This window comes from Budorcas taxicolor, chromosome 10, assembly GCF_023091745.1.
Source record: "Budorcas taxicolor isolate Tak-1 chromosome 10, Takin1.1, whole genome shotgun sequence".
NCBI lineage: Eukaryota > Metazoa > Chordata > Mammalia > Artiodactyla > Bovidae > Budorcas > Budorcas taxicolor.
Genome location: NC_068919.1, coordinates 15,276,410 through 15,419,394, shown reverse-complemented (window position 1 = coordinate 15,419,394; position 142,985 = coordinate 15,276,410). Strand labels below are relative to the sequence as shown.

The 142,985-nt window shown below is 50.0% G+C and overlaps 1 protein-coding gene across 1 annotated transcript; it reads left to right on the top strand.

The window, feature by feature from the left end:
• The first annotated feature begins 45,580 nt into the window (after window positions 1–45,580).
• ITGA11 (integrin subunit alpha 11) lies at window positions 45,581–142,769 on the top strand. Its single transcript, XM_052646862.1, has 30 exons — window positions 45,581–45,740; window positions 46,999–47,110; window positions 74,643–74,743; window positions 78,714–78,805; window positions 81,175–81,289; window positions 83,881–84,008; window positions 85,330–85,478; window positions 90,999–91,143; window positions 91,482–91,647; window positions 93,165–93,235; window positions 103,344–103,488; window positions 106,279–106,427; window positions 109,644–109,784; window positions 110,041–110,244; window positions 111,346–111,476; window positions 117,208–117,374; window positions 118,735–118,877; window positions 120,140–120,250; window positions 123,682–123,767; window positions 125,241–125,448; window positions 127,792–127,890; window positions 129,590–129,666; window positions 131,737–131,826; window positions 132,630–132,720; window positions 134,207–134,320; window positions 134,516–134,602; window positions 136,406–136,516; window positions 136,612–136,707; window positions 140,226–140,339; window positions 140,982–142,769. Exons 1-30 carry the CDS (start codon window positions 45,581–45,583, stop codon window positions 141,051–141,053), a joined length of 3,675 nt encoding a protein of 1,224 aa, XP_052502822.1. The 3' UTR covers window positions 141,054–142,769.
• Window positions 142,770–142,985: the final 216 nt, after the last annotated feature.

The following is a 142,985-nucleotide window of genomic DNA, read 5'->3' as shown; positions in this document are numbered from 1 at the left end:
TGGGGGACTACTGAGGGCAGAGAGGGGCTGGGGAGCCAGAGCGTGCCTCAGAGTAGACCCCCACACCTCCATGCTGACATGGAAACTGGCTGCCCTGGAGGCACCAGGCAGTAGAGACGGTAGGAAGAAATAACCGGAGAATGGGAGAGAGAGATACCCAAGGGGGATGTGGTGGAGACGGAGGGGCTGGAGAAAAAAAATGGTAGAAAACGAGGCAGAGGTACAAGATAGACAGAAATAGGGGGCCAATCTGTCTTGGTTGGCCAGGGATTGCCCTAGTTTTGACTCTGAAAGTCCAGCAACCCCATAAACCCCTCAGTCCTGACAAACCAGGACAGGTGATTACCTTAGATCACAAAGGTGAAAACACGGAGAAAGGGCAAAAAGAGAGAGGCGCCGTCCAAGATGAAAGCAGATCAGGCTGCCCCAAGTCCTTCCCTGGAAGAAGTGTGTGAGTCCGAGCTGAACCAGGCCTTTCATCAGTGCTCAGGAGCTGCTGGCTTTCTTGGGAGGGGAAGGCATCTCCCCACCTTTCCTTCCTGGAGAAGCCAGGGCACCCCCAGAGGAGGATGCTCAGACTGAGAGTGCGAGAGTCAGAAGACCCACCCGCAGGACTCTCTGGGCCAACGTTGCACATGTGCCTCTGGCCTGAAATATCTGCTTGCCCCATCCAGCATGATGCTATGATGAGTTCTGAATAGCCACCAGAATGTATTCCAATCCCAGTTCTGCCGTGTGGGTGCTGTGGGGTCCTGGGTGACTCCCTTGCTGCTTGAAGCTTAGATTTCTAAAGCAGAGTTAGTAACTATGAATTTTGCCTGTCCAGGATACTTTGTCATCCCCCTTTTTCTGTTTCCTTTAGGGAACTCCTCTCCTATAATATGTCGTCTTGGTGGGGCTGTCAGTCATAATACCCTTCTTTTCCCAACTCCTCACGGTTGGGTGTGTGCCCCAGATGGGGCCAATTATAGTACCATAGTCTCCAGACACGGACTGGTTCAAGAGTGGGCATGAACCAAAACCCTGAGTTTTCTGTTGGCTCTAGTAGGGAAGGCTGTCTCCCTTTAGAAACTGCAGAGTGTAAGGTTGGGTCTGCTGGCTACATCTTTCCTGTAGGCAGAGAAATCCTGTCTGGTGCAGGAAAGGAAGGGAGAGTAAAGCGAAACTAAGAGAAGACAGAGAGGGAAAGACCAGAGTCTCATTTGAGACTCTTGATCCAGCCATACCTGCAGCAGTCACCTTTGTGCTTCCTATTTACATGAGCCTGTACGTTCCTTTTTTGCTTCAGTCAGTTTGTGTAGAGTTTCTGTTACTTGCACCTGAATCCTCACCAATACAATTTCTTTATCTGTAAAAGTGAATATAATTCTTTGCAGGATGCTTGTGACATACTTTATTCTTCTTCTTGTTACTGTTATTATTAAATGAGATCACAAGTGTGAAAGAGATTTCAAAATTAGTAAAATATCATATACACCCTAGTGCATTGCTGGTGGGAATGTAAAATAGCACAGCCACTGTGGAAACAGTCTGGCAGTTCCTCAAATTATTAAAAATAGAGTTACCATATGACCCAGAAATTCTACTCCTAGGTATATATATACAAAAAAAAAAAAATGAACACATATGATCACAGAGAACTACACTCTGTATCTTATAATAATCTATAAGGGGAAATAATCTGAAAAAGAATAGATTGTATCTATATCAATACAGATGTAGCTGAATCACTTTGCTTTAACCTGAAACTAACGGAACATTGTAAACCAACTATACTTCGATTTTTAAAAAACAAAATATATGTCACACAAAAACTTGTACACAAATGTTCATAGCAGCATCATTCATAATAGTCAAAAAGTGAAAACAACCAAATATCCCTCACCTGATAAACGGATAAACAGAATGTGATATAGCCATGTAATGGAATGTTATTTGGCAATAAAAAGGAACAAAATGCCAATAATACTACAGTATGGCTGAACCTTGGGAACATTATGCCAAGTCATAGAAGTCAGACACAGCAGGCCACATATTGTATAATTCCATTTACATAGTGTCCAGAATAGACAAATCCACACAGACAGAAAGCAGACAATGGGTTGACAGGGACTGGGGTGAAGAAATTGAGAGAGGCTATTAATGCTTAGTTTCTTTTTAGGGTGATGAAAATGTTCTGAAATTAGTAGTAATAGCTGCACAACCTTGGGAATAAGTTGGGTTGGCCAGAAAGTTTGGTCAGATTTTTCCATAATAAGGAAAAATCCGAACTCAATGCTGAACTGAATAGCAAGTATTATAGTTGTGAATTACATCTCAATAAAAAATAAATAAACATGCCAAGGACATATAAAGGATGATTGGTATTATTTTATTTAATTCAAATCCCAGCTTCCATAAAGCCCTTCATATGATTCTCTGATCTTCTCCAGACTGAATGTGGATCTTGCATTTGTGTGATTTAAATAATGTTCAATAATCATTAAAATATAAATGATTTAAACAAATGATTAAATAAATAATGATTATGGTAATAAATACAAGGTTATGTCTTTTTTGATTTATTATTATAGAAAAGTATCCATAGAAAACTAATTTTTTTAACATTTTTATTTTCTATTGAAGTATAGTTGATAAACAATGTTATATTAATTTCAGGTATACAGCAAAGTGATTCAGTTACACATGTATCTGTTCTTTTTCAAGTTCTTTTCCCATTTAGGTTATTACAAAATATTGAGCAGAGTTTCCTGTGCTGCACAGTAGGTCCTCGTTGGTTATCTATTTTAAATAAAGCAGTGTGTATATGTCAATCCCAAACTCCCCCAATCTAGCCCTCTTCCCATCCTTCCGCCCACCAGCCCACCTTCAGTAACCACAAATTCATTCTCTAAATCTGTGAATCTGTTTCTGTTTCGTAAATAAGTTCATTTGTATCATTTTTTAAAAAGATTCCTCATATAAGTGGTATCATATATTTGTCTACCAGGTTATGTTTTGTCTTCTCAGCTTCTCTTGTATGACTTGCAGAGCACGAGGGCAGAGTAGGCACTTAAGTCTGTGTTAAATGAGGACACATCCCCCCCAAGCCCCCGCATCATCCCAGATTAACACAAAGGCACCCATCCTGTATTCAGGACCTCCATGCCCCTGATGAAGACAGTGTGAGTTAGTGAATGGCAGAATCATTATCCGAAGACCAGCAGCATCACACCCACTGCAGAGAGTCCCTTCAGCAAATCTGGGAGCAAGGTTCTCAGCCCACTTCCACAGCAGTGACCATGGTGCTTATCAGGACTCCCTGATCTCAGGAAAAATTCTTTGTGAATGCTCCAGGCAATTACCATGCTCCTGGAATTTGAGAACGCTAAGGAAAGTGTGAATCTGTGGGAGATGGGGAAGCGGTTTACAGCCTGCCAGATAGCTGTTATCAGGATACTCTAGGTTCAAAGCATCCAGACTTAAACCTGCACTAGGCCTTTTGGCTGAGATCACAGAGGGTAAAGCGTCTGTCTATGATGTGGGAGATTCGGGTTTGATCCCTGGGTTGGGAAGATTCCTTGGAGAGGGAAATGGCAATCCACTCCAGTACGATTGCCTGGAAAATCCCATGGACGGAGGAGCCTGGTAGGCTACAGTCCATGGGGTCGCAAAGAGTCGGACACGACTGAGCGACTTCATGTTCACGTTCAAACAATAAAGGGACTCATTGGTCAAACAACTGGAAAGTGCTCAGGGCTGTGGACTGAGAGGGCCCCCTGTTGATTCAGGGGACCAACAAGACACTCCTGGATTTTGGTTTCTCCTCCTTGTCATCCAGCCTCATCGCAAGGCCAGATCTCCTTCCCCACCCAGACCCACCTGCATCCCCATCAACTTCCAAACCCTCCAGCTGGGAAGGGGAGGCAGCGGTAGGAGAAAAAATACTTACTTACCTAGTTCTTTCTAGAGGCTCTTTTAGAAGAGCAAGTATGCTTATTTCCCAGAAAAGCTTTTTCCTTCTATCATGTTGCCCTTTCTTAAACTATGGCCCGGGATGGCAATACACTGATTCATTTCAGCCTAAACCACATGCCTCCCCCAACACATGTGCAAACACACACATACACACACACACACACACACACACACACACCAGAGAGAGAGAGAATGAGCTTCTTCCAAAGATTGGCTGAATGGGAGAAGTGAGGATGCCAGAATAAAAACCAGGGAAGCCAGCAAGAGGAGAGGGACATTCCAGTGGTGGGCACAATGCCCACTACTATTCTTGTGTGACCCTGGGGCTTCTCAAAACCCACTTGGTTCTCCGGAACCTAGCCTAAATGTCACCTCCTCTGGGAAACCTTCCTATCCCTCTCAGTCAGAATCCCCACTCTGTGTACCCACATATCATCTGCCCTCATCCACCCATCCGTTCATCCATCCACCCACTTACTATGTTCCTGGGGTGCTGGGGGCTAAGTGCTCAGTGTGACCTACAGATTTCTACCCCAATGATGTTTTCAGTCTGGGCAAGGAGAGAAGAGTTAATCAAACGATTGCACTAATTAATGTCAAGTTTTTCTACTAAGTACAATGAAAAAAATATGAGTGGGGGAGAATGAGCATGTATCTGGGGACCTGACCTGCTGAGGATGGGGGCTGGGGAGGGGGTTGAGGGAAGGTTTTCCTGAGAAAGTGAGGAGGGACTTCTTCTCTAGTTTTCACCACACGGGCCATCCTACCCTCTGCCTCAGCTGTCTCCCTTTCTAGAAAGGCCAGCCTCCACACCCACAGATTGTGGTCCAGGGCCTGATTTAAAGCTTGTGCAAAAAATGTGCATTGAATTTAACTGTCAGTGAGTGGTTAGAAGCGCTGGGAAGGAAGGTAGCTGGGTTCCAAAGAAGATCTTCGCTGTTATGGTAACAGTGGGCAGAGGGTCCTCCTGGATGCTTTGGAATGTCTCAGGCTTGCAGGGAGGACACCTTGGAGGCAGAGGGGGGATCTGCATTTCTTCCAGGGTCAGAAGAACCGTGGCTTTGCGTTCCAAGCACCAGGGTGCAGGACAGCAGGGGGCTGTCTCAGAATGGACGTTGTAGGGACATCCACTCCTCTGAGCCAAGAGAGACCCAGTCGTGGCCCTAGATCACCTGAGGTACCCTCTGAGCTTTCTGAAGCTCCTTCCTCTGGGACGTGGGACTGTAAGTCACTTTTCCTGAACAGACTCTGCATTCGGTGGTGGCAGTGTGGAGGGAGGCACGGCACTGACGAGGTGGTTCCCAGGAGCGGTGGTTCTCTGGAATTGTCTCCAACGGCAGGAGTGGGGTGGGGGCAGAAGGAGAAATCAGGAGACGCGTCGAGGCCGCAGCCGGCCGCCTGCCCAGGTGGCAGAGGGGCCGAGACTGGACCGCAGCCAGAGCCCCGCGGTGTCCGGCGCCCCTCCCCGCCGCTCCAGCCCTCCCACTTCCTCTGAAGGAGCCGCGGCTGTCAGGGAACCGCGCGCCGCGCGCAGTGCTCGGGGCGCCGCGCAGAGGAGGCTGCCGCTCTGGCTAGCCGCCCCCCGCCGCCGCTCCGCACCGGGCCCCGCCGCCGCGCCGCGCGGGCCATGGACCTGCCCAGGGGCCTCCTGGTGGCCTGGACCCTCAGCCTGTGGCCAGGTACGTCCCCCTCTTAAGCCCAGCCCTGGCCTCCGGCAGCCCCTCCCTGGCCCACCGAGGCCTGGGGTCCGGCGGCCAGGAGCCCGTCGCGGTGCGCTCCCAGGGTCCGACCTCCGCGGCTGCGGGGGACGTGGGTTCCCCGGGAAGTGGCTGCAGTCAAGCGGCTCGCCAAGTTCTACCCCGGAGGGAGGCGCGCCGAGGCGGCCTGGACCCGGGACTTTGGTGTGTTTGGGAAGAGTTGAAAAGCGCCGAGGGCCGGTGGCCTCCGGGCACCCTGCTTTTCTCCAAGGGCCCCACCGAGCTTCCCGCACCGCCACGGGGGCACTCGGGGTCGCGCGAGCGCCGAGGCTCGCGGAGAGAGCATCGCTAAGAGCCAGGAGCTGGGTGCGGCGGTCCGGGGGTAGGAGGGTGCTGGGGGGGAGCCCCGGGGCTGAAAGCCGCCCAGAGTCCCTCCGGCCCGGACGGAGCGAAGCCTTGGGGCGGTCGGCGCCCAGGCTGTGGCGAGCCGTCGAGGGCCGAGCCAAAGGCGGCGGGGCGCCGCTCGGCAGGCCAGGGCCCCCCGAAAACGTTACCTGACCTCGAAGTAGGGACGGGCCATCGTCCGCCAACCCGCGCTCAGAATTGTGCGCTCATTCAATAAAGCTGGGGACGCCGCGGTCGCCGAGACGTGCGCCGCAGCCTAATGCGCTCCAGGTGTCCGGGCGCGGCAGGGACCCCGGGCCGGCGGGACGAGCGGCCCGGAGCGAGAGGCCACCCTGGGCTCTCCGCACCGGGGCACCCGGCCGGGGAGTCCCCACACCTGACATCCTGGTGCCACCCGCCACTCCAGGGCGGCAGACAGAGGCGCTGATCTACGAATCCGGAGAACTTGCAGGACTCTTCCTTGGCGTGGCCCCGGGCTCTGGCAGGGACCAGCGCCTCGGGGACTGGCCGCTGGGCCTAGCCTCCTCTTCTGCGTTGGCTCCAGATCCGGGATGGGCCAGCAGTGGGAGTTAGATGCGATGGCAGGGGGAGAGGCGCCCTCAAAGAGCACAGGTGGAGAGCCCCCAGCCCAAGGAACTTCATCCCAGTCCCAGGATACCACTGGAAACCCGTACACCCTGTTGCCGTCTGTAGTGGAGCTTCTGTAGTTGCAAGGGCCGCTGCTGGCGGGGTGCAGTTCAGATCCTAGAGTCAGAGCTGAAAACAAACATAGATGCTTTAAGCTGGGGAGGAGGGAGAGTTGGGGACAGCAGGGGAAGAGCTGGAACGAGGCGAGCATATGTCTAGAAACCAGCTGACGGAAGCAGAGGTGAAGCTCTCTCTAGGTCATTTAGGCAAGAGGGGAACTCCAGGAACTGTCTTCAAGTCACGAGCAGAACCAACCACAGGAAAAGGGAATGCACTCCTGTGTGATCCCAGATGTGTAGGCCCATCAGAACTTGAGCTGAAGTAGATGCTCCATGGGGCTGTTCAGGTGCTGCAGCGGTGAAGAAGCCACCTGCAGTGCAGGAGATGGAGGAAAGGCGGTTTCAATCCCTGGGTTGGGAAGATCCCCTGAAGTATGAAATGGTAACCCACACCTGTATTTTGGGTGGAGCATCCCATGGACAGAGGAGCCTGGCGGGCCACGGAGTCGGACATGACTGAGCAGTTGAGCCCACACACAGCTGCTTCATAGGCTAGAGTCTTAAGGAAACTAGAGGCAAAGGCTTTGGAATCAGTCTTGGCTTCCCATCTGGCTCTGCTGCCCACCTTAGGCGGGTTATGCAGTCTCCCCAACAGATTTCCTCCTCTGTGAATGGAGACAGAAATTCTGAGTGGTTGGCATGATTAAATGAAAAGTTGTTAATACAGGACTTGGTCAACAGTAGGGCTGAATCAATGGTTGATAATGATAATAGTAAAGTAAGGATGAAGGGGGGGCGGGTAAGGGAGTAGGGTGAAGGACAGGGACAGGATTTGTGACTCAGAACTCCCTTTATATGGAGAAAACCACTCCTGAGTTATGTCTGGTCAGTCTGGGTTCTTGAAATGTGGGATTCATTAAACGCATCAATCAATGTTGGAGCGACATCTGCTTTGCAAGGAGCTGGGGGTGGGGCCCAAGCATGTATGCAGTCTGGGCCCTGCCTGTAGCTGAGAACAAGGTGAGAGCAGGGAAAGCTAAATAGATGCACTGGGGAGTGAGTGGCACGGAGGAGCTAAGGGCTACAGTTCAAACAGGGGAAGTTCAGTTCTGCTTGAATAAGCAAGGGAGGCTTCCTGGAGGAGGAGATAGCATTTGCACGGGGCCTTGAAGGAATGTGTAGAGTGTGGATAGACCTTCAAGTGGGACTGTTTGTACATTAAAGTGTCATTTCCTGGAACTACGGTAAAGAAACAAAAGGTGAGTATTTGAAAACCACCAAGATGATTCTGATTCGTGGGGACTCTGAAGATTAGAAGGGTCACAGAGATCGTTGGGCCCATACTCCCAGCTCCAGAACAGGACTGATGTTGATCTCCCATCTGTGCATCACATGGATTCAATGTGAGCTTACCTACTGGTGATGGCACAGTGTAGCTGGACAGGAAACTTGTCAAAGGCCAAGTTGGGGTGGGGGGTAGGGGGATGGCAATCCTCTCTGAAGCCATTATGAGTTCAGAGCCTTGATCTTTCCAGAGCTTCTGCTGCAGGCTGGGCATGGTGATGACATGGGCAAAACTATCAAGAAAGCCAGAAAAAAAGTAGACAAGTCCAAAGAGGTCTACAGCTGACAGTCTGAGAGAGCAGATCCACTGAGCAGAACTTCCCTATCATGACCCATCTGATGATTATGAAAGAGAATATACGAATGAATCATTTTGCTATACAAGAAATTAGACACAACGTTGTAAATCCACTACACCTTGACAACATTTTAAAGAATAAAATAAAAATCAATTCCTCCCAGTTTGGAAGCAGAAAAAAATTTAAAAACCTTAGGCATTATGAGCACTTGTTTCCTGACAGATGATACACATGGAGACCAGACACAGTGTGGGGCTGAAGGTCCTGGCTCTTCACTGCCTGGGACAGGTCTGACCTCTGATAACTGGGATTCTGTTTGAAGATATATAATGTATATTAAATTATTGAAAAGTTCCAGGCACACATTGAGCAGCTAGGAGTTTGTCTTTCTTCTCCAGCATCATCATCATCATTGCTCAAGGTACTAGCCATTGAATAAGGGATCTGAGGATGCAGAGATGCAACTTTCAAACTCAGATCCGTAAGGCAAGTCTAGAGGAAGTGCTAGGATACTGGAAACTCAGCGGAAACATACATCCAGGGCCCTAAGTAAACCTAAACTTCCCTAACCCCTTCCCCCAAAGGCCTGGCCCAAAGTCTTGATCATAATGGAAACTTGGGGGAGAGGGGTTGCCATTGAGGCTGTTTTGAAGTCAATGTGATCCTGGCAGGAGGCTTTTGTGTTGTTGGAGAGAAGAACCATCCCACACAGATGACCCTTGTGGGTGGGGGTCTTATTCAGCAGAAAAATCTTGTATGGAAAACGCACAGTGCTGGGCACCACAGATGTGCAAAGACTGAAACAATCCAAGCCCTTGGGAAGAGGGAAAGGAGATAAGGTTTGTCCCTTTGCCTCTCCAGTGCCCACCCTACTGGGAGCTTGTCAGCCAAGCCTCTCAGCTACCATCAGCCGAGGAGCTTCAGCACCCTTCCACAGGCAGACCCTGGGGTCCCTAAGGAGATCAAAGTAGAATACGACCCTCTTCTTCTTATTCGCCCTGTAGTGCTTCCCCCACAGATGGGAAGCCTGTCTCCTCACCATCCTCATTTTTCCTAGCCCACCCACACAGAGCAATGGGCCCCTGAGGAACTCAGACAGCAACTCACCTTTGTTTTGCCCTCTGTGACCCTCTTCCTCTCCCTCCTGTAGTGATCAATTCCTCCAGCAACAGGGAACTTCCCTTCTGTCCTCTCCATTCACTGCTTAGGACAGAACTATGCGCTGGGCTGGGCTGGCCTGGCTCTTGATATAGAAGGGACTTTTGAAAATTCCAAAAGCCCTCTTTGCTCTTCTTAATGCCTGACTCTGGAGATCACTGTCTCACTCTAGCTTCCAGACCCTCCATACAGTGTTCTATCACAGCTACGAAGAGAAAGGATCCATCAGAGTCATCCCCAGGCAGTGACAGCCCTTGGCTGACTCAGGAAGGGTCAGCTATGAAGCAAGCTTGAAACGTGCACCAACCCATTTCCAAAACGGTGTCTCTGCTGCCCTCATAGCTTAATCACGCTGCCCGGCCACCACCAAACTGTGGGCTACCATCAGGAGTTCACAGACATTTGAAACTTCTTTCCCTGAAATAATTGTGAGCTCCAAAGTCACCCACATGCCCTCAGTGTGAAGTGCTTGCTCTGCGGAGCTGTGGTCCAGGCGGGACTGTCCACATCCTGCCAGGTGAAAGTCCAAAATGTTACCTGCGAGGGGAGAAGGGGAGGAGACTGCAGCTGGTCACCTTGTAAACCCAAAATAAATAAGCTCCCTGCAAAATTTCATGAAATGTCTTCATAGTGTGTACTTACAGCCTTCACAGATGAATAAAATCCCACCTGGAGGAAAAAGCCAGTGTGGTCAAACATGCACGCCTCCCACCCCGCCCCCTACCTCTGCCCCTCATTTCCTTTGTCACCTGCGCTGAGCAGGAGTGGTGATTAGCATATGTGTGACCTGGGAACCCAACCGAGTTCAAATCCCTTCTGCTTGGGTGACCCTGGATAAGCCCCTCTGAGACTCAATCCTCGCGTGTAAAATGGGTAGAATAACAACTTCACAGGCTGATGTGTCCTTTAGGTGATCTACGGGTCATTCGTATCAAGTGTTTGGTGCAGCACCTGGCACCCAGTACTGCCTCAGCAAACAGTAGCAGTTCGTGGATCACCCTTCCCATCATTCGCTTGATCGATACCAGGCACTGCTTCAAACACTTTCTCACATCTCAGCTAGATCTCGCTGTGGCCACAACCACCAGGTTACACATGAGACGTTAAATAGCTTGTCTGGAGTCATGCTGATTGATTGAGTAAGAGGGGGTGTTCGGTGTTTGCCTTTAATCCATGCATAATTTCTCTTCCCTGGCAGCTTAGATGGTAAAGAATCTGCCTGCAAGGCAGGAGACCTGGGTTCAGTCCCTGGGTTGGGAAGATCCCCTGGAGAAGGAAATGGCAACCTACTCCAGTATTCTTGCCTGAAAAAATTCCATGGGCTGAGGAACCTGGTGAGCTACAGTCCGTGGGGTTGCAAAGAGTTGGACACGACTGAGCTACTAACACTAACTAACTAATGTCTCTTTAGGATGTGGCCCTAAAGAAAGATGAATAAGATGCTCTTCCTGGAAGATGCTGTCCTCAGGAAAAGTGAGGTTCTGTATACAGTGGCCACCCTCACGGGGCACTGGCCCAGGGAGGCCGCTCCCTCCTTCAGACTCAGCTAGACAGTGATTTCTCAGTCAGGATGTTGGCTTGGTGAGAAGTGATCCTCATGCCGTGTCTTGTAATATGAGAGCTTCTCTCCCTCACTTGCCTTGCCTACTCAGGGCCAAGGAGGGCTCCCCCATCTGCCCCCAAGACCCAATACTCTGAGCCACTCTGACTCTCTCTCCAGCCCATCCTCAGGGCCCAGGCTGGGCACTCCTCTTCTCCCTTCCCCGCCTCTGCTTCCCCTAATCAAAACCTGCTCTGAGTTCCCAGCCCAATGAGTTAATTCATGCTGAACAGCACTAATGAATGGTGACAACTTCATGGATCCTACCCAAAGGGATTTGCATTTTAACTGGTTTGTGTTTGAGCCAAAGGAACAAGGGGCTAGTGATGGAATTTCAGGTACCAGGATCTGAAATAGGTGAGACCAAATAGTTGAGGCGAGGGACCTTCCTGGCACAGTCCAATGCCTTAGCTCACTTCTCAGCCTCTGGTCAGATGCCTCCTACCTAGACTCTTGTGTATGATGGGAGCCCTCATCCTGTAGCGCAGGAGAAGCTAGTCTGTGGTTTGGTAATGCTGCTCTAAAGCAGGCAGAGGTTTTTCCACGTGGCATGTGGGGCGAGTTAGGCAAGTTGCTATAGCAATGTGCTCTAGGATTCCAAACAGGATGACACAGAGAGAAGGGGCTCCTGCCTCCGCAGCTGGGGTTGACAGCTTTCTTGCCCAAGCCACATCACCCAGCTGGGTCAGGCTACCAGGAATCCTGACCCTGCAGATTTCCAGAACTCGATTCTTTGCAGTCTGGGCCTCAGGAAGGCCATGGAAAAATCATGAAATGAGCAAGTGGATGTAACTTCCAACATTCTGCAAAGAGCACTCCCGTATATTTTTTCTATCAGTCAGAATAGACTAGCTGAGGTCAGAGGTATGTCCATTAGATAGAGAGGGGAGAGAGAGGCTTTTCAAAGTTAAGTGATTTTCTGGGACTTCGCTGGTGGTCCAGTGGTTAAGACTCCACACTCCCAAATGCACCCTGGCCTGGGTTCGATCCCTGGTCCAGAAACTAGATCCCGTATGTCTCAGCTAAGAGTTCACACACTGCAACTAAAGATCCTGCATGCCACAAGTAAGACCCAGTGCTGATAAATAAATAAATATTTTCTTTAAATTAAGTGATATCCCCAAGATCACATAGAAACTCCAAGGGAGATCTTCTGGTCAAAGATGAGATTAGGAACCTAATTTGCAACACTCATCAGAGAAACTTAAGGAGAAAGCATTGCTTCAGCCAAAGGAATGAAGTTCTAATAGTAGATTTTCTACATCTGTGGCAGGCAGGTAGGACAAGATCCCTCATATCATTCTCCGTAAACTGCTGAGGGTGTCTCCAGTCTCCATCATTCGCCCTGTCTTGCCCATCCCCAAGCCCTCAGACTTCTGCTTTCTTCTGCTGCCAGGAAGAAGACCACAAAACTATGTCTATCTCCTCTCCATCCACTGGAACTGCTCTTTTCCTGGATCCCTTAGCCCCTTATATTCAGCGGTTGCTGGCAATCATTAAGTCCCATAAATAGTATGTAGACAGAGCTCTTCTCTGAGTTTATTCCCACCACTCACCACATACGCATGACCAGCTACATAATCTGTGGGGCCTAGTGCAAAATGAAAATACAGGGCTCCTTGTTTAAAGACTATTAAGAATTTCAAGATGGCCACAGCAGAGCATCAGACCAAGGGGGCCCCTTCTGAGTGTGGAGCCTGAGCCACTGCTCACAGAGTTCTCTCCTCTCAGGCTTGTGATTTGGCAAGAAAGGCACAGGATCCCTCTTGACACATGAGGAAACTGAGTGGTTTGTCCATTTGGCCAGTATGTACTGAGCACCCACGAAACCCCAGGCATCTCCAGGTTCTGGAAATTCCAAATCAGATAAGGCCCAGCCTTCACCTCAGGGACACAGTGAGGGCAGAAAGGTGCAGATCACACACAGGCTGCTGGTGCAAAGTGCTGGTGTCCGTAGATGCAGAGGATCCCTGGAGCAGCTCTGTAGGCGCATAGCCAAGACCGTGGGATGATTTTTAAGCCATGGAATTCAGAAGATGCTTCTGTTTCCAGTTACTAACCCAAGACCACTTTGAGGGCCTTTCTGGGGGACCTTCAAGCATCTGATGCTGGGCTCTGGAGTAGCCCCTTGGTGAACACGAGAAACCAAACCTCGAAATGCTGGCCTTTCCACATGCGTGCATGCCAAGTCGCTTCAGTTGTGTCCGACCCTATGGACTATAGCCCGCCAGGCTCCTCTGTCCATGGAATTCTCCAGGCAAGAATACTGGAGTGGGCTGCCATGCCCTCCTCCAGGGGATGTCCCAGCCCAGGGCTCAAACCCATGTCTCTTATGTCTCCTGCATTGGCAGGTGGGTCCTTTACCACAGGTGCCACCTAGCCTTCCTGCCAGCCAATACTGCTGCACCAATACTGCTGTGGTCCTGCTGGGCTAACACTTGTAAATAAGGAGTTACTTCTTGGGTTTTTTTACCTGCCCACTTCAGACCCCACTCTTGGTCTGCAGACAATCAGCAAATCCCGTGGTTCTCATTCCTGGGTGAAGAAGGGAATGATGGTGTAAAACAAAACCTTTGCCTGGGCCCCACCAGACCACACCATCGATCTCTATGGTAGAGCCCAGCGTTGGCATTTTTTAAAGCTCCACAGGAGTTCTAATGGGCAGCTGAGCCTGAGAACCACCAGTGTCATCTAAACCCAATTCCCTGTCAAGCAGAAGAGAAAACACTGTCCAGGCAAGGGCTATGACCTGCTCAGGGTCACATAACAATCCATGATGCGGCCTAGATGTAACCAGATCTGTCTCCCAGTTTTCCAGCCCACCTCTCCCACCTGCAGTTTCACAGGATTCATGGCCAAGCTGGGCTGGAGACACAGCGTGGAAGCAGAGTGCGGGGGTGCTGAGGCACGACGTGGAATTTGGGCTGGGGGCTGGCAGTTGGAGGGTTATTCATTAGTGACCCTGTCTGTGTCCCACACAGGGCCATAAGCTACTGATCACTGGGTGGTCCCACGTGGGCCAAAGAAAAGCCCAAGAGGGGCCACAGGGTCACCAAGTTGGCCAAGGATCCTGGTCAGAACTGCTTCCGTGCAGATGGACTGGCACAGCGGGGGGTGTCCAGCAGAGGGTTGGACAAAGCCCATTAGGGTCACCCCGCCCCTGTGATTCTGGGCCCCACTGAAACTATTCTGAGTGTTCAGGTAAAGGAAGCACCTGACTCAGGACTGGAACTGGCGAAGAGAAGCCCAAGCTGGGTGGGGAAGGGATGCTCTATCAGGAAAAAGTGACGAGGCTTGCCCAGAGGGCAGAGGAGGAAGCCCCTGGGACCAGCCTGAGGCCCCAGCACAAACTCAGGTGTCATCTTCCCTCCTGCCCCCACCCACCCAGACCTTCCTCAATAGCAGATGAAGTGAAGCTAAAACACAAACTGAGTGTGTAGTCACTTCCTCTGCTTAAGGCCCTCAACGGCTCCCTGTTGCTTTTACACTGAGTCTAGCCTCTTTAATAGAACTCACCAGACCCTGAGTTGCCTGTACTCAGGACTCCTCACTCACAGGAGCATGTGGTACCTCCACTAAACTGAGCTTCTGAGTTTCTCAAACACACCAGCTGTCTCTGTCCTTCATCATATTGTCCCCTATATCTAATCTGATCCCCTCTTTCTCTTGTCTCCCACTTAGTCTTCAGGTCTTCCCCTTGAAAACCACACCTGACTCAGTCAGACCTTGGGTCAGTCACTGGTGTGAATCTTGAGATGCTTGTTCTTCCCATGATGTCATACGCCCAGACGCCACACAGTATTACAATAGCCTGAACGGTGTCCCCCACTGGACTAGAGCGGGGGCCATGCCTCTTATCACTCTCCGTGTCCTCAGCTCTCGCAGAATGCCAGACATAGAGTGAGCACGCTCAGTTGCTTCAGTTGTGTCTGACTCTGTGACCCCGTGGACTGAAGCCCACCAGTTCCTCTGTCCATGAAATTTCCCAGGCAAGAATACTGGAGTGGGTTGCCATTTCCTTCTCTGGGATCTTCCTGACCCAGGCATCGAACCCGAGGCTTCTGCATCTCCTTCTTTGGCAGGCGAGTTCTTTACCACAGAGCCACCTGAGAAGATCGCCAGACATTGTACTGCTCACATAGTGTGTGTTGAATGAAAGAACTGTCTATCCAAGTCAACGGAAAGAGATTTAAGGGCAAGAGAGATGTCTTACGTTTCTTTGCAGATGCACCCACAAGAGGTTGTAACACAGTGGTTTGTGTTAGGTGCTCGGCCAGGCTCTTTGGAGGATAAAAGATAAGAGATAAGTCCTGCCCTTCAAGCAGTTTATGGCCTAATAGGAGAGAGATCTTTGGAAAAATAACTAAGACAAAGGAGGAAGTAACAAAAGCTGTAAGAGAGCTACACGGACTCTGGGATTTGAGAGCTGAAACAGAGATGATTTGTAAATGTAGGAAGAGCAGAGAGTGTATCTGATGCTGGTCAGCAGGATGCTGGAGTGTGTGCTGTAGGGAACTGCAAGAATGGAACGTGGGCTGAGGCCCCTGAGAGAGGACTGGGTGCCAACTAAGGCCTTTGGATGTAGCATGGGAGCCATTGGAGGTTTTGGGGGGAGGTTAAAGGCATGTTCTGGGCTTCCCTAGTGGCTCAGATGGTAAAGAATCTGCCTACAATGCAGGAGACCCAGGTTCGATTTCTGGATTGGGAAGATCCCCAGGGGAAGAAGGGAATGTCTACCCACTTTCAGTATTTTTGCCTAGAGAATTCCATGAACAGAGGAGTCTGGTGGGCTACAGTCCATGGGGTCGTAGAGAATCAGACATGGCTGAGTGACTGCCACACACACAGAGGCATGTTCTAATCTGTTTGGAGAGGCTCCTTTGTGGGGCGGATATGGGGTTTGGGGGGCGGGTTGATGAGACAGGACAACAACCAGGAGCAAGGAGGTTGCTAAGACGGCTCCAACCCAGGCAGGAGGACGCCAGAGCCTGAGGTACAGGTGGTGAGAGGAGAGGAGAAAGGACCCTGAGGAGGGCGGACTGAGCATCCTTGGTCCCCAGGGAAGGAAGAGGAGAGAATATGGGGCCGGGCATTTAAGGAACAGGAAGTCGAGTGGATTCTGGATGTGTGGAACCCATGGGGCTTTGGGGCAGGTGGACATGTTGGCTGGGTGCTTGGAAGGGAATCTGACTCGGCGTGTCTTGACGGGAAGCCTGTCACATATACGTGCCTTGGTGTCACTCGGGCCTGAGAGAGAGACCGAGAACACTCCTGGCATGGGGCCTTCTGTCCCTCCATCCCCTTTCCAGACCCAGAAGCAGTGATTCATGCCCCAAACTTAAAGACAACCCAGACTCTGATTTTAAAAGCCTTTCAGAGCAGAAGAAACCAACCAGAAGGCCCGGCCAGACCACAAGCCAAACATCAGCTGTGGAATGTGCTTGCTGTTGATGGTGAGGCCAGCCAGGGGCAGATATGCTGGCAGGCTCGGCAAGAGGCCCCTCTGGTCATTTCGAATGGGTCAGAATGGTCACTGAGACGGTCCCTGCTCTTTCTTCTCTTTTCCCTGTGGATCTGCCTGCCTTTGAGCGCATCTTCAAACTCGCCCCCTCCCCCACCCCCAGCCTGTAAGCTGGGCTGATTCCATCATCCTTGGTGTGAAAGCTCTGGTCTGCCATCTGTCTTTCCACCTCTACTCAGCCCGGAGGACTAGGACCGGGGGACAGACAGAGGTCTGGGGGCTGCCGAGGGGGCACCCAGAAAGACTCCCATGGCTTGTGGCCACAGCCAACCCACTGGTCTCCCTGCCTCTGCCCTGTCCCTTCAGCTCTTGCTCCCAGTGGCCAGAGGGATGCTGCTGGGATATAGATCAGATCGCATCCTATCTCTTCACCCCAAACCCTCTGGGGCTCTCCTTCTCTCTGGGTGAGAGACCTATGGGATCCAGCTCCCCTGCCTTTCTGACCTCATCCTCTACTCCTCCCCCACTTGCTCCTTCTGCTCCACTCACGCAGTTTCTGGAATGTTCTTGAAACATACCTGGTGCCTTAGGCTTCACCATCTGCCTGGGATGCTCACCACCATAGAGCCTCTCTCACTTCCTTCAGGTCTTTTCTCTAACACCTCCTCTCAAAGAGGACTTTCCTGCTCCCCTAACTAAAACGTCAGCCTCCCCTGTGTGCACCCCCTTACAGAAACCCCTGCCCCTACTTTAGTCCCACTAGGGTATGCCTCACTCTTGAGCATTAATACCAATTTTTTAAATTCACCTTGCATATTGTCTGTCTCCTCCAACAGGGTGTAATCAGGAGAGCAAGAGTTCTTTTCGTCGTCATTGTTGGAATATAATTGCTTTGTGTGTGCGCTCAGTCCCTCTATCGTGTCCGACTCTTTGTGACTCTGTGGACTGTAGCCCACCAGACTCCTCTGTCCATGGGATTTCCCAGACAAGAATACTGGAGTGAGTTGCCATTTCCTCCTCCAGGGGATCTTCCCCCACCCAGGGATCGAACCCTTGACTCTTGCGTCTTCTGCATTGGCAGGCGGGCTCTTTACCACTGAGCTGCTGAGGAAGCTCATAATTGCTTTACACTCTTGCACTAGTTTATGCTGTACAACAAAGTGAATCAGCCATAAGTATGTGTATATATCCCCTCCCTCTCGAAACTCCCTCCCACCAAGCCCAATCCCACCGCTCTAGGTCATCACGGAGCTCCAGGCTGGGCCCCCCGTGCTGTGCGGCAGCTCCCCGCCAGGTGCCTCTTTCACACGACACAGTGTATATACAGCAGCGCTGCTCTCCCAGTTTACACCACCCTCCTTTCCCCGTTCTGTGTCAGGACAGCAATAGGAATGCAGATGTACAGAGCGTGCATTCTTGAATGTTGTTTTACATGTGTACCCCCAGGTTCAGAGAAGTGCCCGGCCAAAGTAGTCAAGTGATAAGTGGTTGTGGAATGAATGAGGTAATCAATGAAAACCTCCCTCCAGCCTGCAACAGCCTGAAATCCTAGTAGTTACTCCTTCTTGAGATAAGTATCACCCAAGCTCAAGGCACCTTTCCTAGACACCAGTCCCCTAGGTATTCACTCCTGACACTTCCAAGGCCATTTGTTATTAAAGGCTTTCTTTCCAGACAAGAAGAGGGTGGTGGTGGTTATAAGTGGGCAGGTCTTGCAGGAGGGATTCTTGACGGGAGAAGGGCCTTGAAAGGGGAAAATCATTCACTGCGTGCAGCCCAGGCCAGCCCAGCTGGCCCCATGCTGTTCAGTGCTATTTACTGTGACTCAGAGAGGACACAGGGAGACATGGGATGGGACGTGTTTTTACGCAATGAAAACCTAGGTATGTAACGGGACTTCCCAGTGAACATGGGGGTGGAACAGAAGTTTAAAATGCCTCTTTTCCCACAAAACTGTAGTGATTCAGAGATCATCCATGGACCACAGAATGTGGACATGTCCTCTGGTACCCCAGAAGGAGCTGGGAGTGCCCAGAGAAGATGGCAGGGGCTGAACAGCAGACCCCAGTAGTAGACGAAGCTATGGTCCAGTTCCTGGGAACCACCAGACCAGAATCTGCCTTGGTGACTGGGGAAATGATGTGAAACCCATTGAACAGGTGGGGAAACTGAGCCTGAGCCCAGGGTTCATATTAGGGGCATGTACCATTGACTTGGGGTTTGAATAATGGCCCTGGTACTTAATAAGCGTGTGACTTTGGGTAGGTCACATCCTCTCTCTAGAATGTATGTGGAAGTGTCAGTCACTCAGTCATGTCTGACTCTCTGCGACCCCATAGACTGTAGTCCACCAGGCCCCTCTGTCCATGGAATACTCCAGGCAAGAATACTGGATCGGGTTGCCATTTCCTTCTCCAGGGGATCTCCCGAGCCAGGGCTTGGACCTGGGTCTCCCACATGGCAAACTGATCCTTTACCATCTGAGCCACCAGGGAAGCCCCTTGGAAGGTATAATGGAAATGATAATGCCTACCTTGTAGAATTAATGTAAACCATTGGAAATAATGCTGATTACCAAAGATGAGGTGCTCTACTAAACGTGTACTGCTTGGTAGCAGTCACTGAGACTCCCACGAATCAGGCTTTGTCTGAGCACTCATCTTCTCGATAATCCTATAAGAGGGGTGCTGTTATCTCCCCCACTTCAGAGCTGAGGGAACTGAGGCATGTCATTAAGTAATTTACCCAAGATCAGCAGGGTCATAAAGTCACAGCCTGGGATTTGAATCCAGGGAGGTCTGAGTCCAGAAACTGCAGTTCCTAGAGGTCATGTGACTTGCCTGAGGTCTTGCAGCTGCCGATAAAGATGAGTTCCAGACTCCAAATCCAGGTTTGATCATCTCCAAAGGCCACCTTCTTTCCTGCTTTTCCTGTACCGCTCACATAACTCTGGCCGTATTTGTGTAACATCTGGAATATTTTCACTTAATAATTTTCATTCAATTGACTTTAAGTCAACTCAGTCTTTTCACATACCCTCATCCTAAGCAATAACTGCTCTGAAATCTAAGTTTTGATTTGCTTGTAGTTTTTTTAATATCCATTAAACGTGAGTTCTCAAGTTTTCCCAGATGGCTCAGTGGGTAAAGAATCTGCCTGTAATGCAGGAGACACAGGAGACAGACAGGGGTTTGATCCCTGGATTGGGAAGATCCCCTGGAGAAGGAAATGGCAACCCACTCTAGTATTTCTTGCCTGAAAAATCTATGGACAGAGGAACCTAGTGGGCTACAGTCCATGGGGTCAGAAAGAGTCAGATACAACTAAGTGACTAAGCACACCAACACATCGTTTTAATGTTCACCTTGTCCCACCTAAACTCTTTGCACCCACTGAGCCACAGGGGACACTAGGACCCCCTGTGCAGCCCTCAGGAAGGACAGTTGTCCCCTCATCCTTACTCATCCAGAACTGAAGTGCAGCAAGGCTCAGATTTGACTGGGGGATTTGACAAGAGAGATCTAAACTCCACTTATGTGTGGCATAATTTCTAAGCTACTCTGGCTCTGTCTGTTTGGAGGTTTGTTTGTTTTACTGTTTATTTCTTTTTAAAAATATTTACTTATTTATTTGGCTGGGTCTTGGTTGCAGCATGCAGGATCTAGTTCCCTGACCAGGGATTGAACCCAGGCCCCCAGCATTGGGAGTGCAAAGTTTTAACCACTGGACCACCAGGCAAGTCTTTCCTTGGAGGTTTGGTCAAGGACCCCATCAGGGCTAGCACCTCCTTGGCACGTGCCAGGAAGGATTCCAAGAAGTTAGCAGGCTTGGCCATGTTTCTCATGCTCAGCCCTCCCCAGGGTGAGGCCCAGGAGGGCACTTTCCTACCACCTAGTAGCCAGGTCCCTCACTGTTTCTGCAGTGCTCTTTGGCTTGGCAGTGGCTCCCCTGGACTGGTGCCTCCTGCTGATGGAGACAGGCTGGGGAAAAAGGGTCTGCCAAGGGTGCCCCTCTCTCAAGGGCAGAGGGAGCTTTTATGCAGAACCAGAGGCCAAGAGCCCCAGATCAAAGCTTTGCTGAGCATGGGGCTGGCCTGGAGTTGGGAAAGGGGTGGGGAAGTGGTAGGGGTGATGTAGGAACCACTGGGGAGGGCAGTCTGAATAAGTCTGTAGTCTCCATGAAAGAAGAGGAAACCCCAATCTTCTCCATAACAAATGTCCTTAGAGGATGTAGGTTAAAGTGGAAAGGATATTGCTGCTTTCTCTAGGCCCGAACAGCTCCTGAAAGGCCTCCTCTTCCAAGAAGCCTTCCCAGACTTCTGCCAAAGTGATTCTCATATTTCTGTGAACTTCTGCGTCACCTCCGCTGCATCTCCTCGCCTGTCCTCTTATCAGCTGTACTCCACTGTCCACGAGGGTGCCTGTCGCTTGGGCAGTGGGCACTGTTTACCTCCTTCCCTCTTACTTTCTCCTCCTCTGTGTAGCGTCGCACCATCTGCCTTTCCTGTAACTATTAGGGTCTTGACATTTTCCCAGGCAGTCCCCACCAGGCAACACTTCTCTTCTTCAAACCGTGACTCCTCACAGCCTGCTGGACAGTAAAACAACTGGAAACTAAGTCACACAGAGGAGTTCACAGCTAATAGAATGTTAGATCCACCCTGATTCATATTGATTTTATAGGAAAGGCTATTTGAAATCAGCTAGGACTTACCCCAGATGGACCAATCTGGGCCAAGCCTGAGTGTTACAGAAGTGAAAACCAAAGCCTGCGGCTGGATTGTATCTCTCACTAACTGGACCTTCCAAGCCCAGGGTCATGAAAAAGCCCTGGACTGTGGATAAAGACTTCTGGGTCAAGTTCAGGCTCCCATTCTAAACTTAGATTAGCCACATGTCCTCTTAAGACTTCCATTCAATCACTTCTAAAATAAATGCTTGGCCTTCATGTTTATGAAAGCTCTTTGGGGGCTGTGCTTCCATGCTTCTGTGAATATTTCCTGAGCCAGAGTTTTCCCTCTGGTTGTAAAGCTACATATTGCATGCGAAAGAAATTGACAACAGAAATTCTTTTAAGTTTTATTTTATTTTAAACGTATTTTTATTGAAGTATAGTTGATTTGCAATGTTGTGTTAATTTCTGCTGTATAGCAGAGTGATCCAGTTATACATATACATACATATACATTCTCTTTCATGTTCTTTCCCATTATGGTTTGTAACAGGATATTGAAAATAGTTCCCTGTGCCACACAGTAGGACTTTGCTTATCCATGCTATATATTAGTATGCGTCTGCTAATCCCAAAGTCCCAATCCATCCCTCTCCATCCGTTCTTCCCCTGACAACCACAAGTCTGTTCTCTGTGAGTCTGTTTCTTTTTCATAGATAAGCTCATCTGTGTCGTGTTTTAGGTTCCACATATGAGAGGTGTCGAATTATCTTTGTCTTTCTGTGTTTTACTGACTTCGAATGGAAAGCTCTAGGCCCATCCATGTAGCTGCAAATGGCACCGTTGCTCTCTTTTCCAGGGCTGAGCAGTATTCCATCACGTATGTGGCACACCTTCCTTACCCATTCATCTGCTGATGGACATTTAGGTTGCTTCTGTGTCTTGGCTATTGTGAAGAGTGCTGCTGTGAACACAGGCTTCTTGAATTAGAGTTTTGTCTGGATATATACCCAGGAGTGGGATTGCTGGGTCAGGTGGAAGCTCTGTTTTTAGTTTTTTGAGAAAACTCCATACTTTTTTCCATCGTGCCTGCACCAGTTTACACTGGAATTCCATTTAAAAACAACTTCATCTACAACATAGATGGACCCACTGCATGACTGGCCCTTCCTCATGCACAGGTTCATGAGGAGCCCTGGGCTTCAGAGTCCTGGGTTTCCAAGAGGGAACTTGGAACCTGAACATCCCAGATAAGTGGCTATCCTTGGCTTATATTCCTCCAGTGACAGGGGACTCACCACCTCACAAGACAGGCCTTTGTTTTCTAGCAAAGGCAGATGGAGTCATGAGCCCTTAATTCTTCTAAGGTCATAAACGTGGCATTAGACACTGGGATAGTTTTGGAATCATAAATAACTGACATGTACCAAAAACCAAAGGGCTTCTGCATATCCCTCAGAACCAAAGCAATTCCATTCCTCAGCGTCCTCTATCCCCACCAAGCCTAGCCAATAGCATCCAGCTTAGCTTGGGTTCTGGTGCATTTATGTTGAGCTCTATGCAGACCGAGAACTTTTCAAATGGGTGGGGTGTATCCGTTGTAGGGCGGGCCCTGCAGGCTTGAAAGGGACGGGCCCCCACAATTCCTTTTTTTAGTTCGCATTCAAAGACCAGGGGCAGACAGGCCCACAGTTCTCTGGGTCCTCACTGCCCTACTTCCTCTCTTCCAAGGGAAAGCCTTGCCACAAATTGCATATCCTGAGCCTTGTCTTGTTCTTACTTTGTCCAAACACGCCTTGGACTGGCACTGACCTCAGATGCCCAAAGCTCTTGATCTGCACACTCCATAACAAGCAGGACACAATCTTAGGAGTTGGAAAACCAAAACCAAACTGTCTGAGCAATTTGAGCTGGTTAGTATGTTAGGAAAGGGAGGAACTCCCTGTCCAATTTGTCTCCCCTTGAAATGACCGGTGGCCAGGATCAAAAGTGGGCAGAGCCGCCACGCACAGCTCTGCAGGTTGTGTACTGTGTAACTCGGTCTGCTATTAGGTTGGCCAAAAAGTTCATTCACATTTTTCTTTAGCCTACAGAAAGTCCCAAAACCCAAAAAGCCAACTCAATACAATGTAAACAGCCCCCTCTGCAGTTGTGAAGTGTAGTGCAGTGACCCAGGGAGTGACAGATAAAGAAACTGGTAACAGTACATGAACGGGCTTCATTAAATCCGACACAGGGACTTCGAGATACAGCATCTAGTCCAGCGTGTAGCTGTTACAGATAAAGAAATTGAGGGCCAGGAAGAGGAAGAAATTGGTCCAGAGTCATAAAGACAAGTTAGAAGCTAGAACTAGGGCTTCTGAAGCCAAATTCAATGCTCTAACTTCCCTCCATTCCCAAGGCTCTGACTGTCAACTTCGCCTTCTACTCCTTGTTGGCAGGTTAGTGTGTGGGGTTAGTGAGGTTCTCAGAGGCCTGAATATTTCTAGGCTCTCTCTCTCTTTTTGGTCTCATACTGTCTCATACTGTCTGATAGTAGATAGTAGATACACTAGAGAGTGTATTCAAAAGCAGAGACATTACTTTGCCGACTAAGGTCCGTCTAGTCAAGGCTATGGTTTTTCCTGTGGTCATGTATGGATGTGAGAGTTGGACTGTGAAGAAGGTTGAGTGCTGAAGAATTGATGCTTTTGAACTGTGGTGTTGGAGAAGACTCTTGAGAGTCCCTTGGACTGCAAGGAGATCCAACCAGTCCATTCTGAAGGAGATCAACCCTGGGATTTCTTTGGAAGGAGTGATGCTAAAGCTGAAACTCCAGTACTTTGGCCACCTCATGAGAAGAGTTGACTCACTGGAAAAGACTCTGATGCTGGGCGGGATTGGGGGCAGGAGGAGAAGGGGACGACCGAGGATGAGATGGCTGGGTGGCATCACAGACTCGATGGACGTGAGTCTGAGTGAACTCCAGGAGATGGTGATGAACAGGGAGGCCTGGCGTGCTGCGACTCATGGGGTCGCAGAGAGTCGGACACGACTGAGCGACTGAACTGAGCTGAACTGAACTGAACTGTCTGATTAGTCCACAGGTGCATATTGAGCCTCTGTTGTGTGCTAGACATTGTTCCAGATCCTGAGGATTAAGTGGGGAGAGAGACAGATACAGTCCCCTCAGTGGAGTGCTGGGAAATGTGTAATAACTGACTCTGGCTCTTGGGATGGTGTGGAGAGTCCTTCTTTGTAGCATTTGCCAATGACTGTGGTGTAATCATATCTTTAAATCAACTTTAAGCTACCAACAGTCATCACTGAGAGGGAAGACTGTACACGGCTGTCTCTTGTGAGAAGGGTCCCGCACACCACTCGCCCCTTCCCTTGTGGAACTTAAACTCCAGTGGGAGAAGAAACAAATAGCTCTCATAGCCAGCTATAATTACCTTTAACTATAAAAGAAATAAAGAAGATGCTTTGAGGGAGAGTAATGGATTCTCCATAGCATGGTCAGGGAAGATTTGTCCCAGGCTGTGACATTAAAACTGGAGGTTGAGGGACTTCCTTGGAAGCTCAGTGGTTAAGACTACACACTTCCAATGTAGGGAACACAGGTTCAATCTCTGGTCAGGGAACCAAGATCCCATATACTGCATGGTGCAGCCAAAAAAAAAAAAAGAAGAAGAAGAAGAAAATTGGAGATTGAGAAGGAGCTGCCTGAGCAAAGATTTTGGAAAGACCTTGAGATGGAAAGAGCGTGGTTTGAGGAGCAGGGAGGAAGGCAGTGTGTCTAGAAGCCACAAATGATGAAGTTTGTGGCACAGGAGCAGACAGATCCTGCAGGGCCTGGTGGGTCCTGGGAAAGGGTCTGGAATCTACCCTACATGTAATGGAAGGACCCTGGAGGGTTTGAAGCAGGAGTGCCAGGATCTGGTTGTCATTTTTAAAAGATCACCCTGGAATAAAGGCACCAGTTAGAAGATTGGTGTTTATTAAGTCCAGGCAGAAAAGGATGAGAATAACTCGGACCGGGTGATGTCAGAGGAAATCGAGAAGAATGGACTTGAGAGGGCTGGAGTGGGTAGAACCTGCAGGGTTTGCTGATGGGAAGTGGAGGAAAATCCCGAGGAAGGACCTCCAAGCTTCTGACTGGAGCAGCAGGGTAGGTGGTAGTGCCAAGTGCATTGATGGGGAGACTCAGGGAAAAGCCAGTTTGAAAGAGAAAACCTCAAGTACCTCTTCGGTCGTGTGAAGTGAGGGATGCTATAAGACATCCAAGTGAAAACGTTCTGGGGCAGCTGGATGTTGGTCGTGGGACTCAGAAGGCAGGGCAGGGCTGGGCTGGGCTGGGCTGGGGTTCTCAGGAGCCCAGGCCACTTTGGAGTGACTGGAGGAAGGCAGCAGCCCAAGGCATACCACACTCAGCCAGATACTACGGTGGATATTTGGGGTCACATCTGATTCCAGTTTTCCACACAGCTTGGGGTATGTGTGTGTGTTTTAGTTAATCAAGACTTCATCGTACTTTTTTTTTTTTGCATACTTCTGACTTTTTATTCAGTTTGTCATATACACATAAGATCTGTATCTATGAATACTTTGTTTTTCTTTTGTTTTTTTAAATTTTTTGTTTTTTAATTTTTACAGTGTTGTGTTGGTCTCTGCTGTACAACAATGCAAATCAGCCATAATTATACATATATCCCCTCCATCTCGAACCTTTCTCCCATCCCCGCATCCCACCCCTCTAGGTCATCACAACAGGAATTCATTATGTCACTGCTGGTGTGTTTTAAAATCCTTCAGAGCAGCTCTTGAAAGCTTAAAGAAAGAGCTCCATTTTGATCAATGTCTCTACCTAGAGAGGAAGATAAATGATGTAAGGCAGAAAACTCCACTGGCTTTCATAAAACTGTGAGTCTTATTCCTGACAGAGGTGATCCGTGTGTTCTCTGAAGGCATGGGATGGCTGTCCAAAGCTGGGAGTGAAAACAATGTTAATTACAGCAAATTTCAGCGTGGTGTTTCTGATTCCAGTTTTTAGGTCTGTTTTCCATGAGCTTGACATCTGCTTAACCAACACATTGGCAGACTCCTGTTTAAAAAAAAAAAAAAATCAAAAGGGCAGGTTTTTTCTCTCACCAGCACTTGCTCCGACCTTCCATCTCCACCCTCTGGATGCTGATGCGAGGGTCTCTATTCAACCGCATCCACCTGCCCCCAGCAAGCCTTTGGTCTCCTCCGCAGACCCTTTGTAACAGAACTCCCACTGAAGAAGACTGCCCAGCCAATGTCTGTTGGTCTCTGATTTAGAGAATTCTTCCTTCTACAAGGCTGTGAATGCTTTGGAAAGTTGAGGGGATGTTTTGATAAGTCACACATTAGCGAGCATGTTTGTATAGCGTAAAATGCGGCACTAGGGGAACAGAACCATTTTAAAAATTCTATTTATTTATTTCATTTTATTTTTTTGGCTATGCTGGGTTTCTTTTGCTGTACACAGGCTTTCTCGAATCTTCCCTGGTGGCTCAGAGGGTAATACATCTGCCTGCAATGCAGGAGACCCAGGTTTAATCCCTGGGTCAGGAAGATCCCCTGAGAAGGAAATGGCACCCCACTCCTGTACTCTTGCCTGGAAAATCCCATGGACGGAGAAGCCTGGTAGGCTACAGTCCATGCGTTTGCAAAGAGTCGGACGCGGCTGGGCGGCGTCCCTTCCCTCGCAGGCTTTCTCCAGCTGTGGCTAGCAGGGGCTACTTTTCGTCGTGGTGTGCGGGCTTCTCATTGCGGTGGTTCCTCTTGTTGCAGAGCACGGGCTCTGGGTGCTTGGGCTTCCGTAGCTGTGGCACACAGGCTTAGTTGCCCTGTGGTACGTGGGATCTTCCTGGACCAGGGATGCATCCTGTGTCCCCTGCATTGGCTGGTGAATTCCTAACCAGTGGGCTACCAGGGAAGGCCCAGAACCATTTTCTGATGAAAGAAAGATACTGAAGTAGGGGAGAGAGGTTGGCGGGTCAGGCACCCAGCATATATCATGGGGACACACAGAGCCTGGCTGGAGAGCAGAGGCTGAGTGGACGGGGGGCTGTGGGCAGCGGGAAGGCTGTCTTGTGTCCCATCTGCTCACGTCCTTCTTAGATGTGCACTGCATTCTCAGTGGCTCAGTCGTGTCTGACCCTGTGCGACCCCATGGGCTGTAGCCCACCAGGCGCCTTGGTCCATGGAATTCTCCAGGCAAGAACACTGGAGTGGGCAGCCGCTTCTGATGAGCTCATCCACAGCCATTCACTTACTTGTTCATTCTTTTTTTTTTTTTTTCTGTTTTTTTAAATTAATTTATTTTTTATTGAAGGATAACTGCTTTACAAGATAATTGTTTTCTGTCAAACCTCAACATGAATCAACCATAGATATACATATATCCACTTCCTTTTGAACCTTCCTCCCATCTCCCTGCCCATCCCGCCCCTCTAGGTTGATACAGAGCCCCTGTTTGAGTTTCCTGAGCCATACAGCAAATTCCCGTTGGCTATCTATTTTACATATGGTAATGTAAGTTTCCATGTTACTCTTTCCATACATCTCACCCTCCCCTCCCTTCTCCCCATGTCCATAAGTCTGTTCTCTGTGTCTGCTTCTCTATTGCTGCCCTATAAATAAATTCTTCGGTACCATTTTTCTAGATTCCATGTATATGTGTTAGAATACAATATTTATCTTTCTCTTTCTGACTTACTGCACTCTGTATAATAGGTTCTAGGTTCATCTGCCTCGTTAGAACCTTGACTAAAATGCATTCCTTATTATGGCTGAGTAATATTCCATATTCCAAAATCAGATTGATTATATTCTTTGCAGCCAAAGATGGAGAAGCTCTATACAGTCAACAAAAACAAGACCAGAAGCTGACTGTGGCTCAGATCATGAACTCCCTGATTACCAAATTCAGACTCAAATTGAAGAAAGTAGGGAAAACCACTAGACCATTCAGGTATGACCTAAATCAAATCCCTTATGATTATACAGTGGAAATGAGAAATAGATTTAAGGGCCTAGATCTGATAGATACAGTGCCTGATGAACTATGGAATGAGGTTTGTGACACTGTACAGGAGACAGGGATCAAGACTATTCCCGTGGAAAAGAAATGCAAAAAAGCAAAATGGTTGTCTGGGGAGTCCTTACAAATAGCTGTGAAAAGAAGAGAGGCAAAAAGCAAAGGAGAAAAGGAAAGATATAAGCATCTGAATGCAGAGTTCCAAAGAATAGCAAGAAGAGATAAGAAAGCCTTCTTCAGCGATCAATGCAAAGAAATCGAGGAAAACAACAGAATGGGAAAGACTAGAGATCTCTTCAAGAAAATTAGAGACACCAAGGGAACATTTCATGCAAAGATGGGCTCGATAAAGGACAGAAATGGTCTGGACCTAACAGAAGCAGAAGATATTAAGAAGAGGTGGCAAGAATCCATGGAAGAACTTTACAAAAAAGATCTTCACGACCCAGATAATCATGATGTGATCACTAATCTAGAGCCAGACATCTTGGAATGTGAAGTCAAGTGGGCCTTAGAAAGCATCACGATGAACAAAGCTAGTGGAGGTGATGGCATTCCAGCTGAGCTGTTTCAAATCCTGAAAGATGATGCTGTGAAAGTGCTGCACTCAATATGCCAGCAAATTTGGAAAACTCAGCAGTGGCCACAGGACTGGAAAAGGTCAGTTTTCATTCCAATTCCAAAGAAAGGCAATGCCAAAGAATGCTCAAACTACTGCACAATTGCACTCATCTCACATGCTAGTAAAGTAATGCTCAAAATTCTTCAAGCCAGGCTTCAGAAATACGTGAACCGTGAACTCCCTGATGTTCAAGCTGGTTTTAGAAAAGGCAGAGGAACCAGAGATCATATTGCCAACATCTGCTGCATCATGGAAAAAGCAAGAGAGTTCCAGAAAAACATCTCTTTCTGCTTCATTGACTATGCCAAAGCCTTTGACTGTGTGGATCACAAGAAACTGTGGAAAATTCTGAAAGAGATGGGAATACCAGACCACCTGACCTGCCTCTTGAGAAATCTGTATGCAGGTCAGGAAGCAACAGTTAGAACTGGACATAGAACAACAGACTGGATTCAAATAGGAAAAGGAGTACGTCAAGGCTGTATATTGTCACTCTGCTTATTTAACTTATATGCAGAGTACATCATGAGAAACGCTGGACTGGAAGAAACACAAGCTGGAATCAAGATTGCCGGGAGAAATATCAATAACCTCAGATATGCAGATGACACCACCCTTATGGCAGAAAGTGAAGAGAAACTAAAAAGCCTCTTGATGAAAGTGAAAGAGGAGAGCGAAAAAGTTGGCTCAACATTCAGAAAACGAAGATCATGGCATCTGGTCCCATCACTTCATGGAAAATCGTTGGGGAAACAGTGGAAACAGTGTCAGACTTTATTTTGGGGGGCTCCAAAATCACTGCAGATGGTGATTACAGCCATGAAATTAAAAGACGCTTACTCCTTGGAAGAAAAGTTATGACCAACCTAGATAGCATATTCAAAAGCAGAGACATGCCCCCCGTAAAATGGATTAAAGATCTAAATGTAAGACCAGAAACTATAAAACTCCTAGAGGAGAACGTAGGCAAAACACTCTCAGACATAAATCACAGCAGGATCCTCTATGATCCACCTCCCAGAATTCTGGAAATAAAAGCAAAAATAAACAAATGGTATCTAATTAAAATTAAAAGCTTCTGCACAACAAAGGAAAATATAAGCAAGGTGAAAAGACAGCCTTCTGAATGGGAGAAAATAATAGCAAATGAAGCAACTGACAAACAACTAATCTCAAAAATATACAAGCAACTTATGCAGCTCAATTCCAGAAAAATAAACGACCCAATCAAAAAATGGGCCAAAGAACTAAATAGACATTTCTCCAAAGAAGACATACGGATGGCTAACAAACACATGAAAAGATGCTCAACATCACTCATTATTAGAGAAATGCAAATCAAAACCACAATGAGGTACCACTTCACACCAGTCAGAATGGCTGCGATCCAAAAATCTGCAAGCAATAAATGCTGGAGAGGGTGTGGAGAAAAGGGAACCCTCCTACACTGTTGGTGGGAATGCAAACTAGTACAGCCACTATGGAGAAGAGTGTGGAGATTCCTTAAAAAATTGCAAATAGAACTACCGTATGACCCAGCAATCCCACTGCTGGGCATACACACCGAGGAAACCAGAATTGAAAGAGACACATGTACCCCAATGTTCATCACAGCACTGTTTATAATAGCCAGGACATGGAAACAACCTAGATGTCCATCAGCAGATGAATGGATAAGAAAGCTGTGGTACATATACACAATGGAGTATTACTCAGCCGTTAAAAAAAATTCATTTGATTCAGTTCTGATGAGATGGATGAAACTGGAGCCGATTATACAGAGTGAAGTAAGCCAGAAAGAAAACCACCAATACAGTATACTAACACATATATATGGAATTTAGAAAGATGACAATGACGACCCTGTATGCAAGACAGGAAAAAAGACACAGCTGTGTATAATGGACTTTTGGACTCAGAGGGAGAGGGAGAGGGTGGGATGATTTGGGAGAATGGCATTCTATCATGTATACTATCATGTAAGAATTGAATCGCCAGTCTATGTCTGACGCAGGATACAGCATGCTTGGGGCTGGTGCATGGGGATGACCCACAGAGATGTTATGGGGAGGGAGGTGGGAGGGAGGTTCATGTTTGGGAACACATGTAAGAATTAAAGATTTTAAAATTTAAAAAAAAAAAAAAAAAAAAGCAGAGACATTACTTTGCCGACTAAGGTCCGTCTAGTCAAGGCTATGGTTTTTCCAGTGGTCATGTATGGATGTGAGAGTTGGACTGTGAAGAAGGCTGAGCACTGCAGAATTGATGCTTTTGAACTGTGGTGTTGGAGAAGACTCTTGAGAGTCCCTTGGACTGCAAGGAGATCCAACCAGTCCATTCTGAAGGAGATCAGCCCTGGGATTTCTTTGGAGGGAATGATGCTAAAGCTGAAACTCCAGTACTTTGGCCACCTGATGCGAAGATTGACTCATTGGAAAAGACTCTGATGCTGGGAGGAATTGGGGGCAGAAGAAGAAGGGGACGACAGAGGATGAGATGGCTGGATGGCATCACCGACTCGATGGACGTGAGTCTGAGTGAATTCTGGGAGATGGTGATGGACAGTGAGGCCTGGCATGCTGCGATTCATGGGGTCGCAAAGAGTTGGACATGACTGAGCGACTGAACTGAACTGAACTGAACTGAATGTTCCATTGTGTATATGTACCACAGCTTCTTTATCCATTCATCTGTCAATGGACATCTAGATTGCTTCCATGTTCTAGCTGTTGTAAATAGTGCTGCAATGAGCAATGGGATACATGTGTCTTTTTTCAGTTTTGATTTCCTCAGGGTATATGCCTAGGAGTGGGATTGCTGGGTCATATGGTGGTTTTATTCCTAGTTTTTTGAGGAATCTCCATACCTTCTTCCATAGTGGCTGTATCAATTTACATTCCCACCAACAGTGCAAGACCATTTTCTTTTCTCCACACCCTCTCCAGCATTTATTGTTTGTAGACTTTTTGATGAAAGCCATTTTGACCAGTGTGAGGTGATATCTCATTGTGGTTTTGATTTGCATTTCTCTAATAATGAGCGACATTGAGCAAATTTTCATGAGTTCGTTAGCCATCTGTATGTCTTCTTTGGAGAAATGTCTGTTTAGGTCTTTTTCCCACTTTTTGATTGGGTTGTTTGTTTTTCTGGTATTGAGTTGTATGAGCTGCTTGTATATTTTGGAAATTAATCCTTTGTCAGTTGTTTCATTTGCTATTATTTTCTCCCATTCTGAGGGTTGTCTTTTCACCTTGCTTATAGTTTACTTTGCTGTGCAAAAGCTTTCAAGTTTAATCAGGTCCCACTTGTTTACTTTTGTTTTTATTCCTGTTATTCTAGGAGGTGGGTCATAGAGGATCTTGCTTTATGTCATCAAATGTTCTGCCTATGTTTTCTTCTAAAAGTTCTATATTTTCTGGTCTTACATGTAGGTCTTTAATCCGTTTTGAGTTTATCTTTGTGTATGGTGTTATGAATTGTTCTAATTTCATTCTTTTACATGTAACTGTCCAGTTTTCCCAGCGCCACTTATTAAAGAAGCTGTCTTTGACCCACTGTATATTCTTGCCTCCTTTGTCGAAAATAAGGTACCCATAGGCCCATGGGTTTATTTCTGGGCTTTCTATCTTGTTCCATTGGTGTATATTTCTGTTTTTGTGCCAGTACCATACTGTCTTGGTGACTGTAGCTTTGTAGTATAATCTAAAGTCAGGAAGCTTGATTCCTCCAGCTCCATTCTTCTTTCTCAAGACTGCTTTGGCTATTTGGGGTCTTTTGTATTTCCATATGAACTGTGAAATTTTTTGTTCTACTCCTGTGAAAAATGCCATTGGTAATTTGATAGGGATTGCATTGAATCTGTAGATTGCATTTGGTATTATAGTCATTTACACAATACTGATTCTTCCTACCCAGGAACACGGAATATCTCTCCATCTGTTTATGTCATCTTTAATTTCTTTCATTAGTGTCTTATAATTTTTGTGTACAGTTCTTTTGTCTCCTTAGGTAAGTTTATTCCTAGACATTTAATTCTTTTTGTTGCAGTGGTGAAGGGGATTGATTCCTTAATTTCTCTTTTTCATTTTTCATTGCTAGTATTTAGAAATGCAAGTGATTTCTGTGTATGGATTTTGTATCCTGCAACCTTGCTAAATTCACTGGTTAGCTCTAGTTATTTTTTCTGATACTACCTTTAGGGCTTTCTGTGTACAGTATCATGTCATCTGCAAACACTGAGAGCTTTACTTCTTCTTTTCCAATCTGGAGTCCTTGTATTTCTTTTTCTTCTCTCATTGCTGTAGCTGGGACTTCCAGAACTATGTTGGATAATAGTGGTGGAACTGGACACCTTGTCTTGTTCCTGATCGTAGAGGGAATGCTTTCAGTTTTTCACCACTGAGAATAATGTTTGCTGTAGGCTTATCATGTCATTTGTTTATTCTTCAATCTGTTCTGTCTACTTTGTTGCAAGCCTGTGCGGGGCTCAGGGGTGAGGAGGGACAGAACCCTCTCAAGTTCATTTAAAGTCACCTCCCTTATGGCACCAAAGGCAAGGTTATCATAGGGTCTTCAAAGCTTCAACTCAAATGAAAGCTTCCCAAAGGAAACTATTGCTGGTCCAGCTGGAAGAGTGTCATTTTAGGATGTGAATAGAGGGTCTCACCCGACCCCACTAACAAGAGCTCTCTACTGCCCTGCCTGCCCTCTCAGAGATACAGCCAGCCTGATGAAGATGCTCAAAAGCAGTAAAGGATGTAGAGCCTTGGAAGCAGACAGGAAGCAGACCTCAGCACCAGCACATGGGCCCGGGGCAAGTTGGTCTCGGACCTTTATCTTCCTCACCTATTTAATGAGGATAAAAACCCCTAGTCACTTGTTAGAATTAAATGAAATACTGTTCTAAGGCGCCTGGCCCATCCTGGCCCTTGGTGGGTGCTCTGAGTGTGGCAGGGGATCTTCACCGGGAGATTCAGAGAAGGAATGGAACATGAGCCCTGCCCAGGTACTGGGGAAGGCTAGATCCCCCCTCTACATGTGTCCCTCCAGCTAGAAGACCTGGGTCCCAGCAGGTAACCTTCCTGAGCCTCCATTTCCCATTGGTGGAAGGAGCCCCCAGTCTACCCTGTGTGTGTGTTGACTTTATATTTGTTGAGCAGCTCCTGTTTGTAACTCTAGGCCCCAGGGGGATGCAGGGACAGCCTATGGCATGGTTCCATCCCTTGGACTCTCTACCGCAGTGGGGAGGGCTGGGTTGAGAGGCAGGACAGGCAGGGGAGGTGCAGGATGGGCTGGGCAGGTGGGAGGTGGGTTAAGTGGGCAGGGTGAGTGGGACTCGCACTGGGTCCCTTGATGGGTACAGGATGGGGCTGACGGCATGAGCAGGTGTGCAGGGGCAGGGAACTGAGGGCAGAGCCTCAGAGGGGGAGGGGCAGCCAGAGTGCCTGCTGTGTAGACAGTGTTAGGGGCCGCCCGCAGGGGTCTGATGAGGGGTGAATATGTGAGTTCTCTCCCTGTGGCCGTCTCTGCACACATGTGAGGGCTTCCTCGGACCCCGAACTCTCCAGCCACAGTGGCCCACCCCCTCATCGCACACAGGAGGAAGCTTTCTGACTCTGACATGTACTTTTTCACATGTTTAACATTCAGGAGACATCAAAGTACATATTGATTTGGGTTCTTCCTCCTGGGAAGGTGGACATGTGGCCACAGCCACCCACAGCATAGCTGCTGGCAAGCTCAGAGCTGCTCGCAGTCAGAAACAGCAGTGGGTGCGGACTGGGGATGCACTGGTTCCTGGATGAGATCACTTCCCGAGATTCCTCTAAGAAACAAGTGCTCTGCTTATTCCATGGGGAGGGACGACGCCTTTCCACAGAAGTCTCTCTCTCATTCCCTCTTCCTGCCCTCCCTGTCCACTCTGGGGATAGAGCTGGTCCTTCAGACAAAAGGCACCTCTCTCCTGTAAGCTCATCCCTCTCTCTGGACTCCAATGGGGAGAAATCATTGCCTCCTGTCATTACCACCCCCCAGTCAGCCCTCTCTGACTGATCCTTTGCCAACACGTGCATGTGTACACATACACGCACATTAGGCGCTCCCGGTGAGCTGTGTTCTGACCAGCACGAGGCCAGGGGAGCCAAGGATAGGAGACGCCACTCAGAGATAAAGGTCTCGCCTGCTTCTTCAACAGAGGTTAGAAGGAAGGATTGGCTGGTAATATTAGTGGTTGGAAAAGTATGAAGCAGAATGGACTCCATAGTGTTTCCTTCTGAGAAAAAGGCAGAGAGCCATGAAGCCACATGCAGAAGGCAGTCATTTGTAAAGAAGTCAGATGCTGAAGAGTTGATTAGATAAGCTAGGAAAGGAGAGGAGGAGAGGTCTTTGCCAAGAGCAGAGAGGAGGCCTCTGTCACTTGGGGAGACCCAAGTGTGAGCAAGTTTGCTCTAAAGCAGTGGCCTCCAAACATTTTGGCACCAGGGACTGTTTCATGGAAGACAATTTTTTCACAAGGGTTGAGGGGGTAGGGAGGATGGTTTTAGGATGATTCAAGCACATTATGTTTATTGAGCACTTTATTTCTATTGTTATTACATCAGCTCCACCTCAAATCATCAGGCATTAGATCCCAGAGGTTAGAGACCCCTTCTTTAAAGCACCAGGGGGTGCTCTAAAGCAACAGGGCCTGGTGGTAAAACTGGCTTGGTGTCACCAGACCTCCCCCACCTGATCACGACCTCCAGCCCTAGCAGCAGAGCAGGTCAGGGCAGAGCCACTAGGGGGCAGGCAAGAGGGTGTCACAGCTCACTTTCATAAGTGGTTTGAAGCTGAGGGGCACTTGTATTGGACCCAAATACTAGCGAGGAGGGAAGGCATGCCTTCCTGTTGACCCCAGTCCTGGCAGGCCACCTAATAGAGACCCACGGGGTGATGGCTATCTGCTTGCCCCTTGAAGTGCCCCTGTATCATCTGCCTACTCCTCCCCGCCAGAAGGGAGATGACTTTGGAAATGAATCCAGAGGAAAAGGTCACACAGACTCAGAACATCCTGTCTGTAAAGGTTTTTAGACCACCTGGTCCAGCTTCCTCATTTTCTATAATGGAGATCGAGGCCTGGGGAGAAGTAGCTTGTTCAACGTTCAGCAAGTCAGTGGCAGAACCCAGGAGGGGACCCAGGTCTTCTGATGCCCAGCCTACTTCCGCTCACCACAGCAGCCCTAATTCTCAGGCGTTGGGTATTATATTCCCATGCCCCCTTCTCTGAGTTCTAGAACCAGCTGTCCTAAACTCAGGAGTCCATCCTCTGGCCTTTGACCCTGACAGTGATGCTCCAGCCATGTCTCCCTTCTAAAGGGTCATGGGCTTCCATGACTAGAAGATTCGAGGGAGAGAAAAGTTTTGGTCCAAGGTCCAAGGTCAAGTAACCAGGTAATCAAGGATTTAATACATACCACTGGCATCCTCAAGTTTCGAAATAAGAGGAGTCTGAAGGGAACTATGTCTTCTGCCCATTTGCTCTAAATTTCCTCACTGATGGACTTCCCTGGTGGTCCAATGGCTAAGACTCCATGCTTACAATGTAGGGGGACTGGGTTCAAACCCTGGTCAGGGAACTAGATCCCACATGCTGCAACTAAGACCCAGCATAACCAAAAATACATATTTTGATAAATAAATAAATTTTCTCACTGAGGTTTTAGCAACACAGTCCAACTCCAGGGCACAGCTGGGCTTTCTTGAAAAGATGACCACATTGCCTGGACCCATCCTAAGGCCTCCATCCCTTTGATATCTGGGTGTTCCCAGAAGCCACAGCCAGGGGAGTGGGGCCCTGGGGCCGGGTCTCCATGGTTCTAGCAAGGAGAGTGAGAGCTGGGCCTGGATAATGTAGAGCATTAGATGACAGTTTTCTTTAGTTCTCCCCCTTTGGCTTGGGAATGCAAAATATAATCAGTTTTGCCTGGAGAGTTCCCTTCCTAAGTGTGTTTGACTTCAGCCAACATTAAGATGAGCTTGCATTCCTCCACACAGCCTGGCCTCCAGTTCTGTTTGCAGAGACTCAAGACAGATGCTTGCGTGTCGACAACTGGAAACTGGTTGTGTGTTTGCTCTAGAGAATCTCTCTGACGCGGGCCGGGGTTGGGCCTTAGGTAGAAGGGAGTAGGACAACCCTCTCATTTGACAGAGGGGGACACGGAGGCCCAGAAAGGCGTAGTGACTCTATATGGCTACTAGGCAAATGTAGCAACAAAGCTGAGATTTGAATGCAGATCACCCTGTGCCCTGGTCCCACCTTTGCAGGGCTTCACTTTGGGCTCTGGTGACATGTAAGCATAGCTGTTGACTCACCCACCTGGCTACAGATTCTGAAGACCACAGGTCATGTCTTATTTGACTTGGTGTCCCTGATTCCCAGCATGAAACCTGGAGCTTCGTAGCCCCAATTAGACATTTGTGGAATTTAAAGATTGTAGAGGAGGGTTATATGGAAGGAATGGTGGTAAATAAAGACAGGCATGAAAAAAGAAAAGCTCATGACCTTTGGTAGATCCCCACCCCTTTTCTAGCCTGAGTTCTCTCACTGGTAACAGCAAGGGTCTTAAATACAATTAGATGGTTCTCAAACTATGTTCCAGGATACCCTAGGGTTCAAAGAACTGTCTTAGGACTGTTCCTGCAGGTGGGAGCTACTCCTTGTCCACTGTCCCTAAGTCCAGCCTCAGCTTCCTGTGTCGGCTTCTTATGTATAGATTTTGTTCTCAGAAGGTGGGATTCACTGCAAAAAAAAAAAAAAAACAAAGTTTTGAGACCTCTAGGCTATTTGATCTTTAAGATCCCTGCTTGTTCTTAAGAATAAAATCCTAATAAGTGACCCTTCCCTGATAACATATTTGTTGCACACCATTTTTGGCCCTGTGGTAAATTGTCTGAGTTGGGGGGTGGGTTTCATGTCCCATGGCCATGAGACAGAGAGAAAATGAGGTACAGAAGGGCCCTGAGCCCTAGAATTGATGCTAGGGATCTATGTGTCTGCTGTTCCTGTGTCGGCCATTCCTGTGTCCCGATGAAGCAGGACAGCCCAGCTGTAAGGCTCGGCGCATGACTCAGGAAGGAGAGATCATGACCCACTTGCTAGGCCACACTGCTTCCTGACAGGCTCGGTCCAGGCCTCCCCGTGAGCTCTTGAGAAGGGAATGACTGAGTTACTACCCCAATCACCGTGAGTCCCCAGTAGGTAACTCATGTTCTGCCTCCTCTCTCACTGTCCACCATTTAAGAGCCAGACTGAGTCAGTTACCAATTGCTACAGTAATGCTATGTAACAAATAACCCCCCACCCCTCCCCCGCCAAATCTGAGTGACACACATCATTATTTAGTTCACTTGTCTGGATCAGCTGGACGTCCAGCTAACCTAAGCTAAGCTCAACTGAGAGGCCAGCTGGCCTCACAGAGCTTGCTCGTACATGTGAGTGGATAGCTGACCCCAGCCAGGTATGGTTGTGGAGTTCAGCTCCAAGTATTTCTCCTCCTTTTTCTGGGATATGTGGGCCAGCCTGAGCGAATACTTCTCACACTGATGGCCGCAGTGCAAGTGAGCAAGCAGAAACAGACAAGATGTTGGCATCCTAAGATTCCGGATGGAAACTGGCAAGCTTTCATTTCTGCCTCATATGGCTCAGCCCAGAGTTAAGTGGGGAGGTGTCACAGGCTTTGTTTAGTGTTGTTAGGCGGAGCTGAACCTTCTACTTTAGTTCAACACATTTTACTGAGGATCTCTGTGTCCCAACCCCTGCAGTGGGAATAAAGAGATAAACAAAACCCCATCCTTGTCTTCACATGGCTTGGAGTCTTGGAATGGGGAGAAGTATGGAACTCATGGCACTCAGTGTTTACTTTTATTTTTTTATTTACTCATTTAATGGCTTCACTGGGTCTTCATCGCTGTGCGAGGACTCTCTCTAGTTGTGGTACATGGGCTTCTAATTGCGGTGGTTTCTGTTGTTGCGGAGCACAGGCATGCAGGCTCAGTAGTTGTGACACCCAGGCTTTAGTTGCTCTGGAGTAGGTGGGATGTTCCCAAAGCAGGGATTAAACCCACGTCCCTTGTATTGGCAGGCAGACTCTTAACCACTGACTCACCAGAGAAGTCCCATTGCTCAACATTGTGTTTGGTTTTTTTTTTAATATAAATTTATTTTAATTGGAGGCTAATTACCTTACAATATTGTATTGGTTTTGCCATACATCAACATGAATCCACCACGGGTGTACATGTGTTCCCCATCCTGAAGCCCCCTCCCACCTCCCTCCCCATACCATCCCTCTGGGTCATCCCAGTGCACCAGCCCCGAGCTTCCTGTATCATGCATCGAACCTGGACTGGCGATTCATTTCAGATATGATATTATACATGTTTCAATGCCATTCTCCCAAATCATCCCACCCTCACCCTCTCCCACAGAGTCCAAAAGTCTGTTCTATACATCTGTGTCTCTTTTGGTGTCTCGCATACAGGGTCATCGTTACCATCTTTCTAAATTCCATATATATGCGTTAGTTTACTGTATTGGTGTTTTTCTTTCTGGCTTACTCCACTCTGTACAATAAGCTCCAGTTTCATCCACCTCATTAGAACTGATTCAAATGTATTCTTTTTAATGGCTGAGTAATACTCCATTGTGTATATGTACCACAGCTTTCTTATCCATTCATCTGCTGATGGACATCTAGGTTGTTTCCATGTCCTGGCTGTTATAAACAGTGCTGCAATGAACATTGGGGTACACGTGTCTCTTTCAATTCTGGTTTCCTCGGTGTGTATGGCCAGCAGTGGGATTGCTGGGTCATAAGGCAGTTCTATTTCCAGTTTTTTAAGGAATCTCCACACTGTTCTCCATAGTGGCTGTACTAGTTTGCATTCCCACCAATAGTGTAAGAGGGTTCCCTCTTCTCCACACCCTCTCCAGCATTTATTGCTTGCAGATTTTTGGATAGCAGACATTCTGACTGGCGTGAAATGGTACCTCATTGTGGTTTTGATTTGCATTTCTCTGATAATGAGTGATGTTGAGCATCTTTTCATGTGTTAGTTAGCCATCCGTATGTCTTCTTTGGAGAAATGTCTGTTTAGTTCTTTGGCCCATTTTTTGATTGGGTCGTTTATTTATCTGGAATTGAGCTTCAGGAGTTACTTGTATATTTTTGAGATTAATTCTTTGTCAGTTGCTTCATTTGCTATTATTTTCTCCCATTCAGAAGGCTGTCTTTTCACCTTGCTTATAGTTTCCTTTGTTGTGCAGAAGCTTTTAATTTTAATTAGGTCCCATTTGTTTTTTTTTGCTTTTATTTCCAGTACTCTGGGAGGTGGGTCATAGAGGATCCTGCTGTGATTTATGTCGGAGAGTGTTTTGCCTGTGTTCTCCTCTAGGAGTTTTATAGTTTCTGGTCTTATGTTTAGATCTTTAATCCATTTTGAGTTTATTTTTGTATATGGTGTTAGAAAGTGGTCTAGTTTCATTCTTTTACAAGTGGTTGACCAGTTTTCCCAGCACCACTTTTTAAAGAGATTGTCTTTTCTCCATTGTATATTCTTGCCGCCTTTGTCAAAGATCAGGTGTCCATAGGTGCGTGGATTTATCTCTGGGCTTTCTATTTTGTTCCATTGATCTATATTTCTGTCTTTGTGCCAGTACCATACTGTCTTGATGACTGTGGCTTTGTAGTAGAGCCTGAAGTCAGCCAGGTTGATTCTTCCAGTTCCATTCTTCTTTCTCAAGATTTCAGCATTGAGTTTTAACTTTAACATTTAACTATTCTCTAAACCCCTCCGTGAATGGAGGTGTAGGCAGAAGGAGACTCACAGTCCAGTGTCATTCCCCTGATGCCCCCGCAGTTCTCAAGGGCAGGGTCCAGATTTCCTTCTGCTGGAAGCTTCCAGAGGGAAGACATAGTTACTAGGCTTCCTGTGAGTGCTGCAAGCCCCCAAGGGCAGGATCCCCAGAGTCAGAGGGCTCCCTGACCTGCAGCCGCCTCCTCTCCAGTGGAGGCCTTCCTCCTCCAACAAGCAGAAGCCTCTCTGATGAGGGGATCACATTCTCCCCACCCCCCATCTCTTCTCTCACATCTCACCTGTGCCTTCTACAGGGGCCTAGAGATGGGGAGGTGACTCAGGCCTTGCCAGCAATGCTCCCAAAACTAGCATTGCCTTCTTAGATGCCTGTCTTTGAAACAATGGCCCCAAAGAAGAAGGAAAAGACAGCCGGGATGATGACGGAGCCAGAACCATCATGTTTTTGGTATTTGCTGCAGCAGAAGCAGCAGCAATAGAGGATGAAAACCAGTCAGGCGTCTAGAGCTCATTCGACTCAGGCTGGAATGTGTGATTGTGTTTTCCATAGCAGAAGGAGGTCCACGTTACCATTTCTTCTTACTTGGCCAGAGTCAGGGTCTTTTCTCCTGCCGTGCCACCCTTCCCCTAATTCCCTATCTGTGATTTGCTTTTAGACCTGAAGATTCCTGGGGCCCACGTAGAACTGGGAAGGGCGTTCTGATAACATTTCATCCTCCGTCACCCCCATCCCAGCTCCCACCATCCAAGGCAAACGAAAGCTCTTGCTTACACAGGTGTGTCTGCAACCTGGAGCAGGACCCAGAGAATGAGCAGAGAGGCCTGGCAGCTGGATGGTGCCTGAGAGATGGTCACTCTCAGGTTCCCGGGGATAGCTTCCTCCTGCTGTCAGTTCTGGCGCTTCACCCAGACTTTCAAGGCCCTTGGGAGTCTGGCTGCATCTGTCTAACGCACCTGGTCCTGTGTATTCCACCTACTGTGATCAGGGATGCACCTGTCTGCTCTCTAGTGAGCAGAATCGAGGGTGCGGGACCCAGGATGAGTGAATTTTTAAGAAGGGGCAGGTGGGAGGAGGATCAACCTGGATAAGACCACCGCAGTGAGGAGCTCAAGTGACCACAGTGGGGAGGAAGGCTTGATGGTGGCAGGTAGGCTGGGGCAGGACTCATGAGGCCTCCGAGTGCACCCTTCCACTTCCTAGCTACCTGCCTTCTTTGTGCATCAGCTTCCTCACCTGTAGAGTGAGAATAATGATATACTTACTTCAAAAGTTTGTTTTGGGGCTTCCCTGGTGGTCCAGTGGGTAAGAATCTCCCTGCCAATGTAGGGCACATCGTTTCGATCCCTGGTCCGGGAAGATCCCACATGCTGAGAGGCAACTAAGTCCGGGTGCCACAAACCCTAAATCTTGTGCTCCACAAGAAGGAGAAGCCCTCTCCACAACCAGAGAAAGCCCACATGCAGCCACGAAGACCCAGCACAGCCAAAAAGAAATACATACATTTAAAAGTTGTTGTGAGGATTAAATACACTTAGCATAGTACCTGGTGCCTAGTGAATTCTCTGTGCATGTGCACCGGAATTTTTCTTATTATTATCTAAATGGTAAGGAGATGTCTGTACCAGTTAGAGAACTAGGAAGTAAACGAGGGAGAAAAAGGCCAACAGGTCCTGATTCTGGGAACAGGTTCTCAGATGGTGAGAAGTCCATCAGACAAGTCTCTCTGCATATTCCTAGTATAGGGCAAGGGTAAAAAGATAAAAAGTCAGTCCTGGATGTTGCCTGAATAGTGTATAGCTGGAGAAGAGAGCAGGGAAGATGCGGAAACTCCTGTCATCCACGACAGAGAGCGACAGGCTGTGAGCCACCCAGAGGAAGGTTGCTCTGAATGTTGTAAAGAGGTGACATCAGAGCTGAGCCTCAATGCTTGAGAAGAAGGGAAGAAAGGTCTTCAGGTAGGGTGGACAACGTGGGCAAAGGCACTGGGGCAGGGAGACTTGATTCAGTTCCAAGATATGCTGAGTACTGTCCATGCCCCAAGCACTGCCACAGGTTAGTTACCGCATTCAATCTTGTCGCCCACACATTGAGGTTGGCATTATTATTCCCATTTTATAGATGAGTAAACGGAGGACCAGAAAGGAGTAGTCCCTGGCCCGGGGTCAGCCATTAATAAATGAATGTTGGAGCCAGGCTTCTAACAAGCCCCCACCCCGAACTGAAGACCATGCTTTCTCTAGGCCTAGCTTCGCCCTCAGAGAGTCTGGCAGGAGGGCAGGAGGAACCAGGCCATTCCTGACACTTTGGGCCAGAAAGGCTGTTCTCTTCTCCTTTGACGGCCCCGCATTCACACTATGAACTCCTGCCTCTGGGCCACCTCGCTGATTCCTGCACATCACCTTTCAAGGCCAGGCCATATCTCCAGAGGCTTCCTGGCCCCCTGGCCCACAGCTGTCTCTCCCAACCCCGGCACTCAGGTGGCCACCTTGTACTTTCTCTCTTCGAGGTTTCCTCAGGTGGCTCAGCAGTGCTTGAGGCCAGCCCCCACCTCGGTGCTGGGTCCAGCAACACAGACCCCATCTTGCCTTCATGGCGCCACTGTCCTGGTGGGGAGATTGGACTAATCAAATGATCACACCTGCTCTGTATAATTACCAACCAGGTAATTCTAAAGGAGGGGTTGCGGGTCACCTGTTAGTGAATTCAAAGGGTGTTGAGATCATTAGACAAGATCTGATGTAATGGTGGATGAGGGTGGTCAGGGGAGCTCCCTGGGGAGGTGGAAGAATGGGCCATGTGTGCTGAGATCTGAAGGAGAGCAGATCAGATCAGAAGATCAGAACTTCTTTGAGAAGTTCATCAGACAGATTCTGGCAGAAGAAATAGCATGTGCGAAGGCCCCAAGACCGGAGGAAGCCAAGTGGGAGCAGAAAGACAGCCCTGGGGCCTGGGCCACAGGAAGCCAGAGGAAAACTTGACAAGAGGCTAGGGAGGCTCAGAGGGCGCTGGGGCCAGGTGGGGACTGCGGAGTTTCTCCCAAGACCCTTGGGAAGCTAGTGGCAGCAGTGGGGCTGGTCCTGGGAGAGGGTGGAGTGGCCAGCATTGCTGCTCAGCCGAGCCTCCCTAAGCTCTAGCGTGCCCGCCCTGGGGAGCACAGGCGGTCTGGACGTGTGTCGGCCGGCATGCCTCAGCAGCTGGGATGGGGCCGCCCCGCCTGGGGATGGGTTGGTGGCCTCCGCCTTGGCCTGATAGTGGGTCTGAGACCCAGTGGTTCTCGCACTCCACGCTGTGGACTCACTGCCTTCCTGAGACTGGCTGATGCTTCTTCAAAAGAAAGATAAGCTCCTGAGAAAGAGAGCAGCAGCTGATGTAATTTTGGCCACAGTCCACAGGAGAGCAAGCCCAGAACTGTGGCTTTTTCCCCCTCTGTCATCAATATCAAGGGCAGTGAAGTGGCCAGCTGCCCAGCCAGGCTCCCGGAGTCTCTGCAATCAGCCTGCTGATTCCCATCAGAAACAATTTTGTTTTGTTTTGCTGGTGCTTGGGGTTCGTAAGTCTCTGAGAAGAGTACATTCCCTGAGAATGAAAGCCATCCGCCATCAGGGGAGCAGTCCAGAGATCTTGTCAGGAGGCACGGTCCAGGGTGTCAGACTTGACATCACTTTTAGGAAATCCATACTCTGGTTGGTTCGTTTGGTCAGAAGCAAATGCCAACTTGAGGAAGAAACCAGCACTTTGTAACTTAATGCCCCAGCCTTGAGACTGTTTGTCCTCTCCCCATGGCCAGACTTCGCTAATCTTGTCCCAGGGGGTTGGGGGTTGGGGACTGGGGGAGATAGGACCTGTCCTAGACGGAGCCCCCCAGAGTGAATGGAGGAGCACGGGCCCGCTGGCTCCTCTCCCATCTGCTGACCCCAACCAAACCCAAAGAAGACATAGGAGGTGGGACCTGAGGTCAAGAAAGGAGACCCCTTTCTCTGAAAAGAATGTTCCTGCCCCCTCTCCCAGGGGTAACACAGAGCCTAGAGCCCCAAGCAGTCTCATCATGGAAGTGTTCTAACCTCCTCCCAGCAGAGCAATTCGGGGCAAATTAACCTCCCAGAGATATGATAATATCTATTTCACGGGGTTGGTGTGTGATTTAAATAAGTAATATAAAATTACTGGTTAGATACCTAGAATAGTGCCAGGAATACATTAGTGCTCAGTAAATATTTTTCCTCCTGTTCCTCATTGAGGGGAGAGAGCATCTCAGACAAATGCAGGTCCTGGTCTCTAAGCATTCCATCAGTATCTGTTGACCACTGACCATGACCCAGATCTTAATTCAAGGCACTAAGTATATGACACTCAGCAGTGTCTCTCGGCACTTGGAGGACACAAGAATATTATGAAATATCAGCTGTGTGACAGTCAGATACCTCTGTAACATGTTAGGGATAAGTGCTATGAAGACAAATGAAGAAAGAGATGAGAGTGACAAGGGGTCCTGGTGATGGACAAGATGACATTGAAACAGGGACCCTAATGATGTGGGGGAGTGAGTCTGCTAGTAACTCAGGGAGGAGCATCCAGGCAGAAGGAAAGGCAGCCAGGGCCAAGGTGCTGAGCAGGGACAGGTCTGACACATTCTAATAATAGGAAAGGGGACAGTGTGACTAGAGCAGAAGGAAGGGGGGCAAGAGTAAATGAGGGGCAGAGGGAGCCAGCTGGGGTTCCTTTGGGGAATCACAGGGCCTGGCAGGTAAGGAGTTTGGCTTTGACTGTGGGTTGCTGGGAAACCGATGGAGGGTATGGAGCTGGAGTCACGGGATCCAGCAGGTCTTGGAAGGATCCTTCTGGCCATGTTTGCCCAAGATGCACTGATAGTGAAGACCTTGAAGACACAATGTCCACTCTTCACCTCACTGGCCCTCACCTCCCTGCTGGCCTGGGAGTGGTGGGGTGGGTCTGGATTTCCTGACTGCCAAGCACACCTGCCTCTTGCTCAGGGTTCCCTCACTCTGCTGGGCTTGGGTACAGGAATGGGAGGACCACGGACCACCAGAGGACATTTCCAGGGGGCCCCAGGGAGCCAGATAAAGTGTTTCCCCTGCAGTCAGGGAACGTGTATGGCCTGTGCATGTAAGTGTGTGTGCACGTCCATGTGTGGGCCTGTGTGCGTGCACATATGTGCCTCTCTGATTGTGCATACATGCATGTGCGTGCACCATTTCTGGAGCAGAGTTGGAGAGTTCTGCAGGTGACACCAGTGTCTCTCTCTGCTCTGTGACGTGCCCACACTGGCCAAGGACCAGTGATCCTTCATCCCCCTGTGCTCACCTGGTCGGGCCCCTGTTCCCCAGGGCTGCCTGCTGCTGACCAGGCTGATAAGGCTTTGTAAATAAGGCAGTGGTGGTTAGCACATGAGAGGAATGGCAATGATATTCTGTCTGCTGTGCTCTGTTAATTGTTGTTGTTCAGTCACTCAGTCGTGTCCAGCTGCCTCAAGGCTTTCCCCTGGGCAGAATCAGTTAATTGACCAATTAGGGGCCGAGGTGAAAGGGTTTTACGGGGCTTTCCCTGCTCCGCCTTGGCTGCTGCAGCTGAGCAGTGGCCCTGGCTGAAGCCAGGTGGAGCTTTGCAGGTGGATTCAGGAGAGGGTCAGCCAGCAGCACTGGAGCCGTGGCCACTAGGACCCCCGGCCCGGCTGGGGCAAAGCGGGTGGCAAGAGAGGTGGGAAGTCAGCTCCCTGACTACTTAGCAGTCGGAGGTGAAAGAAGGGAGGAGTAGAGAGAGAAGGAGGAGAGGGGAGGGAAAAGACAGAAAAAAAGGAGAGGAGACCAGCAGAAGTTAGCAGCAGAGTTAGAGGAAGGAGTGACGGAGGAGACAGGCACTGTCCCTTCACTGTGAGGCCAGGGATTCTTCCGGGGAAGGACAAGGTCTTACCCTTCAGACCTGCCTGGTCTCTAAGAGGAGGCTTCAGACCTGTGCCTCCTCTACCAGACTGGCTCCCCCCGGGGCAGGGGATGGGCCTTTCCCATCAGCTTGTCCGCTCCCCAGACAGGGACTATGTTAACCAACACTGGGGGCTCCCCAAGGATAGGGGTACTTACTCCATCCACGGCCAAGACCCTCCAAGGTAGGTGATCTGCTGGGGGTCGCCGGTCATGGCCCTGGGACCAGGATATCCGCCTGCCTGACCTCTCTCCTCCCCTCTCAGGGTTCACGGCCACCTTCAACATGGACACCAAGAAGCCCCGAGTCATCCCTGGCTCCAGGGCCGCCTTCTTTGGCTACACGGTGCAGCAGCATGACATCAGCGGCAGGAAGTGGTGAGTGAGAGCTGCCACCCCTCCCCCACCCCCCTTTACAGCCCTGCACCTCCCCCCACCGAGGCCCCCCATGGGCTGACAGCACAGGCCCTCGAATGCAAATGCCCCCCCTTCCCAGGGCCTTGACTTCCTGTCCTGGCAGGTCAGGGGCTGCCTAGGATCTGCCCTGTCTTTGAAACCATGAGCATCCCCTTCATAGGCCTCCATCTTCTCATCTGAGAAATGGGAATGAACACCCTCTTTCTTCTGGTTATGAGACAACACAGGCAACAGGCACCAAGAACCAGTAATCACCCCCTCTCATCCCCTCTCAGGGCCCCAGGCTCTCATCAGCAGGGGCAGCACTTGTGGTTGTGGCTACTGGGGAGAGCTGTGGAAGGTAGGGTGTCTCTACAAGGATAGAGCTGAAACACAGGCCACAGTGGGGCAAAGGGAAGTGAGAGAAGGCTAAGTGTGGGGAGAGGACCTCCCTGGGGCGGGGGTAGTCAGGAGGCAGGAAGGGTCAGCCTCCTATTTCCAATATAACTTAGTTGGATTATATTTTACATGTTATATAATTTACTCATTTCAGTGTCAGCTCAGTGATTTCTTCTGAAATTTACCAAGTTGTGCAGCCATCACTACAAATCAGTTGTAGGACATTTTCACACACACCCCATTTATTTAAGAATGTATTCCCATATCAAACAGCAAGATTCAACAATGTAAAAGCCACAATTACTTTTGTTCCGACCCAGTAGTATCTCATGGTGGGTTTAACTGGCATTTCTCTAATGACTAACAGTGTTGAGTAACTTTTTGTGAATTTATTGGCCATTTTGGTATCCTATTTTATGATGTGTCCGATTCAGTCTTATGCGCATTTTTAAAATTGTGTTGTGTGTATTTTTCTTAATAATTTATACAACTTAAAATATATATATATTCTATATACAAATCCTTTGTCAGAGAAAAGCATTGCAAAGAACTTCTCCCTGTCTGTGGCTTGCATTTTCATTTCCTTAATGGTGTCTTTTTATGAACAGAAGTTCTTTAATAAAGTCTAATTTATCACTCTTTTTATAGTGTCTTGTGTGTCCCATTTCAGAAATGTTTGCTTCTCTCAAGATTATGAAGATACTTTCCAGAAGTATCTTTTTTCCTCTTTTTTCTTCCAGAATTTTGATATTTTTGCTTTCTCATTTAAGTCAGTGGTTCATCTCAAATAAATGTTTGTGTGAGATGTGAGATAAAGGTCAAAGGTGTTTTTTTTTTTTTCTTTAAAATATGGATATCCAGTTGATCTAGCACCATTTGTTAAAAGACTATTTTCCCACTGAACTGTAGTGTGGTCTTTGTTGAAAATCAGGTGACCCCTATACGTATGGGTCTATTTCTAGCCTCTATTCTAATCTATAAAATAGAAAGCTGCCTTGGTTACTTTGCTTCAGAGAAAGTCTTGAAGTTAGGTAATGTGAATTCTTCACATTTGTTCCTCTTTGACAAGATTGTTTTGGTTATACTACGTCTTCTGTGTTTTCCTGTGAATTTTAGAATCAGCTTGTCAATTTCCCCTCATCAAACTTGCTGACATTTTGATTGGGATTACACTGAATTTATAAATCAATTTGGGGAGAAATGAAGTCTTATTAATACTGAGTCTTCTAACCTATGAACATGTATATACCTTCACTTACTTAGTTTTTTGTGTTTTTTTTTAGTTCTACCAGTTTATTGCTACCAACCCGTCACCCTCCACCCTCATGCACACATGCTCAGTCATGTGACCCCATGGACTGCAGCCCACCAGGCTCCTCTGTCCATGGACTTTCCCAGGCAAGAATACTGGAGTGGGTTGCCATTTCCTTCTCCATACTTACTTAGTTTTTAAAATTTCTCCTCTTGATAGTGCTTTGAAATTTTCAGTGTAAAATTCTTGCATATCTGTTATTACTTTGGTTCCTAGGTACTTGGTATTTTATGCTAATTAAAAGGGACTGTTCTTTTTTAAAACTGGAATGCTTTTATTTCATTTTGGTAGTACAGTAAAATACAACTGATTTTTGTGTATTTACATTATATCCAGCAATTTTACTAAACTCATTTATTTCTATTGTGTGTCTGTAGATTCTTACGTATTTTTATGTATACAAGCAGATCATCTGAATTAATTGTAGTTTTATTTCTTCTTTTCTACTCTTCATAGCTTTTATTTCTGTTTCTTGCCGAATTGCTGTAGCTAGGATGTGCAGTTCTACGTTGAATAGAAGTTGTGATACTGAATGTGCTTTTCTTATTTCCCTTGTTAAAGGGAAGACTATATTTCATAATTAAATAAGATGTTAACTATAGTTTATTCATTTGTTTGTTGTAGATATCATCAGATTAAGGAGGTTTTCTTCTATTCCTAGTTTTCTGAGGTTTATTTGTGTGTGTGTGTGTATAGTTATGAAATTTTATCAGATTTTTTTTCTGCAAAGATTGAGATGTTATGTGGTTCTTCTTTATTCTGTTAATAATGTTAATTATATCTATAGATTGATTTTTTTTAATATTAAGCCCAATTTTTATTCCTGGGATAAACTTTACTTGAACACCATGTATTTGTGTGTGTGTGTGTGATTCTATTCATTGACATATTCTCAGGAACTTTGTTTCTATGTATATTATATACATCATCTATTCATGAGGTATATTGTGCAGCTAAATGTACCCAATGCATTCTTTTTAAAATTTTTTTTAATATCCAATGTATTCTTAATTACATATGTTTTATTTTGTAATTCCTGAATCTCTGTTTGATTTTTCAGACTCTAATTCTATTAAAATAATCTTTCTCCCATTTGTCCATCTTTTACTCTATTTTTTAAAACATTAATAACAGTGATTTTGAAAACCTTCTTGGCTAACTCCAATATCTGGATCATCTCTGGCTCTGTTCTTAGTGACTATTTTACCTTATGGTTACCAGTCACTTTTTCCTGATTCTTTGCCTGTTTAGAGGCATTTTTAAATTCTGTGCAGAATATTGTGACTAGTACACAGTAGAAGCTATAGGTTGTGTTACTCTCCTTTAGATAATGCTACATTTTGTTCTGATAGGCAATTAGAACACTGGTGAAACCACCTAGAATTTACCACAGCTTGGTTTGGGCCTTGGTTAGGGCAGGTATCATCTAGTTTTGCCCTTACTTCTAGGGTGCTTCCCTGATGGTTCAGATGGTAAAGAGTCTGACAGCAATGCAGGAGACCCAGGTTCAACTTCCGGGTCGGGAAGCTCCCCTGGGGAAGGGAATGGCTACCTACTCCAGAATTTTTGCCTGGAGAATTCTGTGAACAGAGGGGACTGGTTGGCTACAGTCCTTGGGGTCACAAAGAGTTGGACATGACTGAGCGATTAACACTTTCTTTCACTTACTCCTAAGGCACAGTCTTTACTCCTAAGGCATGAATTTGGGGGGATCTCAACTAAAAGCCCACTGCATTCATTAAAATTTATTTTTGATGAGGCATGAACCCCAACATCTCCCAAGTACTGGAAAGCCTCTAAAATCTCTGCCCCACTTCTCTGATAAATTTTCCAGAGTCTCACACCATACATGCACAGCTTAGGGATCATCTAAGGACCCTGAGGGAAAATGTTAGCAGAGTTTGGGGGTTTTTTTCCCTGTGACTATCTCCTTTCTACCTGCCCCCACCAAATCCTGGTCATCTTTTCAGTCCCCATTCCAGTCCCTGTTTCCTCCACCCAGCACGTCCGCTGTTCTCTGTCCGGACTCTTGTTCCCTGTGCTGCAGCAGGAAAGCACCCTCATCAAGAAAGCTGAGCGAATGTGGGGTAGTGCCTGTGCTTCCCTTTAGTCAAGTATTGAGCTCTGTACTGACTGCTGGCTGGTCCCTGAGTATAATTGTTTCATGTATTTAATCTAGCTTTCCTAGTTGTTAATGGCTGGAATTCAAAGTCCTCTTTCACATTCTTCCAGTTCAGTTCAGTTCAGTCGCTCAGTCGTGTCTGACTCTTTATGACCCCATGAATCGCAGCACACCAGGCCTCCCTGTCCATCACCAACTCCTGGAGTTCACTCAGATTCACGTCCATCGACTCAGTGATGCCATCCAGCCATCTCAACCTCTGTCATCCCCTTCTCCTCCTGCCCCCAATCCCTCCCAGCATCAGAGTCTTTTCCAATGAGTCAACACTTCGCATGAGGTGGCCAAAGTACTGGAGTTTCAGCTTTAGCATCAGTCCTTCCAAAGAAATCCCAGGGCTGATCTCCTTCAGAATGGACTGGTTGGATCTCCTTGCAGTCCAAGGCACTCTCAAGAGTCTTCTCCAACACCACAGTTCAAAAGCATCAGTTCTTTGGCACTCAGCCTTCTTCACAGTCCAACTCTCACATCCATACATGACCACAGGAAAAACCATAGCCTTGACTAGACGGACCTTAGTCCGCAAAGTAATGTCTCTGCTTTTGAATATGCTATCTAGGTTGGTCATAACTTTTCTTCCAAGGAGTAAGCGTCTTTTAATTTCATGGCTTCAGTCACCATCTGCAGTGATTTTGGAGCCCACAAAAATAAAGTCTGACACTGTTTCCACTGTTTCCCCATCTATTTGCCATGAAGTGATGGGACCAGATGCCATGATCTTCGTTTTCTGAATGTTGAGCTTTAAGCCAACTTTTTCACTCTCCTCTTTCACTTTCATCAAGAGGCTTTTTAGCTCCTCTTCACTTTCTGCCATAAGGGTGGTGTCATCGGTATATCTGAGGTTATTGATATTTCTCCTGGCAATCTTGATTCCAGCTTGTGTTTCTTCCAGTCTAGCGTTTCTCATGATGTACTCTGCACAGAAGTTAAATAAGCAGGGTGACAATATACAGCCTTGATGTACTCCTTTTCCTATTTGGAACCAGTCTGTTGTTCCACGTCCAGTTCTAACTGTTGCTTCCTGACCTGCATACAGATTTCTCAAGAGGCAGGTCAGGTGGTCTGGTATTCCCATCTCTCTCAGAATTTTCCACAGTTTATTGTGATCCACACAGTCAAAGGCTTTGGCATAGTCAATAAAGCAGAAATAGATGTTTTTCTGGAACTCTCTTGACTATCACTTCCCCTGAGATACCTTCTCTGACCATCCCTTCCCATCACTAGATTAGTTGTACCCATAGAAATATATATCTTCTTTTTATAACATTTATCAGATGGATAGTAACTGTCTACTTTATTGTCTTACAGAAATCAGGGTATGATGCTCAAAAGAACATACTTTGAAAGATTGAATTAATGGTTTGAACCTCTCTCAGCCAGCCCAGACATAAAAGGCACATCATCTATATTCTTTTTTTAACACTTATTTTTCTGAAGTATAGTTGATTTACAATATACTGTTAATTTCTACTGTATAGGAAAAGTACAGCATCCATATCCTTTACATGGTATGAAGAGTTAAAGATTAACTGGAACTGGCTTTTCTCAGACGGAATTTGTTTTGACCAATATTTGTTTATTAAGCTTCTGTTAATATGTTTTACTAGACTCTGCAAAATATTGGTATGAGTAAGACTTGGTTTTACTCTCAAATAACTCACAGGCTAGTTGAAGAATTGACACTAAAATCCTTGAAACAATTAAAAAACAATGCAAGACAAAATACAACCTGGTGTTAATTATGTTCATCTTTGTAAGACCACTTTCTCCATGAAGGCTTTCTGGATCCTTCTCCTAGCCTAAAATGCCCTTACCCTGCCTAAGCCCTCTCTCTCTGATGGCCCGAGTCCCTCTCTACCTTGTGTTGGAGTCACTTAGGCCCATGGCTCCCCTCACTTATTGAATGCTAGTCTCATCTCCCTGTGGCTGCGAGCAGCCAGCCAGATGTCTTGCTCACAGCAGAAATTCAGCCAGAGTTTGCAAGGAGAAATCTCTGTGGCTGAAGTCTTTGGGAGGGCTTCATAGAAGAGGAACATTGAATAAGGTCTCGGAAGTTGGGCTCAGATGAGCAGAATGGCACAACAGAATAGACGCAAGGTTGCTCTTGCTGGTCTGAGTGCAGCCAGAAGCATCCTGGGAGAGAGCTGCACTGCAGCCACCGGACCCGAGCGTGCTTTCTGCCACAACTAAACTGAGAGATATAGAGAGGCCTTGGAGACCCAGGGAGCTGCACCTCCTGCAGAACAGACAGAAGCACACAGACCCTTTCAGGAATCCCTGTTCTCACTTGCATGGACCCCACTGCATATCCTACTCGGTTGCTTCCCTTCTCTTTCTCCCCTGACCCCCATTTTTCTCATCCTGTAGGCAGCATTCTGAGAGTTTTGTCCAGATGCAAGGCCCTATGGATGTTAATAATGGGAAAAGAGAGGTCAGTGTTGGTGTCATCTGTGGGACACTGGCTGGAAGCTATGCACAGGGATGGCTCCAGTAGTGCCTGTTGTTTGATGTCTATGGAATTCTCCAGGCCAGAATACTGGAGTGGGTAGCCTATCGCTTCTCCAGCGGGTCTTCCTGACCCAGGAGTCGAACTGAGGTCTCCTGCACTGCAAGTGGATTCTTTACCAGCTGAGCTACCAGGGAAACCCTAATAATGGGAAAGGAGAGGTCAATATTGGTGTCATTTGTGGGACACCAGCTGGCAGATACACACAGGGATGACTTCAGTGGTGCCTGTTTGACGTTCATGCCAGGAAGGACAGAAGCAGGGGGTCTGAAGGTCAAAGACTGCCACTTGGACGGAGACCTTGGGAGAAGCTCTCTCAGCCTCCTTTGCTCAGCAAACACCTATGTTTGCTCTCTCACAAAGTATACATGAAAGAACCTATCTCAGGGTGCTAGGAAAGATCAAAAAATGCCAACCAAAGAATGCAGTTTGTGATCAGCAAAGCAGGAAGTGGAGGATGGGGTTGCTTGCACCCAGAAAACAGCCAGATCTAAAATCAGGCCCCTGGTAACTTGGTCAAGAGACTCTCTCTGACCCAGGTTCTTCTGTCTCCGGGTGTGGACCCAGCTTCTGACCCTTATGGTGGAGCTGGCATACCTCAGTCTGCATCTCCTGAGTCTGCAGTGGGGCCAGAGAACCTGTGTTTTAAAGAACTCCCTGAGAGACTGAAGATCACCATCTCCACTGAGCGCGCGGAGATGCCTCTGGGAAATGACATCACCCTCCAGCCCCTACCCAGAAATCCAGGTCCCAACACTACCAGCCCCAGAGATGGGCTCACTAGTTGCCTCTGACCACAGGTACCAATGAGGTCTGGCCCCGTTTATCAGGCTGTGAGCCTCCTTGAATGTCAAGGGCACCAGACCCTGATGTAAATGTTAAGAAGACAAAGGGACAGACCTAGTGGGGTTGCCACTTTATCCTCTTAACCTTTCATTTCCTGCCCCTACATTCCCATCGCAAACCCAAACTCGGCAGAACTGACTGTAAGCCAGTGCCTCACACATCTCGAACAGTTTTCCACATGCCTCGGTTTTAGCAACAATAACAACACTCACAGGCACACAAAAAGAAAAAGAGAAAACAAATTCCTCTCGGGCTGAGTATTCTCTGCCCCTGCTCTTTAAGCCCTTGTGTATTTTCAGAGAAATTTAATCCACATGACTCTAATATATGTACATTGAAATCATTAAGCCTGTTGGTTTTCAAGACCATTTGATGTCCCAGAAACTCTGATGTAGGGTTTGCAGAGGGCCTCTCCGAGCCTTTGGTCCACTGGAGCAAGAAGCCTCCTGGTGCTAAGAAGAAACAGAGCTGGGCCCCACGAATTTCCAGTTTGTCCCTGAAGCTTTTATCCCTAAGAGCAAAGTCTCAGCTCTCAGTGAGGCAGCACGTTTCACCTCCTCCCCTTAAGGGTATTAGGAAGCAGGAAACTGATAGCCTAGTAGGTTCTAAAAGGGGACTCCTTCTGAACTCAGTGGGCTTTAAAAACAAGAGGGCATGTGAGTTCCCTGGGCTACAGGTTCAGGGACATGAACAACTTGTAAGAGAAGTGGGCTTGTTCCCATTTTACAGATGAGGCAACTGAGACTGCGAGAGAGATAACACAATAAATGTCTGAGTTATATCTGAAACCTAGATCTCGTCAGGCCCAAAGCAGCACAGAGCAGCAGCAGCCCCAGCCCAGATACTGACGGGGAAGCTGCAATTATCCATAGTGGTGTCCCTTCCAACCAGCTACACTGCTGGCCCCTTAAGAGGCAAGACTGTGAAGTTCCAAGACCCAGCACTGGCAGATTCACATAAAAATGCTGAGCCCAGTCAGAAAGAGAGGCCGTATGGCTGCGGAACGCCAATCCTGGATGATAAATCCCAAGAGAGGGCATACAGAAAGGATCCCAAGAGTCCGTGGGAGGGAGAGTGAATGTCTAATTCAGCAGGACCAGGTGGGGGAGGGGATCGGGAGGGGGTTGTGGAGGAGGGTCCTTCCAGATGGGTAGGATTTCTGTGTATAGAATAGACAGGGATGAGCAGAGTGTAACTGATGGAGGGAACCACGGGGCTAAGAGGACAGGGGTGAAAAAGAAGAGGCCATGTTTAGAGAAAGGACACTGCCCCTAGCGGCTGGAGGAGGAAGTGTGGACAGCAGAGCAGCAGAGCAGAGGCTGGGAGAGCGAGGGGAGTACCGCAGGGCTTCTTGGTTTTCTTCCTTTTTTTTTAAATTGGAGGATAATTGCTTTACAATGTTGGGTTAGCCTCTGCTTTACAGCAACGTGAATCAGCTATACACCTGTGTATATCCCCTCTCTCTTGAGCCTCCCTCCTACCCACCCCCCACTCTCTCCCCTCCAGGCCGTCACAGAGCACAAAGCTGAGCACCCTGAGCTGTACGGCAGCCTCCCACTAGCTGTTTCACACACGGCAGTTTGTGTATGTCAGGGCTACTTTCCCAGTTTGCCCGACCCTCCTCTTCCTCCCCCTTCTCTTCCTGTGTCTACATGTCAGTTCTCTGTGTCTGCATCTCTATTCCTGCCCTGCAGAGAGGTTCATCAGTACCTTTTTCTAGGTTCCACATACATGCATTTTGTTGTTCAGTCATGTTCAACCCCCCATGAAATGCAGCACGCCAGGCTTCCCTGTCCTTCGCTATGTCCTGAAGTTTGCTCAGACTCATGTCCATTGAGTCGGTGATGCCATCCAACCATCTCATCCTCTGTCACCCCTCTTCTCCTCAATCCATCAGTCTTTCCCAGCATCAGGGTCCTTTCCAATGAGTCAGCTCTTCGAGTCAGGTGGCCAAAGTATTGGAGCTTTAGCTTCAGCATCAGTCTTTCCAATAAATATTCAGGATTGATTTCCTTTAGGATTGACTGGTAGAGGGGAGACTGAGAAGGAAGCCAAACACACTTGAGTCTTGTAGAATGACACTGCAGCCTTGGATATCTCACCGTCACTCAGGTCTCCAACAGACCCTAATTCTCAGAGGCAGAGGTGGGTTGGGAAGGACAGGGTGACTGGGAGCAGGCCCAGGAGGTGCAGATGGACACTCAGTGAACATGGGGGTGGGGCTTGACCTTCAGGACTGCTCCCCTGGCTAGAAAAGTCTTAGAAAATATTTAGCCCCAATCCCTCATTGGGCTTACCTGGTGGCTCAGAAAGTAAAGAATCCACCTGCAATGCAGGAGTCCTGGGTTCAGTCCCTCAGTTGGGAAGATCCCCTGGAGAAGGAAATAGCAACCCACTCCAGTATTCTTGCCTAGAAAATCCCATGGACAGAGGAGGCTGGCAGGCTACAGTCCTTGGAGTCGCAGAGTCAGACATGACTGAGTGGCTGAGCACAGCACAATCCCTTATTTTATAAGCAAGGAAACAGGCCCAGAGCTAGAAAGGCCTACACCAAGGTCACCCTTGGAACTCAGCTCTCCCAACACCCGGTCCACAGTGCTTCTACTCCCTGTTGTATTTCCACCTGGTGTGCAGGTGAAAAGTGCCAACGTGTCAGTGGACCCACCGTCTTCATCCCTTGTCTCAAGATCACGAGGTAATAGCTCACGTGCGTGCACGTTAAGTCACTTCCGTCATATCCAACTCTGTGTGACCCCATGGACTGCGGCCCGCCAGGCTCCTCTGTCCATGAGATTCTCCAGGCAAGAATACTTGAGTGGGTTGCCATGCCCTCCTCCCAGGGATCTTCCCAACCCTGGGATCGAAACTTCGTCTCTTATGTCTCCTGCATTGGCAGGCAGATTCTTTACCACTAGCGCCTGGAAAGCCCCAGGTAACAGCTATATAAACCAAATTCTAGTATGGGTAGGGCATTAATTCTTCTACCACGCTGTATGTACTGACCTTCCCAGATAACACGTTTGCATTTTCACTAAGATCTTTCATGTCTAAAACCCACTGATGATGGAATTTGGGCCTGACTGTAAAGGAAATCCATGAGGAATAAAGCCACAAAATTTGGGCAACGAGTTTTGGGGAAGAATGGATACATGTATATGTATGACCGAATTCCTTTGCTGGTCACCTGAAACTACCACTACATTGTTAATCGGCTATACCCCGATACAAAATAAAAAGTTTAAAGTTAAAAAAAAAAATTGGCCAGCAAGCCTAGGCCTGATGGGGATGCCCTTGTATCATTCCCTCCTGTTTAACCCCCAGATTTCCCAGCCTCTCATCTGTGGCCCTTTTCTGCAGGATTTATAGCAACATCCCTAAAGGGGCTAAGATCTTCTGCCTCAGTGGGTGTGAGAATGCACATTAGGGTGTCCCCTGTTGTTTAGTCACTAAGCTGTGTCCAACTCTTTTGAGACTCCATAGACTGTAGCCTGCCAGGTTCCCCTGTCCATGGGATTTCCCAAGTAAGAATACTGGAGTGAGTTGCCATTTCCCTCTCCAAGGGATCTTCCTGACCTAGGGATTGAGCCTGAGTCTCCTGAATTGGAAGGCAGATCCTTTACCACTGGGCCTCCTGGGAAGCCCAAGGTGGCACCTAACTGCAAGACAAGTCTAGGCTTCAGAACTACACAAACCTGGGCTCATCCACTTTTCAATCTGTGGGAAGTTGAGGATGTTACTACATCCAGCTACTGGACACAGTTTCTTCATCTGTAAAATGGACCTGATGCTGCACACCCCTAAGATTTCTTTGAGGAAAAAATAGAATATGGTGTGTGACGTGTCTGCCATGGGCAGATGCTGGATAAGTTAGTTCCCTTTGCTAGCCAATTTCCCAAGAAAGGATATGGTGTCCAGGAGAGGTTTCCAGGAAAAGGGCCCCCGAGGCTGCTTTTGGTGGCAGAATGATAGATTTTATCCAAGTCGTCCCTCCTCCCTGACAGTGCCAATTGTCAGGCCTGGGACAGCCTCAGCCGTTGTTGCTGTGGAAATCTCACTAAGGAACATCCTAAGCTCTTTTCCTGGCTCAAGCCCCCCAGAGCGGGTTCCCAACACCACAGCGCATACATGCCCTCTGCTATTTTCCCTTGGAACAAATAAAACCCGGCACCATGACTCATGATGGTTAGCAATAAATCACTACAGAAGCAAAGCCCAGGATACGACGAAACCACCTAACACACGAGAGAAAGGGAGAAAGAGAAGGAGAGAAACTGTAGTCTTTGGGGACATGTTGGCCAGGGGCCCAGGGCCAAGCCACCCAGCAGACCCTGGCAGTCGGGCAGCACATGGACAAGCAGCGAGTGAGCCACAGAGGGTTGGACGGTTATACAGACGTTTATCCTCACGGAGCTGTGGGCTCCGTCAAGCGCTCAGAAATACAAAGCAGCATTGAGAGCGGCCAAGGAGAGCCTGTCAGCCCCAGAACGCAGCGAGCCTGTAAGATGCAGCCTGAAAGTCGTCCTGCATCTCCAGATTTTTCTCTTCTATGTTAGCTTTCTCTCTCTTTAAAAAAAAAAAAATTACCGAAACAACACAGGAAAGTTACAGACTTGAAGAGTATGTCAGCAAGAGCCTAGGTCACCTCTGACACACTCACAACCTGGTCAGCCAGAGACAGAGCCCAGGCCGGTCCTCAGGGCCATAGAATGACCGCAGTGCTGATCCTGGCAAGGCAGGGAGCCAACTTCTACGTGCTCTCGGGGTACGAGGCACACTCTCAATAGTGGAAACATTGAAAGGAAAGTCTCCTGGTTTCTAACCTCTAAGAAAGAAAATAAATCTAATTTGGGCAGTTCAGGGAAGCCAGAGGGATTTGCCAGCTCAGCATCTTTTCCAGCCTCCATCCCCTCCCCAGCCCCCACCAGCAGCCTGTGGGCTCCTGCACCTCCCTCCCTTCTCTGATGCCAGCGCTGTCCGTTTCGTGACTCTAAAGTCCTTCCTAATACCAGCACAGGAAAGGAAAGGGGTGCCCCTCTCTTGAGCTGAAGAGACACTGATGTTGAGATTCACTCCATCTTGAAGTGAATTTCTGTAATTTCATAAGCTTGAATTTTCGTGACTGTTATTCCATCACTCCTTGGCGCTTTATCTGCACTCACCATACCCGACACCAGGGGGAGCAAGGCCTCCTCTCCAATCATCTGCTTCCCTTGGATGTCACCAAGACCTGCATCTGCTTCCATTTGGCTAAGCCATAAAATGTGAGACACTAAACTCCTTACTGAAAATCACAAAGTGAAATAAACATGACTTAAAGTTATATGCAATTAGAAAACAAATCAACATGCTCTGTGTGCTTTTTCCTCACTAATCTTAGTTGTGATCCATCACTAACCTAACCCTCATTTTCTCCAGGCGTGGATAGAATACCTTCTTCTAACTTTCTCTGACTATTTCATGAAGAATCAAGGGCTCTTCAGGATTTCAAACTCTTGCAGGTGTTTATTCTTTTCTTTCAACAGCTTCCTTTCTACACAGCAGCAACACTCAGACACACAGCCAATGGCAAAAGCTTCTTATTGATAGAAGACCATCTTGAAAAGGTTCCTGTCATTCTCTGTGGAGTTCATAAACCCACCCCACTTTCTCTCTCCAAGTATTTCTTCATAGTTTAGCTGTGAGGAATCATCCTGGGCCAATAATGCAGAGAGACAAAGAGAAAGAGAATGTATTGGGTGGGCCAGAAAGTGTTGTTTGGGTTTTTCCCCACTTGGACAAATCCAAATCAACTTCTTGACCAACCCAATAGAAAAAGCCTGTTAAGAGAAATGGAAAATGAAATGGAGTGTAGGGAAGAAGAGACAAGATGGGATGGAGAGTGGGGAGCTAAGAGAGTAAGGAGAGAAAAAGGGGCTACAAGCCCCCAAGAGTAGGGCTTGCCTTTTACTTGTCTTTGCATCTCTGGTGCTTGGCACAGGCCAACAGGAGGAGAAGAGAATGGTTCTAGAACTGGTTCCTAAATCTCAGGGAAGCCTAAAGCTGTTCTTGTTATAAAGAATCTGGGGAAAATGGCCACCCCCATGGGAGAGGTTGGCATTTTCTGTCTTTTTCTTTCCCCTGCAAACCTTGGAGGGGCCCAGCAGAAGTGAAGTCAGGCAGAGGGCAGTGGGCAGCGGGTAGCAGACGGCAGCTTGCCCCTGCCCCCGGCCGCCTTCCCACTCCCCAGAATGGCTTTCCTGCGACAGCAGCCCCCCTCTGAGCTGTCCTCTGCCTCTCCCCAACTGCTGAGCCAAGGATTTTGTAACCCAGAGAGGATAATGTTTCCAAAAATGTCAAGACAGGCTTTGCCTTCCAGTGGCTCAAGTGAGTCCACGGCCTTTGTTCCTCACGGCTTCTCAAAATAAGAGGAATGCTGTCAGAGTAGCCATTACTCACAGCCCGGAAGGAGGAGGAGGGAAGGCAATCTGAGCTTTAACCAGATGGAAGAAAGTACTTCGAAGGATTTTGCAGAGCCAGTGATTCCCCCAGGCAGCCAGGAGCTCCCTAACGGAACACAGGCTGGCTTCTGTGTGCGCTGCTCTCCGACACCCCATCCATCCCCCAGAGATGCGGAGAGGACCAGGCAGGAGAGGCCCAGGAGCTGCCCCTTAGCCGGCTGGGTGACCTGGATGAGCGACCTAGCTTCTCTGGGCTGCAGTTTCCATAGCTTCAACATGGGGCTGCTTCTCTCTTTCACAGGCCTGTGGCGAAGATGAACCAAATTAATGTCAGAGGAAGTGCCTAGCACAATTTCCGAGACAACCCTCCCCCCAGACATTCATTCTTGGGTGAATTCATTTATTTACTTGTTCATATAAAGTGCTTTGAAAGTAGATGAACACATGACCCAGTTTTGTCAACTGTTTCCTACTGGGGCACGCCGTCCCCAATTCCATTTTTTCAAAGGCTGATAATCAACCTGATAATATAATCTAGGGATTCCCAGGGCTGGCAGAACAGAACTGCCTGTGAAAGTTTAAAAACAAATACAGATTCCTCAACCCAACCCCAAACTTAACAAAAGTCAGACTCTCTAGAGGTAGGAATCCCCAGGCGAGGCTAATGCCCAAACAGGTTCTGAACCACTGAATCCTTTTTTAAGAGTCTGTGAGTTCTCATGGATTCTGAGGCTAGGTCCTTCCCAGGCTTGTGCGGAGAGTGACCCTCACTGCCTGAACCCAGGAGTGGGAATAGAGAGACCAGAAAGCAGGTGGGGGTTACCTGATGCAAGGGATGAGGCAGAGCTCTCAAACATGTAGGCATCGCTCTGTCTACACTTCATGCCGCTTCAGATAGAGTTCTCTGGGCAAGTGAAGGGAGACGAGAGCAGGCTTGGAATGTCAGGGAGGTGTGGGTGGGTGGCGAGAAAGATGAGGGATGAATGATGCAAGCCCGGGTTGAGGATGACTTCACCACCAGCTCTGTGAAGACGGGAACTTGTCTGACCCTCTGGGCCCCTCACAGGCCCAGCCTTTGCCATGGAAAGCACGTTAGATAACACACCTAAGTGCTTTCATCATCAGGACCCAGCTGTCAGTTCTCTCTGAAGGGAGCCCCTGCCCCTTCTTCACCTGAGTGACTTCTCTCTACCTGCAAGCCTCGAAGAGTTGCCTGCTCCAGGAAGCCTTCCCAGAGAGCCGAGCAAAGGCGCCTGCACTGGGCCTCACCCACCTGCACCACACACACAGTGCTGTCCTCCACCCCGAGGTCATCAGCTTTGGTCTCTCAGCCCCACCAGACGAAGGGTATGAACTCTGCCTCAATCTGCAGTGTCTGGCACACAGCCAATTCTCAACTATGTCTTTGGACTGAACTTGTCCAAGCCTCTCTTTTTACAGATGAGGAACCTGAGGCCCTGAAGGAGTAGGTGGATCACCCCAGGTCACATAGCCCATCTGGAGATAGATCAGAGCTCTCCCTAGACAGGTCAAAAGGCCCATGACCAAAAAATTGTATCTGTCCTTTCGCCTCCCAGCCCTCTCCCCTTTTCTACCTCAGCTGAGTCCACATGACTAGTGGGAAGATTGTGGACACAATCAGAATATTGTGTCCCAGTTTTGTCTCAGCCTCTACTCAGAGGATCTGGACATCCTCTGGGCCTTACTTCCTTCTCCAGTCCAATGGGACCACCTCTCCTTGTCCAGCTGCCTCCCCGAGCCATGGGCAGGATGAAATGAGCTGTTCAGTGTGTACACTGGTCACATAGAAAGTATCACCATCCTAATTATGAGCTAAAGGACGCATGCCACCCCCCAATTCCAAGGCCTCTTTCCTTGCTACTGCCAAGTACTACCGAGAAGCCATCAGACCAGTGCATACCAAGAAATTAAATGTGTACATTCCACTGAGAAACATCTGCCCACGCTATCACTGTGTTTATGTTTCATTTTCAGAGGAAAGAGTTGTGATAAACCTGGGTGATAGGGGAGATGGAAAAGACTCAGCATGCCTTGGAAAATCAAGCAAGGGTTTATCAGACATTTTGGAAAGAGAAAGGGGGATTTTTACACTGTGGCTGCAGCCTTTCTTGTGGGGGATGGGGGACAACATCAGACCACAGCCATTTTCCTGGGGAGCTGGGCCAAGGGCATCCCAACACTGGTGGTCCATCTGCAGATGGTACCCAGAAGAGCTCAACACAGCTCTGCTACCAGCTACATCCCAAGAAACAGAATGAAGATTCAGCTTGTCTTTGCAAAATGAGCAGCTGCCTGCATCTGTCCATCTGTTATTCACTCAACAAACAGTTACTGAGACTTGACTGTGTTCAAAGTACTTTGAGTAGCACTAAGGGGTACATTTAAAGTTGCCTCTGCTAACTAGGGGCAAATTATCTGAAGGAGAGCAAAAATAGCCAGGAAGAGTACAAAGCATCATGAGAACTGAGAGAGATCTTTCAGCTAAAAGATCAAGGAGGGCTTCCTGGAGGAAGAGGCACTGAAGAGCAGATAAAGGGAGTCAGTTCAGTGGTTTGTGATGAGGGGACTCCACACACAGAGCCAGGAATGAGAATGCCAAGTGTGGGGATAAAAGGACCAGCTGCCCTGTGAGACTTGGCATCGGGACATGAGGAGGCAAAGGGCATCCAGCTAGACAGCACAAGCTGGCCACTCTCTTCTTCACAGTCAGTGGGTCAGGCCCTCATTTTCCCTTTAAATGGGTTGAAAGTGTGCTTTGCAGTCACCTGCTCCCCTCCCCTTTGGTCTTCTGTTCGAAGTTCTTCTGCACATTAGGAAAAAATGCTGTTTGGCTGCAAGCTGCGGAGGACCCAGAAATTCCCAAAAACAAAGCAGAGCGTCCAGCTTGCGAGATCAACAGCTGTGAGGATGCCTGACAGCAGGCTCTGTGCCCAGAATGACAGGGCGGCTCCAGGGCCAGCCTGCACAATGACCGGCAAGCGCTCCGTGCCCACTCCTGGCATTGCTGTACATCACCACTGGGCACTGAGGGCTTTTTATTCATCAGTATTGATAAAGACCTTGTGTGCTGGGAAAAGTTTTTTTTAATTTTTATTTATTTATTTTTGACTGTGCTGGGTTTTCATTGCTGTGCGTGGGCTTTCGCTAGTTGCAGTGAGCTGAGGCTACTCTTCGTTGCGGTGCATGGACTTCTCATTGGGGTGGCTTTTCTTGTTGCAGAGCATGAGCTGCAGGGCTCACAGGCTCAGTAATTGCTGCACACAGGCTCTAGAGCACAGGCTCAGTATTTGTAGCACGCAGGCTTAGTTGCCCCAAGGAATGTGGAATCTTCCCTGCCCAGGGATCCAACCCATGTCCCCTGCGTTGGCAGGCAGATTCTTAACCACTGGCTCACCAGGGAAGTCTCAGGGAAAAATGTTTAAGCACCTTAACAGTTTCCAGTAGGAAAAGGGATGAAACAATTAAAATATTCATCAATAGGAGAATGATTAAAAAGAAAAAAACACCAGGCAACCCTCTGGTGATTCCAATGGTAAAGACTCTGCCTGCGATGCAGGAGACCCAGGTTTGATCCTGGGTCAGGAAGATCTCCTGGAGAAGGGGATGATAACCCACTCCAGTATTTTTGCCTGGAGAATTCCACGGACATAGGAGCCTAGCGGACTGCAGTCCTTGGAATCAAAAAGAGTCAGACATGACTGAACGACCAACACTACTACTATTACACTGTTACTACTACTATTACTATTACACTAACCAGTGTAAAGGATGAGACCGAGTTATTCTATCCATCTATACCAGGGCCGCCCATTATAGTGAGGGTCCTGGGTTGAGAAAACAAATGGGGGCTCCGGCCCATGGCCCATCATCTTTTCGTCCTACCTATAGTTCCCTCTTGGTGTTAAAGGGATCTCATACGTGTGGACACCCCACCCTATGTATATATCCAAGCTCTGTCCACACCCCTAGCAAGCAGTGGTGTGGTCCACCATCAGAAAGGCAGATCCAGGGAAGAAACCTGTCCTGAGCTGTTGGAACTGACAATTCTGGTGTCCCAGTGACCCAGAGTGGGGGGATATGGGCTCTGGACTCCTCTCCCCTTGACCCCTAGGACTCCTCACCCCATAGAAAGGGGCACAGCCAGAGAGGGGTCAGTGCAAGACCCAGGCAGGGGCCCTAGTGATCAGGTCTAAGTGTGGCATTGATATATACTGACATGAAAAGTATAAAATAATTAAGTGAAAACAGCACACTGCAGAACCATGTGTGTAGAGCGATTTCATTTTTTTAATTTCCTACATAAAATGCCTAGAAGTTTTTCTGCATCCCTGCTGCTAATAGTAGTTTCATCTAAAGAGGGCTGGGTTGAGAAGGGACGTGAATGGTCTTGCACATTATATGTTCCACAGTTCTGTGCTGTGAATGTTATATAAGCATATATTATTTTTATAATCTAAATTCTTAATAGTTTTTGCATCATACTTTTTTGCATCAATTAAAGCAGACACTTCTATGTGTTTCCTTATGACCAAAAGAAACAAATTTTTAAAAAAAATCCAATCCTGGCTCATTCCTGGATGGTCAAGGAGGTTGTTGTGGTTGTGATCCCCATAATGTAGTAAAAGTTCCTCAGACATATGTTTTTTCACTTGTCCAGAGGGCCTCCTCTCTGCTTCTTCAGCAGGTCTTTCATACAAGGGCTTCCCATTCTGCCTGCACATCTGGGAGCTTCTAAAATTAGATTTTCAGGTCCCAGGCCCCAGCTGACTGAATTAGTTTTCAGGACATTGTGCCCAGGAATCTGCATTTGTAACTCCCCAGGTGATTCTGATGACCAGAAAGGCCTGGGTCCCCCCACCCTTGAAACCCTGGGTGATCGGTAGCCCAGGCAGTGGTTCAGTCCCATTCGGTAGATGAGAACGCTGAGGCCCAAGGCAGTTAACAGCCTTGTCTTAGACCAGGATGTGCAGTCTGTGGTTCCTCTTCTGGAGCTGGTTCTCCTCTCCCAGCTGAGTTAACAGGTGTTGGAAGACAAAAGAAAGCCTGCTGTCAGTGGTCCCAGTTGCAGGCTATTGGATTACAGTGGTCCCACTACACCAGGCTGGAGAAGGCAATGGCACCCCACTCCAGTACTCTTGCCTGGAAAATCCCATGGACGGAGGAGCCTGGTAGGCTGCAGTCCATGGGGTCGCTGAGGGTCAGACACGACTGAGTGACTTCACTTTCACTTTTCACTTTCACTTTTCACTTTCATGCATTGGAGAAGGAAATGGCAACCCACTCCAGTGTTCTTGCCTGGAGAATCCCAGGGACGGGGGAGCCTGGTGGGCTGCCACCTATGGGGTCACACAGAGTCAGACATGACTGAAGTGACTTAGCAGCAGCAGCAGCTATGCCAGGCATTTAGCTAATTTGTTCAACAACTATATTTGAAGGACCTAATCTGTGTCAGGCACTGTCTGGGAGCTGGAGTGTTTAGAGCTGCCAAGCTGACTGACAAGGTCCTAGCTCCCTAGCAGTTCAAATCCTACTGAGAGATAATGATGATTAAAAGACAGCATCTGAGAGTGCAAAGTGCTATGAGAAATATAAGGCAAGGTGGGGAGGTGGGGAGGTGACAGGAAAAGCATCTTTGGGAAAGTGACATTGGAGCTGAATCCTAAATGATGACCCATCTGTGCACGGCATTCTTAGCAGCCTTGGTAAAAGCGGGGACAGACTGGTGAGCAGCAACGAGAAAATATAGCGCCTCGGAAGACCTGGTGAAGAGGGTGGATTTTACTAGAATGGATGTGGGGCTTGAGCCAACGAAAGTCGTGATTGCCACGCCTCTGTTTCCCCTACATGATGCTTCTTAAACATGAAGTACCGCATCCCCTGGAGGGCTTGTTAACACACAGATGCGGCAACCCACCTATGGCTTCTATTCTCCTCCTTGTTGGGCTCAGGTAGGGCCCAAGATGATGCATTTCTAATAAGCTCCTAGGGAGGCAGGCGCTGCTGGGATGGGAAGCATCTTGAGAACCACTGCTGTGTTGTAATGGCCTGTTGGCTGCCCGTCTCCTCCACTAGGCTGGAGGCCTCCTGAAGGCAGAGACTGCATCGTGTTCACCGTCCTGCCCTCAGTGCATTCATAGGAGTTCAATAAGTGCGGAAGATTCAGTGAATGAATGAGGGTGTGGGGCATCAGCCACACGAAATCGTATCTGTAAAGGCCTTAGAACGTACATGCACTATGTAACTGTATTAGTCAGGGCTCCTCAGAGAGACAGAACAGATAGGTGGAGAAAGGGAGAAAGAGATTATAAGGAGTTGGCTCATAAGGTTATGGAGGCTGGCAGTTCCCCAGATCTGCAGTGTGAGTCAGCACATTGAAGACCCAGGAGAGCTGATAGTGTAGTTCCAGTCTGAAAGCCAACAGGCTGGAGACCTAGGAAGAGCCGACATTTGAGTCCAAGGCAAGAAAAAGTCAATGTCTCAGCTCAGAGGCAGTCAGTCAGGATGGATTCTCTCTTATTCAGGCGAGGGTCAGTCTTTTTGTTCTATTTGGGCCTTCAGCTGATTGTACAAGGCCCACCCACGTTGGGGAGGACAATCTGCTTTCCTCAGTCTACAGATTTAAATAGTAATCTCACCAAAAACACCCTCACAGACACACCCAGAATGCTGCTTGACCGAATGTCTGGGTGCCACCTTGGCCCAGTCAGGTTGACACAGGAACTGAACCATCACAGTGTACATGGTTGCTTAAGATACACGCAGTGGATCCTCATGTCTGAGGAGGGGTTTATGGACGAAGGAAGAGTGAGAAACGTGCTGGCAGACAGAGGGGTCCTCATTCTCCTGGCCTCCAGGAGTCCAGGCCTACCAGGCATCTAGGCCACAGTGGAACCACAAGCCCCTCCAACCAGCCCAGGGAGCCCTGGAGGTGCCAATTCCCCTCGGCAGGTCCTGGGGGTGGGGAGAGCTCTCCCTTCACACCCCACCCCCAGCCAGGCCAGGGTGTGCTGTGCTTAGCACTTCCCCGGCCCCATCTTGAACACATTAGCCCCCATACTCAGCTGGCTGGAGGAAGTTACATTTTCCATGGAGAGAGAGGGCGAGAAACAGCCTTGCTAGAGGAATAGTCTCTCTTTGTTCCCTTAAGCTCTCTGCTCCTCAAGTGGGAGCCCCTCCCTGATGCCTCGATCTGATTTCAGTGAAGGAAATGAAGCCAGAGAGAAATGGAACAGAGGGCCTGGAGGGAGTGTGAGTGGAGGAGGGGTGCTGGAGAGAGGAGCAGGCGAGGAAGAGAAGAGTCTCCCGGGAGCAGGCCCAGCTGGCTGGGTGGGGGAGGGCCGCCCTCTCCACACGCTAGCTGCTGCCCCGCTCCCGGAGCTGGGCTTTCTGAACTTGCCCGTCCTTCACGATGGTGGACAGAGCAAAGACTTGCAGTCCCAGCTCTGAAACTGACCAGTGTCCCCCACAGGCCTGTCACATTCCCCTTCTGAGCCTCAGATACAGTCTGTCCTTTCAGCTCCAAAACTGTTCTGGTTATCAAAATCAAATACGTTCAATTGGGTCAATTATCCTTCAATTAAAAATAAATTTAAAAATTTAAAAATGATTCATTAAAGTAAATAGTTGATGATAATTGGATTTCCTGGGATGTGAGGTCCAGGTCTCGCAGTGAGGGGCAAAGAAGCTGACCAGGGAGGGGATGAAGCCCACATCTTGCCTCTACAAGCCAGTCCAGGCTGGTCTCTGACTCAGGACCTCCTCCAGGAGCAAGCCCATCCTTTGAGGATGTCCTCTTTCCTTCCCCAACAGCTGGTGGCCTTTTTGGTCCTTTGGCTTCTGCTGGTTCCATCTACTGGGGAGCTAAACTGCTCACAACTGCTTCCCCAGACACAGCCAGTAAAGGCCAAGCTGAGCCTAGACACTCAGCCTCTTCCACCCTCCAGGGCTTGGAGTGGGGGGCACTGCCCTGGGAGTCAAGATACCCTGCACCCATCCTACTCTGCCACCATCTCCTCTGAGTTGTCAGACACAATACTTCCAATGCCTCATTGGGATATGACAAACCTAGCCCAAGGAACCTCCACATTTCCTCCCAACTCTGATGGTCTGCAAGGCCAGTTACCAGGTAACCAGAAACATCTGGGGTACAGGGCTTCCTGTCCAAGGCGCTGTTGTAACTGGGATGCACATGGAACAAAAGGATTTCTGTTTCCACAAGGCTAAAACTGAGGGCAGTTTATGCACTCAGTGAAACAACCAGAGAGAAATAATATACATGGTGTCGGCAAGTCTGCCCACCACTCACGCATTAAGTATATGCCCCAGATGGATCGTGAGCTGGAGGATATGAATCTGCTCCTCTCTCACTGCTCCCGGATGCTGTGTTCCTCTTTTAGCATGGTATTATATGGAATTTCTAAGGGTAATTTTTACTATGTGCTTTTGGGTTTGGGGGTTTAGGTTTTTTGGTTGTGGTGGTTGTTGTTGGTTTTTTTTTTTTTTTTTTGCCTTACACACTCTATTTAGGATATTTTCAGTTACAAATACCTAAAAACTGTGATTTCGATTTATATAGTAAAAAGTAGTTATTGCTTATATATCTGAAAAGTCCAGCAGCAGCATGCTTCAGGCACCGTTTGATCCAGGGGTTCACAGTATCATTGGAATTTCAGCTCTTTCTCTGATGCTTCTCTCACTCCTTCCTCTCTCAGTACATCAGCTCGTGCCCCTCCTCAGTGAGGTGGCTGCTAGCAGTTCTGCGTCTGTACACTGTGTCATCCGGAGAATAGGGACTACTTTGGTCCCTAAGGCCCAAGAGGAGGTAGTGAGATTGGGTTGGCTTACATCACTGAGCTGCCCTGACTCAGCCACTTCAGTCCAAGGATAACACTGGCCTGGCCTGCAGTGTCTGCTCGGTCCCTACAACTAGAAATGGAGCCAGCTTTCCTGGATCCACAAACAGAAATGAGGACTGTTGGGAAAATGGAAATGGAAAACTAGGGAAGCAAGCAATATTGACTCTAAGTGGGACCTGGGTCACATCATTGAACCTCTATGCACAGAAAACATTTAATTTCTCAGCAGCCCTTTTCCCAGGCACTGAATCTGGAGGCTCCTCTTAGGCCTGTTGTTGTTTAGTCTGACACTTTTACAGCTCCATGGACTGTGACCCCACCCCGACCCCCCCCCCACCCCCCCCGCCCCACCGCCCACCCCAACCCCGGCTCCTCTGTCCATGGGATTTCCCAGGCAAGAATACTGGGGTGGGTTGCCATTTCCTTCTCCAGGGGATCTTCCCAACCCAAGGATCAAACCCACATCTCCTGCATTGGCAGGCAAATTGTTTATCAATGAGCCACCCGGGAAATCCCCTGCTGGGCCTGTTTATCAATGAGCCACCCGGGAAATCCCCTCCTGGGCCTGAGGCGTGAAGTTGCTGCTGCTGTAGACTGTCAGACAGAAGGTCAGATCAGTCCCTGGGGACCTTTTACCCTGGGTTTCAAGACCACCCTAAAGGGATGGTCTGCTAGGGCAGATAAGGGCATCTCAGCCCTGAAGGAATTGTGATGCTAAAACACTGGCCATAGCCGGCAGCAGGGATTTCATGCTGGTTTATGTGGGAAAGCCTGGGCTAACCATCGAAGGTCTCCTGGAGCAGATGGGACTTTGTGCTGGGTCTTAATGGAGGTCTCCAGGGTGGGGTCTGCACCCTACAGGGGATGCACAGGACAGCATACTGGAGTCTACAAATAAAATGACTATTTTTATTTAGGTTTATCTCAAAAAAATAGGATTACTGATGTTCAGTACACAGATTGACAGCTGTGCACTGGTGTAATCAACATGTAAATTTACACACCTTTTTTCCCCCATCAGTTCAGTCATTTCAGTTGCTCAGTTGTGTCCAACTCTTTGCGACCCCATGGACTACAGCACGCCAGGCCTCCCTGTCCATAACCAACTCACAGAGTTTACTCAAACTCATGTCCATTTAAGAGGTTCAGAGATTAAATTGCCTTGAAGGATGGAACCAGGGCTGAGGTCCCCATCAGGCTTTGTTGGAGAGGGTGTGAGGTAGGGATCCAGGGGCCCTTCTCCTAGGCCATGTCCTGCTGGGATTCCAGGGGCCTGGCATGCAGCGGGGCCACATCCTGCCTTCCTCAGTTGGCCATCTCCATAGTAAGCGCCTCCCTTTGCAAGGCCCTGCTTAGAAAGCAACCACCAGGGACTTTCCTGGTGGCCCTGTAGTTAAGAATCTGCCTGCCAACTTAGGGGACACAGGTTCGATCCCTAGTCCAAGAACTAAGATCCTACATGCCATGGGGCAACTAAGACCAGGCGCCACAACAACTGAACCTGCATGTTGCGACTGCTGAAGCCCTCGCACTCACGCTCTGCAACAAAAGAAGTCGCCGCAATGAGAAGCGCGGGGGAGGCGGGGCGGCAGGCAGGACACGGCAACCAGAGGAAAGACCACGTGCAGCAACCAAGAGCTGGTGTACTGCACCTCAAGGAAGACCATTGCAACCAGAAAAGAATAATGAATAAAAAGAAAGCGACCAATGGGAGGGGCCCTTCAGGTCTGCCCCCATCTGAGCAGCCCGGCTCCCCGCCTCCATGGGAGGAAGGCTGGGAGCCCACAGCCCGTGAGTCACGCTCTGTGGCCCATGGAAAGGGCCTGATGCTTGCCACGACCTTTGGGGTTTGCCATCTGGTGCCCACGCCAGAGGGTATAGGGTGTCCAGCCCCTGGGAAGCACAAGAGGCCTTGAGGCTACAGATGGCTATATAAGGCTGAGGCTGCCGGAGTAGCAGGGGTGCCAGACCCCAGGAGCAATTGGGCTGGTCTTGGGGGTGACGCAAACATTTCCCCTGCTCTTCGGCAGTTATCCCGCCAGTGAGACTGAATCATATTCTCAAAACCTCAAGCCTGACGGGCACACGTAATGTTGAGACTCAAGAATGGCAAAGAGGGCTGACCCAGCAGCACCCCCAACCTTCATGACAAAGAAATATTTGGGGCAACACAGAGAAAACTGCCCCGGAACTAGTCCCAGCTCTGCCATTAACAGACCATGGGACCCACGTCAGCTCACCTCTTTGGGCCTCAGTTTCTGCGTCTGTAGTATGGGGACAGTAAGCCCTGTCCTGCTGCTTCAAGCAGTGCCAAGGACCCTAGAGGAATCATGTTTGGGAGAATGGGGCTGGGAGGTTGGGGGTGGCCCTTGTTCTTTGGAAAGGACACAGTCCCTCTTCAGGCAAATCTGGGGTCACAACAACTTCGTGCATTTACCAAGTTAGTGGCATGTTGGCCATTTCCAGGACAGATGACTTCTAGGAAGGCTCCAGTCTTTGTGTGGAAGTAACTAGTTATACCCACTCCTGGTCATTGATGCCATGTGGCATCTGTGAGTCCCCACGGTGATCCTGGGAGGTAAGCAGTGCTGGAGTTATTAACACATTTCACAGCCAAGAAAACCAAGGTCAGTGAACTTCTTCCAGGCTGCACAGCAACCCCTAGACTCTCAGCCCCAAAGATCTTGCTCTGCAGTGGGGGCCCACCAAGCTGTCCATGGGGCCTCAGCATTTCACTATGTAAAATGGGGAGAGTTGTGAGGAGTCCGCTTTCTCAGGCAGGACAGGGATCACTTTTCTAGAAGATGGCCAGGTTTTGCTTTTTCTAATCTAGAACCTGCTCTGCTTGATTGTGTTCCTCGAAGGCATGCTTTCCAGAAAAGCATGTGCCCAGAGGGAACATCCCTTTGGGACACTTGGTTACAGACCAGGTTGACCTTGAATATGGGAGCAGCCAGAAAAGCAAGCGTGGAGCTCAAACTTTCAAACTTTTACTGACCTCTCTCTCTCTTTGGCTGGAAAAACATTCAGCAGCCTTGACCACACAGTCACGTGCAGAATTAAGTGGCCAAGTATCACGGCGTCTAGACAAGTAGATTTTACGAGTCCAATTAAGTCCTGCCAATCAAAAATAGTCATGCTTAATAAGTGGATATATTTAGAATCTGTCATTATCTGGCCCCCAGGGGGAAACCTCAGCTCTTATTTCATAGACTTAATTTCAAACAGAGCTCTGTTAACTCCTACTTCGGACCTTAGTTCTCTCCTGATGGCTCAGAGCAGTGGGTGGGAAGTGGGCAGAAGGATAACTGACTATAAGAAGCCATGTACGTCTTGTGTCGCCTGAACTTCCAGGTCCATCCCTTTTCAACAGTCTTAAGCCAGAAAATGAGTGATTGCTTCTTCTCTGGCTCACGTTGCCAGAGGTGGGAAGCTGCTGGGAGAGCAGGGCTCCAGAAAGGTCTCTTCCCTCCCAATGTGTCACATGTCCCTGTGCCCCTCGGGGTCTGGAAGACACCAGGGATGTGTGAGCCATGGCACCTCCTGCCAGGACAGCACAGCTGTGCCTGGGAGCTTCTGGGTCACTGTCGGCACCAGGACCTGAGCCGAGCAGGCAGGTGGTGGCTGAGTGAGGGGCTGGCACCCAAAGCCTGAAGGGGTCCAGACATGCCAGAGGCAGATGGTGCCGAAAGGAAACAGTGCCCACTTTAAGGATTCTGCTTCCTGTCTGCACTAGGGCTCTGGTTGCCTGCTGGTGGGCCCCTCTGGGCCACCTCCAAAGATGCTGGTGGGCCAGGGATGAGGGATAGAGGGGCCTCTGGGGGCGCTCTAAGGGGAGGGCAGGGACCATCCAGACGGCAGTGGGATTCTCCCTGGACTTGAGGGATGATGGCACTGCTGGGGCTTGGCCAGGTCAGGAGGAAGTAGTTGCTCTTTCTCTAGAAATATGTGTGCATGCAAGCAACATGCATTGATGTCCAGTGTGTGCATCACAAGTCAGCACAAAGTAGATGGCTTCCCAAAACAGAAGTTTCCTCTCTCACAGTTCTGGAGGCCAGACCTCCAGAATCAGGGTGTCGGCGGGCTCTGCCCCATCTGAAGGATCTAGGAGAAATCGTCCTTACTTACTCCAGCTTCTGGCGGCCCCAGGCATTCTTGGCTGGTGGCAGCTTCACTCCTAGCACTCTCTCCATTTCACATGGCTTCTTCTTGTCCCAGGGTCTCTCTTCTGTGTGTCTCCTGTAAGGACACATCACTGAATTGGGGGCCCACCTGAGTAATTCAAGATGACCTCCTCTCAAGATCTTTAACTACAATTGCAAAAACCCTTTTCCCAAATAAGGTCACAAAGACAGAGGCTCAAGGGCCAGTTCGGTGGCCACCCCTGGCCGCTCTTCAGCCCGTCTGGCTGCCTCTCCCCCTCAAGCCCCAAGCAAAGACTTGGTACCTCAGGGGACGGCCGTGAACACTGTACAATGTGCCACAGCCCCTGGCTCCCCAGCTGAAAGACTGTCACGTGAGGTGAAGAATGAGGCCCCCCAGAGGTAATGGCAGATGGCCAAGACCCCAAATCATCCTTCCTCTGCCCAAATGATCCTTCTTACCACCCTCCAACCATCTGGCAAGCTCATATTCATCCATTAAGATCCAGCTGAAGCACACCTCCTCCAGGATGTCTCCCCTGCTCTCTCCTTGCAGGGAGAGCTTCCATCCCATTTGCTGCTGGACCCATGTGGTCTTCATCCCTGTGTCTCCCGGCCAGGCCTGGCCAGGCCACAGCGTCCCTCTCCCAGGAGTACGAAGGTCTGGGTCTGAGGAAGGTCTGCAGGGGCTACCCCTCCAGGATTCCATCCACCCTCCCTACCCCAACCTCCCCTCAACACAGCCTTGCAGATTCCATCCTTTGCCAGGGAGGAGAACCTCTCCTAGCATCTTCACTTGTCTTCTTTTCCTTCCCAGGTTGGTCGTTGGCGCCCCACTGGAAACTAACGGCCATCAGAAAACGGGAGACGTGTACAAGTGTCCAGTGACTCAAGGGAACTGCACCAAGCTTAACCTGGGTAATGTGGGCTGTCCACAAGGAGGTCAACCATTGTCCAGAGCGAGGCAGGCACTGAAGCACGTCCCCGCCCCCAGTCACACTGGTTTCTCGCAGCTGCTCTAGGAGCTGACCCAGCTGGTATTGCTGCCCCCATTTTACAGATGAGGAAGCTGAGGCCAGAGAGAGAAAGCAACTTTCTCACAGTCACACAGCTTGTCAGGAGCTGACCAGGATTCACACCCAGGTCTTCAGTGTCCCAGGCCGTGGCTCTTTCTGCCTCATCCACTGCCCCTCAACTTGGGAGCAGGAACACCTTCTATCTTTTTTTTTCTTTCCTGACTTTGAAATAACAATAATGGCCAACATTCGTATGTCTTCCAAAAAGTTTGTTTGAATTTTTCTGTAACATCTTACGGAAAACCCCAAGCAAACTTTTTTGGCCAACTCAATATGCGTTCACCTAATGCTAGGCACTGGTTTAAGCACTTTTGGGTATTTTTGACTCATTAAATCCCAACAACAACAATATGAGACGTAATCATCAACAACAGCCAGCGGAAGTGAGGGGACCTGCCTGGGGTCAGCTAATAAGCTGCAAGTCCAGGACTATGACCCAGGCAGTCTGCAGCCACCCTGTAACCTTTAACTGCGCAGCACTGCTTTTCTGAAATGATGACTCTGTTCCTCCCTGCAGAGCCCTGGGCCCAAGGCAGAGGCTGTGCACAGCCTCAAGGGCTCCCAGTCTCTGCGTCCACGCCCCTGTGTGTGCATGCAGTCCACTAAGGCACACACACCACTTCTCTAAAGCATTTCTGCTTTGTCCTAAAGATCTGACAGTGACCAGGCCTTGGGCTGAGGTCCCACGTGGGATAAGCCATGATTCCAGGACTGACCTTCCCCGGGGTAGGGCTCTCGGCCTCCTGCTCTTCCAGGAGGGGAGCCTCCATCCTAGAGGACTGGGCTGCGGCCCTCTGGGGAGGCTGTGGGGGGAGCCGGGCCTGGTGGAAGAGATGGCAGAGCTTCAAGAGATAAGCAGATGGATGAAAAGGCTACATCAAAGAGAAAGTCCTGGAACCCAGATCCCTCGGGCAGCCAGCTGTCCCAGCACACAGCACTCAATGTCATGCTGGCCTCATCTATGAGAGCGCAGTAGGTGGGAAGTTCAGACCCCAGCACAGCCGTGGCTCAGGCTTCATGAGGAAACGGCCCAGGGCGGGCAGGAGTTAGGCTGGCAGCTCATGGATCCCGGTCATCACCTCCCTGAGAGCCCAGGCTCCCTAAGAGGCCATGCTGGGGTCTCCTTCTAGCTGTATAGTTTCCTCGCTGTGTCTAGGGGGAGCCCACATGCTCTTCCTGAGCCGACGTTCACTCATGTGTGACCCTAGGATCCACTTCTGGTCTAATATGTCCCCAGCCTCTCATGAGCACCTAGTGCATACCAACTATGATGCTAGTTAATGGGGACACAGCAGGAACAAGGGGCCAAGGGCTCTGCTGGGAAGGTATGGTAAGTGAGGAGACAAACTAGAAAGCACGGCCATCCCAGGTGAGGAGAGATATTGTGTGATGAACCAGGGGTTGTGATAAGAGAGGCTGGGTGGGGAGGAGGTAAGAAGCGGGTTCTCCTTGGCAAGAGCTCTGGGGTGGGGTGGTCAAAGAAGCCTTCCCTGAGAAGGTAACTTTTGAGCAGACGTCCGATGATGAATCAGTCCAGCAGGACCAGAGCATTCCAGGCAGAGGAGAAGCAAGTGCAAAGGTCCTGTGGAACAAATGAACTTGCTCTGTTGGAGGATGGAAAGAAGTACTGTGTGGCTGAGGCAGAAGGAGCAGGCAGGTGTTGGGAGGCATGCACACAAGCCTGGGGTCTGGCCCACCAAGAAAAACCCCCTGGTCCAGTTGGGAACCAGACACATGAATCCATCATTTAATAGTTTCCTCTACTGCTGTGGTTTCCAACATGGACCTGATTTCCCTCCAAAGAAGGAGGAGCCTAAACTGGCAATGGCAGACATGAAGCCATCAGACTCTGGAACTGGGGCTCAACGTGTGAGGCAGTGGGCAGTGAACAGCGTGGAAGCCAAGGAAAAATACTAGTCCGAGAGCACCTCACTTGAGGAGTTTTTTTCCCTCCCAATGAGGAGGTAGGAGGACCATCTGCCAGTTTGTCCTTATCCACACAGTGGAAAATGCAAAGCAGGAAACCTGAGTTCTGGGTTTTCCTTTGCAGCTCCAAGCTGCGATCCCCACTGAGCCAGGAATGTTCTTTCCTTTCTCTCCAGGGAAGTGAATGTCAGTCACTCACACCTCAGTGTTGCAGAGTCTACTTACCTCCGGCACTTTCTTCCCAAAGCCTGGATGAAGTCAGGGTTTTCATGAGGGGCGGGTGCTCAGGGAGGGAATGTGATTCTGGAAGGCAGGCCCTGTGTGAGGAGGAACTTGTGCCCCAGCCCCTCACACAGACCCTCTGAGAAGGAGGTTAGTCTCCCTTGGTCAGAGAGAGGGAGTTAGTGACTGCGTCAAGTCCATGATTAGCAGAAGGTGGACCCCAGTCCGAGGCTCTTACTCCAACACAAGGGTCTTCACCACCATGGCATCTGCATCTGGGCCCACAGTTTCATGAAGGACTTTAGTCATTGAGGCAAGGAAGAGAGAGAGGCAGCGGGGTCAGGACGGGGCACCACTTTAATAAATGAAGAGCAGAATTCTCTAAGCCCCTGAGGGGAGAAAGTGGCCCAGTTGGGGTTTGGAGCTTCCTCTCCAGACTTCTCACTCCCTACCTCTGCCACCAGGCCCTGCAGGCAGATGGGGAAACTCAGAATGTGTAACATTGGCTATCCTGGATTCAAGTCCCTGCGTTATCGTTTACCGGTGATTGACATTATATTAATGGAAGTCATCACCCCTTGCGTGGGCTTCTCAGGTGGCTCAGTGGTAAAGAATCCACCTGCCAATCCAGGATACACTCAGGTTTCAATTCCTGAGTCGGGAAGATCCCCTGGAGAAGGGAATAGCTACCCACTTCAGTATTCTTGCCTGAAAAATTCCATGGACAGTGGGGCCTGGTGGGCTACAGTTCAAGGGGTCGTGAAGAGTCAGACGCAACTTAGCGAATAAACAACAACAAAACCCCTCTGCACACCTTGACTTTCCCCTCTATAAAATGGAAATGGTGGCCCCTGGAATGCCCAGGATCAAGAAGGGGTCCTGGGAGGGTGGGGGCGGGTGGCACTTTGTAAGTGATAAAGCATCATAGAAGCACCAGGGTTATTAGTATGATTTTCTCTCTAGTTTGTTTGGACAGAAAAAGAAAACAATCCCAGGCACTGGTAGCACAGCCAAGAGGGGCTGGATTTCAAAAGGAAACTTACTACAAACTACAGGAAACCAAGGGGAAAAACAGCAAACACAGTGGCCTGTCCCCAGCCCACAGAGCTGCCGGCCGTCTGAAGTTCTGGCCTCTGCCCGCGCCTGGGCCCAGGTCCTGCTGGCCTGGGCCCCAGAGGGCTGGCCGACTCTTCACACTTCCAGTTGCCAGCAGAGCTAAATGTCCTTAGAGATCACACCCCTCCCCTCAAGCACAGAAAACATCTAGGCTCTGTCCACAGCACATGAGGACTGCTTGCTGGGGCTTAGCAAAATGCCCAACTCACTTTCCCCTAAACTCTAAGCTCTGGATTAGGAGATGGAAAGCCCTGTCATGTGCTCCCTGTGCAACTCTGGGCAGCTTGCTTGGCCTCTCTGAGCTTCATATTCCTCATTTCACACCGAGTTGAGAGGAAGTAATCAGACAACCTTAGGGCAAGGCCTTAGTAAACCGTGAAGGGCTCACTGATCTGCAGACGAGTGAGGGGTCCAGAGGGGCAGGCAGAATGGGAGAGGACCCTGCTTGCCTCTGCCTTGGGCCCCTCTGGCAGCCAGCGGCAGCAGCAGACACTGGGCGGACGGCGGGCGGGAGGGACTGCAGGCTGAGCCTCTCCATTCCACCCCAGGAAGGGTCACCCTGTCCAACGTGTCCGAGAGGAAAGACAACATGCGTCTCGGCCTGAGCCTGGCCACCAACCCCAAGGACAACAGCTTCCTGGTAAGAGCCACCCACCGGCCCTCTTTCTAATCCCTAGCCCTTCCAGCCCACACAGGCCTCTGCTCTGGGCTGCAAGGGACATGGGGTGGCTGAACATGCCTGCCCACCAGACTACCTGTCCCTGCGCACACCAGGAGCAGCCCCTCCTCCAGCCTGTACCATTCTGCCTACTGCAACCTAAAATTTTTGCGGGACAATTCAGACAAGAAAAAGGACTGAGCCCTTTTGTGTACATTCCCTTTGGAGGTGGGGGGAGCATGGAGCAGACAGCCTAAAAAGGAACAGGGATAAAGATTATTAACAGTCCAATAGGGTATGGGGGGCTATCCTGTTCTTTGGGGAGCCCAATGTCCAAGGCAGAGGCCGAATCTCCGCTCTAGAATTGATGAAAGAGTTAGGACACACCACACACGCTGAGAAGACTTGGAGCGGAAGTCATAAATGAGTGACTGCAGAGCTTCTACAACAGAGGAAAGGATAAAGAGGGGCAGGCCACCTGAACTGCACGGGGGATCAGACAGGAAGGTTTCCTGGAGAATGTTTCTGTTTTGTTTTTAAAGAAGAAACTAGTCTTAGCAAGGAAGAAAAAGGAAGGAGTACTTGGGCTGAGGTGGTAGATATATTCACTCATTTAAACTATTTTTTGAATTCTTACAATGAACTGAGCCTGATGCTGGGCACTGGGGATTCAGCAGTCGGCAGAACTCCCTGCCCTCCTGAAGCTTCCATTCTGTTTGGGGGTGTGATGATAACAAATGAGTAATATGAACATGCTGTTGGGACAGAAAGTCAGCAGTGCTGGGAGTTCTCTGCACCCACTCAGGCACGCATATGCAAGCTTTGCACACAGTGGGCAGGTGCAGGTGGCCTGATTGACACTGCCCACCCCTTGCCACCATGAATGTGGGTGATGCTGGGACTGATGGTTCCTAGAAACAGCTGCAAGAGAAGATTTCAGAGAAAAATTACCCTGAAAAGCCCAATAAAATGCACCATTCATTTTAAGATAGGAAAGCTACTATCGCTCTCTGCTCTCACCCATCAGTCCATTTCTGTTGACAAATGAGACACCAGGGCAGTGAGATGGCTGGGATGCTCAGAGATTTGACAGGAGCACAGTGGCTCCACCAGGGAAAGTCCCGAGGTGCCTCAGCATATGGTCGGCCCACAGCCCTCATCATCGCCGACCAAGGGCAACAGGACCCCTGGTCCTGTCCACACATACTTTTCAGGGGCTTTGGTCTGACACCCTTCTCCGTCTGAGACTCCTTTTAATACCCTATCAAGTTGACTTCACTGATTTCACAAGCTGGAATGAAGGTCCGAGAGGGAAGGTGTGACACAACCCCTGGGGCCTCTGTGGGGAGGTTAAGACCCAGGTTTGTAAATACCAACCTTTGTTAACTCATTCACTCATCCGTTCATCCATTTACTCATCAGCCCATCCCCCAACCAAATGTCCTTCCCCCTATTCATCTATCCATCCACCATCCATCCATGCACCCACCCATCCATCCTCCATTCATTTATCCATCATCTATCCATCCATCATTCTTCTATCCCTCCAGCCATTATCCATTACCTACTCTCCCATTATTCATTCTCCCCCACTTCCAGAAATAAACTTGCAGAAGCTTCAACAAAAGACACAGATAAAACAAAACCTTTAAAATCTGAGTTAAAAATGAGAGCTAATTAAATACAGGGATTGGAAGGGGATCAATTATTCTTCCACACCTAAAGAAATAACAGCACAAAATTTAGTCTTGAGTTCCCCAGCAGCAGGACAAAAATGAAGACAGGAGCTGGGCTTTCGTTTTTGACGACTCTGAGAGGGACTCATCATTCAGTCTTTAAACGAGGGGCTGACATTGATGTTTTGGTAACAAATTTCAGAGGAAGAGCAGAAACACACTTTTTCCTTTCCCTAGTAAGAGCCATGGGCATGTTGTTGGGACCCTGTCCTGGAAGTTTGCCCAGTAATGATCTCCAGGTGACCTCTTCAGGAAGACCTTTGAAGGGTTCCCTCCCATGGATGACAAGATTTTCCTGCCTCCTGTGTGATAGGAGGGGTAGACAAGCAGGGGAAAGAGAATCACACCCCAGATGATAGGGTAGAGAAGGGGACCCTTGAAAATACAACGGCGGTAGTTAGTTTCCCTTCCACCTGAAACCAAGGGAACTGGTACATGTTACCGCAAGAGCGATTTCTGTTAGACTTGGAGAAGACCCTCTAAACCCTAAGGATACCAGCACTCAGATGGAGGATTCTGTCTTGTGTCTTGGAGGGTGGGGCTAGGCCAAAGGCTGTTGGGCCCAGGCCCTCCCTGTGGCCCCCACTGACTGGGGGTCCGTACTGTGCTCCACAGGCCTGCAGCCCACTCTGGTCACACGAGTGTGGGAGTTCCTACTACACCACAGGGATGTGTTCACGAGTCAACTCCAACTTCAGGTTCTCCAAGACCGTGGCCCCAGCTCTCCAAAGTAAGTGGCTTCCAATCTGTAGACTCAGGCTGAGCAACCGGCAGTCCCTGCGAGGCCCCAGGCTCTGACCTCCCCATTCCGTGGCTACAGAGCAGAACTTGGACTCTAGCCCCGCCCAGCTCCGGCTCTCTGGGTAACCCCTGGGGTCACAATCCTGGCCCACCCTCCCCTACAGAGTGATGGTGGGGGAGTTAAGGTTATGAAGACCATCCTGACAGCCAGAGAGGCTCTTTGCAAACCTGAGTAAGGAAGAGATGGCCAGGCTGCCATGTACAGCAGGCAGGCTGTGCACTGCACAAATCTGGGGACGTGGTTCACTACTGGGGACGTGTACTAACTACAGTGTGAATGGTGCCCTCTGATGTTATGCAGGGCAGCTGCCCTGTAGGTGCAAGGCCAAGGAGAACAGAAGTATTCCTGGTAATAGTCCCATCTAATCTGTGTTCCTGGACGTGAGGAAGCGCTGCCCAGCTTTCCCGGGGCCTCATGGAACACAAACCTCCCACTCTCTCCACACCTGCCAGGAAAGTCTGGGACGTCAAGTGCAGACCTTGCCTCTGGCTTGGCTCTGAGCCTCACTATTTCCTGTGGGCCAAATACCATTGCCCAAGCAGCTGCGGCCTGCTTTATTGAGGGCGAGGGGATCAGCTCCTCTGGCTAAAGGCAGCCTCCCTCCGAACAACAGCGCCCAGAGACAGAAGGTGGTGCGTGGAGGAGGAGGGAGGAAGGGTCAGTCCTGCGGGGGCTGCGAAATGGTCCTCTTGGGGGTGATAAGGGGGCTTCGATTCTGTTCTCACACATCATCAGCAGGAGAGCAGAGGCCGCGGCTGGGCTGGGAGGAGGGCTGCAGCAGGTCACGTGAGGTGTGCCTCCCACCCGGGAGCTACTTTTCCCTCTGGGTTCAACCTCCCAGAACCTCCTCCTCCTCACCCCGCTGACCAGCAGATCAGATCCCAGGACATTACCCCTTGCCCCCGCCATCTCTGCCGACACCACGGGGGATCTAACTCCGCAGGTCCAGGATGAGGCCCCAGGTACATGTACGCATGTGCGTGCATTTGTGTTCAGAAGCGTGTTCAGCCATGTTTAAAAATCACAGACCTAAAGCAAGGCTCTTCCCGAGGTGTCTTGAAAAAATTTTTGAAATCTTAAGAAAGAGATCAGTACTAATAAATGCATTCTAATAATAAAACTGGCTTTAAAAGAAACCTGGTCCCTACCAGTAGATTAGAACCGCCCCCCCCCCCCCCCCCCGCCCCAATCAAGGCGTCTCTGTCTTGTGTCCTCACGGCTGCCGGCACCACGCAGCCCCCCAGCACGTGCGGATCCACAGGTGTGGGGCCGCGGAGCAGTGGAGAAGACAAAGTTATCGGCACCGTCAGCCTGGAGGCGTAGGGCCATCACGTGCTACGTGTACCATGCAGGCGAGACGAGAGCCACCCACACAGCTTCTCCTAAATCAGAGGCAACCCTGAGCATCGGAGCCACCCAGAGCCTCTGAAGTGCTCACAGAGCCTGAGACAGGCTCCTGGGCTCAAACCCACCGCCTTGCCCTCCTGGAGCGCTGCTGTCAACATGCTGCACCTCCACGATGCTGGAGTTACTGGAGTGCTGACTCACAAAGCACCCCCCCCACCACCACCACCACTGTATTGCTATAAAGTAGATTTATTTGAAAATAGTGTGAAAATCTTCCAGTGAAAATACGCAGGTGCCCAGTATTTCAATGTGGTATAGTTTAGTATATATCATATCAGATTCATGATATCTTATTTCAGAGTAACCCCAGCTGTTTCACAAACAAATCAATTCCTTAGATGTTAAAAGATGCTTTTTCCATTTGTTATGGTACCAAGGTTTTATTATTCATTCTGTTGCTATTATTCATTTTAATTTGGTATTCATATTACAAGAATATAGAGAAACTTTCAGACTCAAAGCAGAGATCAAGGCACAAGAGCTTGACCTGATAATGTCATTACTACGTTAACAAACTGGTTTGGTTAAAAAAATAACACGAGGATCAGCTAAGATTCTTGAGTTCAGCCCGGGAAGCATCACCTTGTTAATTCTTCGTAGCAATCCTCTGCTATCATTATACCTCTTTTACAGAAGCAAAAACCGATGCCAAGTTGTTAAGTAGCTTGCCCAAGGTCAAAGCCAGAGGTCAAACAGTCTGATGCCAGATTCCACATTTCTAGCCCTTACACCATGCTCCCTCCTAAGAAGTGAAGCCCATTCATTTGAGCTGAAAGTGGTAAATGCCAGCCTGCCCATTACTGTAAAATACACAATAATGAACCAATGATTTGGGCAGTGTTGGCTGCCTTCCAAACTAGGACCAGCCGATGGTGGTCAGTTCCTGATAAGGAGCAGAGGCATTCTGGCTTAACTGATGCTGTCTTTAGACTGCCAGCTCAGAGCCGTGGAGCAGGGTCAGGAATTCCTGGGCTCCTCTCTCATGTGGCCCAGATAAATGTTCAGCCTGAAGACGGCTCCCAGACCAGGCTTCCTTGGACAATCATTCAGGGAACCGGAGATTTGCAGACCCTGGCTCCTGGGGCAGCTGTGACCATGTCCTCACTTCGCAGGGTGCCAGACCTACATGGACATCGTCATTGTCCTGGACGGCTCCAACAGCATCTACCCCTGGGTGGAGGTTCAGCACTTCCTCATCAACATCCTGAAGAAGTTTTACATTGGCCCCGGGCAGATCCAGGTGAGCAGGGCTGGGACTCTTTCCTCCTCCAAACAGGCCCCCCCCAACCCATGGCAGATGCTGCCCTGTGTGGGGGAGTGTCTTTGCATACACTAGAAAGATGTAGGTGAAAGGGCCAGCAACAGGGTCCTGCAGCCCAAGACACCCATCTCCACTGGGCACATCAAGGGACAGTTTGGGACATCACTGGGTGGGTCAACCACTGTCCTCTGGGATGGACACCATCTAGTAACAAAAACTTTGATCAGCCAGAGAGTGGGAAGGCAGCAGAATCCTGCTGGGTGAGGCAGGGGGAGAATTAGACACTTTGATCTTAGAGAAGAGACTGGGGAAGTAGTCATAGCTGCCAGGACATATTTGAAATGCTGCCTAGCCAGTGAGGGGGGAGGTTTATTCAGCATTGTTTTGGCAGGCCAAGTGAGGACCAGTGTATAGAAATGACAAGGTGGCAGATTTCAAGTCGTCTGAGAAATTATTTATTTAATAACTTCATTTATTTCTCTTTGGCTGTGCTGGGTCTTCATTGCCTGCAGGCTTTTCTCTAGTTGCAGCATGCTCAGTAGTCATGGTTGCTCCGTGGCGCGTGGATCTTCCCAGAGCAGGGATCAGACCCGTGTCTTCTGCATTGACAGGCAGACTCTCTACAACCGAGCCATTAGGGAAGCCCTAGGAAATTGCTTTGTAACAATCAAAGCTGTTAAAAAGAGGGTGGGCTTTCTCATGAAGTGATGAGTTCCCTACCCCTGGTAAACCATCTTTTAGGGTGTGCCAGGTGAAAATTCAGCACTCGGAAATGCACTTTTACCAAATAAACTCTGTGGGCTCATCCAACGATAGTATTTGTTCATTCTAGTCCTGCTACAGGTAGGTTTTTTGTTTATTCTTTTTAGATTTTGTTTCTTTTAAGGATATTAATATTTGAGGCTAATTAATATTTCAGACTTCTCTTCCAAAATATAACGAATCTTAGCTCCAGATTTTGGTGAACAATACCATAGCCCATCCTCCCACGCTGTTCCTGACTTAGATTTCACTTCTATGCTCAACTTTTGTCTTTTTAAGTAAGGAACTTAATCTGCTGGGTCTTTTAGGTCAGTCTCCTCTTTCGATAGGTGCCTCCCGCTTGTCTCACCAAGCCGGCCATTCATTCCCAGGACTTTGCATTACCTGCTTCCCTTTGGCTTAATCCCTCTCCCTTCAGAAGGTCCCCAGGCCTCCTCACTCCTGAACAGTCCCAGAGAGATGACTCCAGGAGGCCCCATCACCGAAGGGCCAGCCTTCAGGGGTCAAGACATTCGGTTGCCCCTCCTTTTCCTCGCAGGTTGGAGTTGTGCAGTATGGAGAAGACGTGGTACACGAATTTCACCTCAATGACTACAGGTCTGTAAAGGACGTGGTGGAAGCTGCCAGCCACATTGAGCAGAGAGGAGGAACGGAAACCCGGACAGCATTCGGAATTGAATTTGCTCGGTAAAAAAAAATAATAATAATAATTTTTCCAGATCTTAGATACTGTTCTAGTTATCTATTGCTGCCCCACAAAATTTAGTATCTGAAGAGACAATAATTAATCCCTCAAAGTACTGGGCATCGGCTGGGCTCAGCCATCACTTCCCCTTGGATTCTCTCATGTGGTTGAAGTCTGGTGTTAGCTGTGGTCATCTGAAGGCTCAACTGGACTGGTCATCCAGAATGGCACGCTCACGTGGCTGGCAGTGGAGGCTGGCCATGGGCTAGGAGTTCAGCTGAGGCTGGCAATCTGTGCCCCTGTGCGTGGGCATGTGGCTTGACACTCTCACTTTATGGCAGTCTGTCTTTGAGAGGAAGTTTTCCAAGGGACCCAGGCAGGAACTCCAAGACTGCCTGTGACCTAGCTACAGAAGCCCCAGAATAAAACTTCTGCCATAGTTTTCTTTTGGCTACACCACACAGAATGTGAGATCTTAGTTCCTTGCCTGGGGATTGAACCCCTGGCTCCTGCAGTGGAAGCATGGAGTCTTAACCACTGGACTGCCAGGGAATTTCCTGCCATAGTCTACAACTGAGCAAGTCTCTACGGCCAGCTCAGGTTCAAGGAGAAGAGAATTTAATTTCCCTCCTTGATGGAGGAAAGGCAAGGTCACGTCACAGAAGAGCCTTTGGGGGACAGGGGATATTTTTGCAGCCAACTTCGGGAAATATCTTCTACCACTGAGCCCCTATCAAAAGTGTGTGGGTCGCATGAGAACAGAATCTTCTTGTGGGGTATTTTTCATGAGTGGAGTGTGAGTAACAGAGTCAAATCTAACATCTGAGATTACAGAGCCATGAGGCTGGTTCTTTAAACGTGACACAAGCACTCACAGTGATAATGAAGGTTATTTATAGCCATCCAGAGAGCTACGTGCTTATTCCAGTGACCCTGCCATTGCTCAGAACACTGTATCCACCCGCACTGGAACCAGTGAATGATTTTAAAGTCAGTTTCCAAGATCTTTCCAGCTGTAGCCAAAACTCCCAGGATGACTGTGTCCAAGGCATTGAGATTTAAATGTATAAATTTTACACCTACAAATATGAGTTCTGCTGTGTTCATTGAGACCACAGTCCCGTTACGTTATAATCCCCCCTCAAGTAGGTTTAGTCAATGTGTTTAGCAGAATTCCACAGTGTGGGAGCTATTTAGTAGTGACATGATTTTGTGTGGTCAAAGAGTAAGTTTTTTCCAACCTCATGATTCTTTATGATTATACGCTCTACCAGCGTATTTCTGTTTGCTGATAAAACTTTCTCAAGCTTTTTCCCTAAATGAGCATCTCTGTTTGTAAAGATGGCTCTTACTCACCCTCCTGCGAAATGGGCCCTTGTTGCTATTTTGTCTTCATGGGGGTGAGCCCCTGAGACCCCCACGTAGGCCCTTGTGAAGTGGCCAGTGCAGAACTGAGGAAGCCCACACCCACTGAGCTATCTGTGAGAAGCTGACTGACTCCCAGTGGGGTGGAGCCCACTGTTTCCATCTCACTTCGCAGCCCATCTCCCCCAGGCTAAGTGTAAGTGTGCGACTCACCTAGTGACTTGAACCATCGTGACTCACAAGCACTGCTGGGGTGTGCAACCTGCACCTCAAGTGAACTTTCAAATCTGCTCTGCCTGGCCAAGTCTGCGGTCCAAATTACAGCTGGCTCCTTTTAAGGTCAAAGGTTTTCTTTCCTCCCTCAGCTATTCATAGAGCATTTTTTTCTGTGCACCTACTAAAATAGAAGATCCAGGCCATGGACTTGAGGGTTTATAAAAATGGTAACTCGTGATCCCAGGCTTAATAGGGAAGCTCTGATAAGTGTTAGCCTAACTCAGTGAGGATGAGAGAGGGAAGGCTCCAAGGGAGGATCTTGGGAGGACTGCCAGGATTGGGGGACATCTGACCTGTCCTAGGAAGATGCCAGGATTCCAGCAGGGAGGGGTAGAGAAGACATTCTGCCCCAGTAAGAACAGAGGAGAGGGAAAGTCAAGGAACATTTATGTTCAGAGCTTTGCTCTGAGCAGTTTGTGTTGGGGGGATAGTAAGCCCTGAAGCTGCAAAGAAGGTTTGGAACTAGATTATGAGAGAGGTACTGTTGTAGCCAAAGCAAGCATGAGTGGCCAGTGAAGATTCTTAAGGACAAGAATGTCATCATCAGGCGTGCACATGAAGGTGACTCTGGCCACGTGTGGCTTTAGGGGAGGGGGCGGGATGGCATTGTGATGCCACCTTTGTTCATGCAACACCTTTTAGTGAGCATCTACTGTATGCCTCACCCAGTTTTAGGTACTCAGGGTGAATCAGTGAACAAAACAGATAAATGTCCTGCCTTCATGAAGCTGAGGGTGAGGTGGACAATAAGCAAAATAATAATAATAATAAAATAGTGTGCTAGAAGACAGAAGATATGGTAGGGAAATGTTCTTCTTGTTTAGTCGCTAAGTTATGTTCAACCCTTTGCAGCCCCATCAACTGTGGACCATCAGGCTCCTCTGTCCATGGGATTACCCCAGCAAGAATACTGGAATGGGTTGCCATTTTCTTCTCCAGGGTATCTTCCCAACCCAGGGATCGAACCTGTATCTCCTGCATTGGCATGTGAATTCTTTATCACTGAGCCACTGGCAAGCCTGGGGTGGGGATGGGGGTGGTGGGAAATACAGCCTGGTAAAGGCAAAGCTCCAGTACTTTGGCCACCTCATGCGAAGAGTTGACTCATTGGAAAAGACTCTGATGCTGGGAGGGATTGGGGGCAGGAGGAGAAGGGGATGACCGAGGATGAGATGGCTGGATGGCATCACGGACTCGATGGACGTGAGTCTGAGTGAACTCTGGGAGATGGTGATGGACAGGGAGGCCTGGCGTGCTGCGATTCATGGGATCGCAAAGAGTCGGACACGACTGAGCGACTGAACTGAACTGAAAGGCAGTCAAGCAGGTTGGAGAAGGCAGATATTTAATCAGCATTAATGGGGAAGTCAGGGAAGGCTTCACTGAGAACTGACATTTGAGTGGAGACTTGAAGGAGGTGAGCAAGTTGGCCAGCAGGGTGCCAAGTGGAGGAAGTTCCAAGAGGGAGAAGCTCCGATAAAGGCCTGGTGGTCCCAGGGTCAGGGAAGATTCCGGCAGGAAGAGGGGTCAGAAGGGTCACTGAGGGTCTGGAGAGCCACTGTCAGGACCTGGGAGTAATGGGAGCCAGGACAGGATTTGAGCAGAAAGGAGACATGCTACGACTTGCTTTCTCCACCCGGTCACCCTGGCTTCCAGGTTCACGGAACCTATCATGAGCATAAAGCTCTCACTGCTCTCCAGAAAGTTAGTCTAATTTACAAAGCAACAAACCCAAGTCTTTTACACAGTACAAATTCACAAGTTTAAATCTGATGACTCATGCCAGTATTTACGCAATTACAGATTCATACAGATATTCACACCATTCCACTTTATGGAAATATAATCCTGAAATGTCCTTGGCTCTATATGTAATAGAACCTGTGTTTCCCTTGCCATATTTTTTTCTCCTGAAGTTTTGTTCCTGGACCTGGCCCTCCAAGAAGGTCTGGGAGCATATTGAGTCTCCTCTGAGGGGCTCATAGACTCCCTCCACTGAGTTGGGCTTAAGCCCAAAATATTCGCTTTATTTTGTCCTGTCAAGTGTGCCTCAGTCCACACCTCATACTAAAATTAGAGGTTTTTTTAAAGCCAGCATATCCAGAATATCATAGAATTTCTCAGAGAGTGGCAGATGGTCCATTTCTCTTAACTGGTAGCTTGAAAATGCTCTGAACTAATTTATTTTAAGTTTTGTGACTTCCTCAGCATCTAAATCATGCATGTCAGCTCATCAGCTTGCCGTGTAACAAAAGATACCTCTCATAACCAACGCCTTGGAGCCTGGAGGTGGAATTTAACCTGGCATCATGGTGCTTAAATCTGTGGGTCAGAGCTGTGAGGAATTACTGCAGTGCCTAAGGATAACATTTGTTTTTAGTTCCTCATTGGAAAATTCAGAACCTCACGGTCTGAAGGAGAGTTGGCCACACAGGCACCAAAAGCTAGTGATGGTTCAGGAGCCAATTTTTTCTGCTTCATAGATGGGTCGCCAGCTGCGAGGAGTCTGTCTACAGCATGCCAGCCCCCAGGCCTCTGGCTGGACAGCCCGGCAGGCAGCCCAAGCACCTGCTCTGGCCACTGAAAACAAAATAAAAAGCAAGAAAGAATATTTGTCATAGAATTTGATATTTAATAGTCCCTAAAATAGAATCAAAGTGGTTCTTCTGGGAAAAATCTTTGTCACGCTTCATCACACACATTTGCTTGGGTGTTGAATTGCTCTGACTCATCACCTTTTCAGATCTTAGGGGAGTGGTTCTCAAACCCCCATGTTCATTAGAACTGTTGGAAAATTCTGGTGCCCAGGTTACACTCCGGAGATTCTGATTCCATGAGTCCAGGTAGGGCCTGGCATCATTTTTATTTTAATTCCCCAGGCGATTCTAATGTGTGCTAGGGCTTTTGAACCGTGAAATTAGGGCCTCTAAAGATCTTCACCTGACCCTGAACTCCCCTCCCAGAACCACCCCCTCCCTCTGCTTGCCCAAAGCAGCATGATCAGGACTTGAGAGGGTTTTTTTAAAGTCACTTTTTAAAGACAAGCAGATTTGAATGTTGCTCAGTTTCATAAAAAGAAATGAAATTGTGCCATATGCAGAGACGTGGACAGACCTAGAGTCTGTCACACAGAGTGAAGTAAGTCAGAAAGAGAAAAACAAATACATATTAATGCATATATGTATGTGGAATCTAGGAAAAAATGATATAGATTAACTCATTTGCAAAGCAGAAATAGACACACAGACATAGAGAACAAACGTATGGATAATGGGAAGAGGGGGTGGGATGGATTAGGAGATTAGGATTAATATATTTACACTATTGATACTATGTCTAAAATAGATAACTCATGAGAACCTACTGTATAGCACAGGGGATGCTCTGTGGTGACCTAAAAGGGAAGGAAACCCCAAAAGGAGGGGCTATGTGTATACATATATGTATGTATAGGTGTACATACATGTATGTATGTATATATGTGTAAACCCAGGGACCAAACCCTGATCTCTCACATTGCAGGCAGATTTTTTTTGCCAGCTGAGCCACAAGGGAAGCCCACAGAATGTATATATATAGCTGATTCAATTTGCTGTATAGCAACTAACACAACATTGTAAAGAAACTATACTTCAATAGAGTTTTTTTTAATTGTTAATAAATAAATGCAAAGACAAGCAGATTTAAGACCCATCTGAGCAGCCAGTGGACAAGTAGTCTGGGTGTCTCAATCCAGCTTCTTCTTTGGTTTGAGGTTCCAGCAGCTGTAGAGTTGCCCTGAGAGCTTAGCCCTGGCTCCTGTGGCCACGCCTCTGCAGGAGTTTGGGGGGTTGCCCCATTTCCACTTCCCTCTGTGACCCTCCCCTGTGCTCGGGTTCCAGCTCAGAGGCTTTCCAGAAGGGCGGAAGGAAAGGGGCCAAGAAGGTGATGATTGTCATCACAGATGGGGAGTCCCACGACAGCCCGGACCTAGAGAAGGTGATCCAGCAAAGCGAGAGGGACAACGTGACCAGATACGCCGTGGCTGTGAGTCCTGTCCCACACATCGCCCCCCATCCCTACCTTCTAGAGGCTTTGCCATCAACCCCCTGGGGACTCTGCGCATGGGGGAGTGTTTTCTGGCCAGTGAACTACACATCCGGGCCCTCAGATGGGCCTGTCCTTCTTACGTCTTCACAACAGCTGTGGGTTTTTTCTTCCCCCCATTGCCAGGCAGGCTCTGAAACCTCAGAAACTGGAAAACACCTCCAAGCCTCCCACGCCCAGCATCCTAGCTTAGAGCAGTTGCTCCAGCCTGCCCTGGGTGTGTGGGGGAAGTCTGTGCCATGTCCTGTCTGTCGCCCCTGCCCCCCGTTCCCTGGCAGGTCCTGGGCTACTACAACCGCAGGGGGATCAACCCAGAAGCTTTTCTGAACGAAATCAAATACATCGCCAGTGACCCCGATGACAAACACTTCTTCAACGTCACGGACGAGGCGGCCCTGAAGGACATTGTTGATGCCCTGGGGGACAGGATCTTCAGCTTGGAAGGTGAGCACCGCTTCCTGAGAGGTGCTCATGGTCCTGGGCTCCTGGCAGGCGAAGCCCACGTGAGGGAAATCCAGCCCCACAGGGACTTCCCTGATCGTCCAGTTGTTAAGACTTCACCTTCCAATGCAGGGTTCCATCTCTGATCCGGGAGCTAAGTCCTGGCCAAAAAACCAGAATATAAACAAAAGAAGCAATACTGTAACAAATTCAATAAAGACTTTAAAAAATGGTCCACATTAAAAAAAAAAAATCCAGCCCCACAGGATGAGAGGGTTTAGAAGTCCTCCCTCCCTGATAAACCCCGGTGCTCCCATGCTGGACGTGAGGCTCCACACTTTCCAAACAGCCTTGAAGTCTGGTTTTGCGGATAAGCTCCTCCTTTTACAATGGAGGTAACTGCAGTTCAGAGGGACTAAATGACTTGCCAGAGCTCCCGCCACTTGGGAAGGAACTGGGGTTTGAATGAGGGTTGCCAGATATAACAAATATAAAATATAACATTTGGGGCAGACATACTAAAAAACCATTCACTGTTTGTCTGAAATTCAAACTTAACTGAGCATCTCGTATTTTATCTGGCAGCCTGAGTTGAGCCCAGCTGAGGCCGACTCCACAGCCTGAAACACTTACTCCCCGAGTCTTGCCGCCTCCCACCCCACCGTTTTGCAAGGTTTCCTCAGACTGTCTCGCTCCTTCTGATTCAAACTCCAGTTTTGATTTGTGCAGGGCTCCTTTGCACCATATATTGCTGTAGGGGGGACCTTGCCATACTGGATTCTCTTCTACCATATGGGAGGAGCGTCAAAAGAAAGAGAAGGCAGCATGGCACCCCAGAACCCCAGCAGCCTGCTCTGCATTGGAAATGATGAGCTACAGACACAGGAGAAGAGAAAAACTAGCCCTCAAAAACGATGATGAAGGAACAGAGAGTAGGGACCTGAGTTTGACCCTTACCCTAGAATTAAACATCCAGATTAGTGAATTTATTTTCAAAATCGTTGCCTTGTGTGATAAGAACATTGTCTACGTTGACACGTCAGAGCCCCTCTGTGGGGAGGAGCTTTTGACACACATGGGATTCCTTGCGCAAATCTGTGGTGGCGACAACTCTTCCTCCTAAGGGTCGATTTACAATTTGGGAACCATCCAGAGGCATCTGGAACCGAATCTGGTGAATAGTAGGAATGGACGAAGTGGGAAATTCCATTTCTTGCCAACAATGTAGGTGATTTCTTTCCATGCACTTTTCTGGATCTTTCCCCTATGTTGACACTCTCGTAGTATGCGTGCCCTGTAATATGAGGTATTCCAATCCCTTTTCAGCAGGGTTGCTAATAAACCCACATGGCCACCTGGAAGGGGCCTGCTGTTGGGGTGGATGAGCTGGACTCAGACCTGGGGCCCCGTCTCACCTCACTGAAAGTGCCTCCAGGTCACAGATGCTGGGGACTGAGCTGCGGACATGTCTGGCGCTAAGAAGTCATGCACGCAGCTATCTTTCGGTCCCTCTGTTTTAGGCACGAACAAGAACGAAACCTCCTTTGGGCTGGAGATGTCTCAGACGGGCTTTTCCTCTCATGTGGTGGAGGTAAGGATGGGTTTAGAACTGCCCTCCCACCCTCTCACTCTCCTTAGCTACCTAGGTCATTATCCTGCCATTCCTGGGCTGTCTCTCATCCCCCTTGCTCTCTTCCTTGGGGTCTCTCTGCCTCTCGTCTCTATGGCTAGAAGAGGGACATCCAGATCAATTTATAATTAGCTGTCTCAAGCCCTCTCTGTCCAGGGTGCTGATGGGGACATGTCCCTCAGGACTAAGGGTCCTGTTTGGTCCAAAAAAGCCTTGTGCAAAAACCAGGCCAGAGTGGCAAAACCCGTTGCCTGGGCTCTAACAGTGTCCTGCATGCCCGAGGTGGCCTGTGTGTGAGGGCCCAGCCCTGTGTCCATGTGGGCAGAAGTCCCAGATGTGCTCCAGCAGGCGGCCCACAGGGGCCTCTCAGAGTGCGAGCTTGGCGTCATGTTGCAGGGGTCCCAAGCAGACCCGTGGTGTCACCAGCATCGGGCTACGTCTGGGGCATGTGCTTCACCTGGATCCGATTCTCAGGATGGGGCTGAAACCTCACAGGATTGCCAGAGGGCCATATGCATGCGTGCTCAGTCACCCAGTCGTGTCCTGCCAGGCTCCTCTGTCCGTGGAATTTTCCAGGCAAGGATACTGGAGTGGGTTGCAATTTCCTGTGCTAGCGGATCTTCCCAACCCAGGGACTGAACCCGCGTCTCCTGAGTCTCCCGCATTGGCAGGCGAATTCTTTGCCATTCAGCCACCTAGGAAGCCTGCCAGAGGGGCAGAGGAGTCCATAGCTGTGAGCACGCTTTTCTTCTAAAGCCGTTTGGAGGTAGAGCCCTGCCTGAGAGTACCTGTGGGGAAAGCCTGTGTTGCTGGTATCAGCACACGCCCCTGTGAGCACACTCCGGGCTGACGGGTGCCCTGGGTTTGTGCGTGTGCTCTGCCCAGCTGGCCCCATAGGAAGGGGTCATGCCTCCCAATCTGCCAGAAAAGGCCTATCGGTCCATCCCACTTCTGCATCACTTTCACTAACCCCCTGAATTCTCCCCACTCCTCTGTGAGGTGAACATGGCAGGGTTCCTTATTCCCAGTTTCCAGGTAAAGAGGCCATGTCCCGGGAAGGCCGAATGACCTGCTGAAGTGACACAAGTGAGAGAAATATTAGCCTCATGCTTTCCCCCAACACTGAGCAGCAGTTCCATGAGAGTGGGTGGAATCTGAGGGCGTGCTGAGTCAGAGATCCCAGATCGGAGGGGAGAGGGATGGATGCCCAGCACACAGCGGGCAGATGGACGGAAATGCGGCTCACACTCAGCGTTTCCTGAGCTGCATCTGGGCTATCTCATGCCCGTTGGATACAGCAAGATATAAATATTCCTGCTCTCTGTGGACAGTAGGCATGCAATATGTGCCGAGCACTTTAATTTTTTTCCAGAAAATTTCTGTGCCTCATTCATGCTCAGAAACAGCCCTGCAGAGTCGGCAGATGGTAATAGTTGTCCCGTTTTAGGTGGTCACATTGGCAAGTCTTTTCAGTGCCTTTTCTGTTCTGGGCCCTGTGCTCTATCCCAGGAGGTACAGAGGCAAGAGCCCTGCCCTCAGGAAGCTCCCAGTCTGAGGGTAAGGGGCTGCATACCAGGAGGGGCAAGGGCATCATTCATCAAGTTCTGTGTTCCAGCTGGACTAGCCCTGGACTCCTGACTCTGGGGTCAGGGCTAGTTAGAAAACGCAACAAAGAAAATCAATTTCATTAAATCCAACAAGCATTTGTCAAATGCGACTAAGATATCAAAAGGAGGCGGAATTTATTCTTGCCACATAGGAGTCAGCCTGAAAACAACGCAGAACAGCAGTCCTGAACTTAGAGAATAAGATGACAGAAACGACAGACTTCTCCTGGGCACAGGTGTATAACTTCCAGAGGCCCGCCCATCCATGGAGCCCCTGTAGAGACTCCCTGCTCAATGGGGAGCCACGTGGACCCATCTAACACTCATCAAGGCCGCTTGAGGCACTTCCCTGGTGGTCTAGTGGTTAAGACTCTACATTTCCACTACAGGGGGCACTAGTTTGATCCCTGATCAGGGAATTAAGATCTACATGCATGGTTTAGCAAAAACAAAGACAGCCCTTGCCAAGGCTGTGTGTGATCAGGGTTTTACAGAAGGAAAGGCCCAGGCTAAGGGAAAGGAGATGCAGGGGAGCATCAGGGGAGTCTCGGGCTTGGACAGGCCCCTGAGGACAAGGATTTCAGCAGCCATGGGTGGCAGCAGGCAAGAAAAGAGAGGAAGTTATACTCACAGGACTGGGGGAAGGCTGAGCACACACGGGGGCCCAGCCTTGATGGTGGGGACAGCAAGAGAGAGAGAATGTCCCATGTCTCCATCTTCCATTCCAAGGTCAGTTTTTGAGCATCTTCCCTTGGGCCTGGCTGTGTGTGAGGCACCGGGATATACAGAAATGAAGGTAACATTTCAACTGGCAGCAATTCACAGTCTAGTTGGGGAGCTGCTGCTAAGTCGCTTTAGTCATGTCCGACTCTGTGCGACCCCATAGATGGCAGCCCATCAGGCTCCTCTGTCCCTGGGATTCTCCAGGCAAGAACACTGGAGTGGGTTGCCATTTCCTTCTCCAATGCATCCATGCATGCTAAGTCGCTTCAGTCAGGTCTGACTCTGTGCGACCCCATGGACGGCAAGCCCACCAGGCTCCCCTGTCCATGGGATTCTCTAGGCAAGAATACTGGAGTGCATTGCCATTTCCTTCCCCACTAGTTGGGGAGAAAGACTCCTAAATGATAAGTTCAGTCTCCTGCTTCTAATACTGTGATCTATGTGTGCCCAGGAATCAGGGAATCTAGAGAGAAGGAAGGTTAAGACAAGCTTCAGGGATTTGGGGAAGTTTAGCTGCACTTGACTGCCCCAAGCAGCAGAGTATGTCAAACAAAATGAGTTCTTGCAGGATCAATAGACTTCCCCTGCTGCAAAGGGGAGACCAGCAGCTCAGGACCTCAACTTGTTATTGAGGTCAAGGTCATCAGCTGCCTCCTGTAGCTTCCTCCACATGTTCACATCTTGTTCTCTTCCCCTAACTGGAGAATCCCAGGAGGCACTTCCCCACTCTGTAGATAGAAACCCCAGTTCTGTCACCCTGTGTCTTGTTTTCAAATGATGGTCATCTGGAAACTTTCATCTGATAAGACTTAGAAAAAGACAATGATTACATTTGAATTTGAGACTCTTTAAGACATTTTAAATAATTGTTTACATAAATAAAATCCTTCCAAATCCAAAGGATTGGTGAGAGTGATGGTGGCCTGTCTGGCACTGTGACTGGCCATTGGGTTGCTATTTTAGGGTACAGAGGTTTTCCAGTGCTAAGCTGGTCATGCCATCATAATCGGCCACAGCTGTCCTGTCCTTGGGAGTCCAACCCCACAGCTCTCAGGATCAGTCAGACCTCTCTGGGGATTAGGGACAAGAAGGTCCAGCCTCTCAACTTTGCCCAGAACAGGTCCTGAGCCCAAGTGAGTACATCTCTTGGGTGAACCTTGGGGCTCCATCTCCTCTGGAAACACTCCCTAGACAGCCTCAGGCAGCTGCTGCCTGCAAATGTGCTGAGTCTTCAGTTGTCCTGGGCCTGTTGAGCTCTGTCAGAAGGAAGGATCCCTAGTCCCAAGGGAAGGACCCATAGAATGTTCACAAACGACAGAGGAAAGGTCAGGTCTGATCGCCTGGTCTGCTGCCATCTTACCTAGCAAGGAAAGCAGGCTTTAAGTTAGGAGGGGCAAAAGCAACAAGAGATAGAAAGGACCAGAGTCCAGATTAGGAGACCCCCATATATCCCCGAGCCCCTGGATGAACCAAAGCTCCAGGCCACAGGCATTATTACATTCCAGCATGATGGCCAGAAGTCAGAGCTGCTGGGAAAACCAGGGACCCAGAGCCCCAGGGAACTCTAGTCCTGATAAGCCAAAAGGAAAAAGAATATTCTGGAAATTACCATCAGCAAAATGAGCTATGGATGCCTGGCCAAATTTTAGAATGGATTTGTAAGCCAGTGGTTCCATTAGCATTTGGAAATGAACGTGAAGGTCGCTGAGAGCTGGAGTGGCTTCTATTAGTGCTGGCTGCTTGCTGAGGTGATGAACTCCCTGTCAAGCCGGGTAACCAAGAAAAAGCTGCATGAATCTGCCAGAAAGCTTGCAGAAGAGATCCACAGCTCTCAGCCTATAATCCCCATGGGCCACAAGGGGAAGGTGTGGTAGAAGGGAGAGGACCATAAATAATTGATGCCCGTGGTGATGGCTCTCCTGCATTGCACTCCGTAAATTTCCCCAACATTGAAAGTTTACAGAAGGAAGCAGTTTTATTAGGGTGGACCTTATCTATACAAAGACCTGGCCACTCACCCAAGATGAGAACAGAGTGTTTTTTCTTTAAATTACACATGATGGTCTAGGAGGACCAGCCTTAGTTACACTTGAAACAGGCTAAGGTGGTGTGGGGTGGGGTGTGGGGTGGGGGGTTACCCCCCAGGCCAACAGCCCCAGCCACCCCCTGCCTTTTCAGCCTGTGCCCTTTTCACCAGCCCTCCTGGGCTCATGGACCGGATAGCTAAGGTTAGGGGTGATTATGTAAGGTTCTCAGCTGCTGAAGCCTTAAAGTTGTCATCTTTCCTAAGGATTTTGCATTTGAACTCGTTTTGCATGTCTTATTTAATCAAAAGTAGAAGAAATTCATCCATAATGATGAAATGAGGGGTTGACAGCTAAAGGCTGTAAACTCCTTTTGAGCCCCCTTAGCTCTAGACGGTGGATTCTTCCCCCGCCAGCTCTGGGGCAGGCAGCCAGGGCTGCCCCCATGAGGCCAAGGCCTGCTGCCATGCTGTTCTGCATTCTTTGCAAGTTGACCCCTGGTGGCAGGAAACATTTCTGGTTCTTTGAGGTCCTCAGAAGCCCAGCCCCAAGTCCTAAGGCTGTACCCTGGTGCCCAATGCCCAACTCCTGGCCATTGTTCCAGGACCTCTGAGTAGAAATAACCGTCTCTCTGATCTGGAATGAATAGTCAAGTAAGAGCATGCCCTTTGATCCCCCGCCCCCTCCTCACTGCCCCAGCCTACAGCTTTCAGCCCCACAAATGGTGCAGGGCCCCTCTCCACAGAAAGACTGCAGGCCCATTTCTGGGTCTTTCCTGCCTAACCCCATCTCAACATCCAGGCACTGATCCCTTCCTCAGGCTCTACTAGGCTTCTTGAAAACATCTTCTACCGAGAGAATCTGAGCAACTAGTTAAAGCATCATCCACCCCCTTAACTGTGTATTTGCCTTAGAAGGTGCTCTTGGGGACAGAGTCCTGACCTCCCTGCAGCCACTCTGGTAATGGACACGTGGGCGAGGAAGTCATAGGGGAGCCTGAGGGAGGAGACCAGCACCCCATGCCCTCTAGGTGGTCTCCCTGTGAACAGAACCACCGTGGGCCACCTCCATCGGCCCCCGCAGCCCTGCCTCTCCAGCATCAAGAACTGGTATCATCTGGTGTCCTCCTTCCATTGCTACCAGGCCAGAGGAGAGCTCTGTCTGGCTGTGTGGCCTCAGACAAATTGTTTTGCCTCTCTGAACTTCAACCTTTGAGCAGATGTCTGAAAAACATGTGAGGAATTGAATCTTGAGGCTTGGAACTTGAAGTGTGCATTTTGAGACTTCCTAATAAGTCAGAGGGCTTCTCAGGTGGCTCAGTGGTAAAGAATTCGCCTGCCAAAGCAGGAGACTTAGGTTCGATCCCTGGGTCCGGAAGCTCCCCTGGAGAAGGAACTGGCAACCCACTCCAGTATTCTTGCTGGGAAATCCCACGGGCAGAGGGGCCTGGGGGGCAATAGTCTAACAGGTCACGAGAGTCGGGCACGACTTAGTGACTAACCAACCAAGGAGTCAAGGAAGGTTTTCTTAAAATCCTTCCCTAACTCTGCCATGTACACACCCACCCCCTCAACAGGCCACCCCCTCCTGGGGGCCCTCAAAATAGGCTGTCTTGGCCTCTATCAGATCATTCCTCACAGACTCATCTGTAGGTCCAGCTTGACTGTGAGATCTGAGGACCCCTGCCTCCCTGGAAGTACTTTATGGCTGAATTAATGAATGAGAGGAACTAATATGTATGCAGTCCTTGTTGGCTGCCAAGCACCCTGCTAAAGATTCAAAATGCTAGCTCTCACAACTATTTACATAACTGCAGAATAGTCTCAGAACTATTTACACCTGAGGACCCTTAGGCTAGGTGAGAGAGAGGAACTTTCCCAAGGTCACACAGCTGGAGGCTTTGGAGCTAGAAGTGGAACTCGAATATCTAACACCAGAGATCACGGTCTAATCCCAGGCCTGGGGTTACTCAGCCTACTGACCATCTGGGCTGGGTACTTCTTTGCTGCGAGGCTGTCCTGTGCGTCATAGGTAGGCAGGAGCATCCCTGGTCTCTACTCACCATAGCAACCCCAACACCACTTGGGGCTGTAACTAACCAAAGCTGACTTCAGGAATTACTAAATATTGCCTGGGGGCAAAGCCACCCCCAGTTGGGAACCACTGTACTAGACTATGCGGCTTCCCGTGCTGGGCATGTGGCCCGACCCTGGCTGGGGACAGGGACGAGCAGGAACACGGAGTTTGGGGAGATCTGGTCACACACTAGGGAGCACTCAGCTGAGGTGGGAAGGTAATTCTGCTGCAGGACCGGTCAGAGGACAGCTGAGAGCTGAGCTGGTGGGATCCGATGGTGAGTACAGGTACAGGTCCTCCTCAAGGAGGGCACACACTTGGCCTCAGATCTTCTGGGGGTCACCAAGCCCGTGTCCTTATTTCTGCACAGAGAGCCAGGAAGGTCAGCTGCCACCCAGGCGCACCCTGGTCATATCCCCGGGAACCTCGCAGGGAAGGAGGCCATAAGTGAGAGAGCCAGTGCCGGGCCTGGAGCGGGGAACACGGAGCTTCCCCACGACGCCCTTCTGTTTGTTTTCCAGCTGGGCTTGAATGCCTGGCTTCTTCCATCAAATCTTTGGCCCTTTCTTCAGCCCCATGCTTCCAGATTTTTTCCAGACTCAAAAGGTCTGGGTTTTCCCAACTGGGAAAAGATGGTGACCACCTGCGGTTTGCCTTGGTGGCCTGGGCTTGCCCTCTCAGCCAGCCCACTCCTCATAGGGCACCCTGTCCGCAGCAGGGCCCCAGAAGACCCTGCTCGGGAAAGGGCCTCCCACTGGGAGCGCAAGCCTGCCTGCAGCCACTGCCAGGTGGACTGGCAGAAGGTCAGGGCCCAGAAGCCCTCAGCCCCCCAGTGTTGCCAAATGCAGAAATTCCAATGGAACTGCCAAGCCCCACCGTGGTGAGTCAGCATTGGTCTCCCCCAGCTGAATCCCAGGTGCCCAGTGAAGCCAGGCCTTCTCAGTACATCAGAGGTTTCCAGTCATCTGCAAAGCCAAACATTCATCTTCAAAGGACTCCCCAGGAAGCAGACTGGCCTGCTGTCATATTGAAAGCAGAATCTAGGGGCTTCTGCAGAAGCCAATGAACATTTTTTTCCCTCTGACCAACTCCATCCCAGCCCTGCCACTGACTTGCTGTGTGACCTCAGGCAACCCCTTTTCCCTCTCTGAATCTTGGGTGCTCATTAGTCTAATGCAGATAATGACTGTCCTGCTGGCCTCCCACAAACGGGTGACTGGATGAGAAAGGATCTTGCCAAGAATGGAGCACACCCCAAGAGTGAGGAACGTTGGCAGGAGTCTCTGAGGCCCTGGCCCGGATCCTGGCCCCGACAGACTGTCAGACTCTCTCCCAGGCTGCAGCGCCCAGAGTAGGAGAGAGAAAGCTGATGAGAAAATGCGACATCAAACACTACCAGGCACATCAGACTCGCCCAAGAGCGGCTATGTATAGCTGTAAAAACATCCTGTCTGAACAGTCAGTTCAACCTCTAAAATATTAGGACTTTAATCCTCATATATGATCAACTTTGCTCTTGAAAGTGGAACCTTGGAAATGAGAAAAGGAAGCATAGCTTATTACAGTTCCCAATCTTGCCCCCTCCACCACCAGTAATGAAGTTAGTGCTGAGGCCTCTGCCTGTATGTTTAGTTATGGCGCTGTTGTCCCCAGGCCAGAGTCACATTTTTCTACTGATCCCCCGTCTTTGGTGGTGGTGGTTTAATCGTTTGGTCGTGTCTTTCTCTTTGCGACCCCATGGACTATAGCCTACCAGGCTCTTCTGTCCATGGGATTTTCCAGGCAAGAATACTGGAGTTGGTAGCCATTTCCTTCTCCAGGGGATCTTCCCCACCGAGGGACTGAACCTGGGTCTCCAGCCTTGCAGGCAGATTCTTTACCAACTGAGCCACCAGGAAAGGAGAAATTCAGTACTCTGGGCACCAATGGTGGGGAAACCTCAAATTCCACTCACCACCTGGGTTGAAGGGGAGCTTGGTGGGAGAGAGAGGACTTCATCAGCTTGTGCTTTAACATTCCAAAGCTGGGAGGCAAAACTAGGTGCCCCTGGCTCGTGATCACCAAGGTGACCCAGGAAGGTGGCCCCTCCTGCTTCCACCCCCCTCCTCAGCCCCTCCTTGTCCCTAGTCACTGCTCTCCCTCTTCTGAGTGCTTGTTGTTCATCTTCCTGAGTCCATGAGTTATGTGGATGGTTGGGGGTGGACATAGAGTTCAGGGGCAGCCCAGAGAGTGAATAGACCCAGTCCAGTCCCCCTGAAATGACCCTGGAGGCTTCCCCTCAGGGAGCTACGGCTCCCCATCTTCCTGCCCAGGCATCGGAGCATCTGCTTACCCTGTAATTAAAGACAACCTCCTGTCCTTGAGGTGCTGGCTGCCACAAACGTGGTCCTGGCTTACCTGTCTAGCCTCATGTTGAACCACCCTGCTCCTCTCACTTGGGGCTCCAGCCCAATCGAACAGCTTTCAGTTCCTTGAAGCCAAAGGCTCTGAACTGTCTCCAGCCTCAGGGCCTTTGCACAAATTATTTCATCGCTCCAGGTGTCTGGATAAGTAAGCATCACTTGCTCAAAACGCTTTTCCTGAGCCCCATCTCAATCTAAATTCAGTCTCACGCCAGGATTTATCCCAGCCCCCACTGTGTGGCAGTTATCACGGTTTACAAGTATTATGTTTATTTGTGTATGTATTTTAGTGTCTGTGAGCTCTGTGGGGGCAGGGATAGTATCCCCAGTGCTAAGCAAGTGTCTGACAGAAGACAGACACACAGTGAATTTGTATGGAAGAAATGAAGAAGTAGCGTTTACACACAGGAAAGCAACTCAGACTCTGAGAAGGAAGGAGGAGAAGCACAGGTTGTGTGTGCATGCTAAGTCGCTTCAGTCGTGTCAGACTCTGTGCGCCCCCGGGGACTGTAGCATGCCAGGCTCCTCTAGCCATGGGATTCTCCAGGCAAGAATACTGGAGTGGATCTTCTCAAGCCAGGGATCAAACCCACATCTCCTACCGTTTCCTGCATTGGCAGGTGTGTACTTTACCACCGGTGCCCCTGGGAAGCCCCGGAACAGCATACATGCAGCACTTGAAGGGGGCTTCCCTGGTGGCTCAGCTGGTAAAGAATCCGCCTGCAATGTGGGAGATCTAGGTTCAATCCCTGGGTTGGGATGATCCCCTGGAGAAGGGAAAGGCTACCCACTCCAGTGTTCTGGCCTGGAGAATTCCATGGACTGTATAGTCCACGGGGTCGCAAAGAGTCGGACACGACTGAGCGACCTTCATCACTTAAAGGAGTGTCAGAAGGAAGGGATGGTGACAAGGGATTTGCTAGTAAGGTTCTGAAGCCCGGAATGGAATGCAACTTTGGCCCTGGGTTTGGAGCTTGTTTCTAGAACATTCCTTGTTTCCTAAGATCCCATCCTTGGGATCAGCTTGACCCACTTTATCCTAAGAATGGAGTGGAGCAAGAAAGCCCTCAGCTCCTGTTAAAGTCAAGAATCCTGGTTGGAAGTTGGGCTATTAACGAACTGGGCAGGAGGTGCCAGAGGGGCAGGCAGATGCTTCATGGTGTGGGTGTAGGGCAGATTCCTGGCCAGGGGAACCCCGGGGGTCATGAGCTGATGTGCACCCGCTCCCCGATGTCAGGACGGGATTCTGCTGGGAGCCGTGGGCGCTTATGACTGGAACGGAGCTGTGCTAAAGGAGACCAGCAGCGGGAAGGTCATTCCTCTCCGTGAGTCTTACCTGAAGGAATTCCCCGAGGAGCTCAAGAACCACGGCGCCTACCTGGGTAAGAGGCAGGGCTGAGGGGTGGCTGGTGGGCGGTGGGCCAGGAGAGGACTTGGGGGTCCTGAACATGCTCAAACGAGACGAGGGGCTTGTCTGTGCGTCGTCTATGCTGATTCAAGCACAGTCACGAGTCATTACCTCTCCAGGCTGGCATCCAGCACACCCAGCACCATACCTAGCTCATCACGGGCTCACCATTAGTAGCTAGAATAAATCAGGGTCCCCAAGCCAGGCCGTGGACTGGGCCATGCAGCAGGAGGTGAGAAAGCGAGCGAAGCTTCATCTGCCATTCCCCGTCTCCCCCACCACCCCCATCCGTGGAAAAATTGTCTTTCACAAAACTGGTGCCTGGTGCCAAAAAGATTACAGACTGCCAGAAAAACTGACAAGCAGTCTGACCTGAAATTGTTTCCACTGATGCCTCTAGACTCTCCGGCAGCTGTTGGTATGTTTTCAGGATTGAGTGCAGGAAGTCTGCCTCCCCAAGGCCAAAATGCAAGTTGAGGATGTGCTCAGTTCAGTTCAGTTGCTCAGTCATGTCCGAATCTTTGCGTTACAATCAAAGCAGGGGTCATCTCCCATTAAGCACCTTAGTGTGAGTGACAGTTGCTCAGTCGTGTCCAACTCATGGCGACCCCATGGACTATACAGTCCATGGAATTCTCCAGGCCAGAATACTGGAGTGGGTAGCCTTTCCCTTCTCCAGGGGATCTTCCCAACCCAGGGATCGAACCCAGGTCTCCTGCATTACAGGCGAATTCTTTACCAGCTGAGCCACAAGGGAAGCTCACCTTAAGCACCTTAAGGTGGTCATAAAAAGAAAAGTGTGAGTCACTGGCCTGGTGGTGACAGGTCCCAGTTGTGAGACCTTAACCATAGCCCAGTCACCTCCAGCTTTGTAGAAGCGAGCCTCTGCCATTCATGCAGAAAGGGCTAAACCAGAGGAAGGGAGAAGGGCCCCATTATAAGTCTTCCTGAGTTTCTGAACCGCATCTACCAGCTGTGACGTTATCACCAATGCAGCCTCAGACCCCACTTCTATGTGAACTAAGTTGGCAGTGGGCCTCTCTGTGGTGGGAAGGTCATTCCTCCTCCCAGGAGACCCCTCATGAGGCCCAACCATGGTCCCTCCTTGGGTGGGGAGTCCGGAAGGAGCCTTTCTGCTCCTTCTCTCTCTGGGGGTTCATCCAGCGAGGGCACTGTGGGGGAGTCTCTGGAAGATGCCTCCCTCTGTGCCCCAAGGGAGACAGGGAGCTTGGGGAAGGAGACTAGGAGGCCAGGCTCTCCGCCTCCACACTGGGGAAGCTGATGGACTTCCGGCCCCGGGCCTTCAGGGAGGCTCTCAGCTTTCAGGGTGGCCTTGCCTGCTGGTCAGAGCCACATGGGAACTGCAACCACAGCCAGCAGACAGCAGGGAAGCAGGAAGCTCTCAGCACTGCTTAGAGCGCTGAGAGTCGGCCCTCGCCTGTCCCCAGGACCCTCCCCTTACCACTGTCCTTCCTTCCGGGGAAGCCCAAACGCCTGGGGTCAATGAGAATACTCTCAGTAATGCCGCTGAGGACTCAGCCTAGAAGAAACCCTTGCTCCACCGCACAAGGCTAAGCCTGCCCTACCTTCGTATTTTTGTGATTGCTCCAAATTCACAGCCGTTAGCCACCCTCCATGCGATATCCTGCTCTCACCTACCCAACTTCCCAGAATACCTTTCCAAGAGTCAAAGATGGTGTATCTAGAACCAGTTTCCCACCCTACTGCACCCACACTCCCAGCCACTGTGAGCTGGCTTCTGTGCATCCTGCAGCCACTCTGAAAGCAACTGGTGGGACCTGAGAGACAGTTACCCACATATACACAGGCGTGCACACAGGCATGCACACACAGCAGAAGGAGCCGCTCGTTCCCCAGAAAGCACCCAGGAATTGCCAGAAAGGCCTGACACCCATCTAAAAACTGGGATCCACTCTCCAAATCATCTGGCAGGAAGTAGGACCCTCAGCTTTGCACACCTGCAAGTGTCCCATTTTCAGGAGAGTTGTCTGAGGACGCTGCACAGCCACTCCCCAGAGCCGGGTGCTCGACTGGAAATTCACAGGGACCAGGCACTGATCCCAAGAACATGGATTGGAGGCCTTTCCCAAAGAGCCCCTGGGTTTCCGTCTTGTTCTCTTCTGAGTGGCATACGTGTGTGGATGCAGAAAAGCCTGGGCACTCCCCGCTTTGGGGCTGCAGAGCTTTGGGGCTGCAGGAATCTCTGAGACCCCCCACCTGCATGCCCTGAGCAGAGCAGTTCCTTGTCTCTGCACAGCCAACCCTTCAGTTTTTGGTGGACCACTTAGCAAGGCATTCTGGTAATGAAGAGGACATTGATTGGTCCCCAGAGAGACTACTGGTGGGGATCAGAAACAAAGCCGGCCCAATATGAAAAGAAGTATGGCTAGGGTTTGTTCTCTCGCCTCCCTGTTCCCTCACGTGCTCACCTGTAGGGCGAGTGAAGCAGGTGATGTTCATGTTCCAGGTCAGCGATGCCTTTTAGTGACCCTACCTGGCTTCTTTCGATGCCCGCCAGCAGAGGGTGGGCGCAGTGAGTTCCTTGCACCATCTACCAGCCCCTTCCAAGCCCTGCCACTTCTAGGCCTCCTCCTCAGCTGAGCCTGGGAACTACCGTCTAGAACTACCATCTGCTCAGCCTGCTCTGAATGCTCTCCTTTCAGTGGCCCACCCATGCCGCAAGGCCCTGGTGAGGTCTGCCAGGCCATGGGGCCAGAGACCAGCCTGTTTCCTCCCACGGCAGGGTACACAGTCACATCGGTCGTGTCCTCCAGGCAGGGGCGGGTGTACGTGGCCGGAGCCCCTCGGTTCAACCACACAGGCAAAGTCATCCTGTTCACCATGCACAGCAACCGGAGTCTCACCATCCACCAGGCCCTGCGGGGCGAGCAGGTAACGCAGAGGGGGCTGGGGGCGGGGCCGACAGGTGGGACAGACAGGGTGGCGAGGCTGGGAGGGACTGTCCCTCACAGGACTGCCCCCAGATCCAGAAACATCCTTCCTGGCTAGGGGGGTTGTGCCCTCTTTATACCCACCTTGGGACTGATGCTCCCTCCCCAGAAAGCCAGATCTCAGACCCTGCTGCAGCAACAAGAACCTGGGAGAACCCATGGAGCCCTTGCCTCTGGTGCACTAGCCAGACCTCTGCCGCCGACCACCAGCATCTCTCTGGTCGTGTCTAGAGTTCAGAGCTCTGGCAGAGGCAACATCCAGGCTGACAAGGCCTCTAGGCATCTGAAGGGGCCCTCGTGTTCCTCATGCCACCTCGGTGCTAGCAGAAGTGGGAGGAGTCATGCCTCCCCCCACAACAGGCCCCAGGGGTGCACCAAGATGCCAACTTCTTTCCTTCCCTGGAACGGGCACGATGCAGAACGGTACAACCGCCAATGTCACAGCACCCCCCAAGACGTGGTGGGCAACGAGGCTGTGCTGCTAAGAGTCTCATGTTAGAAGGTCCTGAATGCACGGGGGAAAGCTATGATTAAAGTCAGTGATGGTGAAAAGATCAGGAAACAGAGTTCTGATACAGGTTATTTCAATAGCCCAGGAAAACTGGGGTCCTGAGAAGCAGCACAGCTTTTCCACGGTTATTGGGTAGATTCACTGGGTAAAGCTCAGAATCCTGGACTCTTGGTGGGGCTGCCTACATTGTGCTACCTCCGGACCCCAACGACCCCCACACAAGGCCTTGGCCCCTCCTGCCTGACAGCATCCAGTATCCATGGCACCCTGCGCTGAGCTGAGCCCTGTCCAGCTCCTTCCTGTTATTCTTGGCTTGCCCCTGGTGCTCCAAAGCCTGGGAACAGCCCTCCTTCCTGCCTCTTCTACTGCCCTTGGCCATGAGGACACGCTCTCTGCCAGGTCTAACCTCAATCCCTCTAGTTGCAGGGAGCCGTCCTTTCACCATTCCTCTTCCCATCCCAAGGGCGCTGGGGGACCCAGGCGCTGCTCTGGTCCCAGCCTCCACACTGCCTGCCCACACCCCACCCAGGGCCGGCTCTCAGGAATCCAAGGTTAGACCTTGAGAGCCGGAGGGAATTCGCCAAAGAATATATGACATTTTTACTGCCTGGATCTGCCTCCAACATCCAAACGAGAAACCGCAGCACTGAAAGCAGCTAAGTTAAGTGGATTCCAAATCACCGTGACCCATATAGCTGAGGCCACATGTTTAGACAGTCTCTCTCCGCCTCTCTCTTTGCTGTCTGCCTCTTAATCACTCTATGTGGGCACATCTCTCCCCTCCCCACACCGTGTTTATAATTTCCTTTTTCCCCCCTCTTCTGTATTTTTTTTTTAATCATTCTCCTCAGTTAAAAGCTTTTAATGCTTGAGGATAAATTTATTCTGAAAACACCCCAAGCCGGGAAGGGAGAATCATGAGCTTGGGTGTCAGTTCCAACCCAATTTGGCTGTAACCGGCCTTCTGACCTTGAGCTAGTGACTCAGATTCCCTGAGCTTCAGTTCCTTCCCCATGAAATAAGGACAATGATCTCTCCCAAGACAGCGTGAGGCTGTAAAGTGCCTCACACAGGGCCTGTCCTTGGGAAGGGCTCCTGGTCTTTCCTGAGCAACCCCTTGCTCCCATAAACATTTATAGAGCACCTCCTGTGTGCCAGGCACAGCACCCAGGCCTGGAGGGAATGAGATAGGAGCAGTGCCCACTGTTGGGGGCCATCTGTGGAGGGAACCAGTGCTGGGGGGAGAAGGACGGGGCTGGGGGAGAGCATGGAGAAGGGCGCCCCTCGGCAGGGGCTGGAGTAGGGAAGGCCAGGGGTGTCTTTGAACAGGAAATGACCTGTAGGACGATAGACATGACCTGGAGAGAGGGGAGGAGAAAGGGGTAGAGGCTAAAGAGAAGTATGTGCAAGAGAAGCTGGGAAGCCCACCAGAGCAGGGGATTTTGGAGAAGAGAAATCACTTCAGTGATTTCTGAAAAAAATCTGACAGTGAGAGAAAAAATTTCTGACAATGAGAGAAATCACTGTCAGGGGGAATGTGGGAGCCAGAGGGTGGGAGCCAGAGGCTGGGGAGGCGGGGAGGCCAGTCCAGGAGGGTCACACTGCAGTTTGGACATTTCCCCCCAAAGCAAGGAAGGGGCATGGTCAGCTTCTGGAAGCCACTCTAGCTCCCCACAGGGGTGGGTTGGAGGGCCAGTCTGGAGATGGGGGTCCTTCCTTTGGAAGGTGCCTCTCCTGAGGAAGAAGCATCAGAGGAGGAGGGAAGTAGATGGATTTGGGACATGTTTGGCATCCACCGAGTGAACTTGTGGGGAGACTGCAGGTGGGAAAGATGGGAGTGGAGCCAGGAGGACCCTTAGGTTTCTAGCTGAGTTGGAGGCATGGCACCCAAGGTGAGAGAGGAACACAGTGCTCAAATACTGAGAAGAAATCACAAGTCACCACCCAAGGTGCTAAGACCAGAGTTATTTGGGAAATAAAATATTGAAAATGAGTTAGATGTCCAACAGAGGACTGATTAAACAAGTTTGGCACACCCATAATTTGGAATGGTATACCATATAGTCAAAGCCATGGCTTTCCCAGTAGCCACGTATGGATGTGACAGTTAGAGCATGAAGAAGGCTGAGTGCCAAAGAATTGATGCCTTTGAACTATGGTGCCAGAGAAGACTCTTGAGAGTCCCTCAGACAGCAAGGAGATCAAGCCTGAATATTCTTGGAAGGACTGATGCTGAAGCTCCAATACTTTGGCCACCTGATGCGAAGAGCCGACTCATTGAAAAAGATTCTGATGCTGGGAAAGATTGAGGGCAAGATGAGAAAGATGCGACAGAGGAAGAGATGGTTGGATGGCATCCCTGTCTCAGTGGACATGAGTTTGAGCAAACTCCAAGAGACAGTGGAGGACGGGGAAGCCTGGTGTGCTGTAGTCCCTGGGGGTCACAAAGAGTCAAACAGGACTTAGCAACTGAACAACTAAAGTGAAATAATGGGAAGTCTAGTGGTGGCGGAACGGTTAAGGAGAAAAGGGCTGGCGGGGGTGGGGGCCCTCGTTTTCTCAGCAGCGAGGCTGAGCCAAAGGCTGTCGGCTGGTAAGGGGAGGCCTCTCAGCAGCCCAGCCCCATGCCCCATCGCTGTGCCGCAGATAGGTTCTTACTACGGGAGCGAGATCACCTCGGTGGACGTGGACGAAGACGGCGTGACTGACGTCCTGCTGGTGGGCGCGCCCATGTACTTCAGCGAGGGCGGAGAGCGGGGCAGGGTGTACGTCTATAACCTGAGACAGGTACGGAGCGCGGACGCTGGCCAGCTTTCCAGGGGCACCTGATGCGTGCCTTGATCGGGTGTCCATGAGGGAAGCTGGGAGGCGGAGGCCAGCGCATACCTGCAGACTGGAGAGGGGAGGAACCTCCTCTGTTCTTGGGTGTATGTAGCGGGAAAGAAACCGGGAAACAGAGGGGATGGTGCAGGCCAGAGGGGGTCATGACCCTGAGAGCCCCTGCCGAGCCCCGCTGAGCCTTTTCCTGCCCCTGATTTTGCAGGACCTGTTTGTTTACAATGGAACGTTGAAGGATTCCCACGGTTACCAGAACGCCCGGTTCGGCTCCTCCATCGCCTCCGTTCGGGACCTCAATCAAGATTCCTACAACGATGTGGTGGTGGGGGCCCCTCTGGAAGACAACCACGGGGGCGTCATCTACATCTACCATGGCCTCCAAGGCAGCATCCTGAAGACGCCGAAGCAGGTTCCGCCCCCCACGCTAACCCCCAGAAAGAATGGAGCTAGAACTTGAGTCCTAGTGCCTCATTCCCTGTCCTCACCCAGGAAAGGACTGCTGTCTGTCCTAGCTCTACTTGCCTCAAGTTGAAATTAGTCTTAAGACCTTCCCGTCACCCCTGTGGATACCCTTTCCCTGCTTAACTTCATCTCCCCAACAACAGCAATAGCGAAACCCCCCAAGGACCTGAATCGCGCTGGCCCTCACATGCTTTCATGCAGCTGACTACACACATAGAGAAGACCCGGGGCTTCCCTAGTGGCTCAGTGGTAGAGAATCTGCCTCCCAACACAGGAGACGCTGGTTCGTTCCCTGGTCCAGGAAGATCCCCTGGAGAAGGAAATGGCAACCCACTCCAGTATTCTTGCCTGAGAAGTCCCATGGACAGAGAAGCCTAGAGGGCTACAGTCCGTGGGGTTGCAAAGAGTCAGACACAGCTGAGCAAATGAATGGAGAAGGCCTGTTTGGATTCCTCTTCTCTGGAAATGCCCCAGGCTAGAAACAGTGCTGTACCCAAAAGTGAGCCATCCCAAGCGCCTTCCCCTCAGGGTCATCACTTTTGCCTATTTTATTAGTAAGATAGCCTACTATATCACACTTAGAGATAGTGATGCCATGTAATGTGTATTTACATCCCATGGGAAATTCTTTTCTTAAATAGTTGATATACAATATTATATGTTACAGATGTACGTCAGAGTGGCTCACAATTTTTAAAGGTTATATTCCATGTATAGTTATTATAAAATATTGGCTATATCCCCTGTGTTGTATAATATATCTTCATAGTTTATTTACTTTATACATAGTAGTTTGTATCTCTTATCTCCTACCCCATCTTTCCCCCTTTGCCCTCTTCAGTGGAGAACCCTTTTATGACACATTATTTTCTTAACCCAAAAGAATGACTTAATGGTAGAAATTTCAGGTTCCAAAACAGACCAGGAGAGGAGGTAGCTTTGGGCTAAGGAAGTTTCCTGATAGTTTCAGACAGGCTGTCTCCAGGGCTCCCAGCTGTAGCTTCTCCTTAGGGTGCCCACACCAGCTCTTCCCTTCCGCTTCCTGCAGAGAATCCCCGCCTCAGAGCTGGCTCCTGGCCTCCAGTATTTTGGCTGCAGCATTCACGGGCAGCTGGACCTTGATGAAGACGGACTCGTGGACTTGGCAGTGGGTGCTCTTGGCAACGCCGTGATTTTGTGGTTGGTTCCCCCATTTTTCACCTCTCTTGGGCTCTCTTGAGGGTCCTGATGGATACAGGGTTTAAAAGACACGCTTTAGACTCTGTCTCTTGTCTTTAATCACTGTCGGCCAAATTCACCCTATTCTTATCCCCTTGTGACTAGGAATTTCCTTTTTATGGAATCACTGTAAGTTATTTTGAAGTCCAAATCCCTCTTCTCAGTGGGGTTCAGAGATTTTAGAGCTATTTAGTGGCTAAAAACCCTCTTTGACTTTTCCCTAAAAGTTCTGATTACTGGGGCATTTCTCCCACTTGGCTTCTCTTAAAGGGACAGGCTGAGGATATTCTCCTCAGCTGGGAGGATCTCCTAATCCCCTAGTGTAAAAGATTTCTTTCCTCCAAACCCCTTCTAAGCCCTGGTTTCCTTTCTCAGGACCTCATTTCTGTACCATTCCATCAGATATTTGCCATGCGTTTGTACTTGGGGTCTGTGTTAAGCAATGGTCTGCAACTTTTAAAAACAAGGTTTTCTAAAAGTCCATCTATTCTACCATATGATGTGTCAGCTACTTTTTGAGCAAAAAAAAACTTTAATTTGAGCTAATTTTTTTCATGTTGATACTTTTATTATAAATACAATAACTTAAAGAAAATGTGTGCAATAAATCACCCATAGTTTCATCACCTTAAGATTCCCACTATTAATATTTTGGCATTTCCCTACCAGTCTTTTACCGTCTGCATATAATTTTATATAAGTGCAATCACATTTTTCATACAACTTAAGAAAGATGTTAAACAGAGATAGCTGATGACTTCACAGGGAGAATTTTTACGTTCTTGGTCCTCAAGAATATGACCTTCCACTCAGGAAATGTCTTAGTCCAGGTTCCCTAGAAAACAGAGCCTGAGGCAAAAGCTTGTGCGTCTGCGCTGCTGTGGGAGGGGCTTCAGTCCCAGAAGCAGAAGTGAGGGTCCAGGGGAACTGAAGCAGGAGAGGAGGAGAGGGACTCGAGAGGAAACTACCTAATGAGCTGCAGATTCATGCTCTGGGCAGCTCCCTGCTCCAGCATCTCCAGAGAGGCAGAAAGAATACAGCCTCTGCTTTCTGCAACAGCCCCTGTGTCCCCCCAGTGGCAGGGCCCAAGCGTCAGCTGCCCCACGCCTCTGGGCAGCACCGAGGAAGCGAGGTCTCTGCAGGTCCAACCCGGAAGTTGCACTGGCGCCACAGCTTGTCAGGGAGTGCAGATCTAAGGTCTTTGGTAGCAACAGCAGCTTGGGCTAAATGTATTGACTGCTTTGGTTCTAGCCAGGAAGCAAGACAGGTGAACAAGGCCCAGGTTAGAGGGTAGACATTGTCTCCCAAGTCTGTGGGGCAACACATAAACTACCTCCTTTACAGGAAACGAGACACACATACCAGAAGAATCGGGCCCACAGAGTGGATTCAGTCAAGCCCTAGCTTGTGATGTCTAAACCTGCGTGGTGCTGAAACTGTGGGCTGGAGCCCTCTAGGGAAAATTTAGAGTCAGACTCCCTCGATCTCAAACATGCCTGCCATTAGCATCACCTGGGAGCTTTTAAACCTCTCATTACCCAGGCTTTACCCAGACCACTTAACATAGAATTTCTAGGTCAAGAACTCAGGCATTTAAAGACTCCAGGTGTTCGCTTCCAGTAGGCACCTAAGTCTGAGAACCACTGATAAAAGCCATTATATTTACACAGCATTTTGCATTGTCAAAGGGCATTCTCACTTACGTTGTTTGATTCTCACAATTCCCCATCAGAGAGATCACGTGGTCTGTCCAGTAGGAGCCAAGACTCAAACCTACCCTTCTCACTCCCCAGCACAGAGGAGGTGCCATGCCCCTTGCACTAAGAAGAGCAGGGTATTAGCACAGACAATCATGCTACAACTCTGAAGCGTGTAAAGCTCACTACACTTGTTTCTTTTGATATAAATGCATGGTTTGGAGAGGCAATAATTTCCTTCCCTAACTCTGTTTGACTTAGTCAATACAAGGGTAAATTCGTATTGCCTTGACCGCCTGGATGGGGCAGTGTTGGCATGGGTGGATGAGTGGGGAGTCTTAGAACTGTGAGTCATTTTCTCCTTTGGCTGCACATTGGAGTCACCCGGGGTGCTTTAACATGCATGTTCTCCAAAATATGGTCCAGGTACCAACGGCACTAACATCACCTGAGAGCTTGCTAGAAATACCAGGCCTGCTTTTTAACAAGATCCCCAGGAAATGTGCAAATATACTGAAGTCTGAGAAGCATTGCTTTAAGACATGTTGATGCTGATTCTGGTTTGATTTGACATGGAGAACAATTTGGGGATCAGGATTTTTTAATTTTTATTTTATAGTAGAATGTAGTTGATTTACAATGTTGTGTTTCAGGTGTACAGCAAAGTGATTCAGTTATACATATACATATGTCCATTTTTTTCAGAGATTTTTCGCATAGAGGTTTTTACAGAATATTGAGTAGAGTTTCCTGTGCTATACAGTAGGGCCTTGTTGATTATTTTATATATAGTACTATATATATGTTAATCCCAAATATTTCCAGTTTATCTCTCCCCTCCATCTTTACCGTTTGGTAACTGTAAGTTTGTTTTTAAAGTCTGTGAATCTGTTTCTGTTTTATAAATAAGTTCGTTCGTATCTCTTTTTAGATTCCACATATGAGTGATATCTTATGATATTTGTTTTTCTCTGACTTCCCTTAATATGGTAATCTCTGGGTATATCCATATTGCTGTAAATATCATTATTTAATTATTTTTTATGGGTGAGTAATATTCCATTTTATATTCCATATGTTCAGTTCAGTTGGTCAGTCGTGTCCGACTCTTTGCGACCCCATGAATCGCAGCACGCCAGGCCTCCCTGTCCATCACCAACTCCCAGAGTGCACTCAGACTCACGTCCATCGAGTCCATGATGCCATCCAGCCATCGCATCCTCTGTTGTCCCCTTCTTCTCCTGCCCTTAATCCCTCCCAGCATCAGAGTCTTTTCCAATGAGTCAACTCTTCGCATGAGGTGGCCAAAGTACTGGAGTTTCAGCCTCAGCATCATTCCTTCCAAAGAAATCCCAGGGTTGATCTCCTTCAAAATGGACTGGTTGGATCTCCTTGCAGTCCAAGGGACTCTCAAGAGTCTTCTCCAACACCACACTTCAAAAGCATCAATTCTTCGGCGCTCAGCCTTCTTCACAGTCCAACTCTCACATCCATACATGACCACAGGAAAAACCATAGCCTTGACTAGACGGACCTTTGTAGGCAATGTAATGTCTCTGCTTTTGAATATGCTATCTAGGTTGGTCATAACTTTTCTTCCAAGGAGTAAGCGTCTTTTAATTTCATGGCTGCAGTCACCATCTGCAGTGATTTTGGAGCCCCAAAAAATAAAGTCTGACACTGTTTCCACGGTTTCCCTATCTATTTCCCATGAAGTGATGGGACTGGATGCCATGATCTTCGTTTTCTGAATGTTGAGCTTTAAGCCAACTTTTTCACTCTCCTCTTTCACTTTCATCAAGAGGCTTTTTAGTTCTTCTTCACTTTCTGCCATAAGGGTGGTGTCATCTACATATCTGAGGTTATTGATATTTCTCCCGGCAATCTTGATTCCAGCTTGTGTTTCTTCCAGTTCAGCGTTTCTCATGATGTACTCTGCATATAAGTTAAATAAGCAGGGTGACAATATACAGCCTTGACGTACTCCTTTCCCTATTTGGAACCAGTCTGTTGTTCCATGTCCAGGTCTAACTGTTGCTTCCTGATATGTATGTATATACACCACATATTCCTTATCCATTCCTCTGTGGATGGACATTTAGGTTACTTCCTTGTCTTGGCTGTTGTAAACAGTGCTGCAGTGAACACTGGGGTGCATGGATCTTTTTGAACTGTGGTTTTCTTTGGATATATGCCCAGGAGTGGGACTGCTGGATCATGTAGTAGTTCTATCTTAGTTTTTTAAGGAATCTTCATACTGGTATACCAATTTATATTACCACCAACAGTGAAGGAGGGTTCTATTTCTCCCCACCCTCTCTGGCATTTACTGTCTGCAGATTTTTTTGATGATGCCATCCTGACTAGTGTGAGGTGATCCCTCATTACAGTTTCGGTTTGCATTTCTCTAGTAATTAGGAAGGCAATGGCACCCCACTCCAGTACTCTTGCCTGGAAAATCCCATGGACAGAGAAGCCTGGTAGGCTGCAGTCCATGAGGTCACGAAGAGTTGGACATGACTGAGCGACTTTCCTTTCACTTTTCACTTTCACACATTGGAGAAGGAAATGGCAACCCACTCCAGTGTTTTTGCCTGGAGAATCCCAGGGACAGGGGAGCCTGGTGGGCTTCTGTCTATGGGGTCGCACAGAGTTGGACATGACTGAAGCGGCTTAGCAGCAGTAATTAGGAATGTTAAATATCTCTTATTGTGCTTTTTGGCCATCTGTATGTCTTCTTTGAAGAAATGTCTATTTAGACCTTCTGCTCATTCTTGATTGTGTTGTCTTCTTTTTTGATATTGAGCTGCATGAGCTATTTGTATATTTTGGAGATTAATCCCTTGTCAATCACTTCATTTGCAAATATTTTCTCCCGTTCTGTGGTTGTCTTTTTGTTTTGTTTATGATTTCCTTTGCTAGGCAAAAGCTTTTAAGTTTAATTAGTCTCATTTGTTTATTTTTGTTTTTATTTTCATGACTCTAGGAAGTGGATCCAAAAAGATATTACTGTAATTCATGACAAAGAGTGTCCTGGCTATGTTGTCCTCTAACACAGAAAAACATCTTGAAATGTTTTCACAGGAAAACACAAATCTTAAATTTGGGTCTTTAATCCATTTTGAGTTTATTTTCTATATGGTGTTAGAAAATATTCTAGTTTCATTTTGTTTGCATGTAGCTGTCCAGTTTTCCTGGCACCATTTATTGAAGAGACTGTCTTTTCTCCACTGTATATTCTTGCCTCTTTTGTCATAGATTAATTGACCATAGGGATTCCCTGGTAGCTCTGCTGGTAAAGAATCCACCTGCAATGGAGGAGATCCCAGTTCAATTCCTGGGTTGGGAAGATCTGCTGATGAAGGGATAGGCTACCCATTCCAGTATTGGGGGGCTTCCCTGGTGGCTCAGATGGTAAAGAATTGACCATAGATGTGTGGATTTATTTCTGAGCTTTGTTTCATGTTCCATTGATCTATATTTCTGTTTTTGTGTTAGTACCATGCTGTTTTGATTACTGTAGCTTTGTATTGTAGTCTGAAGTCAAGGCGCCTGATTCCTCCAGCTGTTTTCCTTTCTCAGAATTGCTTTGGCTGTTTGGAGTCTTTTGTATTTCCATACAGATTTTAAAATGTTTTGTTCTAATTCAGGCATCAGGAGTTTTTAAAGCTCTCCAGGTTGCTGTAATGGACATGCAGGGTTGATGTGATGAGGAGGCAAAAGGATGTCAGTATGGTCTGTAGCGAGCACAGCCCCTAGGAAAATGACAAAAGGTTGCCTTGAGGGGCTATGAGATTACTTAGCCTGCCCTTCATCTACTTGTGCACATTTTTGCCCAATCTGGTGACACCAGAGCCCCTCTCTGCAGGCCCCACCACCTCCTCACCCACCAGTGGTGAGGAGATCCCATTCCATCTGGCTCTCCACCTTCCCCCAGGTCCCAGCAGGGCAACCTTGCACCCTGCCCACCCCTGCTTCTCTCCCTCCTCCTGCAGGTCCCGCCCTGTGGTTCAGATCAATGCCAGCCTGCACTTTGAGCCATCCAAGATCAACATCTTTCACAGGGATTGCAAACGCAGTGGCAGAGATGCCACCTGCCTGGCTGCCTTCCTCTGCTTCACGCCCGTCTTCCTGGCATCCCATTACCAAACGGCAACAGTCGGTAAATCCAGCCCCTCCCCACTCCCCCAGCTCCAGTCTCTCCCCTGAGGACATTGTGTCTCCTCTGTTTCTAAGTCTGGGCTTTTGCTGAAATGGGTTTTGAGTGCCAGGGTCACACCTAGAGCCGCATTTGATGACTGCTGGATGCCCATTCAGTGCTCTCATTCCAAAGGGCAGAGAGGGAGCCTTGTGCCAGGAGGAGGATGGCAGTGAGCAGGGGTGACTAATGTGGGAGAGGCTGGGGAAGGTGGAAACAGTCAGAGATAGTGTTTGAATCAGAACAGGGGACCAGAAGCAGTCCAAAAGCTTAGGCTGTAGAAGCTGTGAAGTCAGATTCAGAGAAAGAGTCAGACCCATGAGGGATCTGAAACAGGGGATCAGGTGGATAAAGACCCAAGTAGCAGTGGTTTCTGCTCAAAGTGAGCTTGAGTCCACAGCAGGACAGTTTCCTTCTGAGGGTCCTTCACTCTCAGCCAAGGCTGGGATCAGAAACTGGCTTGTGACAGCCCTGGGCCCAGTCATCCCCAGCAAGTGGCAGCTGCAGGTTCCAGGACCAGACTAGGCCAGTGCAAGAAACTGGGACCGCAGAGAGCTTCTCAGCCAAGGAGCAGGACCAATCAGATGACTTAAAAATGAGTGTTCCAGAAGGAAGACGAGAACAAAGGCAAACCTGGGTGGTGGTGTCATTCTTTCAGCTTCTTTGAAAGCAGAATAATACCAAGGACCTGGCACACAGAGTGCTGCTGGGGTACCAGAGAAGGGGCTGGGCTTTTCTTACATTTAGCAAAAGATCAACCCAGTTGAAAGGGAGGGGCATGCGGTCTTTAACCTCAGAACTGTCTTAGGTTTGAGGAGCTGGTGGGCAGGGCCTGGCCAGTCCTCCCTAGTGTGATGGGAACTGCCACCTGCAGACACTCAGATCCAGGCCCGATAGGATCCCAGAGCTGAGGGCGAGACCTGGGAACGTGACAGGAGAGGGGCAGAGCTGTGTTGACTCCAGAAGGGGCTCAAATATCATGACGCACGTATTGTCTCCTCACCTCTTCCACTGTGTTCACTCTCCCCTCCGTCTCTTCCTCTTTCTTTATCCCTTTGCTGCCAACTCCATCTCCCTTTCTCCTCCTTCCTTCTCCCTCTTCTCTTTACTTCCTTCGTTGCTTTTCTCACTGTACTGCTTGCTCTCCATGTGGGAGTTTCCTGCCTACATTGAGCCTTATGAGGGGAGAGGCGTAGCTCTTCCTTGGCCAGCCTGGAGGGCTTCCTGGAGGAGGCTGACTTTCCAAAGGCTATTTGTAAAGGGAAGTAAACAGTCTTTGGTGGAAATGTGGCTCCACCTCCATGGTCTTACCCTCTCCTTCCAGGCATCAGGTATAATGCCACCATGGATGAGAGGCGGTACACACCGCGGGCCCACCTGGATGAGGGCGGCGACCGGTACACCAACAGGGCCGCCCTGCTCTCCTCCGGCCAGGAGCACTGTGAGCGGATCAACTTCCACGTGCTGGTGAGCCAGATGCCCTGCAGCCCCAGAAGCAGAGCCCAGGCTCCTCCAGGAAGAGAACAGAGCTGAAGGAGGTGCTGCCATGGAGAGGCAGAGAGCTCAGCTGGTGCCAGGCTGGTGCTGAGCCCCCAGCAGACCTCAGGAGGCCAGCAGGGAGCAGTGTCCTGGACCTTGGCCACCCACACTCATACCCCAGAGCAGAGGCCACTGGGTCACACTGCTTCCCCACCTCACTGGACCCTCCTCTGATATCCCCTTTGCCATCTCCCAGATGCCCACCATTGCTTAAGCAGGGGGTGAAATCCTCTGTGATGTCTTGCAGAGAGGATGGGGATCAGGGGCCATGGCTCAGAAGGAAGGGATAAGCAGGCATCAGCTAAAAAGGAAGACCAAGGAAGGTGGTAGACCAATGAATAGGCTGGGGGGAGGAACAGAGGCCAGCCTGGCAGAGAGGGGAACCAGTGGGGCCAATTCCTCCACCCAGAAACTCCAGACACCCAGGCACAGCTCCAGCCTTGGAGACACAGACAGGGAACCCGCCTGGCTTCAGTGTCCAACGGGCAAAGATCAGGAAAATAAGGAATCCTAGTGTCTGTTAATGTGTCGCCCCTATGATGTGTCTGTGCTCTCAAAGGGGGCCCCCAGACCAGCAGCATCGTCATCTGGGAACTTATTAGATATGCCTTAACACAAGGAAGCCACTCGTGTCAAGATTTGCGCTCCATGAGAGAGATTCGGGGATTTTTCATTCAGCTCTAAGCATCTCCTGAATGCCCCTACTCATGTGTCTTCTTTCATTGATTTGACACATTTGTTAAGCCTTGTCACAGTGCTAGGACAGTGCTAAGAGGCTGCTGAGGGGCTAGGACTAACACAGAATCACATAGTTAGGACGCAGTGCAAGAGTGTCAGTAACAGTCTGAACAGAGTGTGGCCACGTGTTGCTGGCTGGCTTCCTAGAGGCTGGGGGGTTGAAGATACAGGTTCCCAGCCTTGAAGGATGAGCCGGAGTTGGTGGAACATGCAGGCAGTGGGGCTGGCATACACGGACCCAAGGGCCCTTTCTAGGAGGCACACACACTAGCTACAGACCCATCCGGGAACCTCTGTCCACCCACAGGTGCTAAGGCTCCATGGACTCATGCTCAGAGCTGACAAGTTGCTGCCCTCCCAGCTTAGGGAGATGACAGTTCTCTCTCAGCGGCCCTGGCCCAGACAGGAATGTTCCTTCTGCCTTCACCCCCTCCTCATCTCCTCCCACACAGGATACCGCTGACTATGTGAAGCCAGTGACCTTCTCAATCGAGTATTCCCTGGAGGACCCTGACTATGGCCCCATGCTGGATGACGGCTGGCCCACGACCCTCAGGGTCTCGGTATGTCCTGGCACCCGGGGAACAGCTCTGGCACATACCCCACCCCAGCCCTCACCTCCTCCCAGAAGCCCAGGCTTTGTGAGGGCAAATGAATTCTTCCCCTACTGCACCTTCCCATCTCCTGCCCCACAGACCCCCAGCATGTCCTTCCCTCCTCCCTCATGACCTGTGCTGAGCAGTTTCTTAAGGGCAAGGACCCAGTCTTCGAGGTTTCCTGTATCCCCAGCAAAGAGTGAGCCTGGCATGGATCCTGAGAGTCACAGGACCAGAGGGACTTTAGTTCTCAATCACCACCTCCCTCATTTACAGATAAGGACACTGGAGGCCAGAGAGTGTTCAACCACAGAGCCTGGTCTGCACTGGTTGAATGATCGACTTATTGATAGTCCTCCCAGCTCAAAGTATTCCAAAAATAAGTCGTTTTAGCCTCATCAATGGCTCTGCACACCCCTCAATCCACATTTTTCAATCCCTGGCTCTAGGAGTATTGGAATTGTCTGGTATCTAATATTCAGATGCTACACCTGCATCTGCAACTCCGTATAAATCCCACACAAAGAAAATGTCAGACAATCAGTTCTATCTAATCTGTTCTAGGAGAGCAGGCAAAATAAACCCTGAGGATCTAGGAAACAACTTTCAAATATCCCACAGTGGTCTTAAGACCATGACCCTTGAGTTCCAGCCTCTACACAGTGTCTCTGAGAATTATATAGAACCCAGCCAGCAGACAACAGTCTCAGAATTACTCACGTGCTTGCTTGTGTTTCTCCGACATAAAAGCTCTGTGTAGTCAACAGCAAGGTTTCTGAAGATCTCTGTTCTTATTCTCCCCCATCAGCCTCCCCCAGCTCCTTCCTCTTCCCAGAGCTGCCACATCTCACCACCTACCACCCACCTTCACACCTTCCCTCTGCTCCTGATTCTGAGTCACAAATGTGTAAGTGAGAGTGTCTGAAAATGCAGTTCAGGAGAGGGGAGTGATGCTGGCCTGGCAAGGCTGGAATCCTCCTTAGTGAGCAGGGGAAAGCTGGATACACTGAATCTTAGTATTTTCCCCATCACAGTCATTACAAAGCCACTACAGCTCATGAGTGGATATGAGTCACTCATTCTATAAGCTTGTTGAAGCCCATGGCAGATGAATGGGCAAGGTATTCTCTGATGCTGATGATACAGATGCAAGGTGGTGATCAAGGTCATAGGCCAAGTCAGAATAGGAATAAGCTCAGAGGTAGTATCGTCATGCAATCAGATGATAGGGAGGGGGGATTCCTGGAGGAGGTGGCCTTCCCATGGTCCTTTAATAGACATGAGATGGGGACAACAGGCTTTTATTCCAGGAAAGCTGACAGCATAGCCAAGATGTGGATGTGGAAACAAGCAGGATCAAGGGATGTGTAAAGAAAAGATGAGAAATAGAGCTGAAATAGTCTGGGCGTATTACCAAGGGCTTTGGATAGCAGCTAGATGTTTCAAAATCTTGTTAATATAGATTTTTAGCCTCCAGCAAATTAGAAGCATTCTTCCCATCTCTCTGCTATAAGTTCTTATTTAGCTTCTCCTCAATGCCCAGCACTGTTCTAGTACCATAAAATCTTGCCTCTGGGGAGAATGAGCCATTCCATACAATTGAGTGTAACAGATGCTTATCGTGTTAAATTATCCCTTTTAATCAAGTGGATAGAAATTTTTCTGAGGGTTATTCTATAGTTTTCACACTTAAACAGTATGCTGGGCAGGGGTGGGGCGTATTTCATTGGAGACTTGAAATCACCAAGGTGAAGGCGGAAGCTAGAATACAGTGAAGCCCCTGAGGGCTTCCGAAGTGTCTGGGGTTATGTCCTGTCATTGAGAGCCTTGCTTTGCCCTCCTTTGTATAGCTCTGCTTTGTATTCCTTGCTGGCTTCTTCAAGCTACAAATCCACCACAGGATGGGGAAGCTAAGGAGCAGGCTTGATAGAAATGTGTCTAAAGCAAGAATATGTGGATCTGAGAAAGGGCTTCCCTGGTGGCTCAGACAGTAAAGAGTCTCCCTGCAATGCAGGAGACCTGGGTTCGATCCCTGGATGGGGAAGATCCCATGGAGAAGGGAATGGCAACTCACTCCATTATTCTTGCCTTGAAAATCCCATGGACAGAGGAGCCTGGTGGACTACAGTCCATGGGGTCACAAAGAGTCAGACATGACTGAGTGATGAACACTTTCAGGGAGCTCCCCTCTTCTCACAGAGAAGTCAGTGACTGTAAGATACACCTGGCCTCTGTGACACCAGCTTCCCCTCCCTTGATCTAGGCCGTGCTCCTGTTTTACCACTCAGCTCCAGACTTGAACACCCACCCACCCACTGAGCACTTCTCCCCAGATGGGTCACAGGCACTTGAAACTTAGTGTGCCCCAAACTGATCCCCTCCAGATAACCCCTCCATTTATAAATAAATGGTGTAGCCATCCTTTCAGACACTCGAAACTTGGCCAACATCCGGGACCCTTTTCTCCCTTAGTCCTGATGAACTCCAGGTCCTGCTGCTCTACCTCTGAGGTTCCTAACCTGTTTCCCACTCTGCACACCCACAACCACACCAACACCATCGTCATCCCTTATGTGAACACTGCAGCAGCAACCTCAGTAGGGTCTTCAACATGCATGTCTAGGAGGACAGTCCCAGCTGAAAGTGATCAGTGATTCCTATCAGTTGCAAGATACCACCTCCACGACACTGTAGAACATGACTCCAGCCATCTCTTCATCTCCTGCACCCCTTACTATAGCAACACTAAATTACCATTATTCCCCAAACTTACCATGCTGCCTCAGGCCTCGGGCCCTTTGCACAGACTCGTCCTTCTTCCCAGACTACCCTCTCCCTGGTCCATCCAGTTAACTCCGTCCTCCTTTGGAACTCTGACCTACTGTTACTTCTGTGAAGCCTTCTCAACCATCATGGGCCAAGATTACCGTTTCCTCCCTCTGCCTCTTCTATTTCTCATACAAATTTTGCATATTTCACACTGTAATTATTTGTTCACACACCCATCTTCCCCATGAGTTGAGAGCAGAGGCTGTATATTCCTCATCCTTTACCCCCAGTACCAGAGAGCTTCCTCCCCACAGTAAACACTCAATCAGTGTTGACTGGTGCCAGGTAAGTGGGTGTTCTGTGCTGGTACCTTGATGAGAGGATTGAAAGGGACCCAGGATGAGTTGAGTTTCGAGCAATGTTCTAAAGAAAGGACTATCTATGCAAAGCCATGATCAAAAGCAGCATGGTATCTGTGAAAAGGACAGGAAAAAACAAAGCCCTCTCTGTAGTGCCTCAGAGAGAGGAGCTGGTGTGCTGTGAGGGTAAGGGATGAGCCACAGCAGAGACAGGGACTGGAGGCGGTGGGCGCCCTTTCCAGCCGCCATACCTGCCTCTCCCTGGCCCAGGTGCCCTTCTGGAACGGCTGCAATGAGGACGAGCACTGCGTCCCTGACCTCCTGCTAGACGCCCGCAGTGACCTGCCCACAGCCATGTGAGTTGGTCCCTCCCCTCTCCACCCTGACTCCTTTTGCTCCCCTGCCGGTGGATCTGGGCTTCCAGGGCCCTGGATGACAGTCTTACACGCACTTCTCATAGGCAGCAAGGACCACACGCTGAACTTGGAGCATGGGCCTAGCTGAGGCTCTGCCTCTAACTCCTGTGTGACTTCAGGGAAATGCCTAGCCCTCTCTGGGCCTAAGTGACTGCCTCTCTAAAATGGATAGTTAGTCTAATCCAACCTTCTCAAACTTTGTTTAGAAAAAGAGTCCTCTCTACGCTATAAACCCGAGAAAAGGTAGAGGCTGAGGACCCAGCGTTCTCAGTGTTCATTGTGCAAACCCCAGACTAGGTGACTTGTAAGGTCCTTGGACTGACCACTTGAGCTCAATGCTAAGAAGTTAGCAGGAGATGAGCAGGGTGATCACAATCCCCTGGAAGAAATAAACTAGCAGACAAGGAAAAATAATGATCCTATTTTAAATTTATGTAATGTGTTTTCAAAAAATTTATGCTTTTATTCAACTAGAGATGATTAGATAAGAAACATATACTATAAATGGAAATAGTATAACATGATTGCTGCTGCTGCTAAGTCGCTTCAGTCGTGTCCAACTCTATGCGACCCCATAGACAGCAGCCCACCAGGCTCCCCTGTCCCTGGGATTCTCCAGGCAAGAACACTGGAGTGGGATGCCATTTCCTTCTCCAATGCATGAAAGTGAAAAGTGAAAGTGAAGTCACTCAGTCGTGTCTGACTCTTAGCGACCCCATGGACTGCAGCCTATCAGGCTTCTCCGTCCATGGGATTTTCCAGGCAAGAGTACTGGAGTGGGGTGCCATTGCCTTCTCTGATAACATGATTATATATATATATATATATATATATATATATATATATATATATATAAACAATAAGTATCTACTGTAAACCACAGGAAACTGTATTCAGTATCTTGTAATAAGGACTTGCCTGGCAGTCCAGTGGTTAAGACTCTGAGCTCCCAATGCAGGGGGTACTGGTATGATCCCTGGTCAGGGAACTAACATCCCATATGCTGCTTGGCACAGCCAAAAAAAATAAAGTTTGTGTGTGTGTGTATAAAACTTATAAAGGAAAAGAATCTGAAAGAGAATAGCTATATAGATATATTAATATATATAACTGAATCATTTGACCATACACCTAAAACACACGACATTGTATATCAGCCATACTTGAATTAAAAATACAAATAATAAATAAATAATAGAAATAGTACAGCCAAACCTTGTAAAAAGGAGTAGAAGCAAAGATTGTAACCAGCTGGGCTAATAATCAGGATTGTATCTGTATTGAGCTCTGAGCTCCCTGGCAGCCAAGGCCAAAAGGGAAACGTGCTGATGGAGGGGCGATGCACGCACAGTGAGGTCTACCCGTGCCTTCCCCATGCCATGTGCCTGATCCCCGCCCATCCCTTTCCCTCAGGGAGTACTGCCAGAGGGTGCTGAGGAAGCCTGCCCAGGACTGCTCTGCCTACACGCTGTCCTTTGACGCCGCGGTTTTCATCATAGAGAGCATGCGGCGGCGGGTGGCAGTGGAGGCCCTGCTGGAGAACAAGGGTGAGAACGCCTACAGCACCGTCTTAAACATCTCCCAGTCAGCAAACCTGCAGTTTGCCAGCTTGATCCAGAAGGTAAGGTCTTGGAGGCCTGCCCGAGGGGAAGGGCAGAGGCAGGAGAGGAGGGCTCCAAGTAGGGGCCCTAACTGCCCTTCAGAATCACCTGGGAGCTTAGAGATCCCTGTGTCTGGACTTGTGCCGGACGTTCTCACTGATGTGGTCTGGGCGGGGCCCGGGTCAGTCTGCTATTGAAGCTTCCCAGTGATGTCAGCGTGTAGCCAGGGCTGAGAACCACGGGGTAGGGCAGTCTGAGCCTTTCAGAACCAAGGAGAGGAATACCCTTCAGCCTGCACCCTTGACACTTGTTAGGGACACACACACACACACACACATATGTGTGCACAGCAGCACGTACACACCCTCTGCCTACAGTTCCCCCTCCAGACTTTCTCAGAAAAGTCCTTCTAACAAGAATCAGAACTGACTTCTCCCCCACTTTAAAGCTTCCCATGGTTCCCAGCTGCTTTCACAACAAATCCCAAACTCCTGTTTTGGCATTCAAGCCCCTTCCTCCTTCCCCACCCACCCCTGCCACTTCTGCCCTCGCCTGTAGCCCCACTGGCCCCCACTGTTGCCCAGTACACCTGCCCTTTCACACCAAGGCCCCCCAACCATGGCCCCTGCCTGAGGCCCCCTCCCGCCTTTCCCGATAAGCTCCTGCTCCCTCTTGGTAACCCCTTACAACGCCTGCTTACATTTCACCCTCACAACAGCCCCAGGAGGTGATGGTGGTGGTCGTGTCCCCCTTTACGCAGGAGGAGACAGAGGCTCAGAGAGGGTTTAAGTGGACTGAACAGGGTCAGGCAGCCAGCAAGTGGAGGAGCAGGATTCCCACCCAGCAGCTGGCCCCTGCCCACAATTCATGAGAGAGCATGGTCCCTGTGCCTCACTCCCTGGGGTGGCTTCCTGAGGCCCCAGAAGGTCACACAGGGGCCCCCAGCTTGCGCAGCTCCCTGGCACAGCCTTGTGGATGCTCCACGGGCATCATCAGTGTCTGAACGCTGCCCTGCTATAACTCTGAACTCCCAGAGGGCGAGTGCCCTTTCTCAGTCATATCTGTCCCCAGGGCTGGGCATGGAGAAGGCCCTCAAGACAAATCTGTTGAACAAACCTAGGACATTATTGTCACATGTGGGTGCTCGGGGGGGTCCCAGTCTCTGTCAGACACAGTCTCTGTCCTCACAGATCTCACAGTGTCCACATGGGGCCTAGGGGTTGCAGAATAGAACAGCCAGCCCTGTGTTCTCACCTTGACCACCCCTTCCATTGGCCTGGAGAGAGACAGGATGACCCCTCCACAGCCATACTCACACTCATACGCACACATGCACGCATGCACACACGCGCGCACACACACACACATGCACTTTCCCTATAGAGCAGGAAGAGAAGCCGAGTGGAGTGAGGCCCACTAGAAAAGTGGGGGGCTGCTTGCCCTTGGTGGGTCCCCGGTGTCCTCAAATAGACCCCAGGTCAGTGCATAGGATGCAAGGAGAGGTTGTTAGTGCAAAATCACTTCCTCTGCCAGGCCCAGGTCCTGCCCCGCAGCCCAGAGTAAAAACGCCCGGCTCACCTGATAGTCTTTTAAAGGCCTCCTCTTCCAGAGATTGTTTATCTCTATCTGGACTTAGGTTATTTCGGGGAAATAGAGCCCCAAACCTGCATCCATCTCTTCCTGCTGCCGTAGCCCAGGCTGTCCAAGACCAATCCCATGCCTGTTCATAACCCTCACGGGAAGGAATCATGGTGCTTTGTTTCTTTGACACAAAGGGACTTTGGAAACGTGTCCTGTGAAGGGCCATGTCCACACACACACACACCCATGTACACGTACACATGGCATATAGTATGTGAGTAGGGCTGGCCTGCAGCCTCTCTCCTTCACCAGCACCACCGTCCATCCCCAGCCCAGGAGGTGCTCACAGCGGAAGCACCCCCTCCTTCCTCTCCCAGCCCCTACCATCCAACAAGGGGACCTCAAGTGGAAGAAGCTGCTTTCTGGTGGTCTGAATTGGTTACCTCCCATCTCTGGGGCTCACGGACCCCACTTGTAAGCTGGATGGTAAGTCCTGCCTCCAGGCTTGATCCAAAGGGAGTGACACAGCACGTACATGAGTGCCTGCCTGTTTTCTTCACAGCCGGGCACTGCTGGAGCCAGGCCCTACTGCCCTGCACCAGCTCCTGCTGTGCTCTCTGCACCCAGAACCATGCCACACCCGCGTCTCCAGGGGCTCTGTGCCTGCAGCCTCTGCTGCAGCCTCAGCCTGGGCCGGTGGGGACTGGGGGCAGGGGTGGCCCCCAGACCTGAGTCTCAGACCCCACCTAACTGCTGCCCATGATGCCCCCACCTTCCCCCAGGATGACTCAGATGGCAGCATCGAGTGTGTGAACGAGGAGAAGAGGCTCCACAAGAAAGTCTGCAACGTCAGCTACCCTTTCTTCCGGGCCAAGGCCAAGGTGGCGGCTGGGGCGCGGTGTGGGGGGCCCGGGCGGGTCAGGCTGGGGCCGTGTGCCCGGGGCGGGTCAGGAAGGCACGGGGGAGCAAGAGAAGTAGAGGCGAACAGAGGGGCAGACTGGGGAGGGACGGAGAGGCCTGAGGGTGGCTTTCAAATTAAGGTTGTTTTATTCTCCAGTGAAATGACATTTGAATGACCTAATTACCCAGCCACCCCCAGGGCTGACAACACACCCCCTGACAGCGTGGGCCTTCACCTCAGGGAATCCTGCCACTCCCGCCCCCCACTTCCCCACCTCCTCTTGGCCAGTTAGCCCTCTGTACTGGATCCTAGCATGTTTTTACTTTTTAAAAAAATTTTTGGCCTCACCTCGAGTCATGTGGGATCTTAGTTCCCTAACCGGGGATTGAACCCACGGCCTCTGCATTGGAAGCGTGGAGCCTCAACTGCTGAACCACCAGGGACGTCCCCCTCACATGTTTTTAAAATGTCCAGCCTCTGTCTCCGCAGCTCTGCCTGGGGAGAGATGGGGAGGAAAATGAATGTTTTTTGAGCAGGTACCATGTGCTTAAAAGTACATGTGAGAAGAGTGTAGAGTTGGGAAAAGCAACTTCCTGGGAAACGGAGGTAGACTCCAGACTGTGGGAGCATTTTCCCATCCCCTGGGCAGCAGGCAGCCACTGAAGTTTCCAGAGTAAAGGAACACCTAACTGAGGCCACGCTGCTTGTAAAGTGAAAATCAGACAGAGGGGAGCCTGAGGCAAGGCTAGCTGGAGAGCCCAGTGTGTTCTCAGCAGCAGAGTCTGCAAGGCTGGGGGATGGGGAGGGGGATTAGGGCTCCTTATAAAAGAACTTCTCTGGGCTATGCAGGTCAAGATTATAGTGTTTGAGGTGAGGCACTGACACACTCAGGAGCTCTTGGGTGAAGACCCAGGGGGAGCAGCACCCAGCCCAAGCTTCCCCATCCCACCCGTGGCCACTTAGGGAGAAAGGTCCCTGCCACTAAGGTCTCCTTGAGAAAACCAATGAGAGTCAGGCCTAGGAAGAGCACCAGGGTTCTGTGCAAAGCCCAGTATAACCACCAGGCAGGCCAGAAGGTAACAAGAGGCTCACAGGGCACCGTCAGGGGACCTAGGCCCTACTCCTGGGGGAAGGCTGAAGGCAGCACGGGGACCGGGGCCATCGGAGCGGTGGGAAGGCCTCTGGACAAGGAGACAGATGTGTGACTAGCCTGCTGAGTAGCCTGGGACAGACTCCACGCTTCTCCACCTGTTCACACGCAAGAATAGGGCGTGCATGTGGGCGGTCTTACCACTCACTTCTGGCCGCACCTCCCATGGTGCATGGTGCTGGCCATCTCCCCTTCCTGCCATCAACTCACCCACTCAAAATTTCTGCAGGAAGAGTCTGAAGTTGGACTTGCTGCCTTTTAGTGGCCGGTAGTTAAAAACAAAAAGGGAGGTGGCAAAGGGCTGGCTCCACAGCCAAGAAGCCCCATCTCAGGAGCTGTTGACCTTGGCTGCGTCCCCTCCACAGCCCCCAAGCGCAGCTCACATTACTCCAGCACTTGGTCCTCCCTCCCGCAGTCCATTCCCTGCCAGCAGGGTCCACTGAGAGGGCAGGGGCTGGGAGGGTGGGCCAGGGCTGCTGCAGGCAAGCAGTTCCCAGCCATACCAGCTCTAGCGACTCTTTCTTTGCAGGTGGCTTTCCGTCTGGATTTCGAGTTCAGCAAATCCATCTTCCTGCACCACCTGGAGATCCAGCTCACAGCGGGCAGGTCAGGGCTGGCCCACTCCTTTTCCCTCCCCACTTGCAACTCCCAGACCCTGTTCTGCCACTAGGAACTGCCTCTCCCCACACCGAATCCCCCATTCCTCACTGCCCCAGCCTGGGAGGGCCCCAGGTTAGTCCCCAAGTGCTGGCGAGCGTGCTGCACTGCCACTGTTCTTCAGCTTGGATAGAAATAATAATACCCTTACCTTTATATAACAGTTACTTAAAAGCCTACAGTTGTGAAGCACTGGGCACATATTATCTCATTCAGTCTTTACAGCAGCCTCTTAAGACAAGCAAAGCAGGATTTATTCCCATCCCACCTCCCAGGTAAGAAAAAGCTCAGAGAGGTTGAGTGAATTTCCCATCAACACACAGCATGTAAATAGCACAACTCGAAGCTAAACACTAGATTTCCTACTCCTCCCATCCAAGCACTAACCAGGCTCAACCCTGCTTAGCTTCTGAGAAGGGACAGATGGGGTGCATGCAGGGTGGTGTGGACACCCTGCACAGATTTCCTCCTCTTTATCCAGTGCTCTTTCTGCCCTGGCCCCTTCTCTCCCCTTGGAAAGTTCCCGTTTTTAAAGACCTTCTCTTAATTCCTTGTGGATCTGTCTGTCTGTCTGTCTCGCAGGCTTCCCTGAGGCAGTTTGCATGAGGTTGACACCATGAATCACCCATGTCAGTAATAAACACACAAAGGCAGGAAGGGATTCTAGCTTTATAAGGCTTTATAAACCCTCCTGAGAACTTCTCCACACTGGAAATAAATCCAGCAGCACCAACATTCGAGCACACACACAAGTCAGCAGTCACGAAGTGCTGGTGATCCACACACCAGCGTGTGCTGCGTGTAGTTAGCCAATCTGTGCACTTGGGTGGAATGCTCACCTGCCATGAGGTGAAGATGTGTTGATATCTTGAGGCCTCCCTCTAAGAAAAGAGCCCCTTCTCACAAGTAATGAACACCCTTGCCTGCAGTGTTCTTGGCAGTGTGGCTGCTGGTGGGCGCTTGTGAGTGGGGGTGTGTGTGTGTCAGACTCTCTTTTCTAACTAAGCACCTCTCTGGGGTAAAGCTTCCAAAGGAAATCCAGCTTCACGTACCTAATGAGCAGAAATTGTATCTCTTTATGTCTAAAATGATCGGCCCCGGTGGTTGGTGGTGCTCAGAAATAAAGGGAAGCATGTTTGACAAAGCTCTAATGCCTCCCTGGTCTTCTCAAGGCAGCACACAGACCCTCAGCCACCCCATGGGAGCTGCCCGACCTGTACCTCAGAAAGGTCAATTCAAGAGTCAGTAAATGCTCTCAGCTCAGTTCAGTCACTCAGTCGTGTACGACTCTTTGCAACCCCATGAATCGCAGCACACCAGGCCTCCCTGTCCATCACCAGCTCCTGGAGCCCACCCAAACCCATGTCCATTGAGTCGGTGATGCCATCCAACCATCTCATCCTTTGTCATCCCCTTCTCCTCCTGCCCTCAGTCTTTCCCATCATCAGGGTCTTTTCCAATGAGTCAGCTCTTCGCATCAGGTGGCCAAAGGATTGGAGTTTGAGCTTCAACATCAGTCCTTCCAATGAACACCCAAGACTGATCTCCTTTAGGATGGACTAGTTGGATCTCCTTGTAGTCCAAGGGACTCTCAAGAGTCTTGAATTAATTCCTCATGCTCCTCTCCTCCCCTGGGCAGAGCCTTACTCTACAAGCATAATCCCCACCCCTGGGGCCCCCAGCACAGGACTTGCCCGGTTGACAGATGAGAGGGGGCACAGGCTGCTGTGAGCAGGCTGGCATGGTCCTCCCAGCCTCCAGCCCAGATGTGCTGTGCCCAGAGAGAAGGCAGGGAAAGCTGAGGTCCAGGTCCCCCGCCTCCCCGGCTTTTTCCCTCCTGGGAGACGGCACCCTGCCCCCAGCTGGCCTCTCTGGAGCCGCAGCCCTAGACTAGCCGGGAGGCTCCTTCTCAGCCTGGCTTGGATCCCTCCAGCCGTCCTGAGGCAGTCGGGGTGTGGGGGCTGAGTGGAGGGAGGGCTGCCCCTTCATGACCACAGGTGCGGCTGGCTCTCCTTGCAGTGACAGCGATGAGGAGGAGAGCACCAAGGAAGACAACACGGCCCTTCTGCGCTTCCACCTCAAGTACGAGGCTGACGTCCTCTTCACCAGGTGGGCCGGGGCCCCGGGGCACCTGTGCTGAGGTACTCAGAGATGCAGCCAAGTGTTATCCCTAAGAGTGCAGCACCCCGTCCATGAAGGGGAGGCGGTATCCACTAGAGGAGGAGGAGGCACAGACCTGGTCCCCAGGGAGCTCGCTGCAGGGGACACCCTGAAGGCTGGGGCCATAGGCAGTGTCCACCCAGGAGAGGCTGCAAGTGGGGACCTGCTCTGCAGAGAAGTCAAAACAGTAACAGAACTTGCTAAAAAGTCCATCTGCATTTCATTACCACCTCGCACTGGCAATTCCAAACAGCATCAGTGAGAAAATGCTCCTCCCCCAGGACAGACTGCTCCCACCACCCACTCCCTCAGTCTACTCCTGGCCTCCAGTCTGCCCCCGACCCCACCTCCCAGAGATCCCAGGTAGGTGGAGAAGCCAGGAAGTAACAGCAAACAGAAAGCTCTGGGCCTCGTTCAGCCAACACCAGAGGCTGGAATGGTGCACAGTGGGCAAGCTGGTGGTCGAAAGAGGCCATGCCCCTGGGCAGGAGGCAAGGACTGGGATGGCAGAGAACTGGCCCTTCTGATTCATGCCCATCCCACACACCAGCAGACATTGCTAATTGATCTCAGTGCTTATTCCTGCTGAGCCTCAGAAGCCTTCCCAACACAGCCCTCCCAATGGACACAAGAGGAAACCTGTTTGCTGTGGTCTGGGGGAGATGGGAACATGCCCACACCTTCTTTCATTCGTTTATCCATCTGGCCAACACAGACTGAGCTCACGGCATCCCTGTCCTCCGTCCCTGCAGGAGCAGCAGCCTGAGCCACTACGAGGTCAAGTCCAACAGCTCCCTGGAGAGATACCATGGCACTGGGCCTCCCTTCCACTGCGTTTTCAAGGTTAGGCTGGAGGGCAGCCAGGCAGACAGCGAAAGACGGGAGCTGAGAGCCCCCATTTGGGAGGGAAGCAATCTGAAATCATTGCCAGTGCCTAGATTTCAGCCTCAACCCTGCCACCCCTTCACTGTGTGACTTTAGGCAAGTCCCTCCCCATCTCTGAGCCTCTCAGTCCTCATCTGGAAAAGTACAGGGCTGGACTGGGAGGATGTGTCAGTGAAGATTAGGTGTATCTGCTTATAATTTTTTAAATATGAAAAAACAGTGTTATATATAATGCCCTGGGGTTTATTCTCTCCCATAAAAAAGAAGTCCAGAGTTGACAACTTTACAAAGTCCTCTGGGACTGAGTCTCCTTGTATCCGTTCCACCATCCTCAACATGTGATTATCAACCTCTCAACTTCACCTCATAGTCCAAGGTGGCTGCAGCTCCAGTCATCACATCCTCATTCCAGGAAGAAGGAAGGGGAGAAGAGTGTGCAAGACCCCTCCCTGAGGAACCGCTTTGGCACTGCCTCACACCTCCAATTACCTCTCATAGTCCAGAACAGTGTGATTCAGCTATATGGGAGGCTAGGAAATGTGCCTTTTTGCCTTGGTTTCTGTCACTAAGGAAGAAGGGAGAAGGAAAATTAGGAGGCATTCAAGAGTCTCTGCCCCATGATCTCCCCAGCCCTGAATTGTTAGGCAGGAGTCAGGAGCAGGCAAACAGCTAGAAACACACAGATGCCTCGATGGCTCGTCCAAGAGAGGTTTAATAATCTGCCCGAGGCCACACAGCTCAACTGTGGCAGCAGCCCTGGATTACGTGTTCAGCCTTTCTGATTACAAAACCCTGCTTGTAATCACTGTGGCTCTGACATTGAATGGGATGATGAGATAGTTGGATGGCATCACTGACTCAATGGACATGAGTTTGAGTAAATTCCAGAAATTGGTGATGGACAGGGAGGCCTGGCATGCTACATACAGTCCACGGTGTCACAAAAAGTCAGACACAACGAGCAACTGAACTGAACTGAACTGAACTGAACTGGCGCTGAATGCATCACAGCTAGAATGTGCACCGATGCACACTATTTACATCCCGTATCAGGATTAATCATTACATCCGTTAATGATTCTCTCTCATAATAAAGGAGTTACTGTCACCATCTCCACCCAGACCTCTGTCCAGGGTGACACCCAGCACCATAGCCAAACGAGGCTGAAAAGGGGAAGTAACCCTTGCTCCCAGCCTCACGGCCCCCAGTGGCGGTCCTCAGCCTCCAGGAGCCCGTCCCTTTCAGCTTTCGTGAGGTTTCCTTCCTGCAGCCCCCAGTCAATCTCTGGAAGAGTTTTAGAGCATCCACAGTGAAAGGGCCAGGGAGCTTGAAGGAACTTGTTTCTCAGGCCTGGCTGGGGTTGGGGGCTCACCCCCGTGGACCTTGTCCCCCACCACCCAACTGCTGCTGGATGTACTGACACCTCCCCATCTCGGGCCACAGATCCAAAACTTGGGCTTGTTTCCCATCCACGGGGTGACGATGAAGATCACCATTCCCATAGCCACCAGGGGTGGCAACCGGCTACTGCTGCTGAGGGACTTCCTCACTGACCAGGTACCCACGCCCCGGGGGCCGGTGTGGGGAGGGGACAAGCAGACCGCTAGGTGTGCCCTAAGTCCCCAGACCCCAGCTCCTTCTCCTGGGCCCAGGGCCAGCTGGGCCTTCCCTGGGCAGAGGGGAGAGAGGACTGTTGGGGCTGCTGAGTCTGCCAGGGCTGGTGTGAGGCTGGCTGCCTGTTTCCTCGTGCAGGTGAACACATCCTGTAACATCTGGGGGAACAGCACGGAGTACCGGCGTGCCCCAACGGAGGAGGACTTGAGTCGGGCCCTGCAGCTGGTGAGCGTCCCCATGCCGGGAGCCCCGGGATGAGAGGGCCTGCCTGAGCTCCTCCTCCAATAGTTTGTCCACAGGAGTTTATGGAGCCTCTCTATGTCCCAGCCTCAAACCAAGAGGAAACAGAAAAGATACTTCGTATCCTTAGTGCTCACATCTCACTGGAGACACGGGGTTGAGTGTAAAGAAGCCAGGGATGGAGGCTGGGAGACGTGTTGAGTGAGGGGCAGAGGAGCGCACAAGCTTGAGTAAGAGGAGCAGGGGGGCTTCCCTAGTCGTCCAGTGGCTAAGACTCTGCATTCCAAATGCAGGGGGCCCAGATTCGATCCCTGAGCAGGGAACTAGATCGCACATGCCACAGCTGAAAAGATCCTCCATGCTGCAACACCCCATGTGCCGTAACTCAGACCCAGTGCAACCAAATTAAAAAAAAAAAGTGGAACAGAGATCATGGACTTGCCCCTGTGCCTAAAAGGGCTAGTAGGGTATGGACAAGCAGAGGGATGAGGAGGGAGCCAAGATGGGACAGCATAACAGGGGCCAGACCCCACGGGGCTTGTATTGGAAACACTGATCATATCAGCTGGGGCCTCCCTGTCCGCAGAGATAGAAGGCTGTGCTCAGTAGCTCAGTTGTGTCCGACTCTTTGTGACCCCATGAACTGTAGCCCGCCAAGCTCCTCTGTCCACAGAATTTTCCAGACAAGGATACTAGAGCGGGTTGTCATTTCCTTCTGTAAGGGATCTTCCTGACCCAGGGATCAAACCCTCGACTCTTGCAGCTTGTACACTGGCAGGCGGATTCTTAACCTTCAGTGCCGTCTGGGAAGCCTGGAACGGAAGCCAATGTCAACGCCCAGGGTCCTCCCAGGACACCTGCTAGGGTCCAGGTTTCTGTTCCCAGGGCCAACTCTGCCCCGCACACCAATTTCTGAGCATGCTTTCATGATGCCTTACCCAAATAAAAATCTTCGCTGTTTTCATTTGATTTCCCCAAACAAAGCGTCTTTGGAGTGTAGTGCACTGTACCGAAGACAGACGTGGGTGGGCTGAGGTGGCTGCAAGGGAGCCACACAAATGAGTGGCTAATAAGTCCTAATAAGTCCTAATTATTTGATGATTTGTTTGGGTTTTCTATTAGGATAGTGTCATCTGCAAGTAATAATAGTTTTAGTTTTACCATTCAATCCTTTTAAATTGTTTTTCTTATTCCTCTGGCTAGGAGCTCCAGGGCAATGCTAAACAGAAATGATGACCATCTTGTCTTGATTCTGCTTTTAAAGGAATTATTTTTAGTTTTTCATTGTGAAATGTAATACTTGATGTAGTTTGTTTTTTTTTTTTAATAAGCACCCTTATTCAGATTCAGGAAGTTCCCTGGTAGTTTTTTATCACAAACAGAAGTTGGATTTCATAAAATGTTTAAAGTTAAAGCATCTTAAAGTTTAAGCATAAGTGCTTAAAGTTACTGCATCTGTGAAAGTAATGTATCACTTTCCCTTTAATGTGTTTGTAGGGGGATGACATTTATAGGCTCTCTAATGCTGACCTAAAGTTCCGTTCCTGGAATACATCCAGCAATGCACAACTTCAAATGGAGCGTCGGATATATTAACACTACCCTTACCTCGTCCTCCAGCCAGCCTCGGCAGCCCCAGCCCCTGTGTCCTCTACCCCTTACCTCCTTCCTTGTCCCCTGTCCCCGTCCTCCTTCCCCAGGAGCAAAACCCCCCTTGGTCAAGATGGGCAGCTGAGCCATCTCTCTGGGGGCCAAGGCCCTGCTCACCCAGAGACCCTTCTCTTTCAGAATCACAGCAACTCTGATGTAGTCTCCATCAACTGCAACGTGAGGCTGGCCCCCAACCAGGAAATCAATTTCCATCTTCTGGGGAACCTGTGGTTGAGGTCCTTAAAAGCAGTAAGTAGAGCTCCAGAGCCAGGCTGGAGGAGATGGGGGCTAGGGAGTCTCTCCAGGGGAGGGGCCAGCTCCTGACAAGGCCTCTGATTACACAGCTCAAGTACAAGCTGATGAGAATCACGGTCCACGCCGCCTTGCAGAGGCAGTTCCACAGCCCATTCATCTTCCGCGAGGAGGATCCCAGCCGCCAGGTGAGCACTCGGAACCCTGCAGACCTGGGCTCATGCCATGCCAGCTTGGGGAAGGGTCATCCCTTCGCTTAAAGTTTCCCTACTCCCCCTGCAAGAGAGAGATGGACAGGCCTGCCTCAGTCAGTACAACATCAGTGAAGAAGGGAAATAGAGACAGACAGGCCGTTGGGACTAAAGTAGGAAGAGGGGACCAGAAATAGGCATTCCTCACCCTATACCTGGGGGATGGGGAGCACCGAGCTCTGTACCTCCACAGCTCCCCGGAGGCAGAGGAAGGAGGGACACCCGCGTGTTTGACACTAGAGGAAGCAGAAGCGCTGTCCAGGCTGCCTGCCTCCTGCCTCGGGGCAGCAAGACTGGGTCTTAGCAAACTGGTAGCCTAGAATGGCCAGCCAGTCCTCCCCTCCTCATCCATCCACACCTCAGATCTAATAAATGAAGGCGGTTGCAAACTGAAATTGTGAAGACCAAGGGATGGGAGCAGTCTCTGTATTGGGACTCTTTTTTAATTGAGTTAAGCCAGATTGTTATAGATCAGACTGGCTTGAATCAGGGTCCGGGAAAGGAGCGAAGATCCAGGCGGCGCTCCTGGGAAAATGAGAGATTGGGTCTTGAAATGAAGGTGGGTGCTCTGGAAGGAGCTGCGTGTTTCAGGCGTGGGACTCTGCTGCCCTCCACTGGCCACATCCCTGAACTGTGGTCTGGGCTCCAGGTGAGCCCAGTGAACCCCCAGCCCCATCCCAGGAGATGCCGGAGAGGAAAATACGCCAGGTCAGGAAGCCAGACCTTACCCAGTCACCGTCGATCCCAAACAGTGGCGGTGTGGCAGGCCGAGAGGGAGCAGGCACAGAAGCCCAGGAGCAGCACTCAGGGAAACACTCCGGGAGCAGTTTTGCTTGCTCCTCCAGCGTTTCGTCAGGTCCTCCTGCTGTTTCTCAGCCCCCACCGCAGATAAATGAGGCCAACAAACTGTGGGCGCAGTCTGAGCGTGAGCGCAGGTCAGAGCAGGGCATGTCCAGGAAGGCATTCTGGAGACAGCGCACTTGATCTGAATCTCGGGAGACATGCGGGAATTTCCCAGGCGATCAAGTGAGAAGCGTGGTGCAGACACCACACACGTGACGACCTCACTCTCCACACCAGTTCATTCGTCATTTACTAGTTTGTGATTTCTCCTTCCACTCCCACCCCTCACCCCCCGAAACCCCTCTTATACTCTCTGGATGCCTCACTTCTCTTAGAAACCCAGTCACCCCACACTTAAGCCCTTGGTGGCTTGGCTCTGTGCAAGGTGCCAGCCTTCGAGGATGGAAAAAGCTAGACGGGACCTGCTGTCGGTGGAGCCCTGACTACACGCCATGTTCTCTGATCACCCCTCATGGCTCTGAGGGACGTCCCCACGGCCGCTTTCCAGATATGGAAACGGAGGCTGTATAAGGCAGGGCAGAAGGGGAGCAGGCTTCCCTGTTGAACAGACAGTGGCCAAGCCGGGCTCTGCTGCCATGCTGGCGAGGGGCGAGGGGTGCATTCGTTCAGGCTTTCAGCGAGGTGACTGAGCCCCTGCTCTGGGCAGGCCCTGTTCCACACACTGAGGATAGAGCAGCAAGCAAAACAGACAAGCCCCTGCTCTCCCTGGAGCTGACCCCTCTGGACTGGGGCGGGGGAAGAGGCAGTGAACATAAGTTCAATGCCAGCGGTGATAAGCTCTGCCCAGAAAAACGCAGACGCACAGCGGTGCTGAGGAGGAGGTGCTGTTCTGTGCAGTAAGCCCGGGGGAGCCACTGCCGTAAAGGGACAGAGACCGGCAGGAGCACAGTGGTGTCTCGTGGCGGAGCCCTGCCAGCAAAGGAGCAGAGGTGAGAGCCCCAGCAGCAGGCGCAGTGCTGGGCGTGCTGGCGGCCAGGTGGCGGAGTCGAGGGCAAGGGGCAGAGCAGGAGATGAGGCTGCAGAGATTAAAAGGCCCAGAGGGCGCAGGGCCTTGCAGGCCAGGAGGAGGACTCTAATTTTCTCTTTGAGTGAGATGGGAAACCTGGGGAACCCCGCAGAGCAGACATCCCCTGCCTCTGGCTGCCAGGAACAGGCTGAGGGATGGGATCAGGAGTTTGTGTGAGGACCTGCTAAAGGCCCAGGTGGGCCGCGTGGACCGACGGATGTGAGTCAGGAGCGCAGTGGAAGGTCTTCCCTGCTGGCCTGTAGTTAAGAACCCAAGCTCCTAATGCACGGGGCCCATGTTTGACCCCTGATCGGGGAACTAAGATCCCATAGGCTGTGTGGTGGTGGTGGTTTAGTCGCTAAGTCACATCCGACTCTTGTGATCCCATGGGCTATAGCCTGTGTGGCGTGGCCTAAAAACAAAAGCAAACAAAAATAGTTTTAAAAAGAAGAGCTCCGTGGAGAGTCCAGGTAGAAGGTAGAAACGTGAACGCATCAGCTGGCATAAAGATGGGCACGGCCCCCCCAGAATCGTGTTAGGGCTCCCATGGCCCTGGGCACTTTTGCTTTCAGGGCTTTTCTCCAAAAACAGGAAAAAAAATTATTTTATGACTCAGTCTGTATAAAGACAAATAAAACCCAGGCAAGATTATAATCGTCTTTTGATTCTAACTTAAAAGGAAATTAGAACATTTCTGTGGGCCCCTAAAAGCACTGTGAGTTAGTCACTCAGTCGTGTCCAACTCTTTGTGACCCCATGGACTGAAGCTCGCCAGGCTCCTCTGTCCATGGAATTCTCCAGGCAGGAACTGAACCCAGGTCTCCTGCACTGCAGGCAGATTCTTTACTGTCTGAGCCTTCAGAAGCACTGTGGGCCCTTAGCACCGCGCCCACCGCACCCACTTCATAAGGCAGCTCTGAGGGAGAGTCACGGAGTGACTGGAGATAAAGAAGAGGTCCAAGGAGAGGGAGATGGGATGATCTGGAGATTGGAATTGACATATATATACTGCTGATCCTATGTATAAAATAGATAACTGACGAGAATCTCTGGTCTAGCACAAGAAGCTCTACTCAATGCTCTGTGCTGAAGGAAATCCAAAAAAGAGGGGATACATGTACACACAGAGCTGATTCACTCTGCTGTAGAGCAGAGACTAACACAAGACTGAAAGCAACTACACTCCAATAAAAATTAATTTAAAAAAGATGTCCAAGGACAGAGCCATGGGATACACCAACATTTAGGAAGCAGCAGCAATCAAAGCAAGAAACAGTAGCCCATGTAGGAGGAGGATCCGGCCAGAGAGAAGTGGCCCAAAGGCAAAAGCAGAACGTGTCTCAAAGAGAAGGTGGGATCGCCTGGTCACTTAAGTCAGGGGCCCACCACGCTGCGGCAGGGAGCTCTGAGGCAGCTCAGCAGGCTGCGTGCCGCCCACCCCTCCAGCGTCTTCCTGGGGAAGGGGACGCAGCTCTCCCACCAGCTGCCAGCTGTCTCCTGCCCTCCTGCCCTGCCCCAGGCTGCCGCCCGCCCGGGGCCCCAGGACAGTAGTGCTGTTGACATGGCCCCACCCCTCCCCTTGCAGATCACTTTTGAGATCTCCAAGCAAGAAGACTCGCAGATCCCCATCTGGATCATCGTGGGCAGCACCCTGGGGGGCCTCCTGCTGCTGGCCCTGCTGGTCCTGGCGCTCTGGAAGGTGAGGGCCCCGCAGCGGGGGTGGGGCAGCAACCTGGCTGTCCTGGCCTGGGGACCCAGCCTCTGAGCTGTGTGGCCAGTGCCCACGTCCTCCTCCCCGCCCAGCCTCCTCCCCATAACTCGCCGGCTCCTCAACACGGCAGGCAGATGGGCCACCAGAGGGCGCTCAACCTGTGGCTGCAGCCCTTTAGTGGGTCCCCTTCTGGGTCCCCAGTGAAAGCTAGCCTTCCTCTGATCAGAAAAAAAGTAATCACACACAAACACAGAATTTCTCCAATTTAATGTCAGGCTGTTAAGAAATCCCTTAGAAGCCTTTCTCTGTCCCTGAGCCCCGATCTCAACCTCCTCCTATTCGAGATAAGGTGAGAGGGGGCCCAGAGAGCACTAGTGACTCAGGCAGCGCCAAACAGCGCGACTACTTGCCTCTGGACACAGGCTCCGTCCGCTTGGTTCCCGCCTCCGTGTCACTAATGAAGAGGCCCCTTGTGCAGCCTGGCAGTTGGTGGGGGTACTCAGTGTGAGCAGCGGAGGCATTCAGGGAACGCTTCTGAGGAAAGCAGCCTCAGGAGGGTGAGTGGAGGGAGGGGAGACAGGCCTTGCCCACCTGCCCATCCCTGACATTTCTCCCTTTGCCTCCCCACAGCTCGGCTTCTTTAAAAGTGCCAAGCGCAGGAGGGAGCCCGGCCTGGACCCCACCCCCAAAGTGCTGGAGTGAGGCTCCTGAGGAGGCTGTGAGTGGATGGGGGCCGGCATGCGGGCCCAGGCAGTGTGTAGGCCCGGGGCCCACCGAGCTGGGGCGGAGAGGATGCCAGCTCACTTTGCACTTGACCTCATCTCCTGAAAGACTGAGTCTGCTCCCTCTGAAAGGAACTCGAGTCAGTTTTCAGAGGGACTGTCCTACTGGGAGCCGCAGCACCTCCAACACAGATCCCTAGGGACTTAAAGGGACACCCCCCCAAGGTACACCCCAAAGTCACCCCCAGGCTGTGCAGAGGCATCGCCACCCCCACCACTAAGGTGCTAGGAAGTCGTCATCACCCCATCCTCAGAAGAAACCCAGAGAGGAGACTCCAAATGCAAACACACTCTGCCTTCTCCGGACCTGTAGCTGCAGGGGAACCCGGTGGGACAGCGGGTCTGTATCCTGCACTGTCCCCCCATCCCTGCGCTGCCCACAGCTCCCGAGTCACCTCACCCCTTCCTAGCTGGAGATAGGCCCCTGGAGTGCCCCGTGAGTGAAGGCCCCAGTGGTGACAGCTGCTGGCCAGGATGAAGACAGACTCTGGGAGGCAGAGACTGTGATGAACAGGCAGCTGGGACCTAGGAGAACCGAGAGGGGGGTGCGGGTGGGCTCTTGCCCAGCCCCCACCTGCGTTCACCTGACTGACGCCCACACCCCCTCCCACGATGCTCACAGCAGCCCCGGGCCTGCAGCTGCCGCCCCTCCTGCTGCTTTTGTTGTTCCTGGGTGCCTGGCGGAAGCCTGTGGATGATGCAGGCCCCAGGGCTCCACGTTCTCACTTCACCTTCCCCACAGCCTGTCCGGATGCAATGGCTGCAGGCTGGGGGCAGGGGTGGGGGGCCCTCCCTGCATCACCCCCTCCCTATACACACACACACACACACACACACACACACACACACACACACACCCTCCCTGAATCACCCCCTCCCTATACACACACACACACACACACAGCCTCCCTGTATCACCCCCTCCCTCTACACACACACACACACACCCTCCCTGCATCACCCCCTCCCTCTACACACACACACACACACACCCTCCCTGTATCACCCCCTCCCTCTATACACACACACACACACACACACACCCTCCCTGAATCACCCCCTCCCTATACACACACACACACACACACAGCCTCCCTGTATCACCCCCTCCCTCTACACACACACACACACACAGCCTCCCTGTATCACCCCCTCCCTCTACACACACACACACACCCTCCCTGCATCACCCCCTCCCTATACACACACACTCCCTGCATCACCCCCTCCCTACACACACCCCCTCCGTGCATCACCCCCTCCCTCTACACACACACACACACCCCCCCTCCCTGCATCACCTCCTCCCTACACACACACACACACACACACACCCCACCACCAACCCCACCACCAACCCCACCTCCAATCCCTCCATTCTGCTCACCCATCACCCATGCCTGGGAGAAGGGCTGGACCAGCGCTGAGGGGTTCTCCATGGAACGTACTGGATAAAGCCGGTGCAGGGACCTTCGGAGCCTGTGCAACCTTGGTGGCAAATATCTGATCGGCCAGCCCCTGGGACAAGTGGACCCACCAATGATGGGGTCCCGAGGACAAGAGGCACGCCTGGTGCCCAGCCGAATAATTTATGCCTTGACCTGGTTTTGAGGTAGGAATGAAAGGGGATCCATCAAAGGCATCTGTCCCCTGACACACAGTACGACCTTTACTGTCGTAAATATTTTTAAGAAAATTTTAAAAATACAGTGTTTAAAAACAACCAAGAGGCTGCCATCCTTTTGTGGGCGGAACATATCCTAGTGAGTTGGGCTCTGACGACAGGAGGCGGATGAGGGGCTCCCTGTCAGGAAGGGGTGTGTCCACCTCTTGCTCCCTATAGCATCCCTGC

What these genes read in the sequence shown, in the direction of transcription:
- ITGA11 (XM_052646862.1), top strand. Translation starts at nt 45,581, where the DNA reads ATGGAGGGTATGGAGCTGGAGTCACGGGATCCAGCAGGTCTTGGAAGG. An exon ending in ACGTCTATAACCTGAGACAG is followed by an intron (nt 109,785 to 110,040) that starts GTACGGAGCGCG and finishes CTGATTTTGCAG; the next exon opens with GACCTGTTTGTTTACAATGG. An exon ending in GGATCAACTTCCACGTGCTG is followed by an intron (nt 118,878 to 120,139) that starts GTGAGCCAGATG and finishes CCTCCCACACAG; the next exon opens with GATACCGCTGACTATGTGAA.